The 144179-nt window shown below is 44.4% G+C and overlaps 1 protein-coding gene across 5 annotated transcripts; it reads right to left on the minus strand.

Moving 5' to 3' along the window:
- Nucleotides 1–7186: 7186 nt before the first annotated feature.
- Nucleotides 7187–119588, minus strand: LOC106587230 (SH2 domain-containing adapter protein F). 5 transcript variants are annotated; one of them, XM_014175420.2, is made up of 7 exons: nucleotides 118867–119585; nucleotides 91384–91525; nucleotides 35857–36072; nucleotides 34068–34166; nucleotides 14949–15126; nucleotides 14622–14741; nucleotides 7187–8948 (listed from the first exon to the last, which is right to left on the minus strand). In XM_014175420.2, the coding sequence occupies exons 1-7, from the start codon at nucleotides 119299–119301 to the stop codon at nucleotides 8762–8764; spliced, it is 1377 nt and encodes a 458-aa protein (XP_014030895.1). In that variant the 5' UTR covers nucleotides 119302–119585; the 3' UTR covers nucleotides 7187–8761. The 5 variants fall into 5 exon arrangements, 3 of the variants coding, with proteins under 3 accessions (XP_014030895.1, XP_045564154.1, XP_014030896.1); XM_045708198.1 differs by lacking the exon at nucleotides 118867–119585 and adding an exon at nucleotides 116683–116844; XR_006762165.1 differs by lacking the exon at nucleotides 34068–34166 and adding an exon at nucleotides 23527–23690 and having other exon boundaries at nucleotides 8782–8948; nucleotides 118867–119588.
- Nucleotides 119589–144179: the final 24591 nt, after the last annotated feature.

Raw genomic sequence — 144179 nt, forward strand, 5'->3', positions numbered from 1 at the left:
TCATCGCAGTTATGTCAACTTTGCGTGGAAAATATTTCTCCACACTTTCACGAAAGAGGTGGATCACACATTCCCTGCCTTCTCCTTATTGCTTTTGGTTGTCCGTGGTAACATCCATCTGTCTGTCCTCTGTCTCTTCATACAAGCTGTATGTAATAGAAAACACTGCAGACTTTATAGGCCAGCTTGGCTCCATTGTGAGGCTCTGAAAGGATGTTTACACATTGATCTAGCCCCAACTACTAACAGGAGGCAACAGGAGGAGAGCTGGGGAGAGGAGCAGAAACACTGAGCATTCAAACAGACATACATGGGCCTGTGTTCTCCAACAGTAGAGCATCAAAGCCACGTGGTCCAAATCCCCAGTCTGTCTGGTCTGCTTGTTAAAGCCACGCTGTGCGTTTGTGTTTAAATGAAGGATTCTCTAGCACCATCACCATCAAAGCCCAGGGTGTGTTTTCTGTAATCTGAACCGCTGTTCTCTGTCTCTCAGAGCTCTCCTGTAGTTGTTTATTAATTCATGAATTAAGTATGCTCTCGAAGAAAGACGCTAGAGACCGACTCAGACCGTGTTTGGCATATACAGCAATTAATACATTTCCTCTGTACAGATCTTGGGTTGGTTAATTAAATCAAATAAAATTACATTTTATCAGTCACATGCGCCGAATACAACAGTGTAGACCTTACAGTGAAATCCTTACTTACGAACCCCTAACCAACAATGCAGTTAAAAAAAATATGGATTAGAATAATAAATAAAAGTAACAAATAATTAAAGCGAAGCAGTAAAATAACAATAGTGGCACTATATACAGGGGGGTACCGTTACAGAGTCAATGTGCGGGGGCACCGGTTAGTTGAGGTAATATGTACACTACCATTCAAAAGTTTGGGGTCACTTAGAAAAGCCATATCTCAGACTGGCCAATAAAAAGAAAAGATTAAGATGGGCAAAAGAACACAGACACTGGACAGAGATATGGCTTTTTCTTTGCAACTCTGCCTAGAAGGCCAGCACCCCAGAGTCGCCTCTTCACTGTTGACGTTGAGATTGATGTTTTGCGGGTACTATTTAATGAAGCTGCCAGTTGAGGACTTGTGAGGCGTCTGTTTCTCAAACTAGACACTCTAATGCACTTGTCCTCTTGCTCAGTTGTGCACCGGGGCCTCCCACTCCTCTTTCTATTCTGGTTAGAGCCAGTTTGCACTGTTCTGTGAAGGGAATAGTACACAGCGTTGTACGAGATCTTCAGTTTCTTGGCAATTTCTCACATGGAATAGCCTTAATTTCTGAGTACAAGAATAGACTGACGAGTTTCAGAAGAAAGTTCTTTGTTTCTGGTCATTTTGAGCCTGTAATCGAACCTACAAATGCTGATTCTCCAGATACTCAACTAGTCTAAAGAAGGCCAGTTTTATTGTTTCTTTAATCAGCACAACAGTTTTCAGCTGTGCTAACATAATTGCAAAAGGGTTTTCTAATGATCAATTAGCCTTTTAAAATGATAAACTTGGATTAGCTAACACAACGTGCCATTGGAACACAGAAGTGATGGGTGCTGATAATGGGCCTCTGCACGCCTACGTAGATATTCCATTAAAAATCAGCCGTTTCCAGCTGCAATAGTAAATTACAACATTAACAATGCCAACACTGTATTTCTGATCAATTTGATGTTATTTTAATGGACAAAAAATGTACATTTCTAAGTGACCCCAATCTTTTGAACGGTAGTGTACATGTAGAGTTATTAAAGTGTCTATGCATAGATGATAACAGAGAGTAGCAGCTGTGTAAAAGAGGGGGAGGGGGGGGCAATGAAAATAGTCTGGGTAGCCATTTGATTAGAAGATATCACTATAATATCATGGCCGGCCGGTGTGCAGTGAGAACTGGGTTGGGATTGTGTGTGGAGCAGATGGCCATTCATTACTAGGTTGACGGCAGTGACTTTATCCTCTTTTACTATTCTTGCAATACCCCGTCCTTGACTCAACCAACAGAGAGTAGCTCTATGGCACTTACCATTGTATAGACCTTTACCGTGGTAGCTGGTAATCACAACGGTATTGAGTTATTTACCAAATACCTTTTGGATGCAATTTTTTTTGTAACATGTTTGTTGCAGCATCAAGAAAGAGCCAAAAGAGAGGGTTTGGACTCATAAACTCGACTTTATTTAGGTTGAAACTTGATGCCTCTATGTCCCCATACAATACATTCAGTATATACATTTGGCGATGAGGGACTGTACAGATATGTTATAGTAGTGAATACATACACGGGAAGAAAATGTACACAAAAGCATTAAAACCACTTGACCTCAGAGTGGCTAGAGAGACACCGACTAAGACAATGGCTGATGGCAACACACACACGCACACTTCTTTGAGGGTGAGAAGGACTATTTCAGGTTCCCAGAGAGACATGTGAAGAGTGAGTCTGCTGATTGAGACAAAGCCCCTTCTCTGCCTTCCAGAATCACCTCCCCTCCTCCCTCCTAGTCAGGCGAGGGGACTTCCTCCGTGCAGTGTGGACAACGTACGTGGGACCTTGCCTACAGTAACATGCATCTGTCAGCAGCACTGAATAAAGATTCTCCTCTTCTTTATGTTTCATCTCTACCACACAGGAACATTCTTAAGACATATAGTGCATCCGGAAAGTATTTAGACCCCTTGACTTTTTCCAAATGTTGTTACATTATAGCCTTATTCTAAACTGGATTAAATCGTTTTTTCCTCATCAAATCTACACACAATACCCCATAACGACAAAGCAAAAACAAGTTTACACATTTTTGCAAATTAAAAAAAACATAGAAATATTACATTTACATAAGTATTCTGACACGTCACTCAGAACTTTGTTGAAGCACCTTGGCAGAGAATACAGTCTTGAGTCTTCTTGGGTATGACGCTACAAGCTTGGTACACCTGTATTTGGGGAGTTTCTCACATTTTTCTGTGAAGATCCTCTCAAGCTCTGTCAGGTTGGATGGGGAGCGTCGCTGCACAGCTATTTTCAGGTCTCACCAGAGATGTTTGATCGGATTCAAGTCCGGGCTCCGGCTGGGCCACTCAAGGACATTCAGAGACTTGTCCCGAAGCCACTCCTGCATTGTCTTGGCTGTGTGAGTCTTGGCCAAAGAGTTCAATCTTGGGTTTATCAGAGCAGAGAATCTTGTTTCTTACGGTCTGAGAGTCTTTAGGTGCCTTTTGGCAAACTCCAAACAAGCTGTCATGTGCCTTTTACTGAGGAGTGGCTTCAATCTGGGCACTCTACCACAAAGGCCTGATTGGTGTACTGCATAGATGGTTGTCCTTCTGTAAGGTTCTCCCATCTCCACAGATGAACTCTGGAGCTCTTTCAGAGTCACCTCCCTGACCAAGGCTCTTCTCCCCCAATTGCTCAGTTTGGCTGGGCGACTAGCTCTAGGAAGAGTCTTGGTGGGTCCAAACTTGTTCCATTTAAGAATGATGGAGGCCACTGTGTTCTTGGGGACCTTAAATGCTGCAGAAATGTTTTTTTACCCTTCCCCAGATCTGTGCCGACACAATCCTGTCTCATAGCTCTACGGACAATTCCTTCAACCTCATGGCTTGGTTTTTGCTCTGACATGCACTGTCAACTATGGGACCTTATGTGCCTTGCCAAATCATGTCTAAACAATTTAATTTACCACAGGTGGACTCCAATCAAGTTGTAGAAACATCAAGGACGATCAATGGAAGCAGGATGCACCTGAGATCAATTTCGAGTCTCATAGCAAAGGGTCTGAAAACGTATGTACATAAGGTATGTTTTAATTTTTTATAAATGTGCAAAAATGAAGAAAAACTGTTTTTGCTTTGTCTATGGGGTATTGTGTGTAGATTGTGATTACTATAAAATTATTTAATCCATTTTAGAATAATGCTGTAACATAACATTTTTAACAAAGGAAGGGGTCTGAATACACATATATATATATATATATATATATACACACACACACACACACACACACACACTCACTCGTGGGCAAATGTTTTGAGAATGACACAAATATTAATTTCGACTAAGTTTGCTTCTTCAGTGTCTTTAGATATCTTTGTTAGATGTTACTATGGAATACTGAAGTATAATTACAAGCATTTCATAAGTGTCAAAGGCTTTTATTGACACTTACATGAAGTTGATGCAAAGAGACAATATTTGCAGTGTTGACCCTTCTTTTTCAAGACCTCTGCACTCTGCCCTGGCATGCTGTCAATTAACTTCTGGGCCACGTTCTTGCATAATCAATGCCCATTCTTGCCCATTCTTGCATAATCAATGCTTGGAGTTTGTCAGAATTTGTGGGTTTTTGTTTGTCCACCCGCGTCTTGAGGATTGACCACAAGTTCTCAATGGGATTAAGGTCTGGGGAGTTTCCTGGCCATGGACCCAAAATATCGGTGTGGTTCCCCGAGCCACTTCATTATCACTTTTGCCTTATGGCAAGGTGCTCCATCATGCTGGAAAAGGCATTGTTCGTCACCAAACTGTTCCTGGATGGTTGGGAGAAGTTGCTCTCGGAGGATGTGTTGGTACCATTCTTTATTCAGGCTGGGTTTTAGGCTGGGTTTCTGTATAGCACTTTGAGATATCAGCTGATGTAAGAAGGGCTATATAAATACATTTGATTTGAATTTGATTTGATATTCATGGCTGTGTTCATAGGCAAAATTGTGAGTGAGCCTACTCCCTTGGCTGAGAAGCAACCCCACACATGAATGGTCTCAGGATGCTTTACTGTTGGCATGACACGGACAAGCTTTTTTCCGGATGCCCCAAACAATCGGCAAGGGGATTCAGAGAAAATGACTTTACCCCAGTCCTCAGCAGTCCAATCCCTGTACCTTTTGCAGAATATCAGTCTGTCCCTGATGTTTTTCCTGGAGAGAAGTGGATTCTTTGCTGCTCTTCTTGACACCAGGCCATCCTCCAAAAGTCTTCGCCTCACTGTGTGTGCAAATGCACTCACACCTGCCTGCTGACATTCCTGAGCAAGCTCTGTACTGGTGGTGCCCGATCCCGCAGCTGAATCAACTTTAGGAGACAGTCCTGGCGCTTGCTGGACTTTCTTGGGCGCCCTGAAGCCTAATGCAGAGGAAATGTTTTGGGGGGATTCAGTTCATTTGCATGGCAAAGAGGGACTTTGCAATTAATCTGATCACTCTTCATAACATTCTGGAGTATATGCAAATTGCCATCATACAAACTGAGGCAGCAGACTTTGTGAAAATTAATATTTGTGTCATTCTCAAAACTTTTGGCCATGACTATATATATATATATATATATATATATATATATAACACACACACACACACACACACACACACGCATATATATACAGTACCAGTCAAAAGTTTGGACACACCTACTCATTCAAGGGTTTTTCTTTATTTTTACTATTTTCTACATTGTAGAATAATAGTGAAGACATCAAAACTATGAAATAACACATATGGAATCATTTAGTAACCAAGAAAAGTGTTAAACAAATCTAAATATATTTTATATTTGAGATTCTTCAAATAGCCACCATTTTCTTTAATGACAGCTTTGCACATGCGTGGCATTCTCTCAACCAGCTTCATGAAGTAGTCACCTGGAATGCATTTCAATTAATAGGTGTGCCTTGTTAAAAGTTAATTTGTGGAATTTCTTTCCTTCTTTTTGCATTTGAGCCAATCACTTGTGTTGTGACAACCGGTAGAAATCTGTCCTTTGGTCTGATGAGTCCAAATTTGAGATTTTTGGTTCCAACCGCTGTGTCTTTGAGAGACCCAGAGTAGGTGAACGGATGATCTCTGCATGTGTGGATCCCACCGTGAAGCATGGAGGAGGATGTGTGATGGTGTGGGGTGCTTTGCTGGTGACCCTGTCTGTGACTTATTTAGAATTCAAGGCACACTTAACCAGCATGGCTACCACAACATTCTGCAGCGATACGCCATCTGGTTTGCACTTAGTGGGACAATAATTTGTTATTCAACAGGACAATGACCTAAAACACACCTCCAGGCTGTGTAAGGGCTATTTGACCAAGAAGGAGAGTGATGGAGTGCTGAATCACCCGACCTCAACCCAATTGAGATGGTTTGGGATGAGTTGGACCACAGAGTGAAGGAAAAGCATCCAACAAGTGCTCAGCATATGTGGGAACTCCTTCAAGACTGTTGAAAAAGCATTCCTCATGAAGCTGGTTGAGAGAATGCCAAGAGTGTGCAAAGCTGTCATCAAGGCAAAGGATGGCTACTTTGAAGAATCTCAAATATCTTTTGATTTGTTTAACACTTTTTTGGTTACTACATGATTCCATATGTGTTATTTCATAGTTGATGTCTTCACTATTATTCTACAATGTAGAAAATAGTAAAAATAAAGAAAAACCCTTGAATGAGTAGGTGTGTCCAAACTTTTGACTGGTACTGATATATATATTTATTTAATTCATAAAATGTGAGCGCAATTTCCCTCCATTACATACAATGGCCCTCTCCGTCAACATCAGTTACCTCATGAAGGTGTGGGATAGTCTAATCATGACATTGACAGACAAACTCCTAAACCTGCCATGAAGAGTCATATACTGTATGCCAGTGGTTCCCAATCATGGGTACTAGAACCCCTGGAGGGTACTTGGTCTATCCACAGGGGGTACCTTGAGAAGACTCATGAGACCATAGGCCTACTGGAAAAATGCACATGAGGGGGTACTCCGGGCAGAGTAAAATTCAGTTGGTGGTACAGTAACCAAAAAAAGTTTGGAAACCATTGCTGCTGTATGCAACCCTACTTTACTTGTTCCCTTATCTTACCAACAGAATCAATTCACCTCCACGAAACACTCATAATTCTCTGGAAATGCCAATTGGAGGACAGCCTTAGATTTCCACATCTGCAATGATGCCACCTACTGGCTATGGGATTGCATAGCATGCTTCAGCACTCTCCTCATTAACATTTCGATTTTAAAGGACACGTCAGTCCCTCTGGTTCAGGGGAGAAGTCAAACTCAAAGAACAAAGAGAGGCTTCAAGCAATGTCTCTAACCTCAAGGTCTGTACCAGAATAAGATAGGGTTGTGTGGGTAGAAATGATAGAACACAGAGACAATGGAGGAAATCAAGAGTAAAATGAATAAGAAACCAATTTTGAGGTGTGTATTAAATAATTCCAACAAATAGATGGCTTATGACAGACTGGAGGTCTGAGTTCATCCAGGAAAATGGAGTCCTCCGATTGGTCCATGGGGCTTTTACAGACAGTCTTTATGTGAGGCTTGACAATCCCATTGGTCACGAGACACCATTACTCATCAGTGTCTCAGAGTCAGAGTCAGGCCACAGAGGCAGTTGGACACATGAAGCAGAACTGACTAAAACACAAAGCGAAGCACCACAGTATATGAGGCCAGGCCCGGGGTATTCAAGCTCTGCGCAAACACGATCACATGGCAGAGAATAGTGAGGGCCGGATGCCACGAGGCAGGCCTTCACAGAGAGGAGTAACACATCTGTAATAAGAAGAATTACCCCAGAATAAATTACAGTCACAGAACAATCGTTGAAAGAAGCAGAACTCTAGAAATCAGCAGATCTAATCCGACTGATTCAACCCATGCATTATAAGGCATTAACCAAACATTTGTTACTGACATCACACAATTTCATAGTGACTATACATACAAATGCTGATCTGTAAAATGTAGTTTTAAAAAAAGAACCCAAAAACATTATCTGATTGACTGGTTTATGCAAAAACGTATTCTTAAACCATAGATGCAATTTGTTGGGAATCGGAGTCGCATGGTGGGGGTTGGATCAATATCTGCAATCCCATTGTACCTATTGATCTGCAGATTCACAAATGAATTTGATTTTCTGAGGTAGACAATGCAGGCATATTCCATTCTACCCATGCAAAGATATTCTACGATGGGGGATTGGGAAGGTAATTTAGCCCATTTTGATACTAGGCGCCCATCTCTGGCTCATTTAGCCAATGGTGCTACTGCTGTGTAACATAGTGATCCATCTATCAGTCTGCTGACTGTCAAACCAGAGCTGTACTTACACTGTCCTACCAATGGGACACCCGTGGTGAAGGATATCAGAAATTACAGTCCCAGGAATAGACAGAGACGTCAGTCTGTAGACCGTACAGCACTTAAACACTAAACTGCACTGACGGGGAAAGTATTCACACAGGGCAGGTTTATTGAGTTTGCCGGCCACTGTAGAGTGCCCATATATAACCCAACTCCAATACATTAATGTGCCTTGCCTGCTTCCTTTATGAAGGACATTACAATCTTTAGCTTCCCCTGACTAAATAAACACTTTCAGCATAACATGGAGCCAAATCCAATATGAACAGGTCTTGTGTGGAGGAGATTGGTACAGAGTGGTACTGTTGAGGAAGCAGCTGTGGGATCCGTGAAACAATGCTTGTCAGCAGATAATGTGTCAGTCAATAATGCAATGATAATGTTGTCGCAAATACAAACAAAAAGTTAATAGCTGGTCTGGGATCAGGTGGGTGATGACAGGTGAGCTGTGTTATCATCATCATCATCCCTGCCTCCTCCGCCAACTTGAACTCTGTCCTTCAGACCAATCAGACAGAAGGAGATAGGCAGAGCGACAGGGTTTCCCATGGGAGGTGGCAGGAGAGGGCATCTGACCCCTGACCCCTGTGTGACCTTTGGGGAAGGACGTGTCACTATAGTGTCCTGATGGCCACGGGGTAGAGCAGGGACATGTGCTCGGCCCCCTTGATGGGCAGCTTGCGGCTGGAGTAGAAGTGGATGATCTCGGGGACACTGTCGAAGGGACAGCTGTTCTGACCCAGGATGTACTTGTTCTCCTTCGTCCTCGACAGCTTCATGTGCATGAAGCCCTGGCTGCTCCTAGAAGAGAGAGAAAACAGTATTTCAGCTCTAAAAACGATGAATGCTTTATCTCCCAGCGGTACAGTGTGACAGATCATTCCCAGCCGATGCAGTACAGTAGGGCTGGTTTAGAACCCAGGTCACATACTGCGTGCTCCTATGTACAATAAGTAGAGAGTGCTACTAGTCTAATGAGCAGCCAGGAAGAATCACTTAGGCTACACCAGTTAATAAATGCAGAGCAAATGAAAAGCTCCCTGGGATGTGCTCCCTTCAGTATTTCTAGGGCTGAGCCAGAGCCTTGGATCTGTGTGCTTTACAGCTCTTAAGTAATCTCCTGCTCTGGACCCTTGTCTTAATGAGAAATGTGGCTGTATAAAACCCATTATGCTGCACTAGACAGAAGCTGCAGGGAGGAGGGCAGTGACACAGGCCTTTGATCACATAGAAGGAGAAGGAGAGGAGGAGTGGAGAAGAGGAAGAGAGAGGGATGAGAGAGAGGTAGATGGTGAGGTAGAGGGGGAGAAGAGGAAGATGGTGAGGTAGAGGGGGAGAAGAGGAAGATGGTGAGGTAGAGGGGGAGAAGAGGAAGATGGTGAGGTAGAGGGGGAGAAGAGGAAGACGGTGAGGTAGAAAGGGAGAAGACGAAGACGGTGAGGTAGAGGGGGAGAAGAGGAAGACGGTGAGGTAGAAAGGGAGAAGACGAAGACGGTGAGGTAGAGGGGGAGAGGGGCTAGCGGAAAAGTATATATACAATATTTAGCAGAGCAGGTGTCACCTCTCCTGTCAACAGAAATAAAACAGTGGAATAACAGCCAGACAGTGATGGACTGCAATGACTTCCTGTTCCCATAAGAGGGGAGTGGCATTCAAAGATGGAAATATGTTTTCTTATCCATTCTGCGTGTGTGTGTGCGTGTCCATTATCAGCAGAAAGCACAAATTGCTGGGCATCTTAAATGAGATGTCCATACTTCCCTTATCTTATAAATGCATTCAAAAAGCCTGAAGCCATATTATCTCACTAAGACACCAGCAGAAACAAAGCCATGGAGAGAACAACATTAGGATCAAGGGGAAATTTAACAGGTTCAATTAAGGGACAATAACCATTAAAAATGACATTTCTCAAAACATCAGAGGAAAATCCTTACTTTAAGTCAAATCTTTCATCAGTTCATGAACCAAGAGACAAACACTTTGTGTGACACGGTGAAACTAGTAAGGACCAATGCAGATGGAGAGTCAACAATAATTCTCTCATATCTTCTCTTCAACACATTAATGCTGTAGGACTGGCAAGTCACAGCCTTGACATGTATAGTTTCTGCACTAAAAGTATGGTTAGAGAGGGGGAGATAGAAGGAGAGAGGAGACGGAGAGGGGGAGACAGAGACCGTAAAAGAAACGAGGGAGATTGAGAGCATCTAGCGTGAGGAGAGGTGGATGATCGTTTTATAAGAGAGCTGAGGGAGACTGCAGGGTTTCTCTGCTGCTATAAAAGTGAAGTAAATACAGCCAGCTTCAGCCTCCTCCATCACTGAGCCTGATCAGCCAGCCAGCTCCTCCAGTTGAATACGTCTCTGTCATTACTAGGCTGTTCATCAAATCAAAGTTTATTGGTTGGAGTAGATGAGGACAGATATCTCTAGTCACACAGCCTGTTCACTGCCTACATTCCAAATTACACCCTGTTCCCCATTTAGGGCTTAGGCCAAAAGTAGTGCACTATATAGGGAATTAGGGTGCCAATTTGGGATGCAGTCACTGTGTAGCTGCTTCTTAAGCTGGGCCAGGAGAGGAGAGTCCACTCTGAAGGCAAAGTGTGTTTGATTCATCAACAGCTTGAGGAGCTAGGCCTTGGGTTACACGAGCACACCACTTAAAAAGCTAAACACATCAATAGGAACATTTTAAAAATCCCCCTAAGATTTCCTTCCCCATCAGCGTTTAGCTACGCTTATCGCGTTTCAGCTCCATGGAGACTCAGAGACAACGGCGCAACAGACCACTACTCACTGCTGTCTGATAACAGAAATGTAGGGCTATTTCTGACAAGACTGGGCCTTTTGTGTTTGTTATCTTATCCTATTTAGTTGTGCGCTTTTATTGTCTAATCGGGATTCATTTCCCTCTGGATGACTGGTGTCCTGTTCACCGGGGTCTATGACTTTCACTTGAACCCTCTCATCCTCACAGTAGAGAAATAGGCTGACAGCCATCATCGTTTATCTCTACCTCCCATATATTAGACTGCACCCTGAATGATGCTTCAATGTAATGAAGCCAAACTCACCCAACAGAAGATAATGATCCAGAAAGAAAGCCATGACCTTATGAAGCATTGTGGGACAGGAAATGTCTTGAATAGCTATTCTTCCGGTTTAATACGTACTGTGGCAGCCACAAACAGAGCGTGTCTGACTGGAAGGATTACGAACATGATCAGGACATGACCACACCTGTTCCTCGTGGTTTAGAGTGACTTTAAAAACAGGAATGTGGTTGGTGCTGCTCATTATAGGTCAACTATATTGTACAAAACACAAAGCTGTGTTGTTGTTGTGTTTCATTTGGGAACCATTCCAGTTGTGGTAATATCCAAGAACAAAACATGCATTAATAAAACGCATTGAACTGTGCACTGGACTGCACGCACACTGAACAGCACACTCCACAATAAACTGGGAGAGCCCGGTGTCTCTCACAAGAAAGACCAGGAGAGGACACTTTTCTGAGACACTTTTGCCTCTCCTGACACGAATTCAACTGCCAACGTGGAGAGCTTTTGTTGTTCTTTCTACAACTCCAAGGCTTTCTAGTTTCCCATGTGTTATAGCATCAACACATTTTGTTGCATAAATCTTTGTTTTCCTCTTTCATCAACGGTTTATTTTCTACCTCAGCCAGCCCGTAAACCCGGCTGTGTAAAACACCTCCCTGGGGGAGGAGGGAGAGCTACGCCTCTCAGAGACCAGTGAAAGGCTAAATGTGTTTTATGCACCTAAAAGACCACTCATCATCAGAGAGAGGAGGAGGAAGAGAGAGAGACAGAGACAAGGTACCCTCTCTCCCTGTCAAACGGCTCTCGAGACTCATGGTTAGTGAAAGTCTGGGCCTTCATCAATGATGCAAAGCACAAACGTGTCGCCGAATTGGCCCCATGAATATTTCAGCGGCTCCAGACATGGAGTATCTAAACACAGGGTCTCCAGCCTCTGCCACAGAGGTTTCAGCATCTGCCAACATGGAGTATCTGGCCTACACATTGGGTTTACAGCCTCTGACACAAAGGTTTCTAGGAAGCAGGAGAAGGAGAAGGCTCCAACATGAGCAGACTGAGCTCTGTCACCCCCTCCCCACTGCCGGCTCCATGAATCAACCCGCTGATTGTTTACTGGGTTGATCTGAATGACCCTACAACCTCCTCTGCTTCCTACCAGTACTGCACAACAAACACAGTCACGCTGGCATGACACAGGCACATGATCCACCACACACACCAGAGCGGTTTAGAAATATCTGCCTTCCTGCCTTTGCCCTCTGCCCTGTGTGGATGACATCTCCACTGATCTGTGCAGGAGGTCCAACAAAGAGAGTGTTGTAAACAGCCTTTTACACAACTATGATTTATGGTTCACAAGCACACAGACACGTAACAATTCATTCCATCACTCACTTCCGGGTAAGTGCCATTATTCTGGGATGGACATTGGTGGTCCTAGACACACTCAGAAGTCTACGCGTTTGAACTTTGAACTCAGATTCAATATGACTTTCTACTACAGTGACTGGCCATGGAGGCAGCCGTACTGACAGGGTCAGAGGTTCAGTGCTGCTGGCTGAAAGGTCACAGTGTGTGGGCTCTGACTGAGAAGGACAGCTCCTACTGGAGATCAACAACACTCCTCAGACACAGCATGGGACGTGTCCTAGTGGCCTCCCGAGTGGCGTGGCGGTCTAAGGCACTGCATCTCAGTGCAAGAGGCATCACTACAGTCCCTGGTTCGAATCTAGGCTGTATCACATCCGGCCATGATTGGGAGTCTCATAGGGCGGCGCACAATTGGCCCAGCATCATCCGGGTCTGGCCGGGGTAGGCCGTCATTGTAAATAAGAATTTGTTCTTAACTGACTTGCCTAGTTAAATAAAGTCACCCCAAACAACCCCAGCCCTGTCTATCCAATAAGCCCTACAGACAGTCCAGCCAATGGCCCAGCACTGTTTGTCCAATCAAGCCCACCAGTCTAATTCCCCGTGTGTGTCCCCTGGCAGGCTAGAGCAGAGTCCCAGAACTCTGGTAATGAAATGAGCAGTAAGTCAGTGTGAGGAGCAGTGGAACAGCTCTGGACAGCATCATCTCCTCCTGCCAGCAGATATGAGCCTAAAGCACACTGGTCCTCGGGACCAGTGTAACAGTATAGCTTCTGTCCCTCTCCTCGCCCCTACCTGAGCTCGAACCAGGGACCCTCTGCACACATCGACAACAGCCACCCTCGAAGCATCGTTACCCATCGCTCCACAAAAGCCACGGCCCTTGCAGAGCAAGGGGAACAACTACTTCAGGTCTCAGAGCGAGTGACGTCACCCGATTGAAACGCTATTAGCGTGCACCACCGCTAACTAACTAGCCATTTCACATCGGTTACACCAGCAACGGTTTTTCCTCCTGCTGCAACGCATCTAATCTATCGCTGACTTTATCGACAGATATGTGCTTTACTGTGAATAACAAGAGCACAAATGCCAGTTTATATCTGAAGAAAGGTGACAATAATACTGTAGAACTGTCTTCCATGGCCATAACAAGCAGTTATCCTCTCTGCAGCTCATATCAGAGGCACTTTCACTGCCCCTGTGGTGAAATGTTTTTCTCAGCCAGGTATTGCTGTGTGCTGGTGAAATGGCAGCCCGCTGACACTCATCAGTTGGCTGGCTCCCTGCGGTAGTGTGAGCCCTCAGAGCCTCTGAGTCGATGGGATGTGACTGCCCTGTGGAGGTGAATGCCAGCTGTGCAGCGAGACCCTTTAAGCTACCCTCCAGCCAAATGTCAGACCAGACTAAACAAATCAGGGCCTGTCCCCTGGACCCTCCGCTAGCCTGGAGACAGGTCACAGTCAGGGGGCAGAGGTCGGCTATGGGGGCATTATGAATTCAGTTCTGGGCAAGTCAGCAGGGCCAGAGATGTTCCCTGGTGGAGGTGAGAGGGGAGGAAGGGGAGGGCATCATGTAGGAAGGTCAGGGTTCTTAAAGGTGATGTGCATAACCATACTGAAGAGACAGTCAGCAGGTAGGTAGGAGGTGAGGAAGACTCCTGGAGGCAGAATAATGGTGCTGTACTGTGTGTTGACCTGGTACTCTATAGAACTCTACTCTATGATAACCCGTGAACACCCTCAGTGAAGTGTGTGTGTGTGTGTGTGTGTGTGTGTGTGTGTGTGTGTGTGTGTGTGCGTCATACTGTATATAGTGGGGTATTTATTATGGGGTATTATGTGGATTAAATTAAAATGGATTAAATCGAAATAATACATGTTGAATTCAGGCTGTAACAACAAAATAAGTCAAAAGAGGTATGAATACTTTCTGAAGGCACAGTAGGTGCTGGGTGGTGGTGAGAGGGTGGTGCGTCATCAACTGTACACTGATTACTTGTGTGTAGTGGACAGTATGTATGGGAAGGGTCTTACTTGAGTGAGAGGGAGAAGTCGTTCTTGCTGGTCTCACTGTTCCTCACCAGGTAGCTGGCCTCTTTACACAGCCTCAGCAGAGACTCCGCATCCGTCCTGCTGATCGCTCCATGGTACCAGCTACAGGGTGGAGAGAAGAGGGAGGATAAAACAGAGTTTCAAGTGGAGAAAGTGTCTTATCTAACATCAAAAGACAAATATCTCCACACAGCTCTACCTCAGAAGCACCAACACAAAAGTACCAAATCCCTAGAGAGAATCACAGGAATAGAATTACTACTCATTATAATTCTGTGGATAGAAAGACGGTAGGGGAGGATGACTTACAATTGGCTCTCCAGGGACATGGAGGGGTCAATGCGTTCCCCCAGAGCAGCACTGCAGTGGTCCAGAGAGCTCATCTTGGTGTTGACCAGACAGCAACTGGAGTGGATGCGAGGCGGACGCCCTCCTTTTCCCTCCTTGGTGGGCGACATTCTGGACTTCTCCACCCCTTCAAACTGGACTGTAAATGAAGGAGAGACCCGCAGACAGATATGAGTATCACAATATAACAGCATCTCAATAGAGGTCTTCCTGGAGACATTTCAAATATTAGCTTTGGAACATTGGACACCCCCCCTCCGTTTTTGTGAAAAGCTAAGGGACGGGCCTCAAGAAATGTAACCACTCAAATTCATAGAGCTATGGATGCAAGGACAGACCATCTATGACGTCATAATTACAGTTTTAACCATGTTTTGAGGCTATTCAGTGTTTGTTTACATTGTAAACAGAGTAAAAACAAGCTGATATTTTGGAGCCTGATGGTGTATGACAGTTGAACTAAGCTCATGACATATTTACAAGTTATATTGTTCAAGAATCAATGGGTATATATCATTACATTATAAGTCTAAAATGGATGTAGCAACTAAGGATTCTAGCTTCAACAATCTGACCGTTGAAATCCATCTTGTGTTTCCTGTACTCATCAATTATAAGCAATTGAATTAAAGTGGCGTTGAGTTCAGAGAAGCATGTGTTCAAAACATCAGGAATATCTGTGAAACTCTGAGCTGCTGTGACTTAATTTTCATGATTCCTCCTGGTCTTTCCCGGCTTGTATGCGCTGTGCTGCAGTGAGACGTGTTAATGAGAGGAGACAGCCATGCCTCAGTGTTTAAACACACACCCCACCACTCTGTACAACACATCCCCCTCAAGGAACTTCACAGATGAAGGCAGAGCGAGACAGAAATCAATCCAGCCACACTGTGTACACAATGCCAGACGGGAGGGAAAACACAACATGCACAAACTAGTCCAGGTTAATCATTGAGCAAGGCCTTGAAAAGTGCCAAGGTCACTAACTAGAGAATAGACAGGCTCCCTTGGAAGTTGGCACTTCTCAGGGCTTTGCCGCTCGGCCTGATGGGGGATCGGAGGTGATCCATCCAAATCGTGACATGACCCTGACAAAGTTAGAGGTCAGAGATTTGCTTTTAGACCAATCAGAAACAAGCTACTCAATCTCCCTATTTACACAGTCTGATGTGAGATCAGAGGGTGGGAGGGGACCAGGAGTAGAAGTTGAAACCTCAGAACTTCCTGGTAGTGGTCAGCGGTCAGAGACACTGACACAGGAGAGGGGGCTGTTTTACTCCACACCTCATTTCTGTAGTTGATGTCACACCATCCTTTGGAAAGAGCCTCATTTCCAGTTGCCTTGGCTTGCTACCCCCAGTAGTAAACTGAGGTCACCCTTCAACATCAAACACATTACCAGTCTGTCACTGCCAAAATGCTGAAGACCGCTTTAGGGCTTCAAGAGGAGTGGAGCAACATCAAACGTTGAGACTCTGATGGAAGCAGTTCATTTAGCATACTCTTAGTTGTGATTGCATGCCCCCCGCCACCACTCATCTCAAGGGCTAATCTCACTCCAGGCCTGGGTTTAACTTCACTGAGTGGATCGGATCGGGACAGACAGACAGACAGAGACAGGCAGACAGACTGCAGGAATGTCCACCAGAGCTGTTTCCAGTGAATTGAATGTTAATTTCTCTACAACAAGCCACCTCCTATTTAGTTTAAGAGAATTTGGCAGTATGTTCAACCGGTCTCATAACCGCAGACCACGTGTAACCACGCCAGTCCAGGACCTCCACATTTTACTTCTTCACCTGCGGGATCATCTGAGACCAGCCATCCGGACAGCTGATTAAACTGTGGGTTTGCACAACCAAAGAATTTCCGAACAAACTTTCAGAAACAGTCTTAGGGAATCTCATCTCATCATCCTCGCCAGGGTCTTGACTTGACTGCAGTTCACTGTCGTAACCGACTTCAATGGATAACTGCTCACATTCGATGGTCACTGGCACACTTCACGGCTGAATCCCGGTTGAATCCCGGTTTCAACTGTACCAGGCATATGACAGACAGCGTTTATGGCGTTGTGTGGGCCAGCGGTTTGCTGATATCAACATTGTGAACAGAGTGCCCCATGGTGGCAGTGGGGTTATGGTATGGGCAGGCATAAGCGGCGCACAACAAACACAATTGCATTTTATTGATGTCAAATTGAATGCACAGAGATAGCGTGACGAGATCCTGAGGCCTACTGTCGTGCAATTAATCTGCCGCCATCACCTTATGTTTCAGCATGATAATGCACAACCCCATGTCGTAAGAATCTGTACATAATTCCTGGAAGCTGAAAATGCCCCAGTTCTTCCATGGTCTGCATATTCACAAGACATTGGCATGTTTGGGATGCTCTGGATCGACGTGTACGACAGCATGCTCCAGTTCCAGCCAATATCCAGAAATTTCGCACAGCCATTGAAGAGGAGTGGGACAACATTCCATAGGCCACAATCAACAGCCTTATCAACTCTATGCAAATTAGATGTGTCGCGCTGTATGTGGCAAATGGTGGTCATACCAGATACTGACTGGTTTTCTGATCCATGACCCTATCTTTTTTTTTTTAAGCCATCTTTGACCAACTGATGCATATCTGCATTTCCAGTCATGTGAAATCCATAGATAAGGGCCTAATGAATTTATTTCAATTGACTGATTTCCTTACATGATCTGTAACTCAGTAAAATTGTTGAAATTGTTGCATTTGTATATATTTTATGAATGAATAAATGTAGATGTCTTCTAGAAAACAACCTCATGTAAATGCCTGACATGCACAAATAGAAGCAATTAACTGTCTGTCTGATGCTAAGCTGCATACTGAACAGCAAAAACCTATTCTAAGCATCCCTGAAGCATGCACAGCATGTGCTTACCACTGGCAAAGCTACATCATACATACATGATCATGTTGTTCCACCAGTGACCACCAGGGGCTCCCCTTAACCTAATTTCTATAGTTCATGTGAATAATAAGTACTTATTTAATTTAATAAATTAGGCTGCGTTTACACAGGCAGCCCAATTCTCATGTTTTGCCCAGATAATTGGCTAAAGATCTGACTGGTCAAAATACCAATTTGTTCCAAAAATAAAAAATATCTGAATTGGGCTGCCTGTGTAAACACAACCTTAGTGAAACATTGCTCTAAAGCTCAAACCAGTTCCATGGCTTGGCTATACAAAATTAAAATTATACAGTTTTTGCACTAATACATAGTTGAGTCTGAAGATGACTCCCATTGTACAGTATAAATGAGGCCAAATTATTTGTTTTACTAGTCTCCGTTGTTCCATAAAAGTCAAATATGGAGGATATATTCTCACACATCCGTTTCTGTAAACGGTACAAGTAGCTTCCTTTGTATATGTTTAATGTATATGTGTGTGAGATAGGGTTTCCATGGAGACTGACCGGGTGGGAAAAGATGCGTGTTTGCAGCCCCTCACCCTGTCAGCCAGGACACAGCCAATCTGTAGCTCTGCAGCAAACCTTCCCCTGAGTGTACGTTTGTGCAATAATGTCAGAGAAAGAGACAGTGGGAGAGGGACTGCTGTAGTCTATATATTTCATTTCCTCTTTAATGAAACAAAACCCTATCTCTATAAAAAACAATGTCCCCTGTATCTCTGAAACATTGGAGGCTACAGAGGGGAGGATGGCTCATAATAAGTGGCCGGAACGGTGCAAACGGAATGGTATCAAACACCTGGAAGCCAAGTGTTTGATACCATTCCACTAATTCCACTCCAGCCTTTACCATGAGCCCGTCCTCCCCAATTAAGGTGCCACCAACCTCCTGTGCTCTGAACGTATATGTGTGTGTTGGTGTTGGCTATAGGAGTGTGTCAGTATGTGTTGGTGAATGTGAGAGTATTATCAGAACACGAGGAGTTCCCATGTGAGGAAACTTTCGGTCAGCTATCTGTCATCACTGTGGCAGACAGAACACGCTCCGATGCTATCAGCTATCACATACCAGTACATGACATTGGCAATGTCTGTCTCCATTCCATGTCTACGGCTATGAAGAAATATGAACCAACACTAAAGTCTGTTATTATTGGTTTGATCGTGATAGTTTAGACTGACGTTCACCTGAGCCCTATTCAGTGCTCTCAATCCCACTTTAAATTATGCCTAATACTAATTCCTAAACACCTCAATTAAACTCTGACATCTACAGTAATATCAGATCCACAAGGAACCAGCTCAATGTGATTAAATAATTGTTCTTCTCTTGCTTTTGACTCCTCCACCTAGGCCGGGTGAATGGCTATCCTCAGCGGCATTCACCACTCAACCTCTACCGTCAGAACAGGCCTTTTCAGAGGCAACGCACATAGCTTCAAAGAGGCATTACTAAGGAGTGAGCCACTAACAACAACTAAAAAGCGACCATTTTATTTGTTTGAGTGTGAAGAGCCCGTGTCTTCTATGATTGCCAACCGTCTCCCCCACAATAGCTGGAGCGGTATTATAGTTTGGCTGATTCCTGGCGATACTCAGCCCAAACTAATTTCCTTTCATTCTCCACCTCTCACACTCAGGACAGACAAGAGGAGATTGAAGAGAGGATTGGCACACAGGTAATGAGCCCTGGGGGGGCAGTTAGAGTGATGGAAGGACCCACGCGGACGCACACACACGCCATTCTGTGTCTGTGTCTGCCAGCCTGTCTACACTACCTGTATTGTGGCGTGTAAAGCAGAGCAAATGGAATCTCGGTATCAGATTGAACCGTCAGTCAGACGGTGATGGATGGTTGAAGGGCCCACCCTCTCCAGCCTTCCACCTATCTCTACAGGCTCCCAACAAAACACAGGCTGCAGGGATGGAGGGAGGGGGATGGAGGTAGAGAGGAAGGGAGATGGAGAGAGGGAGCTGATTGGCTGGGACTTAGATAAACGCAGGCCACAAAGGTCAAAGGGACATCTAGAGGACCAGAACATGCCTAGAGCAAAGCAGAGCAGAGAGAAAGCGACAAAGGAATCCAGCAAGCTGAAAACCACTCACTACTGGCTCCTCTCACTGAGACAACCACCCACCTTCCACACAGCACATTTACTAATTAAGCCAGCTAATTAATTCTCATTTACTAATGGTACTTCCATCAAAAGAGTGAGTTCATTGGTCAGTGGGGAAAGCTTGAGATCTACTGCTGTATTATAGGGTTACAATTAAGATTTCCAGCTTGACATGTGAAATGATTAACAGGTCTGAAGGCTCATTGAAATGCATGGCACATTGTGAGCATCAAGCCATGAAACCATACAAGGCCATGGGAGAGAACGAGCAGCTTGTAAAACCACTGCTTTCTGTTGACATCCAGAGAATATTGTGCTTCGGGAAGTCGAATAAGGATCTGTTGAAAGGATTATATAGAAACACATTTGCTGAGCCCAATGGTCTTGTTCTCTGATGAGTTCAACATCAAGGCATGTTATTTTTCTATCTAATCCCAAAAACAAAGGAACAATCCTCCAAAGGCTTAAAAGCCTGCAGATTCCTTGAACAAAAACGAAATCTGGATATCTTTAAATTACACTGTTTTGTATTCTAGTGAGACAAAGGGAGGAGAAGGTAAGAGAATGGCCTGAACACCCAGACAATGAATTCACATCAGAAAACAAAGGCAAAAGCTCTTTATTACGTCCAGACAAAGGACTCTGTCTTCTATTTATATGTAGATGTACTGTCACGGCTGTCAGGCAATATTTAAATATGATAATGATGTTGAACTGGTGAGACAGGTTCTGTTGGGCTGTACCGGGCGCTGTTCCATCCAGGTCCATATCACACAGCTAATCATAATGACCCTGGTAACACTTGTAACCTGGAGACCTGGCTAGGGCCAGGAGGAGCAATGGCTTTTGCCCCTAACAACAGTTCTAGGATCAGATTAATTACCCTACACCCAACTTTAACCATTAGGAGGATGTCAAAACATCTGACCCTGTAGCAGTGGTTAGGAACAACTTCTACCTACTCTTACTATGTCCTCCTGCTTGAGTGGAGGCCTGCCTGTAGCCAGAGGCGGCAGGAGGTGAGAGGCATGCAATTGTACTCACAGGAAGGTCAGAGAGCCCTCCACCCCCAGTCTCTATATCCAACATCTGACCCATGTGATGTAGTGGGAGTTCAGACAGAGAGAGGATCCTCTTTCAGCCAGACGCCACACTGAAACCCACTCATATCCCATGCATGGGGGAAGTGGAGCCATTCCCAAGGCATTATGGGGCATAAATCAGACATCTGCCCTGTCCTCACCCTCAGAACACAGACAGCTCATTTTACTGGCCCACTCTCTGGTGGAGGGAGGATGGCTCATTGTACTGGTTGGAATGGATAGAACAGTATGAAGGACATTAAACACATTTAAACCCCAGTCTCCACTGGTCTCTCTATAGTAGAACACCACCTCTACACTACCAGGGGAGTACAGAGCCTCAGCCTGAGTATTAGTTCTGCTAAACATGGTCCCTCTCCTCCCTCTCCCTGGATAATTAGTTACTGATTGTAGAGCTGTGGGAAAGCTGCAAACATTGGCAAACACATGGAGGCTTCATAATTGGAAATGGACCAAGACACTATTAATCGAATCACAAGCAAGTCTCATGTCACAAGGTCCATGTCTCAAGTGAGTCTCAAGTAGAATGGGTCGAGTCTTGAGTCAAGTCCAAGTCGTGCATTCTAAGAGGAAGTCAAGTTGAGACACGTTTTTTTTAAGTCAATTTAAAAATGCATCTATACATGCGATGACTGCAAATCTTTGTCTATTTATTGAGGCTACTAGACAGCCCTTTTTATAATTCTGTCTACAACACATTTAGATGTAATTGTGAAATAGGGATCTTGTAGCAGTCGTCAGGGCGTGACATCAGCAGAAGGCAAGGCAGGTTGACGTGCTCAGAGTGTAGATTTATTTTACAGGTCTCAGGGATTCAATGGTGAAAGCCCATATCATACAAATATACAAGTAGAGTTACCAAATATACACAGCCCAAAAGAAATAGCTTCTGTATGAGGCATAACCTGTCCTATCTGAACGGACATAGGTAGCGGACAAGACAGTACAGCCTCCCCTTGAGAAACCAAATCGAATCCATCTAACAGGAGCTCAAACAGGTACATATAAGCACTTGACCACTCCCAGGACCATACAATTACCCAATTGGCAATTACAACAAATAAGCTGGTTCTACAATGTAAAAAGCAATTTCCACATCCATTGTTACATTTCTACATTTGTTTTTAATCAGACTTGATGATTATTAATTTCATCACCATTCATACATGAGAAAATAGTTGATCTTATTCAACGTACTGTCTCCATAGCATGGCGCCCAGGCCACGTAGCCTTTTCTATGCGCACTGGGGCACGCTCCTATTACGCACAACCAGAATGACAGAGACATGCAGTATGGCACACGGAACTCGGACATAACCCGGGAAATATGAACAAAAGAAGCCATACATTGAACTAACTAAACAGAACTTCTACCACAGGAGTCTTGAGAACGTTCATGTGCACAAACATCGCGTCCACTCCAAGGGTAAGAAATGGTATGATAAATGAAAATGGTTTTTTTGCAAGGGCGATGCTGCGGCTGTCTCTTGCTGCGTGTTGCATAATCCAAGGAGACTCTGCCATAAAATGAGTGACAAAACGTTACAAAACCTGGCCAGATCATTTCAAGTCATCAGTCTCAAGTCAAAGACGAGTCCCGAGTCCAAGTCATGTGACTCAAGTCCAGAACTCTGGAAATAGGGTTATTATTTGGTCACCGAGCATTATAAGATCAAGGTCAAACACTTTGTGCTACATGGATGTTCTCACCAAAATAAAGAGTAGTAAACTTTGGGATTTGAATGGGTTCTTAATAAAGGGTTTGAGAGAATGATCTATAAAGAGCAGTGGGCAAGGGGATGCTTGCCTTGGAACAGTTATGCCTCTGTTGACAGTAGCATTATGGGTCACCTACACTTCCAATTACCCATTCAGAAGGCAATTCAGCACCATTAAAATTAATGAGCCTTCGTCCACACAACCTGGCTAGTAATAGTGATTTTCTGCCATATGTAATCCAGATGGAAAAGGGCAGTTATTACAGAGATAATGTGAACCGCCAAACTGATTTAAAGATACTGTAGAGCTGATCAATCACTTCCTCCTCACTCAATGAGGTCACACAGTAAACGGCTGTTACTGTTTTCATATGTTGTCATAGTGAATGGAATGTTGTCTTACAACTGTATGGTATGTTGTCGCCCATGCAATTTCTCTACTTTGTCAGACAATGACAGTTCACCATTACAGTACCCTATCAGGGAACAGGAGGAAGAGGAGGATGAGCCATGGAAATTAGATATGGTTATGGATATGGCAAGAGAAAGAGGCACGGGGACATTGTTGATGAGGGTAAGGGGCGCTGGATGAGACTCTCTGATGGTGGTGGGATGGACAGACAGGACAGGGACAACAAAACCCACCATGGTGGTGCTGGTCACAGGCAGTGTGTCCAGGGGAGTGCTGGGCTGGCTGGGGGGGGCAGAGCGGGGGGTGACTCCACCCCCCTCCAGCAGCGCCAGGGCAGGACTGTGGTTGAGCTGGCCGACAGGAGGGGGCCACGGCAGATCCTTGATCACTTTAATCTCTACTGCAGGCAGCCCAGGTCACCAGGACGGGAGCAAGAGGGAAGGAGTGGAAGAGAGTGAGGTAGAGCGAGTGAGAGAAGAGAGAAAACGTGAGAGAGATAAAGGGATAGAGGCAGAGAAAGATACAGAGAGAGATGAAGGGGAAAGGGGAACACAGAAGAGAGCAGAGTAAGAGAAATGCTGGACAGTAGCATCCCATGCAGGTACAGGTCAGGTTAGTATACCACAGCATAGTCAATAGAACAGCAGGGAAACCAGGAGAGAGCAAGACTGAAAAGGAAGGAGTATTAGTTTACCTGAGAGAGACAGACTGTGCTCTTTGACCTCTCCACTTTGCCTCTACATGTTTCTTTGACGTTTTACAAGGAGTCAACCAGTGGAATTTTCAACTGCAGGTCAGAGTCATTAATTACGCTCCAGGTTTAGCAGGGAAAGTGGCTGAAGAGAGCTACTAATGAGGCTTTTAAAACACAGAATCAAAGACCTGAGCATGACTTGGCTAGTGTGAATAGCCTCACGGACAACACAAGCTCTGGTATGGCTCATAACTGAGTTACAAAGTCTGAAACTGCCTCCACAATAAGATAAAGGGCAATATACAAGATTCTCTACTGGTGCCTGACACAGTGGAATCCATTGTACTGTAATGGTGGGGGGGCACCCCACAGACCTAGCCCCTCAGTAATGTATCGCTCATGTCCAGATGGGGTATTACCAGAGTAAATCGAGTGCTGGTACGCCGGCCCATCTTTCACTGGGAATGGCCCACTTGTTTAATAGCACAGGAGGCTCGATAAATAAGGGGATGGGAAGGGGAGTGCATTTCCCTATCCACCAGGGAGCTGCTGGTCTGTTTGCTGCAGTCGCTAATAAAGAAACATGGTGCACCGGGAAACATGACTGGCTGTGCAGGAGGGAGTTCTACAGCCAGGAATGACATGTTGCCTGTCAAGTCTCATCATTCTCTGGATAAACAAATAGAGTCCTGATGTTATGTTTCATCATTGAATTGCCCTCATATAATAGTAGTAGAAGCAGTAAGATGCATTGTTGAAAGTAGAAAAAAAACACACCACAGAATGCCTAGCTCAAATACATTCCGGTCTAACCATTGTCTCAAAAACAATGACATTCAACCCCTATTCCAATGGATTCTTTACTATCCTCATGCCAAGTAAGCCATTCATTTAGAATCACCCACCCCAGGTGGAGTGACTGCTATTTCCACTGCTGATGAAAAAAACACAAAAAAAGCTGGGAAATTGCTCACTCACGCCTGTCTGTTGCCAGGTTTTATAGGCTGCTAAACTAGCTTTTATGCTGTGAGTTGAACGGACACATTATGGACTTGTCCTTGTTCTGGCCTGCAGGAAAAGGCTGGGGTGCAGAACATGCTAATGAGGAGGGGGGGGGGGATCAGCTCAGCAGATGAAGAGGGGAAACAGAGAATATTATTTTGGACAAGCAATTAAATACCTCAGCCTTAGTGCTGTTGTGGCAGGGTGAGAGTAATGTGGCAAGGGCTCACATGAGGATGGAGTCCTTACTATGAATGGTGTTCTCGGAATGAAGTTTCCTTACTTTAATGGTGTCCTTTCCTCACTATGACAGCCAATGGGAGAGAGAGTTATCCCTGGTTCTCAGACAAAGGCAAATAAGACAGAGGTATAGGGTTGGGACAGAGGTCAGAGCACTAGCAGCTAATATAATAACTTCCTGCCTTGGGATGCCTCACCGCTGAGCGCTTAAAAGTCTAATTCTCATTTCACATTCCAGGTTAGCATGTAATTGTTTTGGGAGTAGCCGGCGTTGCAGTGTTACGCAGCCTTGCTCTGGGGATGTAAAGCCCACTCTTACAGGTCGGTCTCAGCTTAGCTCAGCTCTACACAGATGCACAATGCAATAGTGGAGGTGAGCTGTCACACAGCCACTTCTAAAAGAAAGGTAAACTGATTCAAGTGGCAGAAGTACAATGGCAGTCTTCAAACCTCCAGGTGTCTGATTTTTCCCTTACCCTATAACCTGTTTCAATTTTCTGTCAGCCCAAGGGCCTTTTCTGAATACATTTTGGCTTGGATGTTATGTTGCGGCACGAATGAGTGCATCTTAAGGCCTCGACGCGTTGCTCTGAGACACAGTGTGAAGTGACCTGCCTGGGACTGGGGAGCAATGGGGGCCAATTCTTCATCCTAATTTTTCAGGCTGAGGTGATGAGAGAGGCTGAAACACAGCAGAGAATGCACAAAGACATTTGCACTCAAACATCTCTGGAGCCTCTATCACAGTCTATCCAAGTCACACATACTGCGTAGTACTGTGTGCCAGATAGAACAGTCTGTGTGTGTATGACTGGGCTGGCACAGACAGGCATCAGGTCCTTTAGTTGGTACTGCCTCACCTTTGACATGTCCCCACAGTGATCCATGTGTTTTGCTTTGGGAAGAGGTGAATCATGGGTAGAAGGTTGTTCTCTTACTCAGTATGACATCCCGTGGGACTCCGTGACAGTGGAGGTGCCTTGAGCATTATGAGGAAGAGGAAGATAAAGAGCCCAGTTTACTCTGCTCTACACTGTCTCTCTCTACAACTATACAGTCCATTCTACCAATTTTCAGGACCTTATCTCTCAGTCAGGATGAATGTTGATGTCTCCAGGGCATATTGGATGGAAGCAGCAGACCCACATGAAAAAATACTATAGTATTCACTGTAGTGTTTTTGCTGACTTTAATGTAGTATTCACTTTAGTTAACTGTAAATACTACAGTATACTATAGTATAAATTATAGTTAACTATAGTATAAATACTGTAGTAAAATAACTGTAGTATATACTAAAGCAATTAATGTAGTGCTTTTGCAGATTGTTGAAAACTGTAGTATTTACTGTAGTGTTTTTGTGGGCCGTAGTATACTGTATTATTTACTAACGTGTTTTTGTTTTATTATCTTTGACTTAGAAGTGGAGGCTTTCTGCTTTAGGAAACCTGCTGAGCAAATGTTCCATAACCTGTAGGTAGGTTGAACTGAGGTCTGAACGGATAGCTCAAGCTTCTGCTCTTTCTGTAACCTGTAGGGAACACAATATATATTTACATTTACGTCATTTAGCAGACGCTCTTATCCAGAGCGACTTACAAATTGGTGCATTCACCTTATGATATCCAGTGGAACAACCACTTTACAATAGTACATCTATATATTTTTTTTTGGGGGGGGGGTTAGAAGGATTACTATATCCTATCCTAGGTATTCCTTAAAGAGGTGGGGTTTCAGGTGTCTCCGGAAGGTGGTGATTGACTCCGCTGTCCTGGCGTCGTGAGGGAGCTTGTTCCACCATTGGGGTGCCAGAGCAGCGAACAGTTTTGACTGGGCTGAGAGGGAACTGTGCTTCCGCAGAGGTAGGGGGGCCAGCAGGCCAGAGGTGGATGAATGCAGTGCCCTTGTTTGGGTGTAGGGCCTGATCAGAGCCTGAAGGTACGGAGGTGCCGTTCCCCTCACAGCTCCGTAGGCAAGCACCATGGTCTTGTAGCAGATGCGAGCTTCAACTGGAAGCCAGTGGAGTGTGCGGAGGAGTGGGGTGACGTGAGAGAACTTGGGAAGGTTGAACACCAGACGGGCTGCGGCGTTCTGGATGAGCTGTAGGGGTTTAATGGCACAGGCAGGGAGCCCCGCCAACAGGGAGTTGCAGTAATCCAGACGGGAGATGACAAGTGCCTGGATTAGGACCTGCGCCGCTTCCTGTGTAAGGCAGGGTCGTACTCTGCGAATGTTGTATAGCATGAACCTACAGGATCGGGTCACTTGTAGGAGCAGGAGCACGAGGCAGCTTGATGTACAAGTACACCTCCTGGACAGGACACTAGTCTATATCGCAGGGCCTTACCCCCTATCCATCTCCTTAATGCTGAGTGTCAAGCAGAGACGCATCGGGTACCATTTTTAAAGTCTTTGGTATCACTCGGCCAGGGATCAAACTCCCAACCTTCCAATCTCAGGGTGCACACACTAACCACAAGGCTACTGAATTGCAGTATAGTTTTAAAAAAACTGTAGTGTTTTTGTGAACATTACTATAGTATTGGCTACAGTTTTTTTGTTGTTGCAGAGAATGCTGTAGTACTACAGTTCACTACAAAATTCTATAGTAAGTATGACACTCCTTTGAAAGCAGTTGATGGCCACTGTTAAAAGAGGAGCATCACTGAGCTTTCTAGTGTTACTAGGCTACACTTGTTCCTCAAATCTAATAAATGAGTAAAATGCACCGTTTTAGAACCAGAGTTTTGAGCAGATGGATGGTTTATGTGTGTTAGCGAGCAGATGGATGGTTTATACGCCTTAGCGAGCAGATGGATGGTTTATACGCGTTAGCGAGGACCAATGGCATTGAATGCATAGGGAAGGGCGGGGCTAAATGTAACACGGATCAGGTGTAATAGGTAGGTCTACATTATATTCAGAGCACATCATCCTTGTTTGGCTGAGTGACAGGAGAATGTTTTTTTGGGGGGGACATTCAAGTCATAATGTTCCTATAACTAGCAACAAGATAGCCAAATGTTTAGACTTTAGAGTTTGTGATCTAGCTAATGATTAGCCCAATGGGGTAAATGGGTAACCCCCAGCCTATTTATTTATAGCCACTATGCTGCATCAGTTGGGCTGCTTCAGGTGATCATTATTGCTAAATAACAAACTCAGCAAAAAAAGAAACGTCCCCTTTTCAGGACTCTGTCTTTCAAAGATAATTCATAAAAATCCAAATAACTTCACAGATCTTCATTGTAAAGGGTTTAAACACTGTTTCCCATGCTTGTTCAATGAACCGTAAACAATTAATGAACATGCACCTGTGGAACAGTCATTAAGACACTAACAGCTTACAGACGGTAGGCAATTAAGGTCACAGTTATAAAAACTTAGGACACTAAAGAGGCCTTTCTACTGACTCTGAAAAACACCAAAAGAAAGATGCCCAGGGTCCCTGCTCATCTGCGTGAACGTGCCTTAACCATGCTGCAAGGAGGCATGAGGACTGCAGATGTGGCCAGGGCAATAAATTGCAATGTCTGTACTGTGAGACGCCTAAGACAGCATTACAGGGAGACAGGATGGACAGCTGATCGTCCTCGCAGTGGTAGACCACGTGTAACAACACCTGCACAGGATCGGTACATCCGAACATCACACCTGCGGGACAGGTACAGGATGGCAACAACAACTGCCCGAGTTACACCAGGAACGCACAATCCCTCCATCAGTGCTCAGACTGTCAGCAATAGGCTGAGAGAGGCTGGACTGAGGGCTTGTAGGCCTGTTGTAAGGCAGGTCCTCACCAGACATCACCGGCAACAACGTCACCTATGGGCACAAACCCACCGTCGCTGGCCCAGACAGGACTGGCAAAAATTGCTCTTCACTGACAAGTCGCAGTTTTGTCTCACCAGGGGTGATGGTCGGATTTGCGTTTACCGTCAAATGAATGAGCGTTACACCGAGGCCTGTACCCTGGAGCAGGATCGATTTGGAGCTGGAGGGTCCGTCATGGTCTGGGGCGGTGTGTCACAGCATCATCGGACTGAGCTTGTTGTCATTGCAGGCAATCTTAATGCTGTGCGTTACAGGGAAGACATCCTCCTCCCTCATGTGGTACCCTTCCTGCAGGCTCATCCTGACATGACCCTCCAGCTTGACAATGCCACCATCCATACTGCTCGTTCTGTGCGTGATTTCCTGCAAGACAGGGATGTCAGTGTTCTGCCATGGCCAGCGAAGAGCCCGGATCTCAATCCCATTGAGCACGTCTGGGACCTGTTGGATCGGAGGGTGAGGGCTAGAGCCATTCCCCCCAGAAATGTCCGGGAACTTGCAGGTGCCTTGGTGGAAGAGTGGGGTAACATCTCACAGCAAGAACTGGTAAATCTGGTGCAGTCCATGAGGAGGAGATGCACTGCAGTAGTTAATGCAACTGGTGGCCACACCAGATACTGACTGTTACTTTTGATTTTGACCCCCCCTTTGTTCAGGGACACATTCAATTTCTGTTAGTCACATGTCTGTGGAACTTGTTCAGTGTATGTCTCAGTTGTTGAATTTTATGTTCATACAAATATTTACACATGTTAAGTTTGCTTAAAATAAACGCAGTTGACAGTGAGAGGACGTTTCTTTTTTCCCCCCTGAGTTTACATGCCTGATCATATGGAATAATAAAGTTATATTGGGCTCATTTCTGGAGGGGAAATTATATTGTCAGCATCATTTTATTTTCATTCATTTTGGAGTAGGATGTTCTTCAATGTCCTTCCCACTTTCACACCCTCCCCCCCCAAAAATGTTGATCTATCCGCAACCTGTAATATGCTGTGATATGTGCTTTTATCAGTATATATTTATGCTAGTACCCTTAACGTAACAAAATATAAAAGCAACATGCAACAATTTCAAAGATTTTGCTGAATTACAGTTCATATAGGGAAATCAGTCAATTGAAAAAAATTCATTAGGCCCTAATCTATAGATTTCACAAGCCTGGGCAGGGGCGCAGCCACGTGTGGGCCTCTGCATAGGCCCACCCACTGGGAAGCCAGGCCCAGCCAATCAGAATGATTTTTTCCCCCACAAAAGGGCTTTATTACAGACAGAAATACCCCCTCCCCTCACACCTGTCAGGTGAATGGATTATCTTGACAAAAGGATAAAATGCTCACTAACAGGGATGTAAACAAATGTGCACAAAATCTGAGAGAAATATCATTTTTGGGCGTATGGAACATTTATGGGATCTTTTATTTCAGCTCATGAAACATGGGACCAGCACTTTATATATATATACACATCATACCCCCCCACCTCCCAAATACCAATTTAACCACTGGGTATGCCATACACACAGATCATCATGACTACTGTATGTACAGGACTTGTCGACAGAAGGATATCTCTATATGACTGGTGTTTAAGAGGTATTTCACCAATGCGCCATACGTCTATTACATAAGCTTTGCCCATGTCGGTACACAAAACATTCTGTTGACACACAGAGCGAGAGAGCATTTTAGGAGGGAAGTTAACCTGTTGGGTGCAATCCCATTCTAAATCCACAAAGCTTCAAACATCCAATTGACTGAACATTGGCCAGAGCCAGGACTTGTTGGACAGGAACAGAAAGACACAATGACATAGCTTCCTGTGACATCATCCTGCCCTGACAGCTCTGTGGTGTGTGGATTTCCGGCAAGTCATGTGACATTCTGGTACTGTGTCACGTGGTGTGTTCGGTCTTGTGCCAGTTTTGACTGGTGATAAAGAGAATGAGAAACAGAGATGGAGAGAAAGAGAGAGAGAGAGAGCCCAAGAAAGTCATTCCATAAAGCTCTAGACAATTTTTTTTTAAAAGGTCTCTACAACAGGTATTTGTTTACCTTGTCCTTTTAATTAGGCAGCACTACTTCATCAGTGTAAACAGCGATACCACATAAATCACTGGCCCACTTGTGCCATTTCATTTAGTTCTGCTTAATTTGCCCTGCTAATTGCATGCATATTCAAAATAAGTTGGTAGATTACAATATTTATGGCATTTATTAGGAGATGGAGGAGAGCTCAGAAAAACAAAAATTGCTTTTGCAGATGCTCTCATATCACCATCACCAGAAGCTACTAGTTCACGACTCATTGTGGAAGAAACCGCCAAATGCCACTTCATAGGAAATGCACGTTGTATCCATCGCATCACCATCCACCTCCCTCTAACCCTCTCTCCCAACACTTATCCGTTGTGAAGAAGAGAATCTGTTCCTATTAAAATATGAAAGTGGAGGTGAGCGAGCGAGCGAGTGATGGAGGGGAGATGACAGCGTGCCCGTTCTGCCTAGACTCACAGCTGGCCATCCAGCGGGGCTCCCAGGGGAGAGCAGAGCTACGGTCAGGTTGGCAGAGCGCCCGCTCTGTGCAGGGGGAGAGGAGGTGGGGGTTAGGGCTGGGTGGCCAACGTGTGTGAGTGAAAGATAACAGGCAGCGGGCTGCGCGTTCAAAGGCAGTGGAGCCATTTGAGGCTCATGAAAGAGGCCTGTCAGGGAGGTTATCAGCTGTGGAGCAGCGGAGGGGAGGCCAGACCGGGGGGATGAAGCACTGTGGAGTGACAGGCCATCACACGGGACAGGTCTTTCACAGAGAGAGAGACAAATCCATGGGGCCAGGGCATGGATCAGGCTCACCAACAACTCTTAACTCCCCTTTAAACACACTGCAGCAATTACTACTGTAACGAAACTGATTCAATGATTTACTTAAGAACAGAAGAGTTTTGCGCTTCAGATTTCTCTGGGTCATTAAGTCCTTGAAGAGTCATTAAAAACCCATAAAGCGGTGTGTGTTGCTCCTCAGGACCTGGCTTAGGGCTCTGACAGCATCTCCTGTTATCTCGCCTGCAGTAAGTGCACTGGGTTACGCTGGCTAGCAGCCAACTTAATGGTGTTTAACAGCCAGCAACAGGGCCTACAGATTAAGTACGGGCTCTCGAGCCAGACACAATGAGGCACTACTCAGATTTCCAATGGCTGCCTGTTCAACGTCTGGGTGTATTAGTGTGTGTGGTGTGCATATTGAACATGGACACCCACACGTACTGTACATACACATGCAAGTGTGTATACCCGCACCCCCACAAGCCCTCGCCGCACAAAAACCCCACCACACACCAACACTTATCACACAGAGGCTCTCTTCATATGGTCAAATTTTAATGGATCTTCCTCACTCCTCAACCCTCCGTCTCATCCATCACAAAGTCAACGCCCGAGGGGGAAGGGGGGGAGGAGCAGCGAGGATGAGTGATTAACCGAACGGCATGTACACAACCTCCCAACACCCTAACAAGGGAGGGAATTTACATCCCATTGCATATCTGTCAAGAGATAACCCAACAGTGAATAATAAGCGAGGACCTGTAAAACCAACAACGTACTGTATGTGTAGATGCACTAGGCAGGGAGGCAGGCAGTCCCACGCGGCAGGGACAGCTAAGGAGAGGAGGTGGTTTACATTCAGGCAGCATTACAGTTCTGTCCTTTAGAAAGCTCTAATGAAGACAAACAGTGCTTTATTCAGATGGCATTACAGCGTTCAGCTAGAGAGAGAAAGGTAGCTACATTATGGGGCTGGTTTAATACGTCTTATACACCCACTCTCCACTATTTGTGGGGGGTGCATTTTTCTTCATTAAACATTAATATTTCGTGCTGACACTTTAATTCCGCATACAAACGTCTAAATATAAACAGCATCTATGTGGCATCTTCAAGCGGCTGGAAACCACGAGGAAATCTGAAGTGAACAATATCATTATTCATCTATGCAAATGGGAGTTTAAAATGCAAACAATTTAACTTCACCAACAGAATATAAAACACATCATATACACAATATCTGAAGCTAGGTGGAAAGCACCTTCCTAATACACCCAATGGTCTGATGGTAACAGATGACAAGTCATTAAGGTGACAGCCAGAAGAAAGGGACTGTCCATTGTCCTGACCCTTGGCCTGGGTCGATGACCTGTCCTGGGTGATCTGAGACTTCTGGCTGAGCATGAGGAACTGGCTCATTCAACCTGTCCATCTGCAGTCGCCAGGGTCGCATAATGACGACACACTTCTTACAGGGGTCTGACAATGATGAGCTCATCTTCAAACAGCCTGGATATTGAAGATAACGCATCAGACCTAAAGTCTACCAGAGCTGTCACCTTTAAGACCTAGGTCTATAGACAGTGTTAGAGCTGGGGCCCTTTCATATAAAGTTCTTGAGCTTTTTGATGATCAAGACGTCTGGAGCAGAGCCAGTTCGCAGCCAGGTCTTCACACGCTGAGAGAAAGAGAGAAGGGAGGCATTCTTCTTTCAGAAAGCTCTGTTTTATGACAGATTGTCAGAGGAGAAGTCTCTCTCCACCAAACACTGGGATATCATTATGGGCTGAATGGAACAGAAAAAGGTTGAAGACATGCAATAAATCAAAGCAACTCCAGTCTTCCTCTTTGAAGGATAACTTCAGCACTCTTATCTCTGTTCTCCCACAGCAGACATCACTTTGACATCCCGTGCAAATGAAATTAATTACCATCAAAAGAAATAATGTGAGAGGAGTGTTTGTAAATAGCATCCTAAATAAACTCGTCTTAGTGCTGGATGAAAGACAAAATAATGAGGGGAAAGAAATGAATGAAAGAAAGCAACATCCGTTTTTCCTAACAGCTGAAAGAGACCGCACACATGTACTGCAGTATGAAACAGAGAAACGTAGACGGAGTAAATACGGAGATAGAAACAGAGGGACAGAGACAGACCAGCCAGGGTGGTGTGTGTTAGTGGTACCTGTGAGGGATTTAGAGGTGTTGTCCATCCTTGTCTCTGGGTCTGATCCACTGCCACTTACAGAGCCCTTGTAGCTAATGCAGTCAGAACAGAGCAGAGCTGTTCAAAGAATACAAAAAAGGTCAAGAAAAAAGGAGGAAGAGGTAAAAAAAAACCTTTAAAGGATTTTTTAATATTTGGTATATTATAGTTTCAAATTGAGGAAAGGTGTTGGATTTTCCACCAATCTTTTTGTTTGTTTGTCTTTGTCTTCCAAAGCCAGAGTTTGTCTTGGAACAGCCCTGTTCAGTTATGGCTGTGTTAGCTATGCTGGAGCTCTCTAAACCACAGTCGACATTCAGTAACATTGAGAGACATTGAGACAGACAGATGCACACATACATGCACACATACACTACATGACCAAAAGTATGTGGACACCTGCTTGTCGAACATCGCATTCCAAAATCATGGGCATTAATATGGAGTTGGTCCCCCCCTTTGCTGCTACAACAACCTCCACTCTTCTGGGAAGGCTTTCCACTCGATGTTGGAACATTGCTGCTGGGACTTGCTTCCATTCAGCCACAAGGGCATTAGTGAGGTCGGGCACTGATGTTGGGCGATTAGGCCTGGCTCGCAGTCGGCGTTCCATTTCATCCCAAAAGGTGTTTGATGGGGTTGAGGTCATGGTTCTGTGCAGGCCAGTCAAGTTCTTCCACACCAATCTCGACAAATCATTTCTGTATGGACTTTGCTTTGTGCATGGGGGCATTGTCACGCTGAAACAGGAAAGGGCCTCCCCCAAAAGCACAGAATTGACTAGAATGTCATTGTGTACTATAGTGTTAAGATTTCTCTTGACTGGAACCTTACAGTTGGCACTATGCATTTGGACAGGATTCCTTATCATAGCATTCTCCAAACCCAGATTCCTCCGTTGGACTGCCAGATGGTGAAGCGTGATTCATCACACAAGAAAACGCATTTCCACTGCGCCGACTCTTGGCATTGCGCATGGTGATCTTCAAGAAGGCCATTCTATTGCCAATGTTTGTCTATGGAGATTGCATGGTGGTGTGCTCGATTTTATACACCTGTCGGCAACGGGTGTGGCTGAAATGGCCACTCATTTGAAGGAGTGTCCACATACTTTTGAATATGTAGTGTATACTGTATATGAATGCATGAGAACAGACAAACACAGTCATGCTCCCCTAACTACCATACACCATAGGTCTCTCCCAAGCTGCAGGTTGACGTTTATTGTCATGAATCTTCCCCTGGAACTGATCGATTTCCGCTAGATGGGACAGCTGCAAAGTCAAAATTGGATATATTGTAAAAATGTATGAAAACTAAAATGAGCTTTCTGGTCTTAACTAAAATTTCCAGTTGACAGTGTGGTTAAGGTTAGAGGTAAGGTTATGTTTAAAATCAGATGGTATGACTTTGGTCACGAGCTGGCACAGTCACACTCTGCAGAGCTGCCTCCAGGGCAAGATTCATGACAATAACTGCCAAAGACTAGACATACACCCAGAAAAAGGCCCCACTCAGCAGACCAGACACCTGCAAATTAACTTGATGTTATGCTTCACGAGAGGGAAGAAAATTAAAATTAACAATGCCTTTCTGAAGATAAGATACCGGAAACTACGAAAGAAGCAGTAATCACATTGGTTAGTGCTGGAAAAGGGTACCTGGTCAATTAGTGGGATGGAGAGGGACAGCAGAACAGACACAGAGTGACAGTAATGTAGGGGACGTAGAGCAGGAGGAGAGGAGTGTTACATACGTGCTATCCTACCTGCGAAAGCCTTGGAGATGCGCTCTTTCTTCCACTCCCAGGGCTGGTCGTACTCCTCCGGGGGCCTCTCGTCGTCCTGCGGCAGCCGACTCTCTCTGGGACAGCGGGGACGCTCGCCGTCTGAATCCCCTCCGTTCTCAGCTGGCTCGTAGGGCGTGTCGTACAGGGGCAGCGACCTCAGTGACCCCTCCTTAGGCCCCCGGCCACCGCGGATCTCTGGCAAAGGAGAAGAGGGTTAGATTTAATAGACTGTCAATGTGGATGTAAAGGTAAAACGATACGAAGGGACTGTATATGTGAATATTTATGTGAACAATCCAACCAACAGCTTTTATCAGCAGTTTCACTTCCAAAATATCATTTTCTCTACATACAACACTAAGACAGCCATGTTCCAAGGTAGGCTAAATGCAGCTAACCATGGGCAGTGAGATCCAGCTGTCTCTTTACGTACCTACCCCCTGAGACCCAGGAGAGGGAGAAGAACCAAACACGGGACACCAACAGCCATGTTAATTATTGCTGTGTTGACCCAATCAAACTCTATACCTGCTAACAGGGATTAGCATAGCCAAGCAGCACACACATTTACATTTTACATTTTAGTCATTTAGCAGACGCTCTTATCCAGAGCGACTTACAGTAGTGAATGCATACATTTCATACATTTTTTCTCCGTACTCGTCCCCCGTGGGAATCGAACCCACAACCCTGGCGTTGCAAACACCATGCACAACTGAGCCACACGGGACCACACATGATCAGGAGAGGCAGCTACAGATGCCTGTGTGTGATGGAGGCAGGTCTATAGGTATTAGGGCTGGGCGATATGGCCAAAATATATCATGGTATTTTTCACGGTATGACGGTATTTTATGTTTTTGATTAATAAAAGTTGAAAATGTTCTTTATGAGTAGTGCGTGACCCTAGGGAGGCAACACATATATTCTAAATGATTTCAATGGGTCTGTCTGCATTCTGATTGTTTATTCTGTTCAATTCAACTTCAACCTAAAATAATTTCCTGCATTTCCTGCACTCAAATGAGATAATTTCCACACTGCCACGATATGGGCAAAAATATGCCATGGACGAGTTATTGTGACAGGATAGGAACCAAAGTGATGTTCCGTGTTTCCTATGGGACCCTATAATCTTTGGCTACATTAAATCTTTATTCATATAGCCAACATATTCATGCGTCGCCTATTCCTCTTTGATTTAGAAGATACTGTTGCACAAACAACATGCTGATGTAGGCCTCCACCAGCACTTGTATCAGGCTGTATTAGCTAGCTACATTTGCTCTGACTCAGTACTTTTTATTAGCTACCCAGCTAACTAGTGATTAGCGTTAGTGGCTAACACGATTTAGCTTAACTTGCTAAGAAAATACAAACTAGCTGATTGCAGATGTAAGAAACAAACTAATATTGTAATTATAGAATGCTTGGGGGGGCGGTGGGGGAGGCAATGTGAATAGATTTATCTAGATGTTCAGCAGTCTTATGGCTTGGGGGTAGAAGCTGTTTAGAAGCCTCTTGGACCAAGACTTGGTGCTCCGGTACCGCTTGCCGTGTGGTAGCAGAGAGAACAGTCTATGACTAGGGTGGCTGAAGTCTTTGACAATTTGCAGGGCCTTCCTCTGACACAGCCTGGTATAGAGGTCCTGGATGATAGGAAGCTTGGCCCCAGTGATGTACTGGGCCATTCGCACTACCCCCTGTAGTAGAGGTCGACCGATTAATCGGAATGGCCGATTAATTAGGGCTGATTTCAAGTTTTCATAACAATTTTTTTAGACCTTTATTTAACTAGGCAAGTCAGTTAACAACACATTCTTATTTTCAATGACGGCCTAGGAACGGTGGGTTAACTGCCTTGTTCAGGGGCAGAACGACAGATTTTTACCTTGTCAGCTCAGGGATTCAATCTTGCAACCTTACGGTTAACTAGTCCAACGCTCTAACCACCTGCTTTACATTGCACTCCACGAGGAGCCTGCCTGTTACGCAAATGCAATAAGAAGCCAAGGTAAGTTGCTAGCTAGCATTAAACGTATCTTATAAAAAACAATCAATCAATCATAATCACTAGTTAACTACACATGGTTGATGATATTACTAGTTTATCTAGCCTGTCCTGCGTTGCATATAATCGCTTAGGTACACGTTGCTCCAACCATAAACATCAATGCCTTTCTTAAAATCAATACACAAGTATATATTTTTAAACCTGCATATTTAGTTAATATTGCCTGCTAACATACATTTATTTTAACTAGGGAAAATGTGTCACTTCTCTTGCAAACAGAGTCAGGGTATATGCAGCAGTTTGGGCCGCCTGGCTCGTTGCGAACTGTGAAGACTATTTCTTCCTAACAAAGACAGCCGACTTCGCCAAACGGGGGATGATTTAACAAAAACGCATTTCCGAAAAAAGCACAATCGTTGCACGACTGTACCTAACCATAAACATCAATGCCTTTCTTAAAATCAATACACAGAAGTATATATTTTTAAACCTGCATATTTAGCTAAAAGAAATCCAGGTTAGCAGGCAATATTAACCAGGTGAAATTGTGTAATTTTGCGTTCATTGCACGCAGTCAGGGTATATGCAACAGTTTGGGCCGCCTGGCTCGTTGTGAACTAATTTGCCAGAATTTTACGTAATTATGACATACCATTGAAGGTTGTGCAATGTAACAGGAATAACGTTTTGTTTTCGAGATGATAGTTTCCGGATTCTACCATATTAATGACCTAAGGCTAGTATTTCTGTGTGTTATTATGTTATAATTAAGTCTATGATTTGATAGAGCAGTCTGACTGTGCGATGGTAGGCAGCAGCAGGCTCGTAAGCATTCATTCAAAATAGCACTTTCGTGTGTTTTGCCAGCAGCCCTTCGCAATGCATTGCACTGTTTATGACTTCAAGCCTGTCAACTCCCAAGATTAGGCTGGTGTAACCGATGTGAAATGGCTAGCTAGTTAGCCGGGTGCGCGCTAATAGCGTTTCAAACGTCACTCGCTCTGAGACTTGGAGTAGTTGTTTCCCCTTGCTCTACATGGGTAACGCTGCTTCGAGGGTGTCTTTTGTCGATGTGTTCCTGGTTCGAGCGCAGGTAGGAGCGAGGAGAGGGACGGAAGCTATACTGTTACACTGGCAATACTAAAGTGCCTATAAGAACATCCAATAGTCAAAGGTATATGAAATACAAATCGTATAGAGAGAAATAGTCCTATAATTCCTATAATAACTACAACCTAAAACTTCTTACCTGGGAATATTGAAGACTCATGTTAAAAGGAACCACCAGCTTTCATATGTTCTCATGTTCTGAGCAAGGAACTTAAACGTTAGCTTTTTTACATGGCACATATTGCACTTTTACTTTCTTCTCCAACACTTTGTTTTTGCATTATTTAAACCAAATTGAACATGTTTCATTATTTATTTGAGGCTAAATTGACTTTATTGATGTATTATATTAAGTTAAAATAAGTGTTCTTTCAGTATTGTTGTAATTGTCATTATTACAAATAAATAAATAAATAAATAATAAAAACAAATGTAAAAAAATAACAACAAAAAAATCGTCTGATTAATCGGTATTGACTTTCTGGTCCTTCAATAATCGGTATCGAAAAATCATAATCGGTCGACCTCTACTCTGTAGTGCCTTGCGGTCGGAGGCCGAGCAGTTGCCATACCAGGCAGTGATGCAACCAGTCAGGATGCTCTCAATGGTGCAGCTGTAGAACCATTTGAGGACCTGAGGACCCATGCTAAATCTTTTCAGTCTCCTTCAAATACTGTTATAGAAGGTAAAGTAAAAACCCAAACCGGTCTGTGCATCAATATATAGTAAAATACGGTATACCGCCCAGCCCTAATAGGCATCTGTGAGTCTGTCTATGCTGATCACCCTCTGGCTTCATAACGTTAAAGCTCTAGTCTCATATGACCCATAGTGAGTAGCAGTAGCTCCAGGTTTAGAGCTATAGGAGGTGTAGCAGGGCCTCCTGTGTGCATGTTGGGAGCTGGGTGTGATGAAAGCCTGCTCTAGCTGATGATGAGCTGACAGCGTGTGGAGAGGAAGAGAAAGCAGAGGCGCCTGGGGGCCTGAGCACCTGTGACTGTGCACATCGTAGCCTGCCTGGCTGACTGGCTGGCTGTCTGTCTGCATGCAGACCGCCGTCATCATCACCAAAGCTATAAACAGCCTCGCCACGGAACACCTATATATCCCTCCCTCACCCTCTTAGCTCCACTCCATTACTCTCAACATACTCCATTCCTCTCTGTATCTTTCCCTCGCTCTCTGAGACATTTATGAATGACATAAGGCAGGGTATAAATGCAAATTCTATGCAGTGCTGTATAGTGTTCCCACCTATCCAGTGAGTGAAGAGAGCAGCCCATCATGCCCTTGAGAAGTCTCCCTCCTCTCTCTTATCCCCCCCCCCTCATCCATCTCCATGTCTTTCCAGTAGCAGGACAACGTTAGCAACCAGCTCCCTTCCTCCTGGGCCGTATGAAGCCATAGAGTAACGCAATGTGAGGAGAATGAAATATTATGCCACACCACTGCATAATTGCCTTGCAGCCCAAGGGAGCTCTTGCGGAAAAATGAGAGAAGCACGGAGCCTAATGGAGCTACCCGGTGGGGGTTGCCAGAAATCTCTAATGTAATCGTGCGCCAGGCAAACTCTCACCCTCTTTGATCTCACAGTTAAAAATCTTGGCATTGTGAGATCCTAGAGCGATGAGTGCCCACCTTCTGCCGGAAGAATCAACAGCGATATGAAGGGAAGGAAAGGGATGAAGGAGAAAAGTGGGAAGGAGAGGTGGCTGCCAGAGGACTGAAGGAGGATGGGGGGGGGGGGTGTAATGTTTAGGGGTTTGGTGGGGAGTAAATCTTGCTTGAAGGACCCTTTAATTGGGAGCGTGCTGCCTTGGATAAACTGCTGAAGGGGTATTAAGACTCCCCACCAGGCCCATGAACAAGGCTTACGACTACTCTGTGTGGGGTTGGGAGGGGGGCTGTGGAAACCAGCAGGAGCCTTCTGACACGTTGCCTCAGTGCTTTCCCAGCAGGACTGCATGCCTCCCACCTCCCTCTCGCCTTCCTTCTTTCCCTCTTCCCCCATCCCTTCATCCCTCCCTCCATCCCTGTTGAGGCATGCTTTGTGAGCTGGGAGGGGTAACATCTGTCTGTTTATATTACCGTGATTAGCTTGATGGTGGAACAGAGCTACAAGTTGTTACACAGCTGGAGCATAGCTACCTCTGCCCTCACTGCCTCCGCTCAGGGTCAGGGGTCAGGGGTCACCCACCACACCCACACTCGCCTTCTCCTCCCCGGATGTGAGAGTTCCACTCCAGATGGCACTTCCTCCTGACCTCCTGTCGGTCTGAGACCACTCTCACTACTAGGTAGTCCAGAATTGACCTTTGACACCCTACATTCACCCAGTAGTAGACTGACTAGACTAGAGGACAGGTTGCTGTGTAGCGAACTCACTAAGGAGAACAGAGGACACATCTAACTCAGTGAGATTAATAACAATGCACTGCTGACTGCATAGACAACTAAACGCTAAGGTCAAAGGTCGGTTAAATGCCTCAACTCAGGTTCAGAGCTAGTGATATAGATGGAGCGAGAGGGAGAGAGGGAGGGGGGGTGAGAAAGCAGAATCTTCCTTCCTTTCTCCATCGTCTCTGGTTCGTGAAATAAAGGGATTCATTCTACTGGAAAGAGATCAAGATATTGCTCGCCATAAATCCAAGGAGGCTCCTCTTCAACTTACTGAAGGAGGAACCTTCTGGGCATATTAGCATGGCTGTACGTGGGGAACGGGTGGGAGCTGGTGGGAGCGGGGACGCTGCTCTGGATTAAATCAAAGCTATTATCTTAAACCAGCTTGGCAGCCAGGAGACCTGACCCATCACCTCCACACTGCACCCCTCTCCCCCTTCCCTCCACTCTCTCTCCAACCTGAGACATCATATCGTCACATAAAAAAAGGAAAGAGCAAACAGCCAATAATCTCTGGGTGACTATTGGCTGACTACCGCCCACTCCTATATCTCCAGAGAGGATTTGCTGCTATGAAGCGCTTGGAAGGGCACAGTCTATAACAGTCTATCTGGACTCGATTGAGGGGATTTCTTTGCACAAGTGAGGGATTAAATGTGATTGACTTTACACCCCTGGAAAACAATGGAGCGGCAGTACCCATGCTTCAAGGATTTAGTCTTTCGGCTCCTCCGAAGAATCATTCATAAAGAAGTCTGATAGTACAGCGCCTAGACTAGGATGTATGCTGTACTACCCACTAGTTGCATTGCACAGTGTGTTCATTGCTTTAATCGTCTGATATTCCAGAGCAAGCCGATACTATTCAGTATGCACGGGGATGAGTATTGTTAGGTCAGCAGACAGTCTTCACTTAGCAAGATTCTGCTGTCCCCCATTGAAGAGGCTAGTCAAGATTAAGTAGTACCAGAGTAACAGACATACTGTATCCAACTCAGGTTGTTTTAAAGCAAGACGTATGGAGCTGGGAGGAAACTGCTTTCTCTTCCCAACAAGCCATTATTTCAGTCAAGTCTTGGCGTTCAGCTGCTTATGAATGCGAAGGAAGGCTATTGAAGACTGGCCACCTGTAACAAAGCATTCAGTCGAGCTTGTTTAGTGACAAAGAGACAGCGAGAGAGAGGCTGATTAACAAAGCTCCCGTGCCAAGACGTGTCTATCTAACCGTAGCCAGCTGACTTTCTACCCCGTTTCATTTCAGTTTTTCATATCGACGTGGCCAAACTGTGAATGCTGAGCAGAGTAGCAGACTATCAAAGCCCTCAGTGGCACCGAGGGCTTTGAGTTATCTGTGTGTCACCCAGAGGTATTGTGTGTCAGGCTGAGAGCTGGCTGACAATTGGAGGTGTATGCTCCCTGACCCATGTCGGCACACTGCAGAGATGTGCTTGGCTTAGTCTGCTGTGAGCAGGGCTGTGAGTGCTAGGAGGTCTCACTGCCTTTTGTTCCCCAGACCCCATAGAGAATAGACACATAATGGAGTCAGTCTGGATGGAATGGAACCTGAGACTGGAATGATATGGAGGGAACATGGGAAGGGGGGTACAAGGGTTCAGTTGAAGAGGCAATGCATTACAATGCTTATATGTTATACCAATTTGACTATAATTTCATATACAGTATCTCACAAAAGTGAGTACACCCCTCACATTTCTGTAAATATTTGAGTATATCTTTTCATGTGACAACACTGAAGAAATTACACTTTGCTACAATGTAAAGTAGTGAGTGTACAGCTTGTATAACAGTGTAAATTTGCTGTCCCCTCAAAATAAAAATTAATGTCTAAACCGCTGGCAACAAAAGTGAGTACACCCCTAAGTGAAAATATCCAAATTGGGCCCAAAGTGTCAATATTGTGTGTGGCCACCATCATTTTCCAGCACTGCCTTAACCCTCTTGGGCATGGAGTTCACCAGAGCTTCACAGGTTACCACTGGAGTCCTCTTCCACTCCTCCATGACGACATCACGGAGCTGGTGGATGTTAGAGACCTTGCACTCCTCCACCTTCCGTTTGAGGATGCCCCACAGATGCTCAATAGGGTTTAGGTCTGGAGACATGCTTGGCCAGTCCATCACCTTTACCCTCAGCTTCTTTAGCAAGGCAGTGGTCGTCTTGGAGGTGTGTTTGGGGTCGTTATCATGTTGGAAGACTGCCCTGCGGCCCAGTCTCCGAAGGGAGGGGATCATGATCTGCTTCTGTATGTCACAGTACATGTTGGCATTCATGGTTCCCTCAATGAACTGTAGCTCCCCAGTGCCGGCAGCACTCATGCAGCCCCAGACCATGACACTCCCACCACCATGCTTGACTGTAGGCAAGACACACTTGTCTTTGTACTCCTCACCTGGTTGCCGCCACACACGCTTGACACCATCTGAACCAAATAAGTTTATCTTGGTCTCATCAGACCACAGGACATGGTTCCAGTAATCCATGTCCTTAGTCTGCTTGTCTTCAGCAAACTGTTTGCGGGCTTTCTTGTGCATCATATTTAGAAGAGGATTCCCTCTGGGACGACAGCCATGCAGACCAATTTGATGCAGTGTGCGGCATATGGTCTGAGCACTGACAGGCTGACCCCCCACCCCTTCAATCTCTACAGCAATGCTAGCAGCACTCATACGTCTATTTCCCAAAGACAACCTCTGGATATGACGCTGAGCACGTGCACTCAACTTCTTTGGTCGACCATGGCGAGGCCTGTTCTGAGTGGAACCTGTCCTGTTAAACCGCTGTATGGTCTTGGCCACCATGCTGCAGCTCAGTTTCAGGGTCTTGGCAATCTTCTTATAGCCCAGGCCGTCTTTATGTACAGCAACAATTCTTTTTTTCAGATCCTCAGAGAGTTCTTTGCCATGTTGAACTTCCAGTGACCAGTCAGTATGAGGGAGTGTGAGAGCGATGACACCAAATTTAACACACCTGCTCCCCATTCACACCTGAGACCTTGTAACACTAATGAGTCACATGACACCGGGGAGGGAGAATGACTAATTGGGCCCAATTTGGACATTTTCACTTAGGGGTGCACTCACTTTTGTTGCCAGCGGTTTAGACATGAATGGTTGTGTGTTGAGTTATTTTGAGGGGACAGCAAATTTACACTGTTATACAAGCTGTACATTCACTACTTTACATTGTAGCAAAGGGTCATTTCTTCAGTGTTGTCACATGAAAAGATATACTCAAATATTTACAAAAATGTGAGGGGTGTATCTCTCATGATGTGGAATTACTGCAAATTATACATTGTCTTTGTCATACGGTCTGATATACCTGTCAGCCAAATCAGCATTCAGGGCTCGACCACCCAGTTTATAATGTCTACTATCGCATTCGAGGGGTGGAGTTGGAGGGGTGGAGATAATGACAGGAGAAGCAGCTGGACCAGCTCATATCTCCATGAATCTCTCCACAAGGCCGCTTTTTAATGTGCTCAGCGAAATCAGACGTGTCACAAATGAGCACGACTTGAACTTCAATCAACTTGCAACAGCCAACTACATAATATTCCATATCATACTGTGTGAAGAAGTGTGTGATCTCTGTAGCCAGCCCCTCTCTGTTTTACAGGATCTCTGTATGTAGGTGGTCCCCTTCTCTACACTCCACTGCCCTTGGGACACAATAGGAACACTTGCTAGACATGGAATCAGTACAAAAGAAAGAGTGGAATTGGAGTCGAAATGTAGCAGTCTACAAAAAAAAGGGGGGGGGGAATTACCATGCATCTTTGTTCGTGTCTCTCAGAGAAGCAGAACTATATTCAATATTTCAATATTTATTTTCTTCTTGATTCCAAATTTGGAAACAGTCTGAAAAGCTTCTGAAATCGATAAGCTATGAGTCACTGCTCCATCAGAGTCTCCGTCGGTCTATCAGTCAATGTGTGCGTCTCCGTCGGTCTATCAGTCAATGTGTGCGTCTCCGTCGGTCTATCAGTCAATGTGTGCGTCTCCGTCGGTCTATCAGTCAATGTGTGCGTCTCCGTCGGTCTATCAGTCAATGTGTGTGTGTGTGTGTGTGTGTGTGTGTGTGTGTGTGTGTGTCTCTGTCGGTCTTTCAGGCATGGTGTGTGTGTGTGTGTGTCTCTGTCGGTCTTTCAGTCAATGTGTGTGTGTGTGTGTCTCTGTCCGTCTTTCAGTCAATGTGTGTGTGTGTGTGTGTGTGTCTCTGTCGGTCTGTAAGTCAATGTGTGTGTCTCTGTGTGTGTCTCTGTGTGTGTGTGTGTGTGTGTGTGTGTGTGTGTGTGTGTGTGTGTGTGTGTGTGGGGTGTGTGTCTCTGTCGGTCTTTCTGGCTGTGTGTGTGTGTCTCTGGCGGTCTATCAGTCAGTGTGTGTATCTCTGTCGGTCTTTCAGGCAATGTGTGTGCGTGTGTGTGTGTCAGTCAGTCTATCAGTCAGTGTGTGTGTCTGTCGGTCTTTCAGGCAATGTGTGTGTCTCTCCGTCGGTCTTTCAGGCAATGTGTGTGTGTGTGTGTGTGTGTCACTGTCGGTCTACCAGTCAGCGTGTGTCTCTCCTGCCACTCAGCTAGTGTGTCTCTGTCGGTCTGTCAGTCAGTGTGTGTCTCTGTCGGTCTACCACTCAGCTAGTGTGTCTCCTTTATCTGCCTCCTGCAGAAGGAACAAAACCAGCCATGCTGTCCGTCCTCCCTCTGCTCCTCACTCACACTGTGCAAAGCTTGTGGTGGGTAGCCTACTCAGAGCCCCTGCCAGCGCCTCAGACATAGTTTTGGGAAGGCTGGAGGCAGATTGAATCAAGCGTCCTATTCATTGGCGGCCTGGAGAGGAGTGAGTATTTTGGGTCTTGCTGCTCTTTCGTTGTGCTGTGTGCTTCCTTGTAAACATGCCTTGCTGCAACTGGAAGCCGTGGCCACTCGTGTTTCAGCCGGAATATTCTGGAATCTTCACTTGGCAATGACAGTTTGGACAGAGAACTGCTTAGCTAGCTGTTTACTCACAGATAGGATATATGCATTCAGAATGATGACACATTATGCCTATAATGAACCTTTGGCTTAACCACAGCTGGTACCATACCATGATCCTTATAGGGTACTGGTGGGGAAAACTAATCATAACATGGCCATTTGAATGTGGGTTAAATGAAGAATAGCACAGGCAGTCACAAATAATACCCTCACTTTTTTGGCGAGTGTGTACGTATGTGTTTATTTTCTGCTTCCCAGGCGGCCAGAGGGAAGGTAAGAGATGCTGAGGAGATGTCTTCTCCCTGAACGCACTGACATGCATATGGATTCACTGGCCTGGAGACGTACACAGAGAAGAAAATGACAGAGGGGGGAAAGAGAGAAAGAGAAAAACAGTGAAGGCCTTGTTCCACCAGTACATGAGCAGCCGTCACCTGAAGGCTCAACACAACACTGATGAAAACAAATGCGGAATTATTTTGGTTTTTAAAGCAATATCAGGCTACTGTCTCTTCTACTAAGTTGGCCCAAAGACAAAACATCTCTCCCAGCGCATACAACTGAGTGTTCACTGAGTTAAAAGTGAAGTTCCTTTCATATCCTAAAGTACAAGCCATACTATATCATCCTACAAAACCATGAAAACAGCAACTTGTAATCCCTAAGGAACCTTTATTTGTATTTATAGACTGTTGTGTATCCTCAAACTGTTCATTCACCAAATACATCAGAGGACAAATAAAACCCAGGAGGGTTCACACAGCACTGACTGTCCAACGTAACACACTGCTGTAATCTGCTGCACTGTTTCTCATCTAAAATCCTAACATCACAATCCATCCAGCACCCCCAGAAACCATCGTCAGGTCAAATCCCCAACACAATACAGATCAGCCAAAATGAAGCGTCCAATTATAACGAAAGGATTGTTAGGCTTATTACGAAGCAATGGCACCAATCAGTAATTAGCTCAATCTGGGGTTAAGCATGGGATGATGAATGTCAGAACTACAGCGCTGCATTGTGGGGAAGACAACAGAACAGAACTGATCTACTGATGCCTCGCTGGCCTGTTTAACAGTCTGTCCCTAGCCCCCTACATGCAAATGACTGTCCAGTCTCCGGCCACAGCACGGACAGCAGCATTGATTCCTACACGGTGCACAGCAGCAACTACAGCTCGTAAGGACTGTGGTGAAGGCTCATTAACATGAGATGGATGTGATCCTGGGCTTGGAAAGGTGCCCTGTTTAGTCTACCTACATCAGGGTTCCCCAACTGGCGTCCCACGGGTCGTGGTTTCATTTGCCCCCCCCCCCCATGTTTTCTGAGCAATTTTATATATATATATTTTTTTTTTACATTTTTTATTTATTTTTTAATTACATTGTTGGACATAAAAGACTAAACACCAGGAATTCAGCTCCAAGTGATTTTAATTTTGGAAATCTGTTCCCAAGTATTCCCATGCATAGAGACACATATGATCGTATACAAATGTAAGCAGTTTGAAATGATTATGTTTTAGTCAAATATTATATCTGCTTGGGATTATTATGGTCAATTTGCAGTCTACAAATTATTTGTAATTATTTTCGGGTCCCCAACCATATGCTCAAGAAAGAAAATGGCTTCCGGCTACCTGACATACACACCCGCAGGCATACAACCGCCAGATAGACTGTACTGTTCATCACGCTATGGACAAAACAGTAGCATGTACTGTGGTACCCTGACTTGTTTTTCATTGGGTTCATTGCTGTTGATTTGCTTGCCTCATCCACATCAAAAGGGATTACATTTTGATGCCAGGCGGGTTTACAGGGATTGAGAAACCAGGACTTATAGAGTCAGTGACAACCAGTCTGAGCCCTGAGGCAGCCTGCCTGACACCACTCTTTGTGGGCTCTACAGTAGCTGGAGTCATTTTGTAAAATATTCCTTTCTGAATAGCTGCAGGGGCTGCCTGCTGCTCTCTCTGTGTGTCTATTGTTCCTGAGCTGAGATAAGACTGGCTCAGGATTAGAGGAGAGTGCACCCAGAGTTCAGCTCCTGTGAGAAGGCTGGGGTGGGACCAGGGAGCGGAGTGGAGGAGAGTAGCCATTGGCTAAGGGCAGTGTGAAGGCCAGATGTGGTTTTGCTTGCTAATCTTTCCCTGGGATCAGCCAGTGGAGGACAGGCCGGATGATGACACGTGGACATTGCTGTGATGAATAGCCACTCGACCTGCCCCCCCCCCCCCCCCCCCACCCGGGGGTCAACAGCCCATTAGTGGTGACGGCCGGGTCTCCAGCAACAGACCGTCAGGCCCCCCTCCCCCCAAAAAGAGAAAGAGTGTGAGTGGGTGGGTGAGGAAGAGGTCTCTTCTAGCCCCAATCTCTAATGACTTCCTTTGACAATCATCTGCATCGTTCATAGCCAAATTAACCCAAACCCCAGCTGGACTCTAAATGGGAGTCTCTCTCTATCCTTGTCTCTGGCTGTTGCCAGGAAATGGCTATTCTTTAGCAATTGGCAAATTAAATATCTTTCTCCTTATTGTGCGTTAATCCGATAATCTCTGCCTCCAGCACAACAAAGCAGGCAGCAGCGGAGAAATCTGTGGGAGATTAAACTTCATCACCTCGGTACTGTGGCGAGCAGACAGACAGACCGACAGAGATAGAGAGAGAGTGTTGTCCTCCTCAGGCTTCCTGTCTCTCAGTGTAGAAGCGTGTGGAAGCGCTGCCACTCTTTACACTCTCACAATCACACACCCGCTGCTAGTATCCGTGGCAACAGGAGGAACGGAACCACGCCACCACCTTTCTCGTGACAACAGAACAACACTGACCTCCAGGCAGCTGTAATAATTAGGTCCCTCAGATATAATGGCCCATACACACCACATGAGGAACTGAAAATAGACCACTGCCACGCCGCCATTCATGCCATTTCTGAATGCTGTCACACTCATTGTCCACAACAACATTAGGACCGAATTGTAACAAATCAGAAAAGTAACACCAGTGTCTTGCTCATTAGGCCACACCGTAGCAAAACGTTTTAATGTTCGTAACAGAAAACGAAAGAGAGCATTTCTGTTCGTTTCATGACTTTTTCCTCCGTTTGACCTACTGAACACAGCCCACTTCAACATTTAGCTCCACAATGAACCATCAGTGAAGCAGAAAACTGGAGCAGCAGAACCCCGGAGGCAGATATAAACACTGGTCAACACAATGCATGGTATTGATCCCTCCCATTTATTGGAAAATGCTCTTAGTAAACAACAAGTCAACAGTGAGACCTGTTTACCAATACTTCCCTGTAGATTGATACAGGACATGGACGCCCTCAGGGGAACATGGATTAACAGAGCTCTCTGACAATACAAATAGTTACACAGCCAGCCATTCAGCCAATGACCTCACTCTAGGCTGAGTCGACCTTCAGCAGGTCATTTAAATACTGTGGAGGTGGATAACCACGGTAAGCTTCTTGCTGTGTTTCCATCATGATGTGATCTCCTTTGCCCTTCCCTTTGGCGGTATTAAACAAAACATTACCGCCAACAACGGTCTTTCTGAAGGCAGAGAAAGTGAAACATTCTCTGTGTTCAGCAAGTCCTGTTAGACTCACAGATAACCCCTGCTACTCTTCCTAGGGTTCTGTATCTGTCTGTTCTAGATTATAGCTTTGGCACCTCTCCATCAACAGTGGACCATATCACTTTCATCTTTATAAATGATAGATAACATGCTGCCAGTCAAATGCCTCTCCTTCCGTGTTATTTTAGCGGCCGACAAGGGCCTGTCTTTTAACTAGACCCAGTGGTGGTGGTGGTGTTGTCCCCTTCTGCTCCCATTAGATCAGGCCTGGCCTGGGGGGAGGATGGGGGAGGATGGGGGAGCCAGGGCCCAGGACTCATCTCAGCCCAGCCTGATTGCACTTGACAGAGGATAAAGTCTCATCCGGGACTACAGTACACAGGTGATTCACTGGTCTGGTACATTTGTACCACCAAAAACTCAGACAATCACAGAAGGCAGATAAGAGTGGTCCCAGCATAAACCAAATGACGCCACACAAGTAAGATAAAGACATTGTACTCACAGAGGATAAGAAACTACAAGAAAATCACTGACTGATGTTGATAATAAATCAGAGAGCTTTAGGGCTTTTAGATTGTGTGGGGGAAATGAATTCATCAGTTACTGTTGTCCAACTCCCTCCTGTGGAGCAAACCAAACAAAAACAATTAAAAGGAGGAATGGTTTTTCTTTTGAAAAGTAGTGAAAGCAATTCAGGACTCCTGACAGTCACTCATGAATAAATAAGATTTGTGTTATTGTTCTCCTTGGTGAGAGACCAGAACACAGTGACTCAGTTTGTTTGTAAATCAGCTTGGGAATGGAGATTGAGAAGTGACGGTAGACTACAACTGAATCCAAAAAGAGCCGACAACATTGAGTAGACAACATGTCAGTCAAGTTCATAAAGGATGCCTAACCCCCAGATGAACCTCCTTCCTCTTACATATTCACGCTATTTGCATATTGTTGGAATGAGAACATAAAAGAGAGCTCATTTTCCTTAATGAATAAAACACAAAGCAAAAGTCAAGAAGCGTAAACAAAATGCTAATCGCTCCCGAGGGTTCTCTATGCACAGAATGGGCTCTTCTTGTAAACAAAAGTCATCAACCAACAAATACAAGGCAAGTCCTACGTAAATATGAACATTTAACTTGACTTTTACCCAATGAAATAGTATAGGCTAGACCTAACCCTTCACTATACTGTTTTAGTTGGTGTGACATAATGCATGTTTGTATAGTTCAGTATACATTATAAGTGCAGGAGCAGTCCAGAGGTAGTTGATTGATGGGCTTGAGTACTGTACAGCCCAAACGACAGGGATTATAGCTAAAGATTTGTCTTATTCCTCTGTGACCAGGGTCAAGTCACTTCTCGTCACCGCCATGCCAATCTGAGCCCCAAATGGAAAAGTCATTAGCATTAGCATATTTAATTCAGCAGCCCAGAAAGTCATAGCTCTGCTTGGAAATGGGATCTTGCTCTTCATTTCCTCTATTAAGACAGAGCAGGAATCTCATCTAACTCCACAGAACTATAGTCAGACATTCAGAGCCACATTTCCTATGAATGACATTAATACAGGCTGTATAAAGCAGAGCAGGTTTACATTCACAAAGGCACTGTTAATCACGGAGCTGAGCCTTAGCATATTGTTTTTTAATCCATTTTGTGATAGGATCTAATGTCAAAAAGCATAACGTTATTCTAGTATCATATAAATCCTACCAAGGCTGTAATAATTAGCTAACAGAGTGCAGAAGCTATGGTATTGTAACAGTCTGCCTGCCAGGCTATGTTAAACCCCATGCTTGTGTATTTTACGATGCCTCTCTGCCTAGCTGGCTGGGCACCATGGCTGTGGCTACATCCTGCCACGTGGGCTTCGTCCTCCACACTACACCAGGAGGCTGGAGCTCGGCATGGAGGAGAGCTCTGCCATTCCCAGCTCCTCCAAAAGCACCTCTAGTGAAAGTATGGGCCATTTGGGTCGGGTCGACTCTGTTCTGCTCTGCTGGCCCGTTGTTTTTGGAAAGGCAGTGTCACTCGGCACCCTCATTAACATCAGCCACATCCATTACCATCAGGAGTTCTGAGTCATAGGGTGTCGGGAACATCAGCCCAACATCAGGACCAATGAATCCCAAAGCAATAAAACAGAAACCCAATAAACATGAACGATGCTGAGTGAATAACCTCCGTGTCTCATCCATTATTTACAATGCGGAAAAACACAGGGAGACGGGAAGAACGGCACACAATCGATGTGGAGATGTAACGTCAACGATATCATGGAGGTTGTTAGTGATGCCATTCATGGGTAGGATCAGGTAGCATCATGGGTAGGATCAGGTTGCGTCATGAGTCAGGACCCGTTCGTGATCAGTATTTCCCTTCACCTCATTGGACGTCATCCTACTTCTGTACGCTGTCAGTAACACACACTTCCCTAACCGGTCTCTCTCAGCCACTGCAGATGTCACTGTGGTAAATATACGCAGCTGTTAGAAAAAGTACTCTCTGGAGAACGCTGACCTTACAAACTGAATCAGAATCGATCGTCTCATTGCGGCGTAAACCTGTCATTGAGACTGAACATGTAGAGTAGTCAGGGAGAAGAGCAGTAGTTGGAGCTGATCAGGAACGGACTGGAACTGCAGTCAACAATGACGCAGAGACTAATCACAAGACTTTGGGAAAAGAGATGGTAAACTGACAGGAGTTATGTACCCAACCAAGTCTCTCCCACTATATACACTGCTTGTAGCAGCAGTACAATCATCCTGCATGTGGTTTGGCCCACTCCTTCACTTCAACAGGAATGTCTCCATCGGTGCCAAACTGCCTTTCACAAAATGTAGATACAAGCAGAACCAAAAGAAAGACAGGATGAAAAGAGTTTTGGTTGAGAGAGTACAGTGGGAAGGGAATGCACATTTTGATTGAAGCTGTCTGCTGCCTACGTCATGATACGAACAGAATACCACATGCCATGATACTACACACCCGATCATATTATTTCATAATAAACTAACCCTAAATACACACACACACACACACACACACACACACACACACACTTCACCTCAGATGATAAACCCTTCCATTAGAGAGTTCTAAAAGACTACCCAATGAAATGCCATTGCCCTGTTGTCCTGACCTCAGAGAGGCAGGCTGTATCTGCTACTCGCCTGGTATTCAGTGAATGAGAGGAGTGGCAGATGGAGGGGGTGTTTTGGATTCCTCACCAGTAGGTCTGGGCATCTATTCTCAGCTGGCCACGGTCCCGGTCAAACAACCCCACTACAACCACACACAAACAGTTGGAAAGGCAAACACACATGCAATCACACATACTTGCTCACATCACACACGCCCTCCCCATTTCTCCACCCACAGTGTGCCAGGGGTGGGCTGACAAGATCCATCCCGCTCAGAGCTGCTTACTAACACATTCTTCTACCTGACGTCTCCCTCCCTCCCTCTCTCATTCATCTATTTTCTTCGGGGGATGCAATGAATTCCATACTGGTGAGGTGGCAAAACATCTAAAATTCCTAATCAGAGCAGAGTGGTATGTACAGTTGTGGTTCTAACTATTGACCCATGTAATCCTAACTATGTTCTCTCATTCCATAAATGTATAAACCACATTTCACTGTGAGAAGGCCTCAAGTAGCTGAGAGGAAATTATTTTTGATAGAAATACAAGTAGTAGCAGAACGCAGTACTAAGGAAGCTCTGTGTGCCAGGAAGCATGTGCTTTTGATTCATAGCGAGTATGTATGACAATGAATGTGCTTACTAGAGTGCAGTTTTCACATGAAGGTTTAGGTGTGTGTGGTGTGTGTCTGTAGAGTAGGGTGGGCCACCAGTCCTGTGGGTGTGTAGATGAAAGACTCCACTGACTTCTTGCACTTCCTGCTGAGACACAGGAAGCTCCCAGTTTCCTGTCAGGAAGGGGAGGAGCCAAACTCGCATGAATCCCAACTCAGATTCTCTCGCTGTATTCCAACAAAACCCCTGTCAAAGAAAATGGTTCTTGCACCTTTGAGTGCACAGAGAAACGTTTTGTGAAACAGGTTAACCCTTTTACACAGTATACCGTCGGCGTTAAATCTCTCAGAGGAGGCGCAGATGGCCCTTGCCATCTGATTATCACACTCCTTGTGTAATGACATTTTCCTCTCCTGTTGTCTGAATTCCTGTGGACACACAGCAAAGGATGTGGCCCCAGCAAACACAGTCGTAGCTGCTGAATGATGGCTGACCTTTATCCAGGCAATATTTGAGACATGAAGCCTCAGGACAGATGAAAGGGAAGGACTAGAGTGGCAAATATCACTGGAAGTATTGATGATTTGACCAGCCAGGGCTTCTCCTGAACAATAGCGTGGATCAAAAGATGTGTGGTTCAGTTCGGGGTCTAGTCTCTCTACAAAAAGCGTTTTTTGTTCCATTAAAAGAGCCTGGTCTGAATGGCTGTCTCGTTGGAGTCCCCCTGCACATTAATAACCTTCAATAGCTATTCAGGGTCCATTTGAGCAGAGTGAAGACTGAACATCCGCCGTCCCCTCTGGGTGAAGCACTGATACACTCACATGTAATGCAAACAGGGCAATTCAATTAAGGCAAATGCATTTGATCACTCTGAACGAAGAGGGTGGCTCGGGCTAAAAGGAACATCTATCACCATCAAGGACTGTCCTGTGACAATGGGGGAATTTGGTATCCTGACTGTTTCCAAAAGGTGACGCATCACAGCTTGCTAGAAATATGAGTCATGAAGCTGATTAGAAACAGTAAAAGTGCCTTTCCTCGAGAAGGAGTTATGCATCATAAGATAACAGAGATGACTTCTACTTTTTACTATTTCCTCATTGAGCGAGAGCAAAGGAGCGAGACAGAGCGAGACAGAGCGAGAGCAAAGGAGCGAGAGCATAGGAGCAAGAGCAAAGGAGCAAGAGAGCGAGAGCGCGCGAGAACGAGAGAGCGCGCGAGAGAGAGAGAGAGCGCGAGAGAGAGCGAGAGCGAGCAGCCTTCCATATTCAGCAGTCCTCTGCCAATTGACCCACTGGCTCCCATTCTGGACTGTGGCCCTCCGCTGCTCTCAACAGTACACAGGCACACAGGGTGATCTTGGGTAATTTGGTTGCTTGTTTGGATAATCCACCATCTGCCACACTGTGGGCTCTCAAACTACACACCAAACCATATGAGGACAGATTACCATGAAGCTGATTCAAAACAGACAGAAATAACAGAAGAACATTAATCAGCAGGAAAACAATTATATGAACACAGAGGGTTTAGCGTCTTAGCTACAAGACACTTAATGATAACTAGGCCTCATACATACTGTAAAAGTTGTATAGTTTAATACAGTCATAAGTGAGCTCCTGTTATGAGACTGGCGTATCTGCTTAATAGGCTTCCTTCACCATGTCATTATATCAGTATAGGACATGTGTATCGGTGTGATCCAACAGCACTCTTTCTCACTTTATGCTGTATGTGGAGCCCAATAACACTCCACAGTCTATTTTACATGCAGCATGTCACATAGTTAAAGATGGGAAGTCTATATGAAGATCTCTCTCTCTCTCACACACACACACACACAACTCTTTACAACCTGCCGTCAGTCAGTCAGCCGCTGCTAATTTCACACCCTGCTAAAGTGCCAATTAAATGTGTATAACATTATTGCTAAATATAGAAGGTGAACTCACTGGAGCTGCTCTTCTTCCATCTGATAAAAATGACAATTACGCTTGTGGGTTTCCTGTGACAGGAAGACATGGCTGTCTGCCAGGATGAAATCACCAGTGGTGGGAGTGATACCCTGGTATTGTTAGTTCCTTTCACTCATGTCCCTCTCCTTCACTTCTATCCTCAATTACCATTAACATGTCCTCTCCCACAGGGTTTCTGGAGCTTTATGGAACATGCATTCAGGCACACACACACAAAGGTCTAATGCAACCTTACTAAAAGGATATTTGGGAACCCGCTGCAGAATTGCAGGAAGTCAAACATTGGCTGGTGAGTTAAAAATGTCACAGTGTGTGAGTGCAGTATCACTTCTGAAACAGAGAGCTTTGATCTCATCATTTCCACTGGGCCTACCTATACATATTCTGTTTGCCCACCCATCCATTACTGACTGTAGACAATTAACACAGTGTCTCTTTAATCCATCCCCTTTAAAAATCATCAAACGCAACCTTCATCCTTTGATAATGTAACAACAGCTTCAAACTTCTACCGATGATCAGGAGAAAAAAACCCCAGAGGAATTAGTCAGAGCAGTTTAATGGAACTAAGTATGTACAATGAGTTTATAATAGATATGGTGGCTCAATAAAAGGGTAGCTAAGCCACCTTGCCAAACCCAGTCATTTTTCTCTTCTACTGCAAAGGTCAACTCAGCGAGCTCACCACAGAAGTTCATCGTTGATTATCATACCATGGGAAAATCCATCTCAAACTTCCGCTCTGCAATTCAGTGGTCATATATCATGAATCATACGTTTGATTTGTTGCTTGTTTATGCCCGGGGTCAGTTATACCAGTCACATGGGAAGCGTCACCTTTTGAGTTATTGGATTTTTTTAAGGGACCTTTAAGAATTCAGGGAATAACATTAGGATTCAGAATAACCTCGTGGGTGTGCAAATGAAAGCAAGGACTGAATACTGAATGATCAAGGGTAGAAGGGGGTCTGTGTGAGAGGGAGAGAGTCTATAGGTAAGAGCAGACGTCCACCAGACAGCTTTCATCTTCCCAAAACTACGTGATAGGACCCATTTCACACACAGACAGAGGGCCAGAGAGGTGAAGCACACAGTTCCAGTTCATAGCGCTATACATGAGGTCCTCCCAACTTCTCCTCTATTGTGTTTCATTCTATACACTCTGTGGCTAAGAGCACTCTTTTCCTGGGAAGTGTGCTTTCAAAGAAGGCTTTGAAGTGTTCTTGAAAGTCCCCATGAGAGGGCAGAGGAGGTACAGTATTGTATAAAAGAAGGAAGTGATCTGTCCCAGTCACAGGTCAGTGCTGTGAATAAGCCTGGAGATGATGACAGCACAAGGGCTGAGGGGTGAGTAATTGGGAAGGAGGGTGGAGGGAGGAGGGTGTTGCCGGGCCGCCTGGCTGAGCACCACAGTACTGCCACCAAGACCAGTCATGGAGAAAACCCATGTAGCCACGACCTCAATCTAATGACAACGACGTCTTAATAATATGTCTACAGAAATTCTGGCTAGCGCTGTAGGCTACTTCAGGGACTAATTTAACACAGCTTGGACCAGCGCAGAACGAGCATCTACAGAATAATGCTAACGCAATCTCCTGAATGCTGGAGTGCAAATTGCTGTAATGAAGCTATTTCATTACCGAGACGGCAAGCATTGCTGAATAAACAGGAAAAACAACTCGTAGTGCTTCATGAGCCATCTGTGGAGGTGCTTTGGCAAAGAGTGCCGCAGTGTTTACAACACTGATGGCAGGAGGGACACAGAGGATGTCTACTGGAGTGGAATAACGTGCCGATCCAACATCCCCTTATCTTACAACGTCATTACCGCAATGTAATGCACAGTAGGGGTGGGAGTTTGACAATATTTAAAAAATAAAAATGCAGATACTGGATTAAGGCTAGATACTGGATTCATATATGTTCCAAAACAGAGATTTGCAGTAACTTGTTGCTCCTAATCCCTTGCTTTACCATAAACACTAACAGAGAGACACATCATTCTGTCATCTGAATAACATGACACGGTTTGACCTTTTATTGTTAACCTTTATTTAACTAGGCAAGTCAGTTAAGATCAAATTCTTATTTACAATGACGGCCTACCCCGGCCAAACCCTAACCCGAACGACGCCGGGCCGATTGTGATACAGCCTGGAATCAAATCAGGGTCTGTAGTGACACCTCTAGCACAGAGTGCTAGAGTGCCTTAGACCGCTGCGCCACTCGGCAGTCCATAAAGACCGAACCTAACCTCAGCATCTACACACAATGGACTTCAGGTACGAGACGCCAATCACATCATCTAGTAGGGAACACTATAGTTTTGAGAGAGTTCACCTACACCTCTGTAGAGAAAAGGAGCCTGTCCAGACACATTAGTTAGGTATAATATATCTGCTGCAGTGTGCTGGATCATGTCCTCTGTGTGTAGATAGATACTTCCCAGCAGGCAGCTGAAACGCTGCTAATGCTTGTAAAAATAAACTGACTTCCTCAGCATGAAACAAAGCCAAGGTTTCTTCTTAAAACAGGAAGCAAAAAGAATCGAAAAGCCCCAAACTTCTGACATGTCTGAAATACACACTCACACAGCACACACGACAGAGGTAGATTCGTGACTCCAGAACTCCAACAGATGTCCTTTGATAATTCAACAGAGAAAGCAGCCTTCATCTATCCGATCAAGTTGAAAACCTTGGGCTGACAAGATACAAGAAAAGCTAAAGTACACATTGAAAAAAAATACATGTTCTGCTGGGTTTGGGGACTTTGCAGAGAGAGAAGGAAATAGGCCTGAAAAGCTGGCCTACTTACAGCACGTCTTCCAAGAAGCTATGTTTGAACAGAGGCCAAGGGAGCCTTAAAAGTATTTAATAATTTCCTTTACAGTGGGTGAATGCAGTTCATACGCTATGTTCAGATTGATGTAAAGGACATCTTTAAAAGGTGTGAGACGTGTGTAACTTGTAAAATTGCGAAATTGAGGCAGACCCTTTTCCTTGAGCTGTGACAATGACTTAGGATATGCCAGGCATTCACAAGAGTTATGGCGTGGAGTTTGACATCTGAGAGAGAAAAATTGTCAGCCAATTTAGCCCGCTAGCAGGAAGCAATCCACATTGTTGCGCTAAGGAGAAAGGGACATGTCTGACTGACATCGACTGCAGAAAGACTCCGAATGACAACCTTGAGACCAAACATGCAAGTATTGTTCCATCTTTATAAGTAGCATGAGTACGAGTCATAGAGCGATACACGTGTTCAAAATGATGAAACCAATACATTCCCTCTATGATATTAGCTACTATTGTTCTCGGTAATACTACAGATCTGCTCATTTTCATGCAGTGAATTACTTGAATGACGAAATCAGCACCAGAGTCATGCTCTCCAGACATGTCATAATGACTTGTCTCCTGACATTCATTAAGTGACAGGCTGATTTTCCTCCTCCTTCAATTGTGCCTAATTGACCGCTTTTAAAAGCCAAGCTAGTTCCTCTATTAGTACAAAGCAGATGGCTAATTGCATCAGAAATGAAAAAGTGTGTGTGTGATTTTCGGTAATGTTGATTGCGGTAATGGACTTGGGCAGCTTGTCTCATCCAAGCTGCCATCCCAGTCAGGCTGATGGAAACCAGACTGTGGTGTGGCTGGTCACTCAAGCCCTCTTATATCCCTCTCTCACTCCTAATGATCCTACTGCACTCATTACACCATTCTGTCCAACACTGAAGAATTATGTTAATTCACTAAGAAATGGGAGGACCGATACGGTTCTGTGTGATGCTAAGAGAGGAAATGAGTGACAATCAAAATGCAATGCAAAATCAAAAAGGCACCCTTCGGTTAAGTTTATTGCAGTTGCATTTTTCTGTGTTATAATTCTGAGGGGAATCTCACTTATTTGGTTGTCATCACTTAGTCTATTTGCAGTTTCAGTAGACTCATTTTTCCCATGGGTCTGTAGAAGAGGCTGACTAGGAGACCAGCAAGTGTCCACACTCCACAGGGAAGATCTCTGCTAGGTTAAACGTCTGACTGGTGCCTGTAGGCTTCTTATTCACATGCCAGGCCAGGGACTGGGGGTGAGCTCCTGCTCCCCATGCCACCTGCAGCTCTCTGGGAGCAGACAAGCTGATCTCCCCTCCCAGCACGTCCTAATCAGAGTAGATGAGAATCATAAGAGGAGAGGACTGGCATTGACACACAATTATCCTTTAAAACTAGAATAGAACAGCATGAGGTTCAATGGAGGGAGCCATGGGAAATTAGAACCCACTGACAAAGTCCCTCTCAAGCCATTTTGGGCAGAGGACTTTACTTCAATGGGCCCAGTGCTGGTAGTATACTTTATGAGTAGTCCAACATGAATAGATCCATAGGATCTGTTGATAACCTGTTTTTAACCAGCTATAAATCATGTTATTGGTGTGAATTCAACAATCAAAATGCACTGGTAGAGTTTGTGGGTTAGGTGAATTATATTGCATCCTGGTTAGAGACCGAGACTTTCCCTTCAAAATAGTTAATAGTTCTGCTTTACAAGCCAATAAAAGCGAATGTAAATATTCCCGTTGTGGGAAAGAAGAGTTTAAATCAGGAACACATTTCCCTCGTTGGGCAGAACGGTTGGTTGAGCTGTAGTGGAATGAGAAATACCAGTGAGGCTGACTGAGGCCAGCCTGGCCTATCATTTCCCCAAATGAGTCTGCTTTAATCTGTCAGCTTCATGGTGTTTAAATACTGATTACGTCCAGAGACCCAACTCTGTGACACATCTGAATTAGACAATCCTCACCCAGATGATGTTAAACCCACTCGTTGTTTTGCCAGCAGGGGCCACGGGCCGTTGCTTCGCTTCCCTCCACACGAGTTCAGACTCCAAGAGAGCAGAAACGCAATCTCATTCATTTTAACTTCTCTCATCTCTCCATTTTGTTCAGGATCCTATTGTTCATTCAGAGCACCTGACCACAGTCATAAAGCGTATTAAAAATGTCATTTTCACTGTAATAAAATATGAAACATTTTAATGAAATGTCAATTCACCTGATAGGTGCATGTCATTAGAATGTTAAGTAGCTGGGGTTCCGTTACTTCTCTCAGACACGGTAATTGGAGTTTTAATTGACATGGGGTTGATGCTGTAGAAGGATGGAGGGATGGCCAGGGTAATGACAGTTCTTCTCTCTGTCCATGGCCTCTTAACATCCCACTTCAATTACCCCTCTAAGGCTGGGCCTACAGGTATTAATCTCCTACAGAGTATTAATCTCCAAATACATTTATGCTCTATACATATACATATTTCTAAATACAGCCACGTGTCGTACAAAGTTTAGAGGGGACTCAGAGGACAAGTGTAGATTAGTGTCATATGGAGGCCCTAGACAGTGATTTGTAGCATTACACTGCCAGTTCCATGTTGCATTTTGTGGCAAAGCCAGTGAAAATGGGAATTATCAGTTAGTTGAGGGTTGTACCTATTTTTTTTTGCTACATATGTTTTCCCGTGACATATGTCTCAGTGAAGCAGAGCTGATGACATGCTATGGTTTTCAAGTTGACTTTACAGTGCCTTGCGAAAGTATTCGGCCCCCTTGAACTTTGACCTTTTGCCACATTTCAGGCTTCAAACATAAAGATATAAAACTATTTTTTTGTGAAGAATCAACAACAAGTGGGACACAATTATGAAGTGGAACGAAATTTATTGGATATTTCAAACTTTTTTAACAAATAAAAAACTGAAAAATTGGCCGTGCAAAATTATTCAGCCCCCTTAAGTTAATACTTTGTAGCGTCACCTTTTGCTGCGATTACAGCTGTAAGTCGCTTGGGGTATGTCTCTATCAGTTTTGCACATCGAGAGACTGACATTTTTGCCCATTCCTCCTTGCAAAACAGCTCGAGCTCAGTGAGGTTGGATGGAGAGCGTTTGTGAACAGCAGTTTTCAGTTCTTTCCACAGATTCTCGATTGGATTCAGGTCTGGACTTTGACTTGGCCATTCTAACACCTGGATATGTTTATTTGTGAACCATTCCATTGTAGATTTTGCTTTATGTTTTGGATCATTGTCTTGTTGGAAGACAAATCTCCGTCCCAGTCTCAGGTCTTTTGCAGACTCCATCAGGTTTTCTTCCAGAATGGTCCTGTATTTGGCTCCATCCATCTTCCCAACAATTTTAACCATCTTCCCTGCCCCTGCTGAAGAAAAGCAGGCCCAAACCATGATGCTGCCACCACCATGTTTGACAGTGGGGATGGTGTGTTCAGGGTGATGGGCTGTGTTGCTTTTACGCCAAACCTAACGGTTTGCATTGTTGCCAAAACGTTCGATTTTGGTTTCATCTGACCAGAGAACCTTCTTCCACATGTTTGGTGTGTCTCCCAGGTGGCTAGTGGCAAACTTTAAACGACACTTTTTATGGATATCTTTAAGAAATGTCTTTCTTCTTGCCACTCTTCCATAAAGGCCAGATTTGTGCAGTATACGACTGATTGTTGTCCTATGGACAGAGTCTCCCACCTCAGCTGTAGATCTCTGCAGTTCATCCAGAGTGATCATGGGCCTCTTGGCTGCATCTCTGATCAGTCTTCTCCTTGTATGAGCTGAAAGTTTAGAGGGACGGCCGGGTCTTCGTAGATTTGCAGTGGTCTGATACTCCTTCCATTTCAATATTATCGCTTGCACAGTGCTCCTTGGGATGTTTAAAGCTTGGGAAATCTTTTTGTATCCAAATCCGGCTTTAAACTTCTCCACAACAGTATCTCGGACCTGCCTGGTGTGTTCCTTGTTCTTCATGATGCTCTCTGCGCTTTAAACGGACCTCTGAGACTATCACAGAGCAGGTGCATTTATACGGAGACTTGATTACACACAGGTGGATTCTATTTATCATCATTAGTCATTTAGGTCAACATTGGATCATTCAGAGATCCTCACTGAACTTCTGGAGAGAGTTTGCTGCACTGAAAGTAAAGGGGCTGAATAATTTTGCACGCCCAATTTTTCAGTTTTTTATTTGTTAAAAAAGTTTGAAATATCCAATACATTTTGTTCCACTTCATGATTGTGTCCCACTTGTTGTTGATTCTTCACAAAAAATTACAGTTTTATATCTTTATGTTTGAAGCCTGAAATGTGGCAAAAGTTCGAAAAGTTCAAGGGGGCCGAATACCTTCGCAAGGCACTGTACAAGCCCTTCAGCAGAGCTGGCAAGGTCAAACTCTCCCTGATATGAAGCGATTGTTCCTACAGGCAGCACTCTGGAGCAGATCTCCTGTGTTGGTTTGGGGTCATTGCCAGCTCCTGCATTCGGAGTGGAGAGTTTGAAGAGTTCAATATTTTGTTTGTGTTGACACGTGTGATAGACAGCGTACCTCTCACAGTTGGAGAGAGCTGTGAGCTCAGGTTAGAGACGTTTCAGAGAGAACAGGAAGACATCAACACCAAAAGACTCTGCAATGCAGCTCCCTAGGAGTCTGACACAGTAGGGATGGTTTCAGGCAAGGAAAACTAGTTTCACTCTCTCGCTCTGTGTAGAATGTCCCTAGCAGTACACACAGAGAGATACGTGAAAACAAGTAGGCAATCATTAACAAGAGAGACCACAATGCATTTTGCACTCTTTTTCAGTGGTTACAATGCTTCCTTGTTCTTGCAATGACCATGACATGTAAAGCTACAAAAAGGACTATCTAAATTGTGTTTATCAATCTCAAAACACAATCACATACAGCTTCCCTTCAAGACAAACACACAGAAATTAAACATGAAAATGTAAGGTCAGGTGACTGCAGCTCAGCAGAGAAGACTATGTATATAAAGTTGAAGTCGGAAGTTTACATACGCTTAGGTTGGAGTCATAAACTCGTTTTTCAACAACTCCACAAATGTCTTGTTAACTTTTTGAGGAAAGGGGGCAGTATTGAGTAGCTTGGATGAAAAACATGCCCAAAGTAAAATGCCTGCTACTCAGACACAAAAGAATATGCATATAATTAGTAGATTTGGATAGAAATCTAAAAAACTGTTTGAATGATGTCTGTGAATATAACAGAACTCATATAGCAGACAAAAACCTGAGAAAAATCCAACCAGGAAGTGGGAAATCTGAGGTTTGTAGTTTTTCAAGTGATTCCCTATCTAATACACAGTGTCTGTGGGGTCATTTTGCACTTCCCAAGGCTTCCACTAGATGTAAACAGTCTTTAGAACCTTGTTTCAGGCTTCTACTGTGAATGGGAAGAGAATAAGAGCTGATTCAGTCTTGTGTCTGGAAAATTGGCGAGCTGCCTTTCCTTTCAATTCTAAAGAAAATGGAATTGTCCGGTTGGAATATTATTGGATATTTATGATAAAAACATCCTAAATATTGATTCTATACATCGTTTGACATGTTTCTATGAACTGTAATGGAACTGTTTAGACTTTCTGTCTGGAGTAAACTCAAGCGCTTAGTGAATTTGGAGTGCTGGACTAAACGTGCAAACAAAATGGAGGTATTTGGACATAAATATGAACTTTATCGGACAAAGCGAACATTTATAGTGTAACAGATTCCTGGGAGTGCATTCTGATGAAGATCAAAGGGAAGTGAATATTTATAATGTTATTTGTGACTTCTGTTGACTCCAAAATGGCGGGTATCTGTATTGCTTGTTTTGATATCTGAGCGCTGTACTCAGATTATTGCAAAGTTTGCTTTCGCCGAAAAGCTTTTTTGAAATCTGACACAGCGGTTGCATTAAGGAGAAGTTTATCTATAAATCTGTGCATAACACCTGTATCTTTTGTCAAAGTTTATGGTGAGTATTTCTGTAAATTGATGTGCTCATTCACTAGAAGTTTTGGAGGCAAAACATTTCGGAACATTACACGCCAATGTAAAATGGGTTTTTTGGATATAAATATGAACTTTATCGAGCAAATCATACATGTATTGTGTAACATGAAGTCCTATGAGTGCCATCTGATGAAGATCAAAAGTTAGTGATTCATTTTAGCTGTATTTCTGGTTTTTGTGACGCCTCTCCTTGCTTGTAAAATGGCTGTGTGGTTTTTCTTTTCTAGGCGCTGTCCTAACATAATTTAATGCTTTCGCCGTAAAGCCTTTTTGCAATCAGACAATGTGGTTGGATTAACGAGAACATTATCTTTAAAATGGTGTATAATACTTGTATGTGTGAGAAATTTGAATTATGAGATTTTTGTTGTTTTGAATTTGGCGCCCTGCACTTTCACTGGCTGTTGGCGAGGTGGGACGCTACCATCCCTTATGTCCTAGAGAGGTTAACAAACTATAGTTTTGGCAAGTCGGTTAGGACATCTACTTTGTGCATGACACAAGTAATTGTTCCAACAAATGTTTACAGACAGATTATTTCACTGTATCACAATTCCAGTGGGACAGAAGTTTACCGTGCCTTTAAACCGCTTGGAAAATTCCAGAAAATAATGCCATGGTTTTAGAAGCTTCTGATAGGCTAATTGACATGATTTGAGTCAATTGGGGGTGTACCTTTGGATGTAGCTCAAGGCCTACCTTGAAACTCAGTGCCTCTTTGTTTGACGTCATGGAAAAATCAAAAAGAAATCAGCCAAGACCTCAGAAAAATAATTGTAGACCTCCACAAGTCTGGTTCATCCTTGGGAGCAATTTCCAAATGCCTGAAGGTACCACGTTCATCTGTACAAACAATAGTACGCAAGTATAAACACCATGGGACCACGGAGCCGTCATACCGCTCAGGAAGGAGACGCGTTCTGTCTCCTAGAGATGAACGCATTTTGGTGCGAAAAGTGCAAATCAATCCCAGAACAACAGCAAAGGACCTTGTGAAGATGCTGGAGGAAACAGGTACAAAAGTACCTATATCCACAGTAAAACGAGTCCAATATTGACATAACCTGAAAGGCCGCTCAGCAAGGAAGAAGCTACTGCTTCAAAACGCCATAAAAAAGCCAGACTACGGTTTGCAACTGCACATGGGGACAAAGATTGTATTTTTGGAAGAAATGTCCTCTGGTCTGATGAAATAGAAATAGAACAGTTTGGCCATAATGACCATCGTTATGTTTGGAGGAAAAAGGGGGAGGCTTGGAGTGGCCATCACAAAGCCCTGACCTCAATTCCATAGAAAATCTGTGGGCAGAACTGAAAAAGCGTGTGCGAGCAAGAAGACCGACTCAGTTACACCAGCTCCGTCAGGAGGAATGGGCCAAAATTCACCCAACTTATTGTGGGAAGCTTGTGGAAGGCTACCCGAAACGTTATACCAAATTTAAACAATTTAAAGGCAATGCTACCAAATACTAATTGAGTGGACGTAAACTTCTGACCACTGGGAATATGATGAAAGAAAGAAAAGCTGAAATAAATCATTCTCTACTATTATTCTGACATTTCACATTCTTAAAATAAAGTGGTGATCCTAACTGACCTAAGACAGGGAATTCTTACTAGGATTAAATGTCAGCAATTGTGAAAAACTGAGTTTAAATGTATTTGGCTAAGGTGTATGTAAACTTCCGAATTGAACTATACATCTGAAGTGAGGGGAGCTGCTGCCTGGCCAAGCAGCTGACATAAGGACACTATACGTTTAGCCAGGTAAGGTAGGGCTGTGCAGACCACGTGCCCTCTCTCACACAAAGCAGCAGGAATGAGTGTGTGTGTGTGTGTGTGGTAAATAACTTTGTAATCTCACACCATCTTCTGCTTGTGGGACCTACCGTGAGTCTCAACCCCTGTGCTTTATCTGCTTTTGGACATTATCATAGGGAAGCTAGTCACCATTTTCCCCCCCCTTCCTTCAATGTTGATATTTTCATGAGACAATGAAACTCAAGGCCAGCGGTATTAGGTATAGTCTTAGAAGACTGCAATTCAGCCCCATCAGCATACTGTCTGAATCATAATATCTGAGCCTGTTGATCTGAGAGAGACGGACAGCCCTGTCAGGTACTGAGCCCTGTACACTCAGACTGAGGCAAAGAGGGAGAGACAGGAGCAAAAGCTGGGCAACGGCCCACTTGCCCTCATTTCACATCTGAACTCTACCTTTCTCCACCTCCCTTTCTTTAGAGTACTGCCAACATTTCAGCAAGGCAAGCATTTTCCTCAGAGCTCCATGCAACTCTGATCCAACACTTTGCAGGAGCCGCCTTTAGATGTTAATTATGCATTAACTAGTGATCAAAGACAACTAATAGGCAGGTCAGCCTTTTGACTTTGCCAAGGCTCTTATAACCTCGTAGGCCCCCCGTTTTCCCCTGAATAAATAATGTCTCTGTTGGATCTTGTGTGCCGTGCTGCTGTCCGGTGTTGTGTGTAGAGACTAATAGGACTGCTGCGTGGAATACTGTCTACACTAAAAGGCACCTCTCTCAGTCTGCAGCCCTGCTCTGGCTACAGTACCCACATCCCAGAAGACCTGCCATCAGCTGCTCCAGATCCTGTGCCACTCCGGTCATGCTGCCAGTGTCCGGGCAACCCTATTAGTGCACATCAGACAGTGTGTTGGCAGAGATATAGTGCTCAGGTCAGGATATATCAGGAAGACCATCACACACATGCCCTGGACTCTAAAAGCCAACGTGGATAAGAGGTTATTCTGAGAAGGAGAAGGCTGGATGGATACATCCAATATTGTGGAACAAATGCTTTGGTTGTATATGACTATCAGTTAGGCCCATTCTTAAAATGTGTTAGAGAGTTTTGCGTCAAAACAGTCAAAATGTTCAGAGTACATGATGTATTGCACAGTGTCCTAATTGCAACACCTGTCAACACCACTCACACTAGCTATTTACATTGATAAATACACAGTATACACATCATTAGGGAACCTGGGAAGATAATGTGCACACAAACACATTACAAGAACACATAACATAGCTCTGACTTTTCTACCACTCATATATACCCAGTATTCTGCTTTCACTGCACCATGGTTCAGTGCTCTTGTTGTTTAGGTTTCTACACAAGGGAGCAATTTATTGCACATTATTTCAGCAGCTACTGTTCAGGTCCACATAAAGCGCCTCTGGCAATGTAACTCGGTTAAGGTTGAAAAGAAGTACCTCACCAGAATCATTACAGGGACTTTAGAGACAGGCTGTATGTCAAACTCTCCTCTTTCACATTGTTTTAAGAACCTGACCTATTTCCTCCACTGGCTTCCCTGTACATTTCGTTTTCTTTCCGCTGGTACATTTCCCTGCTTTCACAGAACAGGGACCTGAATAGAAATGGGAGTTTTCACCCCGGATCTCCTTTTCAATTAAACTACCACTTGCCAGAAGAGGTCTAGTGCTTATGTAATCACAAGAACAGGGAAGATACGTGGCACAGAGACACACAGACAGAGAGAGAGACAGACAAAGAGACAGAGAGAGAGAGACAGACAGAGCGAGAGATAAATGGAGAGGAATGAAAAGAGAGCGAGTGGGAGGGAGGGAGGGCTAGTCCTTAGATGCGTCTGGCTCCGTCTGACTTTGTGAGTGTGCTTCCTTTATCAGGAAGCCGAGGGGGGCGGGGGCCTCTGCCTCTACCCGCCTGTGCCTTCAGTCTCTATTGACACGCTCACTGACACAGGGACACAGTCGCCTGGCCTCACGCCTCCACACAGCCCAGTAATGGTGCCATTCAGCTGGTTAATAAACGCTCTGCCCACCTGACGTCACAGCCCCATTCATTTCAACGGCCACTCAGATGGATCCCTTGCAACAGTCACAGTTTCCATCTCCTCACGGCTACGGAGGCCAGGCGGGGAGATGTGAGTGAGATAAAAGTCGGCCACGGCTGGAAAAGTCAGAGAACACGTTGATAAATATAGGACAATATTGAGCTCTCCAGGGAGGCTAGAGTGGAAATACAGAACAAAGGAGAGCCAATAGGTCTGCAAATATACTGCAGTGGCTGAATGTAGACAAACCCTCTTCTTCCACCCCCTCCCATCCCCATCCTCAAAATACACAGCCTCGGCTTAAAATAGTAGGTCATCCAGCCTTATACAGGCTTGAGGCTGAAGGCTGGAGACAAGAGTGGTGGTTTGTTACAGTGTGGCACATCATCATTCACATCCCAGAGAGTCCAATTACAGTACTCTCCAATGCTTTTGAATGTTCTATAACCTAGACATGTCTGCACTAACAAATACGGGCAATCATCTTTGCTGAACTCCAAAATAAATGTAGATATATCGATATGAAAAGCAAGTTCCAGTTACCGCAATGATAAACTGAAAAGAGTAACTACCCCAACCTAAAATGTCTAAGAAGGGAGTCACGCATGAAGTTTCCAAGAACACTAGTGCCATAGAACTAAGACATCTCACTCTGGTTTGGCTACAGTACACTGGCTGCCTAATCCCTCTAAACACACACACAAACACATCGTCTCTACTGTTAGCCTGCGATACTCTGCATAATCCCTACCTCCATAAAGATCTCTAGTCTAGTGGGAGAGCAAGCAGGAGTTGCTGTTGCCAGAGAGAACAAGCTTCTAAGTATTCTGTGTGTTTCAACTAATAGGGAGGTGGTCCAGTACTGCAGAGGGGGTGGTGGTGGAGGTGGTGTAAGGTTCTGAAAAGCACCTCTCCATTTCCTAGACATGCAGTAATGATAAAATACGTGCTGTATTCACCTGCAACTCCAAGCTACAGGATTTTGAGATATGCATGTCATTATCTGCTAATCCTTATTATACAAGTCCTATCTTTGAAATGGCTTTAAGTGAAGTTATTGAGTAGAATTTGTGCAGAACTGTGAATGACGATTTCACAATACTCATCAAATCCCCTTCCCACCCAAACCCTCCCAAAGTCCACCACAGAGCTGCTATAAGCCCTATCCTGATGTGGCTGTAACCTCCTAGCCAATCTCCCAGCGTGCTTACTCACACTGAACAGCACAATGGTGTTAATGTCCTGGCCAATGGTGTTTATGTTCTTTATTATTTTAATAATTTACAGGCTCTCTGAGGAGCACTGCTAACATGGGCTGAGAGCTCATTGTCATGCTAATGACTCAGTAGCAGCAGTAGTAGTAGTAACTCGGATCACACACACTACTCAGACCAGGAAATAAACCACTTGGGGCAATCAGACAGCTTACTGTGTTTGGGCCTGGCTGTAGTCTATAGAATGGGTCCTTAAAGAGGAGGAGCTGTGAGCCTCGAGTGGATCCGACCCGTGGCCCTTCAGCGGACCCCTCAGGGGTCTGCAGCCTGCCTGACATCCTCTCTCCAGACCCCATCTCAACATGGATCAATGCACCGCCGTGGCTCTGTGAGCTGCTGAGTGTACCCTGGTACGTTAGGGACAGGACTGGAGATGAGGTAGGACAATGTACATTAAAAGGGGTCAACACAGAATAAATAAGCAAACAGGGCCAATTGAGCGTAGCGCTGTGTTGAAATGTCGTTTGTCACAATAGGGGCTGATACTGATACTTGATAGGCGCAATTATGTCTATGCTCTGTTCAGTTTTGAGGAGCGTCACACGAGAACCTTAACCCTTCGATGAGGTTATATTCGGACAAGCACGCAAAAAGACAACATCAGGAGGGAGATTTCACAAAATTTGAACACCGAAACTGATATAAAAGAAACATGGAGAAAAGGATGCAGGAGATGAGGAATGTTGCTGCCGAGACTGTCCGACAACTGGATTCTCCATTGCCCCCTCTTGTAGTGTTCAGTGAATGAACTATTTCATTTTCTCAGCTTCCTCCCCCCCCCCTTCTCCTCCTCAGTAGTAAGAGCAGTTTAAGCACAGCAATTGCAATTCATAAAGACACATGTTTGTTTCTGCTTCTGTTGCAAAAAAAGTTGTTGTGAAGAATATAACAGCAGACTAGCCTGACATGTAGCCAGCTAGCTAGCTAGCTAGTATTTGTAAACAGGCATAGAACACTGGATACAGAAGTTCAAATGTCGTTGCTAGCTACAGTCAAAAAGAGCACCTTGGCCCCTTTTGCTTGGTAAGCTACTCTGGCTCCCCAAAAGGATATGCACTACACAAGACAGACTTCCTTTCTGGGTGTAATGAAATGAAAAGAGTCCGCTGCCCCAAAAAACAAACTCCACCCACGCTCGTAGATCTACGAAAGTAAACTGTGTACACACACACACACACACACACACACACACACACACACACACACACACACACACACACACACACACACACACACACACACACTTCTTGTCCAGATGCTGTAATCGTATTTGCAAAAGCATATGAAAGAGGCGGCCCAGCCCAGCCCCTCAATCTCTTCCCTAGTCTGAACACACTAATCATATTAGCCTTCCCTCCCGTTTCACTAGCGCTTTAAAAGGGAGCTTTAACTACCACACACCCTCCCCCCTCTATAAACCACACCAGATGCTGACGGATTGTCCTCTTAAAGTTTCCTCTGATAACTTCTGAGAAGTCCAGTACGCAATCACAGACACATTCATAAATTCAGACAAACTAATGGCAGAAGAGGGCTTCATGCAGGCGGACAGTCTGTTCTGAATAGGCCAGCTGTTGGCTCCAGCTCTCCTCCACACTGCCCACTGAGTGACCAGGCTGGGCTACCAGAGGAGGGCTAGTGCTCCACCCCTACAGCACACATGACCAACAAAGGCTTCTTTGTGGGGGCACCATTCAGGCGGTAACTCATTCACTTCAGACGACCACAGGGACCATATGGTCAAGCCAGGCTAGGGCTCCGGCAGTGGCCATCATGAATTCTAACTCCCGACCGGACCACACAGTCCGGCTCCACACAACCCTGGGGGCGACCCCAGCGAGGGAATGTTCCTAGTAAGGGAATACCTGAACACTTTGATTTTTCGTTGTAAAATGTTTTGCTACAGTGTGCCCAAAGGAACACAACCCAGGCTGCAGCCCTGGCAGCCCGCAGGTGAGCTGCGAGCCCCTGGGAGGTGTTGATGGTGTTGCAAGGCCTGCTGACAGTAGTGACATGTGGGCCTGCTGATGGAGTACTGGGGGACCTGGGAGGCTGGGTGCACACTGCGACTGCTGCTGCCTAGACATCTGTGGCCCTGCGTGGGTTAGCTAGGGCTGGGGGGGGGTACAGCAGACAGACAGACATGGCTTAAGAACGTGTGGATCTCTGGACATTAGCAAGATAATGATAATCATTCACTTTTATAATTGTCTATTCAACTAAATGTTTTACTCTCTAGTGACAAAACGTTTAGAATAGAATCTTTGAATATAAACGTGTTTTTTTTTTTTTTATTAACCTTCACTTCAAATTGTAATAAAAATACTAGTCAAGCAGTCAGTGTATGAGCTGCTATCTCTACCAGTGACTATACAGAAGACTGTGGATCATTAAGGCATGAAGTGACACTGCATTGAGTAAACAAGTGAGTCAAATCATTAATGACTTAACGATTACCTATTTGTTACACGTCTAATGAACAGAAAGTTCTTTATCTTCACCAGGAACCCATATTATAGGAGAACCAGATAGTACTGTAGCGATGGCCAACATCTCACAGAGCCAAGGGAAAGTCTGGCAACACATACATGCATGGCAGCATACTGAAACACACTGCCAGCACAATGCCCACATATAATTTGAATGTGAATACAAAAACAGACTGCAGAAACACATACAGCACCCCCCCAGTCAGTCAGTAGTCTATCCGCTGCCTGTCTGTCGGCTCCTGCTAACAGTGGCCAGTCCGTTGTAAAGCAGTCAGTGATAGGCATGATATTTCTCTGCTATCACTGAGAGCACATAGTGGAGATGTCCCCAGTTCAGCTGCTGTGATATTTAACGTCCAGCCTTCACTTGTGTTCCTATCTATTCCCCAGAGTTATGTGTGCTTGCCAAGACAGCCACTGTCTGCTCCGCTCCGCACACGGCCAAATATAATCCGGTCTGACAGTGCTGCTCAACGCAAATACGCTCCGACGTTAATGCAGAGCAGAATGGCTTCATGTTCATCTTGTTCCAGGACTCTTCATTGTGTGTGTGTGTGTGTGTGTGTGTGTGTGTGTGTGTGTGTGTGCAGTCCTGCTTGCTCAGCTGCCAGCTTAAGTGGCGAGGTCCCATGTCCATTCACTCAATGACTCAGCCAATAGATACTGTGTCTCTCTGATTTCACACGGCCAAACACATACACACACACACACACACACACACACACACACACACACACACGATGTCAAACTGAACCATGTTTTCAACATGTGGAGAGCTCACATCCAGAGGGTGGTAGACAGTATTGTTTGTTTTTCATGTCTGTGTTTATCATGTTCTCTCTCTCTCTCTGGTAAAAATCAATACAGTCTCTGTTTTTAGAAAGCCTGTCAGAAGTTATTATCTGCCTGAGTCTGGAAGGCTCCCCAGCACCACGGTGGTCTGGGTCTGATGCCAGTCCCCTGGGTGGGGGTACAGGGAGAGCTGAGGATCCAAAAGACAGAGGGCTCCTAGGGGGAAACCAGCTTTCGCACTCAGTCACTAAACCCCAGACTCTCTCCATCCACCCCACTCAGGGAGGGAGAAGCTAGGCTACAGCCATCCACATCCACCATGACAGTCCAGTCACCAGTCATTCCCGTCACTATCAGACGAGAACAGTAAGAGATGGACAGAGAGCCCTAACCATGACCTGCTCCCTCCCCACAGAATCAATATGGCCAGCGACATTTCCCTGGTTTGACTGATGTGTGGCCAGTGTTGGCTGTGGCATAGAACAGGTTCATCCAGGGCAGGTCGCTCTGTGAGGTCCCCAGCCCACCTCCAGGAGGCTGACACTGGGCTCCAGTCTGGGCAGGGCATCCTTAATCACTTTAACCAGAAAGTCAATACTGTGCATGAGTCAATTACCCAGAGAGGGGCCTGGAACCACGTGACCTTGGAGTCTCTCCTCCCTCCCTTATCCAAACAACCAATCTCTCAGACAGTCAAATCATATGCAGTTTATTAGATTCCAACCAGCAGGAGATCTTTACATTAATAACTTATGCTGCTCCCCGTGGCTGTATCTCGCTCTCCAACCTTCATGCGTCTCTCTCACTCTGTACTAGCATTTTTTTTTAAACACACACACACACACACACACCGGTGCCCAGTAGGGGCAAATATAATGTTTGCTTGGCTTGATAACCACTCTCCTCTGTTATTGCCGTTTTTCCCCGTCCCTCCCTCCCTCCCTGTTCTGGTCTAGTGGTGACAAGAGTTTTGGTGCCCTCTCTCTGCTCCTGTCCCCTAATGACCCCCTCCGTCACACCATATACAATTAACAGTCGCTGTGCAGAAAGCAATTACAGATCAGCCCCACCAGCCAGGCCCGGGCAGCCTGCGCCTCACCATGCCGCACTGCCCGGCATGCAGACTCACTCCAAAGCTATTGATTGATAAGATGTTTGGAAAACATAGCGGAATGACTACTTGACTACTTCCTGGTCTCATTCTTGCTGGCATCAAAAGTTTAAAAAGTATTAATAGGGGACTCAATGCGATCAGACCACCATCTAATTTGCCTCCAAATAACTCCCTACAAAATTTTCACGTGGACGGGGATATAGGAAATGTATCAAAGCCTACAGGATGACAATTTGTTCTTAACTAAGATAAAAATTCATAGGTACAGCAGATCCCCTTTTTGTACAGGACAGGTTTAAATGTACGTTTAGAGGCCATTCAATACAATACTCACCATTAAAACAAAAGCAGTTTAGGTCAAAAGAGATAAGACTAATAAAGGAAAGAGGAAATAACATTGCAGGTAGATGGTAATGGAAACTGTACTAGAGGCACAAAATAGGTTAGAGGAAAAACAAAAAGGATTGGAGGAACTTATTCAAGAACGATCAAGTATAATTTATTACAAAAATAAAGCGAATTGGATGGTACATTTTGAAAAATGCACTACATTCTTCTTGAATCTTCAACATAGAAATGCTACCAAAAGGATTTGACAGAAACTCATCCATGATTCACCAAATTATATTTTGAAAGAGGAAGCTAAATATTTTAAGCATCTGTTGTTTTCTTTTCAGTCTCTTCCATCTCCACTGAATGATGTTAACTGTAAGGATTTATTTCCTAGTATAATAAATGTAAAATGAACAAACATACAGAAAGACCTGTGTGAAGGCCAACTTAGAGGAGGAAATTCTTGAGGCAATTAAAATCTTTTCAGTCTGGAAAAACACCCGTGCTTGAAGGTATACCAGCAGAGGTATATCAGACCTTTTTTTGATGTACTCAAAGATCCATTATTAGCATGTTTTAATAACTCCTATAAAAATGATAGACGTTCAGGTACTCAAGGTCTGATTTCATTACTACTGAAACAGGACCCATGTGGAAAGTATAAACATCCAGGCCTCTTACACTTCAGTGTTGTGATGCGAAAATCCTGGCGAAATGCATAGCACATAGAATAAAAAAAGATTTGACTAGATATTGTTCATCCTGATCAGACAGGTTTTTACATGAACGATATATTGGAGATAATATACGACAATTACTTGAAACAATTGAACATTAAAGATACCAGACCTGGTCATCATAGCAGATTTTGAAAAGGCATTTGATAAAATACGACTAGAATTTATATAGAAATGCCTGGACTACTTTCATTTCGGTGAATCTCTTATATAATGGGTTAAAGTTATGTACAGCAAACCAGGTGTAAAATAGTAAACGTTTACTTCTCGGAAAGTAGAGCTTTTAAGAGGAGTAAAAGAACGCTGTCCATTGTCTCCATATACATTTATTATGGCCATCGAAATTCTAGCTATTAAAATTAGATCCAACAAGAACAGAGGGTTAGAAACAAAAGTGTCAATGTATGCTGAAGACTCAAGTAATTTTGTTAAGTCCACAATATGGATCCCTGCAGTCTCATTGAAGATCTTGATTACTTTTCTAGAATCTATGGACTAAAACGTAATTATGACAAGTGTACCATATTACCTATTGGATCGTAAAAAAAAACTATTTTGTGGTGGTGCCTACTCCAGATGACTAGTTTTTTAATTCATAAATGCCAAAAATATTTCACTTTATTTGAAATGCTAAACAAGAAAATTAAACGTGCATATTTATAAGATGAATATGAGTTTGGGGGGCTACATTTTATAAATATTAAAGCATTAAACATCTCACTAAAAGCTTCACTCATAGATAAATTACACTTGAACCCGAAATGGTTCTCCAGTAGATTATTAAGAAAGGCTCATCCTTTGTTCAAAAATGGCCATTTTGCCTTTATACAGATTACAACATCTAATTTCTGACTAATTGAAAATGAAACGTTGTTTAAAGTATAGCCCTTTCTTAAACAAGCCATAGAAAGCTGGTTACAATTTCAATTTTATCCTCCAGAAAAGGTAGAAGAAATATTACAACCAATATTATGGTTAACATTATGGGGTGGACCAGTGTGGTTCAGTTGGTAGAGCATGGCGCTTGCCACACCAGGGTTGTGGGTTCCATTTCCACGGGGGACCAGTACGAAAAAAATAAGTAAAAAAATATGAAAAATGTATGCATTCTACTGTAAGTGGCACTGGATAAGAGCTTCTGCTAAATGACTAAAATGTACATGTAAAATGTTAAACTCCAATATACTGATTGATAAAATAAATTCTTTATGGATTTTATTTTATTATATTTATTAATGATATTATGAATAGAAGAAGGGGGAGTTATGTCACATATGCAGCTATTTAAAATATTTGGGAATGTCTGCTCAATCCAAAGTTACAACCAAGTGATTGCAGCATTACCACAAAAATGAAGGAGGCAAGTGGAAGAGGGAGAAGGTAGGGAACGAGTTTGTCTGCCATATATTCAAATATACAAATTGGCTGAAAAGGATTGGCATAAATAGAAAAAAATGGCAGTTTCATTTGAGGAGGAAACTGTTGACTGCTACGCCATACAGGTTGCAAAATAAATGGGAAGAGATGTTAGATGTACCGATTCCACGGCACATAGTATATAAACTGATAAAAACGACACTTGATTCAACACTTCGAGTTTATCTATTTAAATTATAGAAAGTTCTTGCCACCAACAGAATGCTATATATATGGGGCATACAACAATTTCAGCTCTGCAGATTTCATTGCGAAGAGAATCACTAGATCATTTACTCTGGTATTGCCCTTATGTAGCTTGTTCCTGGTCACAGGTTCAGCAAAGATTATATATATTTTTTTATGACAACATTCACTTAAAATGAACCTTACACATAGTAGTGTTGGGCGGTTTATGAAAGCCATAGTCAATCAAGCAGTAATATAATAACACTCGTAGGAAAGGTTTTCATCTTTAGCTCACAATCTGTGGATAGATACTACACGATTAGAAAGGTTCCAAATTAATGTAAAACATCACAGAACGGTTGAAAAATATATGACACATGGAAACCAAATGAGGGTGGTCTATGGGATTGGCTGAGAGTGGCTGGGATTAAAGAGCTCATGTTCGGTAATGTATTATTGCTATGCGATTGCTGTATATAGGAGGTGCCATATACGTGCAATGTATATGTAAAATGTGTGTATATGTAGACGAAAAGCTGTAAAAACGAAACAAAAGACGTGTCCTCCGAAGATAAAAACACAGCGGAATAAGGACACAGAGAGATGGAGAAAACTGGTCGAGAGAGAGGGACTGAACCAAACCCCACGGCACTCACACACAAAAAGGCGAGGATACACTCAACTGAGTTTTTATTTAGCCTTCAGAAGTCAGTCAAATTTCCACCGTTTAATTATTTCTGATGGAGAACGCAATGAGGGGACAAAGGCCACGAATTACTAATACACACACTGTACATGACGCTATGAGTCACTGCTTATTGCCCAACTGCTCCTAGTAATTGAAGTATACAGCTCCAGTAGGGTTGTAATCCCATCTACACTCATACAGTAGGCTCTCACTGAGCTGATTCATTAGCTATCAGAATGCCTTACTAGTATGACTGGTGGCTAGTCGCTTCAGGAGGACAGAGATATAAGACCAATGAAACATACACATATTCATATAATGTGTGCGTGTCATTTATGTTCAATGACTGGTACTGTCAGCAATAGACTTACATTATTTGTGTGTGTGTACGTGTGTGCGTATGTGTTATTGCTCATTGTAGAGATGCCTATAGAGAAGAGAGAAGGGTAAATGTTTAATTCTACAGTTGAAGTCGGAAGTTTACATACACTTAGGTTGGAGTCATTAAAACTTGTTTTTCAACCACTCCACAAATTTCTGGTTAACAAACTATAGTTTTGGCAAGTCGGTTAGGACATCTACTTTGTGCATGACAAGTCATTTTTCCAACAATTGTTTACAGACAGATTATTTCAATTATAATTCACTGTATCACAATTTCAGTGGGTCAGAAGTTTACATACACTAAGTTGACTGTGCCTTTAAACAGCTTGGAAAATTCCTGAAAATTATGTCATGGCTTTAGAAGATTCTGATAGGCTAATTGACATAATTTGAGTCAATTGGAGGTGTACCTGTGGATGTTTTTCAAGGCCTACCTTCAAACTCAGTGCCTCTTTGCTTGACGTCATGGGAAAATCAAAAGAAAATCAGCCAAGACCTCAAAAACAAAATTCTAGACCTCCACAAGTCTGGTCCATCCTTGGGTGCAATTTCCAAACGCTTGAAGGTACCACATTCACCTGTACAAACAATAGTACGCAAGTATAAACACCATGGGACCACGCAGCCGTCATACCGCTCAGGAAGGAGATGCGTTCTGTATCCTAGAGATGAACGTACTTTGGTGCGAAAAGTGCAAATCAATCCCAGAACAACAGCAAAGGACCTTGTGAAGATGCTGGAGGAAACAGGTACAAAAGTATCTATATCCACAGTAACACAAGTCCTATATCAACATAACCTGAAAGGCCGCTCAGCAAGGAAGAAGCCACTGCTCCAAAACCGCCATAAAAAAAGCCAGACTACGGTTTGCAACTGCACATGGGGACAAAGATTGTACTTTTTGGAGAAATGTCCTCTGGTCTGATGATTTTTTTTTTAAACTGTTTAACCATAATGACCATCTTTATGTTTGGAGGAAAAAGGGTGAGTCTTGCAGGCCGAAGAACACCATCCCAACTGTGAAGCACGGGGGTGGCAGCATCATGTTGTGGGGGTGCTTTGCTGCAGGAGAGACTGGTGAACTTCACAAAATAGATGGCATCATGAGGGAGGAAATTGATGTGAATATATTGAAGCAACATCTCAAGACATCAGTCAGGAAGTTAAAGCTTGGTCGCAAATGGGTCTTCCAAATGGACAATGACCCCAAGCATACTTCCAAAGTTGTGGCAAAATGGCTTAAGGACAACAAAGTCAAGGTATTGGAGTGGCCATCACAAAACCCTGACCTCAATCCCATAGAAATGTGTAGGCAGAACTGAAAAAGCATGTGCGAGCAAGGAGGCCTACAAACCTGACTCAGTTACACCAGCTCCGTCAGGAGGAATGAGCCAAAATTCACCCAATTTATTGCGGGAAGCTTGTGGAAGGCTACTCGAAACGTTTGACCCAAGTTAAACAATTTAAAGGCAATGCTACCAAATACTAATTGAGTGTATGTAAACTTCTGACCCACTGGGAATGTGATGAAAGAAATCATTCTCTCTATTATTATTCTGACATTTCACATTCTTAAAATAAAGAGGTGATCCTAACTGACCTAAGACAGGGAATTTTTACTAGGATTAAATGTCAGGAATTGTGAAAAACTGAGTTTAAATGTATTTGGGTAAGGTGTATGTAAACTTCCCACTTCAACTGTAGTTGTGTTTTCCCTGAAGGTCAATAAATGTCATAGATACATTTGCTCTGGGAGGGAGAAAAGGCCTCTTGGATTATTTTACAAGACAACAAGACTTGTATAAAGAAGTCATTCTATCACAGCAAGCCCATCACTCTCTGGCTCCTGTACAGTGTGAGTGAATGAGTGTTAGAGAGAGGAGAGAGAGCGAGATGGGGGTAGGGGTGGAGAGAAGTACAGAGAGAGAAAAAGGAAGAGAGTGAGCAAGAGAGAAAGGGAGAAAAGGAGTTAGAGAAAGAGGGATTGGGAGAGAGGGCGAGAGGAGAAGGATAGAGAGAAAGAGAGGGGTTGAGAGAAAGAGAGGGATTGGGAGAGAAAGAGGAGAAGAATAGAGAGATGGTTCAGGGTTATGACAGCTTCATCAGTGTGTTTGGCCCTCAGACCCACCTCATCCAGCCCTGCAGTTAGACTGCTGTCTCTGCTGCATTACACAGACAGACACACAGGCAAGCAGACAGACACACAGGCAAGCAGACATGCCCAATCCTTTACGACCACTCTCCTCCTCTCCACTACAGTTCACTCACCACTACTGCCCGAAGCCCCATCACACACACTGGGGGTCCCCAAAGCACAAAGGGTGAAGTGAGGGGATCACATTTGGGTTATGTTAGTCAAAGGGAGCGTCTTGGGCTTAAATGTATCCAGGGATGAAATTGATCCTATGTCTTGCTTTTAGAGTGCCTATTGCAGACTGAGATGCAGTAAACGTTGCAGTAATGGTGTAGTTCTGCCGTAACGCTGGCAGAGAGCCCAGCACACTCTCAGATGTCTGGGAGAGAGCGCGGTTCTGCATTACCTCCGTCTGTCTGTCGCTCTCATGGTGCTCAACAGCTGTAGCTCTCTCTAGCCTTCTCCAACACAGTCACACCTAATAGAGTTTGCTCTCACACCAGAGTGCCAACAGCCCTGATTTCCTGTGTGCGTATGCAGCTCGACCACCACCACCGCAGAAACACAGCACTCCATTCAAACCAACCAGAACAAACCAGCTCCTTCACTCAGCAGCTCAGCCTGCCAGATCTGACCAAACCACCCCATCAAGTAAAATATCTGACTGCAGGAAACCCACAGACTGGGATGACTTTGGGCCCATCAGTATGACAGAATGGGGAAATTGATACTTGACATCAAATGACCTGCAGCTTCTCTTTCAGACTGTTTTGTCTTTGAAAAGCATGACTGAATAAATTAACATTGTCTGTGAAGCAGACAGACAGGCAGGAGGCAGGCAGGCAGGCAGGGCAGGCAGGCTGGCAGGGCAGACAGGCAGAGCAGGCTGATCAGCTGAGCTAACAGAGAGGAGAGGAGACAGTAAATAGCGAGTGTAAATCCTGCAGGTGGCCGTCCTCTACTCTGCCCTGACAGGGATTAATGGAGCCATTCATCTTAGAGAAGAAATGAATGACTTTAAAGACCCCCAACCTGCGCTGGAGTTGCTGCCCGTCCCACCTAGCACTGTCTCTGCCCACCCAGGCATGACGGATGGTTGCCCAGCCTGACAACCCATGCATCCATCCCTTGCACCTGCCACAGTCTGCCTGCCACACCAACACAGCGGGGCCTTTTTTAGATATTTTTTTAATTGTTTTATTTAACCTTTATTTAACTGTGGCAGTTGGCTACCCACCACTTCCTCTACTCCCATTCTGGTATTACAGCTCAGCCAGCCCCAGTCTGTGTGTGTGTGTGTGTGTGTGTGTGTGTGTGTGTGTGTGTGTGTGTGTGTGTGTGTGTGTGTGTGTGTGTGTGTCCTAACAGGCCAGTGTAAATTCAAAGTGCCACCAGTACCTAGTCAGGGAGAGAGGCTGCTTTTACACCCTGTGGACAGGGAGTGGAGGAGGGGAAGAGGAGGGGGGAGGAGGAATGGGGAAGGTAGGGCCTGTAACCAGCCCTCTGTGGTTTGGGGCTGTGGTAGAGGCCACATGGTGCTAGGCTGGTGAGGGGGCATGGCTCTGGTAGGTGTGGCAAAGCATGGCCTGCAGTAGTCAGATGTAGCTTACCTCTCCCCAGCAGTTAGTGAAACCAGACACAGTAGTCCAAACTAGGGCTGTTACAGCGACCGTATTACCACCACACCGGCGATCAACGGGTCATGACCACAGTCAAATCCACGTGACCATTTAGTCACGGTAACTAGACTCTGATGCTGCTGATGGTCATTAGTAGCCTACCAATCTTGCTCACTGCCTGGTACTCCGCATTCAATTGTCCCTCTAACATCAACGCAAATGTAATCAAAAATCAAATCAAAGACTTCACGAGAGCCCATGAGCTCATGTTGCACAACATTTCTATAGGCTATGCAATTGCGTGAGTTTTGATGGCCTCTATTAAAAAGAGCAGGATCCAATCAGCTTGCTAGGCCTACTATATTTATTTCTCAACTTTCCTAATATTAACCACATTGCTTTGCTTTACAACAGGAGTATAGCCTACCTGTCTGGCATGAAAATTAACCACGGGAAAAGGCTCCTCCATACGCTATTTAAGTGTATTGATGACATGTATTTTTTTCCCCTGTTCCGAGACAGGGGCATGATAACGGTCCATTCTAAATCAAAACACATTTGACACATACATGTAAAGACAAGACTAAATAAAGATTAGTCTGGCAGGTGACAATATTAGCCTATCACTTGTGAATGATGCCCAGCGTGTGCAGTAAGGCAAGAAACAGCGCATTACTTTTTCAAATCATAGTCGCACACCTCATGTAGCCTAGCCCATAGGCCTATTTGTTTTTTTAAATGTTTTGATAAGATTTGTTTAACAACTAAAGTAGCCAAATGACTTCTTAAAATGAAGCACATTAATCCATTTTACAACCGGTGTAGAGCCTAACTGGCATACATAGGCAGCGCGTGAGTTTCAAGTTTGGGGAAGATACTTTTCACCATAAAAATGCAGCTTTATAATAAAGAATTACGTGCATAATCACATTTGAGGTCACTTTTGAGAATGGTGTTTTCCCGCTAATTGATTTCATTTCAGAACATTTGAGCTTATTGCCATGCGCACATTGCTGCCCTTATAATGTGAAGAAATAGCCTTATAGTTTATCAACATTTTAAGCAAAACATTCTGATCTGTTGCATCAGCCTCACTGCTTTTAAAAGGTTTGATGCGAGTGGTTGTATTCATTTGGGATCTATCGCTTCCCACAACTGTCCCAGACTATGTTTGGGATAATTATCTCACACAGAAGGACAAGTTGACCAATGGAATAGGTACATGTTTGTATTATGGGGGATAGTAGATTGACATAGGCTAGTGCTTTTGCAGTTCTTTAGGCCTACTCATCTTGTTGGCTGACGAAAAGTAAATGTGGACAGTTCTTCTAACATCGTCCCCGATGTGTCGGTCTTCACTTGTAGCCTACTTCTTAGCTGAGATGCTGGTAGGAAGGACCCGATCACGTGACAGGCATTGGATAATAAGAATGGAAATATCTGAGCGAGCCATGTGAGTGATAGCTGCTTCGGAGCACGGCAATTAGCAGCTGGGAGAAGGGAATTATAATTATTATATTCAGCCCAATGGCACAATGGCGACTAGCCGCAAAAGGCATGGATTTTTTTAGTGGGCATTACGGCCACACAAGGGGGATACCGCTGGGAAATTCGAGGCATTATCAAGTGTTGGTCAAATTATGAATGAGAGACTAATGAAGTGTGTGCAGCCTGCGCATTAAACAAAGCAGCGCTCATGCCTTTCATGTGACTTTTTTCAAATCATCATTGCAGCCTTAGAATGTATTAAAAATCAAAACATAGCCCCACGTTTGTATCACAACTATTTCTTTGTTAACCGCTCAACATAGAATAGCCGCACGTGCGCACTCCCTCAAAAATCGTTGGGAGAAAATATCCTTTCTATTTTGATTCAGCTATGTTCAATTGTATTTTTCATACACTAAAATAATGTCACAGAATTCTAAGCAAAATCTTATCTGCTAAATGAAGTGTAGCCCACAGCCATATGGCATAGCTAGATCAGGGCCTAACATAAGGACAACTCATAGTATGCTATTCTGTTCTTCTGAAATAGACTACATTTTCTTCATATCATGTTTCGTTAGACCTTTCTAAAATAAATAATGGATTTATTGTGATTGTGTAGGCTATATTACATGGATTTATTAGACTTCTTAAACTAAACATGTTCCTAAGGTCTGCATCAGTGGCTTGTAGGCTATGCGTGGAAGCCAGGAGATGCTAAACGTGTTTAAGTTAATTAACAATCTATTACCGTGAGAGCAGCAGTTATTTGCTTGACAATCACAGCCCTAGTCCAAACCAACAAATCCACTCTAGGCAACATTACAGGACTTGCCGTTTGAGCACATGCAGGTGTAGATGGAACTTGTGGAAATCCAAGATGTCACTGTTGAAGGATTGATCATTGGCTCAAGTTGCTTGTGGAATGTATAAACATTTAAATCAGGATCTAATCCACAGAACCTGACGGTAAACCTACACCCTTCATTACCAAGAGACTACCACTATAATTTAAATCTCTCCAACTACGGCATCAGGATTCAACGTAAATGCAATGGTGGATATTAAATGAGTGGACGGCCGTGTATAAAATCATAGAACAGCACAACAAGCCAGCGACAGTAAGTGAGTGGGTGGGGCTGGGGGGTTAACGGGTTGCCTGCCAGCGCGAGACCTCTCATCTCATCAATAAGTCGTCAGTCCTTCTGCCTCGACGTCGCTCTGCCCATCACCTCCCGCCTCCCACGCTTCCTGTTCCCTGGCCTTACTAAATTACCCCTAAGCACCAAGGCCACAGAACGGTGGACTACACAGACACAGCAGCAGTAACCCTTTCTACTACAGGTCTACTCTGAAACCAGGAAGAGAGAAAGCCTTGTATTTGTGACTGCTGTGTACTTTAAGTACCAGGGCCTCTGTACCGGCAAGACAATTATCCTGACAAGCTCTCAACATTTTGCATGACACACATCAAAAGACCGCAATGTCAAACTCTGGAGGAGAGGATCATGACAAAATAACACCATGAAATCAGAAAACAAGGATACGCTCAAATCCCCATTTCCATACAATCAGAACACAGTGCAAAGCTGAGAAAATCCCCCTTTCAAGAGTTTAGCACTGTCTGTACATGTCCATGATATACCTCAAGTTTCAGCTCGAAGCAAAACCAGCTTACGGGCCAAGAAATGTGCCGACACATGTACTAGCCTAGCTCTCATAGCCCTGAGTCAGTTTCCCCCCATATGAAAAAGCTATTGGAAACCACTCTGCATAGCACTCTTCCTTTCTCTCCCCTTAAGTGGCCCAATAAATAAAGCCACAGGTAGGGATGTACTGTGGGGAAACACCCAGCAATGTGCAGGTATCCCAGTCTGACATATTGCCATGCCAGCAATATCTCTGGCTGTAAAACAGTGCCCTCCTCCTCCATAGAGCTGAGTGGGTAGTAGTGAGCCACGCCATTGTGTGTAGTGAGTAATTGGATTAATAACCCACAGTAGGAACCACAACACATCTGGTTGGCATGGGACGCTCTTGTGCCAGCATTAGGAAACTTTTCCCAGCAGCACTGAGTGAGTGATTGAGCATGTTCCAGTTGGAGATTTATGAGCAGTAGGCGAAAGCAGGTGCCAGCTAGGATGGTGGAAAAAGCCAACGTTTCTGCTGCATTCACAATCTCCACTAGATAACTATGTGGGTATGACTGGGAAGTGAGGATGAAAACTATCCGGAAAGAGACACCATACAGTGAAGCTGCTTTGGTTGACACAGAGTGTCGTAAATTCACCACAGAGACTCAAACTTTTTCACACCTGAGGGAACAGTTCTGTCAAGTTCCTCAGGCCTGGGGGCTCGGGTTTCCCCTCACCTGAGATGATGTGGCTTGGCCCTGTAGCAGCCCAGGGTTCAGGGTGGTGGTGGGTACTGGTCACGTCTGAATGCGTTTGCTCATCACAGCCCACTCATGCCGGTTGTTTGCATAACGCCTCCCACACGGTGTGGGAAAAATCTCATATGACTGACGGATTGGGCTGGGAAGGATGGGCCCCTGTGTGAGAGTGTTGGGGGTGTTGTGTGTGTGTCTGCCCACACACTCAGGGAGTGTCACGTCTATTACTGGAGCCATTGAGAAATAGCCTGAAGAGTACAGCCCTGCAGTATAAACCCAGCCTTCTCTGTCTGCATGGCCCTGACTGCAAGTCTCAACAAATACAACAATGTAACAGAGAGGAAAGGAGAGAGGAAAAGAGAGAGGAAGGGAGTGGAAGAGAGAGAATCCGCAATTCCATCTTCCGGCAGCCCCATCTGTAATTAGCTGGTGCTGGGGTACGTGAAGAATGGCCCAGCTGACAGCTTAGAGTGCCTGTGTGTGCGTGTGTGTGTGTGTGTATGGGACTGTGGGGTCTGCTGCACGGCTTGCCCATCCACTCACACACACACACGAGCACACAGGCCCAACATAAATAAGCTTGGCTGAACAGCCAGGAAACACCAGCACATTCCAACCAGTCAACGTCTCAGAGAGCCACACACTGCAAACACACGCCTCTGCCGACGCAACACACTGCAAACACACACAGAGGCAATGTGATACACAGTATCTCTGCAGACGTCCGCAGGCCCTGCTGTAAGCCAAGCCAGTAAAAACAGAGAGGAGATTATGGCTCTGGCTTTACAGGTTAGTAAGTCGTGACAAGCACCTCCAGCAGGTTCATAAATCAGATGGGCTGGGGGCACAGAGGGGGAGACTCCAGGGAGAGGGCTGGATTACACCTTACACACACACACCTTACACACACACACACACACACACACACACACACACACAGTCAGCGTAACCGTTAAGAAAATGGCTGTGTAATAACCCCATTCTTTATCCTTGGCCGCACATCACACATTCCACACTGTGTTTGTGTTGCGCAAGTCAAACATAAGGATTATGGCATTACAAATCCAGAAAACACTATTTCTTATTAGCCCACTTCAAAATTTGTCATCACCATTTTACCCAAAACCCATGAAATCACAAACTAAAGACAATCTACTAAAACAAGGACTGTAATAAATGTACATGCACTCCTACAGTGGTTATAACAAACAATCACTTGAGGCAAACAAATGACTTTGCTCAGTGTTTAAGGCTACGCAATTATCAATCTGATTCCTAAATACTAAACAATCAACAACTCATGAGGCCATTAAATGAGCACATGTTTTGGTCTCGCCGTCTGTTGAAGACCATAGAGGTTAAAACGACTTATCCTGCAGCAGAAATACCGGCATTTAAAATAATAGGCCTGACAAAGGGAGCCAGAGAGAGAGAGAGCACGCATATGAAGAAAATGTTTAAATGAAAGCAGAGTTAAGTTAGCAATACAATGTAAAGGGCTTAGAGTTAACAGCAGACACACAGAGCACAGAAACCAGGGCACAAGCTAGCATCAGAGGTGGCATGGAAACATTCAAACCACCACACGCTCATGGCTGCCATGGTCTTCCTGGTGTGACAGTTTCCTGTCATCTTGTGGTTATAAGAAGGAACCGAAAAAGAACATTCAGAACAGTCTAGTGTTGGGCAAACACGCCTTAACAAACACACACTAGTATCTCAAAGCGAGGAAGACTAACAGGTATAGTTGGAGATGGCAGAGTTTGCCAGTGCAGGGAATGATGAATCCGATGGGGAACTCAATGAGGCATATGAAAGCCGTTCTTGAACGGGTGAGAATGGATGTACACATGAAGACCAGAACTGCAGAAAACAACCAGGTGATGTCTACCACCCCAGGGAGAAGACGACTGTACAGACTGGCTGCTTTGTGTCTTGGGTTGATGTGTATCCTACAAGCTACTCTCAATATCACCCTGCGTCTCCTCTACAGAGACTCTTCAGAGACTAGCTACATCAACATGACCAAAGTAAAAACCAGTTACAGGTTGGGAGAGATGGTCTTCAGACAGAGCTCCCTGTCCTGGAGTTGAACCACCCTGGGATGGAGGCGTTTTAAATCCAGTTTGTACTACATCTCTACTGAGAAGAGAAACTGGGAGGAGAGCAGACAGGACTGTGAGGAGAGGAGCTGACCTGGTGGTCATAAAACAGCAGAGGAACAGGTATTTGTCAACGGATTCTGGGAAGTCTGGATTGGTCTGACGGACAGAGATGAAGAGGGGGTCTGGAATTTGGTGGATGGCATACCGCTTACCACTGGGTAGTGGGCAAGTCGACAGCCTAGTAGTCATCTAAGACTGCGCGGAGCAATGGCCTTGTCCTTCTTCTGTAGAAAAAGCTGGCATGATGCACCATACAGCGAAGTGCATTTCTGGTCCTGTCAGAAATCGGCCTAGACATAACTAAAACTTAAAACCCAACTAAAGTTAAACTCAAGTCAACTACTCTCGAACCAGGACGTCATTAACGAAGACATCAGTGCTAGTGCTTAATTACACAAATTCATAATGCAAATGAATTGTGCTTAAACATGCACTGTCGAGTTCATTTACGGTAATGTTTATGTTCTCCTTTTGTAGTAATTGTGTCAAAACGGTCATTTTCAAGTTGAATGAATAAAATGTTGTATTACTGTATAACTCAGATGTATCTCAGACAATAAAAGTTTCTTTAAAAGTTTGTTCCTGTGAGTTTGTGTGCCTGTGAGTGAGTCTGGTGTGTGAAGAGACTCCGGGTTTGAGTGGTAGATGGAGAAACCTGAGACTGCAGAGAGGCTGGTGTTGACAAGCAGAGAGAGAGAGAGGAGGGGGGAGAGAAATAAACCAATACTAATAGAAACTAATCTGATTTATCAATGATCCAGTGTCTCTAATTAATTAGATACGTTGTATATGAAACTACGATTCACACAACTCTGAAGATTACAGTCGCTTTTATGTGGAGGTAAGCCCAATGCTCTTGTCACGTATGCTCCTTCTCCGGCCTCTAGGTCACCAGGCTGCTCGTTAGGGCGCACACCTGTCACCAGCGTTACACTCATAATGACACTCACCTGGACTCCATCACTCCTTGATTACCTGCCTTTATATATGTCACTCTTTGGTTTCTTCCCCAGTCGTCACTGTTGCTGTTTCATGTCGGTGCGCTGTTTGTGTTTCTTGTTTTGTTCTGTTCATTTATTTATTAAATGTACTCACTGAACTTGCTTCCCGACTCTCAGCATACATCGTTACAGCTCTTCAGTCTATAGAAATGTGGCCGGTGTGAATTAAAAACGTGCTCTGACAGAGAACCCTAAATAGGAGCGCTCCAGTTGTTGTTTTGGGTATTACAGCCAGTCGATGCACATCAGTGAAGTCCAGTACCAGTGGACTGAGCCTGTACAGCATCACAGATACAACAGTTTCTCCTTAGCTAGCATTCAGAGCAGAGCTGGGAGATGACAGAGAGAAAGTCAGGCTCTGCTGTTGTTAACAATGCAGAGGGTCACACTGCCAGGGAAAACCTATTTCAGCCTGGACCAGGAGAGAGAGAGAGAGAGAGAGAGAGGGGAGAATTTCTGACCAGGCCTCACTCCAGTAAATCCCTCCACTGCCATACTGCAGAGGTCTGGGCAGTGGCTCGTCTCCCTCTCCTTCTTCCTCTCTCGCCACAGAATTGTAGGACGCGAGCCTGACAAATATGCTCAACACTGCCAGTGCCAGAGCCTTGGCAGGACATTGGTCAATCAGGGGGAACATAGTAATTACACTGTCCATAGACAGAATACAAGGAATGGGGCCAATAAAGCCATCCTGTGTGTGTGTGTGTAAATCAAAGTGTACTATTTGACACTTGCTTGATGAAACAATCAGCGTGAATCTGTCCTTCAGTGCTCTGCTAGTTTACTGTGGTTATCAACAGGACGGCAGAAGTGGGCTGAATAAATCTACAGAACAGCACCATTTCAAATGCTCCCTGACAGCTCAGTCAAAACAACAGCAAAATTAGAATTGGAAATCAATAGAATAAACTACAAGGAATATGCCAGAGTCTCTGAACACAGCAGAAATGGACATGGCCGTCAGTAAAACTGTATGATCCTTACAGACAGGGAGCTTTATTACTCAAGTGATATCTTCTCATGATGAATGAGAAAATATAAAATGGTGGACTAGTAAAATGTACGTTGAAAGGATCGCCAATCTTATGCAGATCTAATGATGTACACAGGCATGAGTTATACACTGAGGACATTCATACAGATATTTACTGATGTAAAGTTTATTCACGCTGCGTTATTATGTCTTACTATGTGATTGCTCTCAATCCACATTTCTATCAACCTTGTTGTTTGGCAATAAAGGTTTCTAATTCAAATGCAACAAAAAAAGGAATTTATAGCTGAACCCTGTCAGGGTTATGACCCTGTTTTATTATGGTCCTCTAAGCTTCATCCACATGGGTAGGAAAGACCATAAACCAGAAGTCTCTGGTCACATTAAACCTTAATATTCAGCAGTGAGAGAAAAGGCCAGGATCCTCGCTTGTCGTCAAGGTATGGATCAGAAGAGAAGAGTGATGGCGACAATAAAGCCACTACACTGTGGAGAAAGGGCGGCTGAGGGGAGGGGGATGAAGATGGAGGTCAGGATCTCTCATAAAAAAATTAAAAAAACACCACGTCTTCTGAGCCTTGGCATCCCCAATGGAACAGACCACAGGTCACTGGTCCAAAGCTCCAGAATGTTCATTTAGTGAGGGAATATGCTAACCGCAAGATTCTCCTTTAAATATCTTGGAATTCTGTGATTGTTTTCTTCATTCTTTGTTGATGTTGTTCTGTCTTTGCCACTGCATAACCATGTTCATTTTGACAAAGTTGTGGTGAGTAGGGATTTTGCTGAATCCTAGCGTTAGCAGAGCTATTGTTGTCTCAAATCCATGTCTTCCTTCACAGCAGTACGGTTGTCACCAAATATGACTAGCTCAAAGAATAAATAAAATCTAAAAAGGTATGTCTTTCCTGAAGATGTATTTAACTGGGGAGGTTGTTTTCACATTACCTATCTGCTATTAGAATGTCTTCTCTGTATATTTAAAGAGCAAAACAACTGCATTTCTGATACCCAGCTCTCCACAGAGATCATTTGTGGTCTACCGCATCCGTCATGTAGCACGCCATGTGGCCATCTGACCAAGTTAATTAGTGACAAGCCAACAAACATAAGGTCAAGTGACATAAGGTCAAGTGACATGCTAATTAATTGTCAACAAAGAAGCAGCTTCCATATGCAGACATAATGAAGACTAAGATGCATTACTAGACATGTAACCTGTAATTCCACAGAGAGGCTGAAGTTCAATGGAAGGCTAATCCAAGATACCAGACAGTTGACCAACAAATAAGGTCTGGCAGTAGTCATATTAAAATGCCACACTAAACCCAACCAGAGAGGTAGCATTGCTTAGATTTTCTTAACTTTGCTCTGCTCTGCCTTGCATATTACCTCAGAGAGTGACGACTCTGCCCTCGGGCTCAGCTGGCTCTGGCTGACAGCACCCAGTTAGAGCCCCCACCCAGGGTTACGGGAAAATTTAGGGTAGACTGGGATTTCTGACGGGCAGGCAGTCGCTCCAATTACAAAGCCACAAGTCCTCAACGGCTGACCAAGGGGATGCAGGAATCCCATCTCCCAAACGTCTGGAAAGACGAATGAAGGTGGCAACTGATAACTGACGAAATTGTATGCACTCACTACTCACTCTGGACAAGAGCGTCTGCTAAATGACTAAAATGTCAAATGTAATGTGCCGAGATTTGAAGAGCCCAGGGGAGAACAGAGTATTGATCTACCTGCCATCATCTTCTGGGCCTCATAGGGCTCCATGTAGCCATCGTTCTCTGTGCTGGTCTGGGTCACCTTCTCCGTGGTAGCCTGGGTCCCCCCGTCCTGCTCCGCATCAAACGGGTCTGCATAGTCATCAAGGATAATGAGCTGGGGAGAGAGAGAGAGTGAGTAGGTGAGAAAAGATTAGAATACATTTTACTACTCTGTTTAAAACCACAACACATTCCGCAGCCCAGGGAGTTACGTTGCAGAGGCAGGAGACGAGGAGAAAATGTAACTAGAACCTTAGGAGAGGAGTGGAGGTGACAGTATTAGTGATAGTACCATTCTGGGCTCCGCAGGAACATGTGATCTCCACACGTCACAACACCCAGACAGAAAAGAAAAAGAAAGAAAGAGAGAAAGAGACATAAATAACAGCATCTTTCTCCGTGTGCCTCAGTTCCATCTCCTCTTTAGACTTCATGCTCCCTGCTATGTCTAATTATACCGCGGTACTCTGATAGTGCCTGCTTTTCAAAAAGCGGGGAGGAGGACAGCCCACAACTGGTAAACTGTCTTAAAGAGAAACAATTCTGCAGATTTACAGGGATTTGGCAGTGAGCCATGGCTAATTGCAGTCTTGCTCTCTTTACTAAGAAAGTCTTGCAGAAGCTGACAATTAAGTGGACATCCTGTCCTGAGCCCCAGAAATACAGCCAACTCTTAGGGTATCAAAATGACTGTCCACACACAGTCTTAGCATCTCTGGCCAGAGCATTTTCCTGAGTCCCAAGAAAACTGCTCCCCTTCACATACAAAATTCTCTTCCAGATAACAAAGTACATATTTCAAGTTCTCTTTCATCTGCCATGTTGGACAGGGACTCCAAAGAGAAAAGCTGGCTAGAGGGGGTTTGGACTGGCTACTATCAGTACCAGGAGGTGAACATACATGGGCTATCTTCAGTTGGGACTCTAGAGAATCAATAGTGGTGCCAGTCTGTTCACACAGCGGGCAGACAGACGGATTGGAGGAGTCGGGGGGCTGGGTCCAAAATCTGGGAAACAACTCAATGGAGACCTACCATGATTAAGTCAACCCACACACAAAATGTGCAGACAAGCATACTGTACACTGACCAGGACACATTCACACAGACAATCACACACATGCAGTCAAGCACACACACGCAGACACACACACACACACACACACACGCGCGCGCAGACACACATGCACGCACACACACACAGGAAAGGAGTCGATTGGCACTACACCCCATGAGTCATGCTTTAGCAGGAAGGGTTTTGGTGTCATTCTACATAAGCTCGTCAGTCATCTAGTGGACAGAGCTGGGCAATCCTAGGGTGAACTAGACTAATGCATGCCATGGCTGTACCACCAACCAACCGTCCTTAAAAACAACCACAGCCCTTCCTCCACACCCTTCTCAGAAATACAGCCCACAGGGGAAGACACCTGCCAAGCCTCCCGGGCGGGGACTTTAAGGGGAATTGAGGAATCCAGTACAGTACAATCCATATCGAAAGCATTTCCCCAACTCCAGGCTTTCACACCACCTGGGAAAGCACCGTCCTTCTCCTTCTGATCCAGTTTTGATTTCACTGAACAAGATAAGATTCGATATACAAAACTGAAACCTTTCAAAGTGCATAGCAGTAAAGAGTGAAAAGTTCACCTTGGATGATGCGAATGCTGCTTAGGGTAAGAGGAGCAGATGATTTTACAGGAGGAAGGTGGCATATACAGTCGTGGCCAAAGGTTATGAGAATGACACAAATATGTATGATGGCAATTTGCATATACTCCAGAATGCTATGAAGAGTGATCAGAGGAAGTGCAATGAATTGCAAAGTCCCTCTTCGCTATGCAAATGAAGTGAATTCCAAAAAAAACATATCCACTGCATTTCAGCCCTGCCACAAAAGGACCAGCTGACATGTCAGTGATTCTCTCGTTAACACAGGTGTGAGTGTTGACGAGGACACGGCTGGAGATCACTCTTATGCTGATTGAGTTCAAATAACAGACTGGAAGCTTCAAAAGGAGGGTGGTGCTTGGAATCATTGTTCCTCTGTCAACCATGGTTACCTGCAAGGAAGCACGTGCCGTCATCATTGCTTTGCACAAAAAGTGCTTCACAGGCAAGGATATTGCTGCCAGTAAGATTGCACCTAAATCAACCATTTATCGGATCATCAAGAACTTCAAGGAGAGCGGTTCAATTGTTGTGAAGGCTTCAAGGCACCCAAGAAAGTCCAGCAAGCGCCAGGACCGTCTCCTAAAGTTGATTCAGCTGTGGGATCAGGGCACCACCAGTACAGAGCTTGCTCAGGAATGACAGCAGGCAGGTGTGAGTGCATCTGCACACACAGTGAGGCGAAGACTTTTAGAGGATGGCCTGGTGTCAAGAAGGGCAGCAAAGAAGCCACTTCTCTCTAGGAAAAACATCAGGGACAGACTGATATTCTGCAAAAGGTACAGGGATTGGACTGCTGAGGACTGGGGTAAAGTCATTTTCTCTGATGAATCCACTTTCCGATTGTTTGGGGCATCCGGAAAAAAGCTTGTCCGGAGAAGACAAGGTGAGTGCTACCATCAGTCCTGTGTCATGCCAACAGTAAAACATCCTGAGACCATTCATGTGTGGGGTTGCTTCTCAGCCAAGGGAGTGGGCTCACTCACACAATATTGCCTAAGAACACAGCCATGAATAAAGAATGGTACCAACAAATTCTCCAAGAGCAACTTCTCCCAACCATCCAGGAACAGTTTGGTGACGAACAATGCCTTTTCCAGCATGATGGAGCACCTTGCCATAAGGCAAAAGTGATAACTAAGTGGCTCGGGGAACATAACATCGATATTTTGGGTCCATGGCCAGGAAACTCCCCAGACCTTAATCCCATTGAGAACTTATGGTCAGTCCTCAAGAGGCGGGTGGACAAACAAAACCCCACAAATTCTGACAAACTCCGAGCATTGATTATGCAAGAATGGGCTGCCATCAGTCAGGACGTGGCCCAGAAGTTAATTGACAGCATGCCACGGCGGATTGCAGAGGTCTTGAAAAAGAAGGGTCAACACTGCAAATATTGACTCTTTGCATCAACGTCATGTAATTGTCAATAAAAGCCTTTGACACTTATGAAATGCTTGTAATTATACTTCAGTATTCCATAGTAACATCTGACAAAAATATCCAAAGACACTGAAGCAGCAAACTTTGTGGAAATTAATATTTGTGTAATTCTCTAAACTTTTGGCCACGACTGTGTATGCTCCAACAGATCACCTACACAAAAATTGGTAGATTAGGCACTAGACAGGTTTTTAAAAAAGACCCTTAAATGTGCTTCATACTGGCTACCGTGTATTATACACCGATGGCCTGCCTCCTGCTTTTCCATCCGTTTTCGGGACATAATATAACTAGGACTAGTTTGCCACAGCGTAATTATGGGTTCCTCCTCCGTTTTTCTTCTGAGATATTAAAAGAGAAAATGCATCCAATGCAAACACTCTTTTGGCTTGTTTTGCTACAACAAATATAATACAATCTCCCGCACAACTTTAATTAAATTCAGCCAGTCAGGTTACAGATGTTCCTGTCCCTGACAATGAAGTATTCAACAGTTACAAATGGCATGTTTCCCCTCACATGGAGTATCTTTATCCACTTCACACGATATATCACCTTGGGTCCATCTGGAAACAGTAGCACAGCCCAAACCAGATACTAAGTAATCTTGACCAAAACAGAGGAGTGTACTTACAGCCAGCTCAGATCACTAGCAACCCAGTCTGACTGAACACATTCCATGTGGGAGAGGGCAAGAGAGAGAACCTCAGTGCATTAAGCTGCAGCAGTGTATGCCAGGAGCCGTCTGTGTGTCCACGTGGTAAACACAGTAGAGAAAGCCTGGTTTAGTAATTAAGGGAAACTATGCCGTATGACTGGCATGCCTTCAATCCCATACCTCAGTGTATATGAAAGTAGGAGATATTCAACGACTCATGTCAGTGCCGACAGTAGGACAGTTCTACCGTACGTCCTCATTCTACACCTTCCCCTTGTTAGTGTACTGCCACAAAGCTGTAGCTAGCTTAACGATGGATGGCTGCTGTGCCCACAAACATTATATTGGATTGTGTGGTCCTGTCATCAAACAGCAGGGACCAAAAAAGATTTATGTATTAAACGAAGTGAAAAAGAACATTGCAATCAAGCCAGACATACTATATATTTAGCCCTGTGACAGGTCTTGTTCGCTCAATAATTTTTCACAGTCAGCCAATGAAAGCTCTTTTTAGCACCTGGTAATGTTGCTGCTGCTGAGGGAGAGAGAGCCATTCTGCTTGTCCTCTGGAGCCTGAAGCTGAGGTTGATACGGAGGCTGGTTCTGGATGGCAGCGTCCTGCCTCCCACCACCTCTCCTTATCACATAGTACTAGCTACCCCACCAGATTTTCATATTTGTTTTCATACTATTTTTTTCCCGAGATTTTAATTTGTCGTCCGCGATTTCTCTGCCTAAGATACCAAGAAACAGTCCTAAAAATTTACAAAAGAAGCAATGGAATGGACAAACTACATTCCATTTGATATCAATCTAACAGTTCCATATCCATTATTCAGAGAAAATGAATTTAGGTAAACAAGCAAACAACTCGCAAATGAAAGTAAAAGTTGGCAGTTACCACACTACTTGGGTGTTGACTCCCCCCTGCCTTGGGCCACATCTAACACCAGTATTTGGGAGGAGGGGATCAATTAGCCTGAGTGTTTTTTGGGAGTTACCCCTTCTGTGTGAAGGTCCTGCTACACTGCACTAATGCTACCCAGCTGGATGAGTAGGGGAACATGAAGAGAGGGGACCGTCAGAGATGAGGCTCTGCCTGCCTGCTTCCCTACCTGTCTTCCTGGGGCCTCCCTGCCCGCCTGCCTACCAGCTTCCCTGCCTGCCTCCCTGCCAGCCTCCCTCCCTCCCTGGCGGCCTGCTTGCCTGGGGACCCACCATCTGTCTGCTGGCATGTCAGGGTGTGTCAGGACCACAGCCAAGCCACCACACTTGTCATGAAAGTCAAATTCACCCACAGTGAGTGCAATACTGCAGTGCGTCTATATAGAGTGCTATACTGTATGTGAGCTTTTCTAAGCAGAGATGTAAGCTGTGAGTAGCCTCACAAAGCAACCTTGTAGGCTTATGACATCTCGCCCCCCTGGAAGCAGTCAGGACATATCACTACACTGCAGCAGCACAGTGAGAACATACTTAAATGACTCCCAGCCTGGTGTCGTGCTGAGCTACCAGGTTCACCATGTCTTACACCTGCAGCTGCTTAGATAGCCAGGCAGCCATAGTAGGAGAAATAGACCCACACTGCTTAAAAATACATTGCAGCGCTCAAGGAATGAAATCTATTTCGAATCAGTGTGAGCCTAGTGAGAGCATTAGCTAAGGAGAGAGTGTAACAGGCACCTGCCACTTGGCATTCCACACAGTTAGCGCAGAGAGAGCTTCTGAGATTACAATTCAATTGGGCTGCAGTCCTCCATTAGAACTAGGAAAATACACAATCTTCCTTCTCCCACACCATCACATGCAGACCAAGTGGATCTAACAGGCAATTATCATATAGAGCATCTGGGGCCATAAAAGGGAGAACATTAAAGTCTTAGTTTGTGGTCATCGTATAGGATGATAGGTTTTTGGCAGTATGCTGCACCAATTTATAGCTTTCCCCCACGTCCAAACTATTTAGTTAAATATGCCATTCCGTCATTGACATCTCATGAGCAAAATCCAACTCCTCAAACTATAAACACTAAAAAACAAATAATACAAGTAAACTGCTGCTGGATGCACCAGATAGTCATGTGTGTGCATGCGTGCATGTCTAATATGACAGCCAGCCTCCCTGCCAGCCATCTGAGTAGCCACCTGAACGACTGGTGACAGTAATGTAATGTGGAGACGTTACACAGAAATGTGACAAATGTCACAGCTGGTCCAGAAAGGATGAGGGATGTCAGAGCTACTGGGGGCTGAAGCCTCCCCAATCTCTCCCACTACCAGACCACCACAAGAGTCGGTGTGCTAGAGAAGGAGGGGGGCAGGAGGAATGGAGGGAAAGGGAAAAAAAAGGGCCTGGCATTTGTGATTTATGTCTCCACGCCACAGGGGATTTGAGCCACTGATAACCTAATACAACTCAGGGCTTAGCTGCTCGATTGAATTAGGGCGTTTCAAAGGGCTCTTTTTTGCTGCCATGGCTCTTTTGTTCTTAAGTTTTAAAAAATGATATCAGAACTAATGAAAACCATCTTAGAGAGGGGGATAAGGAGGGGAGAGGAATAGGCTGCCCAGCATATGTTTACGCTCCTGTTTAGACAAATATTCATTTAAAAATGGGAAATTGAACAACAGATAACATCACACTGCCTATTGCTGAATGCTCCAACTTATCTCCAACTAGAAATACAGGATACATGCACTCAGCTCAGTTCCAGTCATCTGAAGCTAACAGCTTGCCATCAAACATTGCCACAAGGCAATTTACTAAAGCAGAACCAATTGCAACCTCTGTTGTTGACACAATACAGCTACTATCAATAAGATACTAGTATGATTCACAGATGGGAGAGGAAATCTGGTTAGGACTCAATGGAACCCAATTTTGAAGCATGATTCCACCTGTGGGCTATATTCCTCTGAAAAGACTGTATAGATGGAGCTTTCCCACAATACAGCTCAGACGTTAATGAAACTTTATTATGACATCTCCTAAGAGGGGTTGTTGGCCTGGGAATCAGCCTGTGGATCTATGGGCCTCAACAAGGATGTGGCAACACCAGCCCTGAATGCCTACTTAAGAACCAGGGAAGATAGCTGCAAGCTAATCAAATGATGTTTTCCATGAGCACCCATTGTTTTCAATCAGTCACAAGCAATAGATGCTAGAGCAACGCTATGTGGAGGAGAGCACTTCTCATAAGTAAAGCGAAATCATGTTTGTCTTCTTGCAGCTGAATGAATTTGTCAGCTTTGCTTTTAGCCTTATTAAAGCCCTCTCAAAGTCAATGTTCCGAGGATAAAGCATGTTGCTGGATTAGGAAAGACCGGAAAAAAAGAGAAATATTAATGGCTAGAGAAGACCTGTAGAGAATCAATTTAGAGATAAAAGCACACTCAGCGTTCAATAACCTATTCTGCTGTTCAGATTATAGATAATTAGTACATGTGGTGACACTGGGTACAAAAGAAAACATATTTAGACCTCCATTCTCCCCAACATCGCCCAAACATGCATTTCCCCAGTCATAGATGACTTGCTTTAAAGGGAGTGAGGATTTAGGAAAGAGTGCAACACATGCCACTTCAACCATCATGCTCCCTGTTGCGAGGGGATCATTTCTAGCATCTCCCTTCTTTGCACTCCAATGTGTTCAGCCATCATTCTCACGTGTCTCTCAGTCTTTTCCCCAGTCAGACATCTGCGCTGTTCAAAGCACAGCTCACACTTTTTCATGTTAACCTATTTTTTTGGTCTCCTTAAAGATTCAGACCACATAAAACAGGCTTCTTTAGATCTCTGGGCTGCTGCACATGTGGGGTGGCTTTTCACGCGCCAGTCGGGAAAAGCCTGCTCTTTTGGCACATGGAGAAGTGGTTTAGTGCGTCATTGATCATATTACTTTGCATGGGAACACTTCCAAAACGCAACGACAGTGACACGGATACCCTGCAACACGGGTCAGTATTACAGCAAGAAAAACATCAGCTGCATTATAAATGGGAGAAAAGAGAACAGCACTTGACACTTTACATTGAGATAAAAAGAGGTACATCACACAGCTGTGTACAGTGTAGCCCTCCTACACTTGTGAGTGGGATATACAATGGGGGAAAAAAGTATTTGATCCCCTGCTGATTTTGTACGTTTGCCCACTGATAAAGAAATGATCAGTCTATAATTTTAATGGTAGGTTTATTTGAACAGTGAGAGACAGAATAACAAACAAAAAAATCCAGAAGAACGCATGTTAAAAATGTTATAAAATTATTTGCATTTTAATGAGGGAAATAAATATTTGACCCCTCTGCAAATCATGACTTAGTACTTGGTGGCAAAACCCTTGTTGGCAATCACAGAGGTCAGACATTTCTTGTAGTTGGCCACCAGGTTTGCACACATCTCAGGAAGGATTTTGTCCTACTCCTCTTTGCAGATCTTCTCCAAGTCATTAAGGTTTCGAGGCTGACGTTTGGCAACTCGAACCTTCAGCTCCCCCCCACAGACTTATGGGATTAAGGTCTGGAGACTGGCTAGAACACTCTAGGACCTTAATGTGCTTCTTCTTGAGCCACTCCTTTGTTGCCTTGGCCGTGTGTTTTGGGTCACTGTCATGCTGGAATACCCATCCACGACCCATTTTCAATGCCCTGGCTGAGGGAAGGACGTTCTCACCCAAGATTTGACAGTACATGGCCCCGTCAAATGATGCGGTGAAGTTGTCCTGTCCCCTTAGCAGAAAAACAACCCCAAAGCATAATGTTTCCACCTCCATGTTTGACAGTGGAGATGGTGTTCTTGGTGTCATAGGCAGCATCCCTCCTCCTCCAAACACGGCGAGTTGAGTTGATGACAAAGAGCTCCATTTTGGTCTCATCTGACCACAACACTTTCACCAGTTGTCCACTGAATCATTGATGTTCATTGGCAAACTTCAGACGGGCATGTATATGTATTCTTGAGCAGGGGGACCTTGCGGGCGCTGCAGGATTTCAGTCCTTCACGGCGTAGTGTGTTACCAATTGTTTTCTTGGTGACTATGGTCCCAGCTGCCTTGAGATCATTGACAAGATCCTCCCGTGTAGTTCTGGGCTGATTCCTCACCGTTCTCATGATCAGGTGAGGTGAGATCTTGCATGGAGCCCCAGGCCGAGGGAGATTGACAGTTCTTTTGTGTTTCTTCCATTTGCGAAAAATCGCACCAACTGTTGTCACCTTCTCACCAAGCTGCTTGGCCATGGTCTTGTAGCCCATTCCAGCCTTGTGTAGGTCTACAATCTTGTCCCCGACATCCTTGGAGAGCTCTTTCGTCTTGGCCTTGGTGGAGAGTTTTTAATCTGATTGATTGCTTCTGTGGACAGGTGTCTTTTATATAGGTATCAAGCTGCGGTTAGGAGCACTCCCTTTAAGAGTGTGCTCCTAATCTCAGCTCGTTACCTGTATAAAAAGACACCTGGGAGCCAGAAATGTTTCTGATTGAGAGGGGGTCAAATACTTATTTCCCTCATTAAAATGCAAATCAATTTATAACATTTTTGACATGCGTTTTTCTCAATATTTTTGTTGTTATTCTGTCTCTCACTGTTCAAATAAACCTAACATTAAAATTATAGACTGATCATTTCTTTGTCAGTGGGCAAACGTACAAAATCAGCTGGGGATCAAATACTTTTTCCCCCCACTGTAGGTTATGCAGCAGGCAGGGCTATTCAGGCCTCACAGGAGTCATGTTGTTTTCCCACACCCACAAAGGACAGCCACACTACAGTCACACCAACACAAGGTTTAAGGGAGCACTAAATCCTACTGATCATCTACGGAGGGATGATACGCTCATGATAATCACAGACCTAGCTTCTACTGAAGATCTGTACTTTCACGGCATGTCGTGCTGATGATCCCTTAAGAAAAAACAGGATTAAGAACAACGCATTCTACATTTCTGAGGATGTTTTACCACTGCCGTTGAAAGTTAGTGACAAAAGAATGCTACACAGCCAGTCTGCCACAGTATCAGCTTTATGTATTTTCTCTTTATCCCTGAAGTGAGACTCAAGGTCGCAGGTCGTTTCTCTGACAACGCCATATGGATCCTCAAAAAGGTTACGAGGGAGCTGCTGCATAAACTTGTTCTGTATTCGTTTTTCTATTCTCATTCCAAGGTTCTAGAAACCCGAGTGACACAAAACATATTGCGTAACGCCGAGCCAAGAGGCAGGCACACAGCACTTTGGACAGCAGAGCAGCAGGCTACTCGCTGAGGCGGAGCCTTTTCCTTATTTTTATAAACCATTTTCATTTCATTTGAGCTTACTGGGCCTGAACAGGTGCTTCTCTACTTCTAATGTAATATCACCTAACGTCAGGCCAGAAACCCAAACACAATGCTTCACCATCCTCCTAGTCTCACAGGAATACCTGCTGTACTCTACCCTTTCCGTACGATCCCCTATTTTATTCCCCTTTTTAGCCAATCATCCCTTTCTATGAAAGAATGTCTCTTTTCGACTCTTTCAGTTCCCTGTGCACTCAAGGGGGACCAAGTCCAACCTTCTCTCCAGAGAGCCCTTATAGCATACTGAGGACCTCGGCTGGAGGGTGGCTGGCCCACATTCAGGCTCTCTTCATATTCAACAGATATTCAAGATTAACACTTGAGGATACGCTTGACAAAATCCAATTTCCTTTCTCTGCTCTCTTTCCATCTGAAATAGATTTATGACTCTATGAATTTAAGGAAGAGGGAGTAGTGGTTAAGTTGTGAGGAGGAATGGGCTTGTTGTTGGTCCACTAGATGTATAAAAGGCTGAGGCACACACACCTACGGTAGTTGTGCTTGGGAGAAACAGCCTTAGATAAAGTTTTATTTATTAAATTTCACCTTTATTTAACCAGGTAGGCCAGTTGAGAACAAGTTCTCATTTACAACTGAGTCCTGGCCAAGATAAAGCAAAGCAGTGCTACAAAAAACAACAGAGTTACACATGGGATGAACAAACGTACAGTCAATAACACAATAGAAACATCTACATACAGTGTGTGCAAATGTAGTAAGATTAGGGAGGTAAGGCAATAAATAGGCCATAGTGGCGAAATGATTACAATTTAGCATTAACACTTGAGTGATAGATGTGCAGATGATGTGCAAGTAGAGGTACTGGGGTGCAAAAGAGCAAAAATAAATAACAATATGGGGATAAGGTAGTTGGGTGGGATATGTACAGATGGGCTGTGTACAGGTGCAGTGATCAGTGTGTGGTTTGCTATGCTAGAGAAAGAGAGAGTAGACAAAAATGACAACTACGAAAAGTAGGGCTTGACATAAAAACAACAATGTGAATCCAGTGAGCATGACCTTTTGATTTGGGTGTGTGATTTATAGACAGTAGGGAAAACAAAATGAGGCAGGCCCAGGAGCCAGCTGTACATAAACAAAGCAGGGAAGTTTGATGTGACAAGGATGACTTGATTGCGGTCGGAAGCGACGTGACCTCAGATAGCCTTTGTGTGGTGAGCGTGTACAAACGCAGCACGTCAAACCCAACAGCTCCGAGACTGACAATAGACCTTGCAGGCAGGCAGGGTGGAGTCTTATGTCACCCTGCCATCGCTACGGGGCTTTCCACCTCCCATAACAGGAGAGGGAGAGAGTCTTTACACGGACTTCACTGCAGCCTGACCTGACTAGGAGGTCCCTAACAGAACATGACACCACAGCTTTGTATTGACACAGTACAATGTCACAATCACAAAGCCCTTGCCAGTTTGCTCAAGCTGCAACATGAGGAAATATTAACCGTGTCTGATTATATTTTAGCACAGATGTGAGAGCAGAGTCAACATTACCAGACTGTTTGAGAGTGGCGAGCTAGCGTAGACTTGCCCAGCCCCAGTCAAAAGGGAATGTCACCAAGTTGTAAACACTTCCCGTCAGGAAGGGAGCACTTCCTTAATCCTGGAGCAACCCTCTTGTTCCTTATTTTCCACCAAACAAAAGCAGACAGTCAGTGGCCTGGTTGCTTTACCTTTGGTCCAATCACTGCACCAAGCAATTAATATGGTGGCTGAACTATATTAGGCCTACACCTAGAGACAGAGTAATAAAACAGTGTTACATGTCATACAGTAGTAACTATAGGATATTACAGAAGGGAAAACAGCAGGGCAAACTCTCAAACCCTAATCCGAACAAGATCTGTGTCCTACGAAGCCTAGGAGAGACATCAGTGCCCATCCAGTCTATAATGAGAGGTTTGGCCAGTTCCCCAGCGGTGCCCGTGTCTATGGAGACTACAACCCCACTGGCAGACACACACACTCCAGCCTCAGCACCTGTCAGTGAGCACAGGTCATAGGTCAGCTCCACTGTGAAGGAAGGGCACAGACCTTAAAGAGCTCCACTCTACCTCCAGGATAGTAAATACAGAAACAGTGCAGCTTAACTCCTCTACACTATATCTAAAATACCATGGGATAATTCCTATGTTCTACACACAGAAAACCCAGCAAGGGTCAGATATGGCCAACTACGTGGGGAGAGCAGCAGTGTTTGGTTTTACTCAGAGTTGAGGTTAAGGGCCGTCCTACTGTTAGCTATCAGTGGGGCGGTTAAAAATACCAGTGCTTCACGCAGGCTTTCTGTACATGCCCTGGATGGCATGAAACCTCAGGGCTCAATTTGTTTCCTTTTAATCAGTGTCTGATGACGTGCTCACAAACCAGGGCTTCCCTTACATGCTCTACTACACTGTGTTATTAAACAAAACAGTGCCATGTGTCCACAGACAACTCTCCAGACTGCAGTGGCCAATAACTGCCTGCATACAGGGCCGGGTATTATGTGACCTGAAAGCCTAGAGAAATACACAGTGGAACAGCTACAGTAACCCTCTTTAGGAAAAACAAAGAGAAGGGAAATGTTTTAATGCCACTGCTTCCACATCTCAGGACTAGAACTGTACATGGGGGTTAATTCATTAAAACTTTGCCATCGTGTTAAATTGGTTAACAAGTCATCCCCCCCCCAAAAAAAATTGCAACAAAATGTTTTGTGACTTACAACAGATAGGTGCAGTGAAATGTGTTGTTTTACAGGGTTAGCCATAGTAGAACGGAGCCCCTGGAACAAATTAGGGTTAAGTTCCTTGCTCAAGGGAAGAGATTTTTCATCTGGTCAGTTTGGGTATTCGAACCAGCGACTGCTTGGTTACTGGCCCAACGCTCTAACCGCTAAAAGCAGGTGAAGACTCCTCTTAACCCATTGTAAACCTCTAATCATACACCATATGCTACTCAGTATTTTGAGTATTAGGTATGCTATGCATCATTCAGCTTTCAAAAACACTCAATGTCATTACAAAGTTGTATAAACCTCTATAAAATAGTCCACTTCAGTATCAATGCATAATCTCTTTCCTGACCAGATCAACATTTCACATCTGAGTTTTGTCCTCATGTGATTCCTCCATGTCATCCTGTAGTGTAGTCATCTTCCCCATGCAGAATGACATCATCCTGGTGGGTTGAGGCGGGGTGTAAATAAAGTTAGCTTTGTTGGCCCAGCACCAGCAGAGGTTCCTTCCTCCTAAAGAGCTCTTCCAGGATTCCTGCCTGGGAAATAGGAATTTAGAACTAACTGATTCCCTGTGCAACTGTTAAGGACAGAATATGATATACCCATAAAACACCACAGAAGGGTAATGTTTGGAGAACAAAAAAAAAAAACACATGGCTGCCCAGTCCACCTGGAAATGCTTGATAATCTGTTGCTGGAAAACAATAGTGCCAGTTGCCAAGGCAGCTGGGATACCTTGAAGAGTTCAACAAATGGATGGCCCTCTTGGACACTTCAGAGAACAATAACATGATTGATAACTACCCAACAGTCCTCTAACTGGACTACAAGGAGATGCTGCGCCAAAGCAATCATCTTAAACCAGGTTCAGCTGTAATTATGGGGCAGTGTATCCATAGCAACCAACAACTTTTTTTAAATCAATTATCATAATGTGGAAAGTATTCATTTTCTTGTGAAACACACCCAGTGAACATAACAATAATTGTTTTGATAATCTTTAAATTAAAAATCAAAAATGTTGTCCCCTGCCATTGGACCTAGCTAGCTTTCAATTCCACATAGTATCACCATCTAGGCTCTCCGATAGGGATGCACGATATATCGGTGACCATAACGGAATTGGACGATATTAGCTAAAACTGCCAACATCGGTATTGGCCGATGTCTAGTTTAACACTGATGTGCAAAACCAATGTCAAAGCTGATGTGCATACCTATATAACGTAGGTACATGACGTAAGTTCATCTCAGCCTATGCTACCCTCCAGTCCCTAGACTTCCTGGCGCTGACGGAAACATGGATTACCACAGATAACACTGCTACTCCTACTGCTCTCTCTTCGTCTGCCCACGTGTTCTCGCATACCCCTAGAGCATCGAGCCAGCGGGGTGGTGGCACTGGAATCCTCATCTCTCCCAAGTGGACATTCTCTCTTTCTCCCCTGACCCATCTGTCTATCTCCTCATTTGAATTCCATGCTGTCACAGTTACCAGCCCTTTCAAGCTTAACATCCTTATCATTTATCGCCCTCCAGGTTCCCTTGGAGAGTTCATCAATGAGCTTGACGCCTTGATAAGTTCCTTTCCTGAGGATGGCTCACCTCTCACAGTTCTGGGTGACTTTAACCTCCCCACGTCTACCTTTGACTCATTCCTCTCTGCCTCCTTCTTTCCACTCCTCTCCTCTTTTGACCTCACCCTCTCACCTTCCCCCCCCTACTCACAAGGCAGGCAATACGCTTGACCTCATCTTTACTAGATGCTGTTCTTCCACTAATCTCATTGCAACTCCCCTCCAAATCTCCGACCACTACCTTGTATCCTTTTCCCTCTTGCTCTCATCCAACACTTCTCACTCTGCCCCTACTTGGATGGTATTGCGCCATCCCAACCTTCGCTCTCTCTCTCCCGCTACTCTCTCCTCTTCCATCCTTCTCTCTTCCCTCTGCTCAAACCTTCTCCAACCTATCTCCTGATTCTGCCTCCTCAACCCTCCTCTCCTCCCTTTCTGCATCCTTTGATTTTCTCTGTCCCCTATCCTCCAGGCCGGCTCGGTCCTCCCCTCCTGCTCCGTGGCTCGACGACTCACTACGAGCTCACAGAACAGGGCTCCGGGCAGCCGAGCGGAAATGGAGGAAAACTCGCCTCCCTGCGGACCTGGCATCCTTTCACTCACTCCTCTCTACATTCTCCTCTTCTGTCTCTGCTGCTAAAGCCACGTTCTACCACTCTAAATTCCAAGCATCTGCCTCTAACCCTAGGAAGCTCTTTGCTACCTTCTCCTCCCTCCTGAATCCTCCTCCCCCTCCTCCCTCTCTGCGGATGACTTCGTCAACCATTTTGAAAAGAAGGTTGACGATATCCGATCCTCGTTTGCTAAGTCAAATGACACCGCTGGTCCTGCTCACACTGCCCTACCCTGTGCTTTGACCTCTTTCTCCCCTCTCTCTCCAGATGAAATCTCGCGTCTTGTGACGGCCGGCCGCCCAACAACCTGCCCACTTGACCCTATCCCCTCCTCTCTTCTCCAGACCATTTCCGGAGACCTTCTCCCCTTCCTCACCTCGCTCATCAACTCATCCTTGACCGCTGGCTACGTCCCTTCCGTCTTCAAGAGAGCGAGAGTTGCACCCCTTCTGAAAAAACCTACACTCGATCCCTCCGATGTCAACAACTACAGACCAGTATCCCTTCTTTCTTTTCTCTCCAAAACTCTTGAACGTGCCGTCCTTGGCCAGCTCTCCTGCTATCTCTCTCAGAATGACCTTCTTGATCCTAATCAGTCAGGTTTCAAGACTGGGCATTCAACTGAGACTGCTCTTCTCTGTGTCACGGAGGCTCTCCGCACTGCTAAAGCTAACTCTCTTCTGCTCTCATACTTCTAGACCTATCTGCTGCCTTTGATACTGTGAACCATCAGATCCTCCTCTCCACCCTCTCCGAGTTGGGCATCTCCGGCGCGGCCCACGCTTGGATTGCGTCCTACCTGACAGGTCGCTCCTACCAGGTGGCGTGGCGAGAATCTGTCTCCGCACCATGCGCTCTCACCACTGGTGTCCCCCAGGGCTCTGTTCTAGGCCCTCTCCTATTCTCGCTATACACCAAGTCACTTGGCTCTGTCATATCCTCACATGGTCTCTCCTATCATTGCTATGCAGACGACACACAATTAATCTTCTCCTTTCCCCCTTCTGATAACCAGGCGGCGAATCGCATCTCTGCATGTCTGTCAGACATATCAGTGTGGATGACGGATCACCAGCTCAAGCTGAACCTCGGCAAGACGGAGCTGCTCTTCCTCCCGGGGAAGGACTGCCCGTTCCATGATCTCGCCATCACGGTTGACAACTCCCTTGTGTCCTCCTCCCAGAGTGCTAAGAACCTTGGCGTGATCCTGGACAACACCCTGTCGTTCTCCACTAACATCAAGGCGGTGACCCGATCCTGTAGGTTCATGCTCCACAACATTCGCAGAGTACGACCCTGCCTCACACAGGAAGCGGCGCAGGTCCTAATCCAGGCACTTGTCATCTCCCGTCTGGATTACTGCAACTCGCTGTTGGCTGGGCTCCCTGCCTGTGCCATTAAACCCCTACAACTCATCCAGAACGCCGCAGCCCGTCTGGTGTTCAACCTTCCCAAGTTCTCTCACGTCACCCCGCTCCTCCGCTCTCTCCACTGGCTTCCAGTTGAAGCTCGCATCCGCTACAAGACCATGGTGATTGCCTACGGAGCTGTGAAGGGAACGGCACCTCCATACCTTCAGGCTCTGATCAGGCCCTACACCCAAACAAGGGCACTGCGTTCATCCACCACTGGCCTGCTGGCCCCCCTACCTCTGAGGAAGCACAGTTCCCGCTCAGCCCAGTCAAAACTGTTCGCTGCTCTGGCACCCCAATGGTGGAACAAGCTCCCTCACGACGCCAGGACAGCGGAGTCAATCACCACCTTCCGGAGACACCTGAAACCCCACCTCTTTAAGGAATACCTAGGATAGGATAAAGTAATCCTTCTAACCCCCCCCTTAAAATATTTAGATGCACTATTGTAAAGTGGTTGTTCCACTGGATATCATAAGGTGAATGCACCATTTTGTAAGTCGCTCTGGATAAGAGCGTCTGCTAAATGACTTAAATGTAAATGTAAATGTAATGACGGCATGCAAAACTGTGCGCTACACAGCATTCCTAACCTAGCCCAAAATGTCTGCTGTGTGGATCGAGCAGTCAACAAGTCGAGCAGTCATTTGAAAGAGTAAGAACATTTCAGCAAGACAACTCAAATGTGAAATCCATTAAAGCCAAGATAATGGAAATCATTGCACTTGACAATCAACCGTTCTCTAAGCACCGGTACACACTACCAAGTAAGCTATTTTTCAGATGTTGCCCTACTGGAGTTACACAGCATCACTGCTATTAGCTTCACGACATAAATACAGTTGAAGTCGGAAATGTACATACACTTAAGTTGGACTCATTAAAACTTGTTTTTCAACCACTCCACAAATTTCTTGTTAACAAACTATAGTTTTGGCAAGTCGGTTAGGACATCTACTTTGTGCATGACACGTAATTTTTCCAACAATTGTTTACAGACAGATTATTTCACTGTATCACAATTGCAGTGGGTTAGAAGTTTACATACACTAAGTTGACTGTGCCTTTAAACAGCTTGGAAAATTCCAGAAAATAATGTCATGGCTTTAGAAGCTTCTGATAGGCTAATTGACAATTTTAATCAATTGGAGGTGTACCTGTGGATGTATTTCAAGGCCTACCTTCAAACTCAGTGCCTCTTTGTTTGACATCATGAGAAAATCAAAAGAAATCAGCCAAGACCTCCTTGGGAGCAATTTTCAAATGCCTGAAGGTACCACGTTCATCTGTACAAACAATAGTACGCAAGTATAAACACCATGGGACCACGCAGCCATCCTTCCGCTCAGGAAGGAGATGCGTTCTGTCTTCTCGAGATGAACATACTTTGGTGCGAAAATTGCAAATCAATCCCAGAACAACAGCAAAGGACCTTGTGAAGATGCTGGAGGAAACAGGTACAAAAGTATCTATATCCACAGTAAAACTATTCCAATATTGACATAACCTGAAAGGGCGCTCAGCAAGGAAGAAGCCTCTGCTCAAAAACCACCATAAAAAAGACAGACTACGGTTTGCAACTGCACATGGGGACAAAGATCGTACTTTTTGGAGAAATGTCCTCTGATGAAACAAAAATGTAACTGTTTGGCCATAATGACCATCGTTATGTTTGGAGGAAAAAGGGGAGGCTTGCAAGCCGAAGAACACCATCCCAACTGTGAAGCACGGGAGTGGCAGCATCATGTTGTGAGGGTCCTTTGTTGCAGGAGGGACTGGTGCACTTCACAAAAATAGATGGCATCATGAGGCAGGGAAATTATGTGGATATATTGAAGCAACATCTCAAGACATCAGTCAGGAAGTTAAAGCTTGGTCGCAAATGGGTCTTCCAAATGGACAATGACCCCAAGCATACTTCCAAAGTTGTGGCAAAATGGCTTAAGGACAAAGTCAAGGTATTGGAGTGGCCATCACAAAGCCCTGACCTCAATCCTATAGAAAATGTGTGGGCAGAACTGAAAAAGCGTGTGCGAGCAAGGAGGCCTACAAACCTGACTCCGTTACACAAGCTCTGTCAGGAGGAATGGGCCAAAATTCACCCAACATTTGACCCAAGTTAAACAATTTAAAGGCAATGCTACCAAATACTAATTGAGTGTATGTAAACTTCTGACCACTGGGAATGTGATGAAAGAAATAAAAGCTGAAATAAATCACTCTACTATTATTCTGACATTTCACATTCTTAAAATAAAAGTGGTGACCCTAACTGACCTAAGAAAGGAATGTTTTACTAGGATTAAATGTCAGGAATTGTGAAAAATACACACACACACACACACACCACTATGGAACGTTGTTTGGGTCTTTGCATGTCAAAAAATATACAGTAGCACTGTCAAAACCGTAAAAAAGGCTGCAAACACCGGCCACGAACAATGTGTTTACGATACCGCGTTGGTAATAAAGCATAATTTGTTTGACCGCAACTTCTGAAGTAGCTAGCTTTAGCTTGGTACCTAGCTAGCACCAAATACAACCAGCCTGAAAACAATGACCAGTAAAAACTGCAGTCATTTTCATTATTCTTAGCAATGATTTAGAAATCCTTGTGAGTAAATATTAGCTAGGTTGCCACTTGTTGTTCCCCTATTGAAATTGAACTTCAGTTCATGAAAATAAAAAGCTAGCCAGCTACTTAACCCTGTTGCCCAAAGCTAATGTTATAAGCAGCCAGCTAGCTTCATCTGGCAAGTGAGGCTCGACCTGACCGGGTTACGTGTTGTGAAGCTAGCCACAATAAGTATTAGGCACAATAGTGGAATTTGCGGTTATATTCAGGTCCTGATTGGTCAACAAGCTTATTTGACACATCAAATAGTGCAAAATAGTATATTTTTGACACGCAAAGACCCAAACGGCGTCCCATAGAAATCCTGGTTGAGAATGAAACGACTGAACAACGAAACAGCACAGCAAATAAAGTTAAGAAATAGGTTTTGATTATGTTTTACTGGTAATGGGGACATACGTAAATGCCAACAAAATACATTTTTGGTCAGTGTGTGTGTGTAACCTTTATTTAACAAGGCAAGTCAGTTAAGAACAAATTCTTATTTACAATGATGGCCTACCCTGGCCTCTAACTGTACTAAAATGCTTAAAAGGCCGTTACAACGTTAAACATCGGTATCGTTTTCTTATTTTTTTGGGCAAGGAAAATATCGGAATCGGCCAAAAATGTGATATCGGTGCATCACTACTGTCTGGTAATCATGAACTCAATTTTTTTAACTGTATAGTTATTTGCATTCTTAAAACTCTGTTGAGCATTAAAAGTAAAGGGTCAGCATGTTTTAACTCCTACTCTATAGGCCTACTGTACTCTGTGCCCTCTACTCTGTTTGCCTGGACCATATTCCATGTGTACCAGAAATATCCCTTTAAGAATGAAAGAGAACATTTAACCTCCCATGGGTGTTAGATCTGGAAATGACTTTCACAGAGCAGACAATTAAGCAGCAATACAACCCCTTTCAGGTTTGACACTTACAAAGCAATTCCTTTCAGACGTCTTCCTTGGTGATACAGTGCAAGTAAACAGGCGTGTGTTTGTGTGGAGGTGGGAGTGGGAGGAGAAGTGCACTTCCTGTAATGCTCTGACAATCAGCTAAAGCCAGCTATCAGAACCTGTCAGCTTCCATCTGATAGTAAGACAGGTATGAGACTGCTCATACGTCTAGAGACACCCACGCATCACATGATGGATTCTGGTGCCCGTCCACCAGGAGGTCAGATGCCCCGGTAGTGTTTACGTCTGACATTTCTCCTATCACTACAAGGACTGAGAGAGGAGCACAGTAGAAAACAGAACAACAAAGAGCTAGGCACATCCCCCTGAAGAGAGGATTGCCAGAGTCAAGGCTTTAAAGCAAGACTGAGATAGTGAGGGAATGAAGATGAGGAAAAGTTCAGAACCCCAAGCACTGCTAATCTATAGGCCAGTCAAACAGCCTTGATTTACCCACACACCAAGAGACTGCTGCTGGAGGGAAAACCACTGCAAGAACACACACACACACAAAATCAGATTGGAACAGAAAGCCAAAGACAAAGGGACGCGCGCTAAAGCCGTAGCATGTCTATTCCATGGGAAATTAAAGAGCGTCGGTTCAAACCCCCACACGCTGTTGAGACGCTACTCGTAAGCTAATTACACATGACTGTCCCTTCAAGGACTTGGCTAAACAACACCCGATTGGCTCACAGCACCTGCTCTGATTCCATTATCTGAGATGTGATCTGGGCTGGGGAGTGTTGGGGAGGCTCAGGCAGCTGAGATGTGATCTGGGCTGGGGAGTGTTGGGGAGGCTCAGGCAGCTGAGATGTGATCTGGGCTGGGGAGTGTTGGGGAGGCTCAGGCAGCTGAGATGTGATCTGGGCTGGGGAGTGTTGGGGAGGCTCAGGCAGCTGAGATGTGATCTGGGCTGGGGAGTGTTGGGGAGGCTCAGGCAGCTGATGCCCACTTGTAGCAGTCATCATTCCAACACGCTCAAATATACATGTAGAGTAGAGAAACGCCATGCGTATGCAGGGAAAGACAAAGACAAAGCATAGAAACGAAAGAATTTGTGAAAATGGGATTTTGAGATGAACAACCGGAGATTGGCAATTGAGACAGGAATCGGTCTCAAGGACAGGAATAGAACATGTTAATGACAAAACAAATAAGCCATGGTCTCCCCGGCTGCTAATGCATCACTTGACTTTATGAACTGCTGAGTCAATGGCTGTTAAAGGTACATGGAAGGAAAAGAAGGAAATAACCATGAAATAAATCTGTCTAATCTAATGTCTCACCTGGCTGTGGGACAGCTGCCTATATTGTGTTTATGATCCTATACTGCCTGATTCTACACATAGATAGTGTACGGAAACTGGCTTATGGACTCAGAGGCCCCATTCACTCAACTGCTTCCGTGGACCATGGTGGGAAGTATAACGTGGCTAAAATACTGCTGCATAGGGTCTCAAGGCCAGAGCAACCCTGGTGCTTAGGACAGTTTATGAATTCATAAAGCCACACAGCAATATATTTAGCCACATGATTTTACAAGGGAGACTTAGGCACTAACACTTTTGTTTACACATTTCATAAGTTGTGCCTGTCATCACTTTCATGTGTCCTTGAGAAGTTAGTTAGTGCCGAGTCGAGTAGGCGAGACCATGCCAGGGGGAAGAGCGATGATGAGAGCATTTAAATTAGCTGGATAATAATTGATCATCTCCCTCTACCATGAAGGTCTTGTCATTATGAAACAGGAAAACATTTAAAAAAATAAACAAATCAAGCTGGTGCTCTTACCTGTGGCTGGCTCCTACGTGCTTGTCGTCATAAAAGAAAGTCCATAATAGAGTCCATCAGAATGGCCATAATGGGGGAGGCCTAAGTTTCATGTAATCACCATACTGTACATTTACATTACATTTACATTTTAGTCATTTAGCAGACACTTATCCAGAGCGACTTGCATACATTTCATACCATTTCATGCATTTAAAAAAAAAAAATTGTACTGGCCCCCCGTGGGAATCGAACCCACAACCCTGGCGTTGCACACACCATGCTCTACCAACTGAGCCACAGGGAAGAACTACATTGTATCATCCCCCCCCCCTTTAACTGAATGAAAAAGCTTTGGAGGGTTAAGATTAGACAAAACACTAGATGGCATAGACTCTGCTATTGGCAGCACAAGCATTAGGTAAGCAGTTATATAATTAGCATCCACTAGTCAAGTAATTAAAACATCAATGGGGTTCAGGCTGTAACAAGACAGTGGTGTGGTCCTCTCTTCCTAGCACTCCCTCTCCCTATAGTCAGCATTCAAACACTTCACTCCAGCCAGTACAATTGACTAGCCAATTCAGTTCCTGTATAGTGTCCATAAATTGTGAGGTCTACAATAGATCATGTTCAGTGGAAGAAATGTAATTAAGATCAGAATCCTAGCATTCTTTGATATGCTGTAGGCCTAAACTAAGAATAATACATGCCTTGATATGGCACTACGTTACAAACTGTGAAATATCTTAATAAATAGCAGCTCATGTCAGAACACGGCTGTTTGGAAATTCAGCATTATCATCAGATGAAACTGCCTGACACTCAAGGCCTGTCTACACCACCCCTCTGTATCTGAACAGAGAACACATACCGTTTTACTGAGAAACCAGCTGAAAATCATATGTTCTCACAGTAATGGTGCAGCAAGGATTTTACACATCTGGTTGTTGGTAAAGGCCAATTCCACAGCAACAGGGTGATGCTGAGACTCCGATTTTTCACGTTGACATGTCAAACAAAAACCAATGATATCAAAGTTACACAAACCATACAACGCTATGCAAAAGGTCCACTTAACAATTGACCGAACATTTTACAAAAACACATTTACTTGAAGAACAGTGCAGTTACTACGTTTGGTAACAGTGATGGTTTGTTTTGTAATTCCGTTACCAAACGTAGAACAGTCATTCTCAGCTGCATTTTGACAAGGGCAGAGGCTAGTGGTATTATATTAGAAAATCCTCACCGTGACATCCTCCAAAACTGATACAAATTATGATGACCGTCTACGAAAAACAAATCCACAACAAGTGGAATAAATACAGTGTAATACCTGATAAGCCTATTTGCTTCTACAGGTAGTTCTACTGGAAACGGAATAGGCTATTCTACATGCCTGTTCATAACCATCAGACTTGGGGTCTCTCACTCGCACTACACCAATGTCAGTTGTGCATCTCAGCAGACAGACCCTACAGGGGTCAAGACAATAGATCCTTCTGGAAGAGTACCTGACAACATTACCTTGGCCTGTCTGTCGGAAAAGCCAGCACGTGTAAGGTTGAAGGCCTGTGTTGCCTAGTGATCAAACTCTCGTGGGGGACGGTCTGCTCTCATTATTACTTAACCCCCCTCCCATTTCACCACAGTACTAAACGAAAACCCAGTCTTCTGAATCAGAATCCCTCTAACTCACCTACCCCTCACATGGATGTGATACAATTTCAGCATATTATCATGTTCATGTTTGAGAGTGCAACATTTTTAAACCATGTTACAGAACAATCTGCCTGGCTGCCAGCTCCTCCAACATGTGCCCACTGCACTGCAAAAGAAAAGAAAAAGGGGGGGGGGGGGGGTGAGACAAAGGCAACAGTATTTTCCTGCTTGAGAATTCCATCCCTAATTGACTACCAAGATCAAAATAATCCCCAATTAACAGGAGACAGCGGTAATCCATTTAATTAGCCAACAGCAGTCAGTTACTGTGAGGAAACAGTCTTCAGTTTCCAATTATTTTAATTTGGTCAGCTCTGGAACATCGTTTATCATAAAATTCCAAAAACCCTGCATTGTTGAATGTGATGACAACTGCATACGAGAAACTAAAAGACCATTTCTGAATACACAAATTACTGTACAATTATTAAATGAGGTTTTCAAGCTTTTAAATAGCTTGCAAATTGCCATGTTCCTTTGGTGCACGACACTGCTTACTGGCATACTTTAATGACCACCAGTTGAACTGAAATAGAAAAACTCCTATGGAATGGCAGGCAGGTACCCTCAACACTAAACAGACTGCACCTTACAACAGGACGTGTGGAAAGAGGAAGTAACCTGTTTAATTAGGGACTAAGGAATTTCATAACAGAATTGTAAATGTGCAGCACTACTTTGCATACTTGCATAAGGTTTTGGCTGTGCTCTAACTAAACTACTATGAGATTGTCTGACATAGTAAGCTTGAGTAAACAAATACCTGGCAACAGGTGATTAGTGCTTCAGAACAGGGAGTAGCAGACTGAGTTACGCAGTATGGGTGTTGTCAATGTTGAGAAATAGTTACGCACTTTTACTCTCTCTCACACACACACACACACACACTTGTGCTTTTCCTGGGTCCTCCCCCTGCCTGCGCTGGAGGGAGAGGCATGTACATTCATAAACAGAATCACATTCTTCCTTAACCTCACTGACATTGAATGTCTCAGGTTTCTTCCAATGAACCAGTGTGTGTTCCTAAAAAGCAGTAGGCTTCAAGGCACGTGGTGTACACTGACTGACTGCGCAAGCATTCTTCCCATCGGTCTCCGGTCCACACACTATCTGTTGATGACAGGGACAGAGTAGACTAGGGTACAGAGATGACATAGTTGTAAAAGTGTAGATTTTGCTTGGTGAGCAGAGAGTTGAATGAACCTGGTCTGGATTATTTGAAAACGTGCAAAGTGAAATATACACTGTTAAGTTCTGCCAGTTTCAACAATCCATTTCCTGTTTGAATAAGTCCCCACATGATGGAACGTGGTCTGATCCACCGCTTTCAATGGAAACCAATGCATTTGAATAGTGAAAATGCCAACATCACATCACTATTGAACCAGCTCTTTAATTGAACCTAGGTGGACAGATTGTAATCTCTTAAATTTAAGGAACTGTACCGGCATATGGCAGAAAGCGTATGGCATCGTGTGGTAGAGCGGTTTGCTTCAAAGTTGTAAACAGAGTGCCCCATGGTGGCAGTGGGGTTACGGTATGGGCAGGCATAAGCTACGGACATCAAACCCAATTGTATTTTATTGATTTGAATGTACAGAGATACCGTGACGAGATCCTGAGCACCACTGTCGTGCCATTCATCCCCGGCCATCATGTTTCGGCATGATAATGCATGACCCTATGTCGCAAGGATCTGTACACACTTCCTGGAAGCTTAAAATGCCCCAGTTCTTCCATGGCCTGCATACTCACCATACATGTCACCGATTCAGCGTATTTGGGGTGCTCTGGATGGACAGCATGTTCCAGTTCCCCGCAACTTCGCACTGCCATTGAAGAGTATGACAACATTCCACAATCAAGTCTGATCATCTCCATGCGTTGGAGATAAATTGCGCTGCATGAGGTAAAAAAAAAAAATGGTGGTCAGACCAGAGACGGACAGGGTCTGAGCCACACCCCTACCTTTGTTTTTTAAAGGCATCTGTAACCAACATCTGTATTCCCAGTCCAGTAAAATCCATAGATTAGGGCCAAATTAATTTCTCTCAATTGACGGATTTCCTTAGAAATTGTTGCATGTTGCATTTATATTTTTGTTCAGTGTACTTGAAGTAGGCTATTTTGCTTAGGGTAAGTAAAAGAAATGGTTTTGGCCAATTTGTACCCCCCATTTTATGGCATTGGAATGTTTTCATACTGGAAGCAGAGATATTGTAAATAAGAATTTGTTCTTAACTGACTTGTATAGTTAAACATTTTTTAAATAAATGGGATCCACATGTTCATCTGACTGTGGGGAAAAAGATGATTAAGGGCTTCTTTGCCAACATACAGAACTATCCATTTCATTGAAAGGTTAGAGTTTAAAATATTGTAATAAACTTCATGCTTGAAGACAGCATGTATCTTCCTTTCACCTACTGACATGCAGGCTACTACACTCCTTCATCCAATGTAATCAAATGTGTCAGTAAAGATTTCTGAGCTAGAGTCCTCATGTACTGTGCAGCTGTTGTCTGACTGACCCAGCCATTGACAAACACCTGAAAAGAACTACACTGAACAAAAATACAAAAACGCAACAAAGTGTTGAAACCATGTTTCATGAGCTGAAATAAGGGACCCCAGAAATGTTTAATACACACAAAAATGTACACAAAATGTATTTTACATCCCTTAGTGTGCATTTCTCCTTTGCCAAGATAATCCATCCACCTGACAGGTGTGGCTTGTCAAGAAGCTGATTAAACAGCATGATCATTACACAGGTGCAACTTGTGTTGGGGACAAAAGGACACTAAAATATGCAGTTCTGTAACAACGCCGCAGATGTCTCAAGTTGGAGCGTGTAATTGGCATTCTGACTGCAGGAATGTCCATCAGTGGTTGCCAGAGAATTGAATGTTCATTTCTCTACCATAAGCCGCATCCTTGTTTTAGAGAATTTGGCAGTATGTCCAACCGGCCTCACAACCGCACACTGCGTGTACGGCATCGTGTGGGTGAATGGTTCGCTAATGTCAATGTTGTGAACAGAGTGCACTATGGTGGTCGCTGGGGTTATGGTATGGGTAGACATAAGCGATGGACAACGAACACAATTGTATTTTATCAAATGGCAATTTGAATCCACCGAGATACCATGACAAGATCCTGAGGCCCATTGTGACATTCATCCACCCACAATTTTCTCATGTTTCAGCATGATAATGCACGACCCCGTGTCAAAGAGCTGTACACACATCCTGGAAGCGGAAAATGGCATGCATACATACATACATACTCAGACATGTCACCCATTGAGCATATTTGGGATGCTCTGGATTGACATGTATGACAGCGTGTTCCAGTTCCCACCAATATCCTGCAACTTCACACAGCCATTGTAGAGGAGTTGGACATCAATCAACTCAAAGGAAATGTGTCATGCTGCAAATGATGATCACACCAGATACTGACTGGTTTTCTGATCTATGCCCCTATTGTTTTAAAAGCTATCTGTATTCCCAATCAAGTGAAATCCATAGATTATGGCCAAATTAACTTATTTCAGTTGACTTATTTCCTTATATGAACTCAGTAAAATCTTTCATTGTTGCATGTCACATTTATATTTTTTTTAGTGTAGTCCTGCCGGTTTCAATTATCCTTTCCCTGTTTGAGTAAGTCCTCGCGATAGTAACATGATCTAATCGACCACTTTCAATGGTTATCAATGCGTTTGAATAGTGAAAATGACGACATCACATAACAATTTAACCATCTCTTTAATTGAACCTAGGTGGATAGATTGTAACATCTTACATTAAAAACAAATCTAAGAAGCAATTTAGACTTGTTCAAAGTTGTGTAGGCTATGACGCCGCATAGCTACAATGTTACTGGTGTGAGATATTGGAGAGGCAGGCTAAGGGCAACAAAAAAAAAACGTACCTTTTCTTTATTCTCATTTTCAGGAGGCGGTGACGTGGGAGATTTAACGTTCCCAACAGCAACAGCTTGGGCTACAATACCGCTGCCCGGAGCAGAGTTGCTTTTCTCGATTGTTTCCACCTTTATAAGCCGGTGCTTTGGTGACACATACTTTATGTCCGGCGACCCCCCAGAGCCCAAACCAGTTCCAAACGAAATATTTCCTCCTCCCGTGTACGGATCTTCGAAGTCCAGTTCCTTTTGGAGTTTGTAAGCAGCAAGAATGTCCGGCTGTGCAGGGCTTGGATAGAGAGATGTGGCCCCGGAGCTTGGTTGTTGGTAGCCAGGCGTACCGGTCACAGCGGCGTGACAATGTCTGTAGTCTGGTTTCGGGGGCGCCGGAGGTGGTGCTTTGGTAGTTTTGAATCCTAGGTGTTCCCTGAACCATCTGGCCATGCTGCCAGTGCATTGCTCACAAGTCTATTTAAATATTTCGTTGCACCTTTCCTGACAATAGCCTCCTGTTTTCCTGAGCGTAGTTTTTCTATAGGTCACCTCGACTGGATTCTGAAATGTTTCTCCAGCTCCTACTCCTCTTGTACGCGGCGCTGACCACTGACGAACGCAGCCACATGCACTTTCTGAGCTCCCGCAACTCTGACACTTTCGCTCTGACAGCAGAGCGCTCTTTGGCTGTGGCGAGTCCTCTCCGCTACTCAACATGGGAGAGCGCTTTTGCACGCGTGGGATACGTTTCCCTGTCCTCATACCTGAGAACAATCACTGCCACCTACCGGACTGTTAATTTAGCCTACTAAATGCTTGGTTTTACTTGTAATATCCCTGAGGTCGTTACATTTTCATTGTTTGTTCCCTAATAATATGCTGTTGTACTGGATAACTTAGTCAGAAGTATCTGAGCCACTAACACGTGGGATTACAAATGTTTAAAAACGCGTGCAAAACTGATATTTAGTGGTAGATATTGGATGGGTCTTTTGCCCATTTAAAAGCAACAGAGAAAAAAATATAATTTTAAAATCAATTCCATACAGGCAGACCTGATTACTGTAGGAGCATATAATTGTTCCAAGGTGCAAACAGCGAGCATACTAAGAACTGCATACCTGTGCATTCCTACTTCCTGGTCACCTGTGTGCCTAGTGACCCATCATACAGTGCCAACTAGTGTACAAATGAAGTGCAATACACAATGACAAACTGTATACCACACAACCACAAGGCCAAAAAGGCTCCTTCAATGATTTATAATGTGGATGAGAATCATGTAAGTACAGGTAGGCTGCCTTCATTCAGTACCATGGGAGTTCCTTGTCCCTCTTTTTCAAGTGTCCATGTGTATGCAAGAACCAGGATTGTTCAATTACAGTACAGTTGGACTGAAGGGTAAAATGCCCTGCTCATGCAAACTACACCACTTTCATCTCCAGATGGCCATTGAAGCATTGCAAATGACCAGTGAGGAGAAAGAGGTTAGTGCAGGCACTCTAGTCTCTCCACAAATCCCTCCCCTACAGAAAGGTTTAGACTAGAGCATTGGGCTATGCTCCCACAGAGGGGAAAATCTGTAATGAATATAATCTGTAAGAACCAGTATTTAATGAAAATGGAAACTCCTACACTATCACACTTTGTAAATTGCATTCTGTGTGTACTTGTCTGGAACTGCAGGGCCAAAGGATCACTGCCGCTACCTCACTTTCCAACCAAGGAGGATGAATTGAGGAGCGATTCAGCATTACTTGGAGGACAATGGAATGAATGGAACTGCATCACCACAAACAGGCAGAGAGAAAAGAAAGCTAAGTCTCTCCAAGGTCTGCTCCCCATCAGAGGGACCTTGAGATCATGTGGTAAACTAATTGACTTTGCAATCAGAGCGCAGACAAGTCTTATTTCCTTTAGATGGCAACGCATCACAGCAACAGCCCACATTAGCAGTGTTTTTTTTTATGAAGCAATATTTATATTTATTAACGCCACACCCCCAGGCAAGGAGCACAATGTGCAGCTACGAGTTTAACCTTGAAAGACCCCTGGGAGAGGCAGCAGCGCCATGCATTGAAGAAAATACATTTTGTATTCCCCCTCACTGAAATCTTGCCATACACTGAAGGTGGGTGGAGTAATTCCTTTTATCCCATCCCTGTTTCACTTTGATCACTCGTTTTTAGTTAAACACCCCCATGCATGAGTCTGCTGTGGACGCCAAAGTGGAGCTTACCATTTTCCAATACCATGACAACATATCACATGAATCTTGCTTTTAAAAATCAAGACAAACCATTGAAAACTAAAGACTTATTAAAAAATTGTTTTAAAAAAAGTCCTAAAAACATGGGGTAAATCATTTGTGTCAACAGTGAGAGTTGGACAGTTTGTTAATGTAGGCGTAAGCCCTGGTAAATGCCAGCTCTGGGAGACAGCTGACCCTGAGTAGCTTGACGTTTTCATACTTCTGCTTAATTGACTGGAGAAAAAAAAAAGGGTTTCAGTTAAACATGGCCCTACAGTACATCGCTGGGCTAGAAGTCATCTGAAGGCTGGGCTCACCAACTGTTTCATGTTGCCATCATTCAAGCGCTCCAGCATCTTGGCAATGCATTGCATCACAGGTAGCAGAGAGACCTCTGTGTAGCCCGTGTAGTGCTGCAGGGCTGGGGTCTATGGCGCAAACATGAATGAATTCAGTGACAACTTAAACACTGTTCTGTTGACACATAGCACTCCATAACTGTACCTTTATCAGGAATCATAAGCCAAAGAAATCAACTGACAATGGGTTAAAAGTATCTAGTTTCATACACTTCACATAAGTCAATATTCGTTGCCCATAACTGACCCATTCATAACCAGCAGAATCATGAAGATGAGGGATGGTGAACTGAGGCATAGTCCAGAAGGGTCAGCTCCAGCAGGTATTTAGCCAGCCCATAACCAACAGGCTGAAGCTGGAAGATAAATTGTACTGGCATGCAATATCATTTGTTGCTATGTGGCTCTGAACCAATGGTAATTTTTAAATAACTGGTTAGCAAGTACAATTAAGCAATACAAAAAAACAAGGCTGTCAGTTACAGCATTTAGCAAATTGGGTTAGTTCGCTTCAGGAGAGTTAAACAATGTGTATTACATTTTCAAATTCAAAAATTCACCTTCAACCTTGGCGGCTCTCCTTAGAAAGTGAACTGGTGGTGGTCGTCCCAGTTCATAGTTCAAGGCTTTCAGAATGGTAATTTCCATCAAGCGTATCTCAGCACAGGAATATGTGAAGTCTGTTGCATGGGCAAAGTCCTCCACCATGGGAGGAGCGATTTCCTCGTACTTGGAAGCGATGAGCATCGCAGTGACACCAACCAGTTGCAGAGACTTCTTTGGCACTGGATAGTTCTGAGCAAAAGAGAAAACAATTCATTTAAAAAAAGTAATAAATGGATCTGACCATCAGAGGAAAAACAAGCCATACCTGGAGAAAGCGGTCAATGATCCCAACAGTTATGTAGAGGGTCTGCTGGTGCAGTCTGAACTGCCTCTGGCCATGTACCAGCCAGTCAATTAGAATACGCCACACGCTCCCAGTCACATCCCTCCAGATGGGGTTGATAGCCATGGCAACCTGTCAGACATTAAGAGAGGGGTCTGTGGCAAGACACAGGAGGTTAACAGGTGTTGCCGCTTCTTGACAACCCAAATAAATAAATAAATCACATGAAATTGAATTATGCTCAGAACAAACAAGAGTTGAGATGAGTCCAATTTAAAAACCTCCAGGTTCCTTAGATGAGCGTAAATGTCCTTCACATAGTCATTGCACAGCAAGGAGGCACCTGCATGTGCAGAGTCCACATCTGGGATGTTGAGTAGGGCATGTGAGAAGGCCTGTGGCACATTGAGCCCCTGGACCCAAGTGGCCTCATGGCTCTGAGGCTCCTCAGGGGCAGCTGGAATGGGCTTGGCCTAAAGAACATGATATAGAGAAGTGGATGGAATTCTCTGTGAAGCTGAACTACAGACAACTAGTACACAACATCCATGAAGAGATGACAACTCAGATTTTAGCATATTGGATTAACATGAAAATGTACATAGAAGAGTGATGCCTATCTACAGTGAGGGAAACAAGTATTTGATCCCCTGCCGATTTTGTACGTTTGCCCACTGACAAAGAAATTATCAGTCTATAATTTTAATGGTAGGTTTATTTGAAGTGAGAGACAGTAACAAAAAAACACATGTCAAAAATGTTATACAATTATTTGCATAATTATTTGACCCCTCTGCAAAACATGACTTAGTACTTGGTGGCAAAACCCTTGTTGGCAATCACAGAGGTCAGACGTTTCTTGTAGTTGGCCACCAGGTTTGCACACATCTCAGGAGGGATTTTGTCCCACTCCTCTTTGCAGATCTTCTCCAAGTCATTAAGGTCGAGGCTGACGTTTGGCAACTCGAACCTTCAGCTCCCTCCACAGATTTTCTATGGGATTAAGGTCTGGAGACTGGCTAGGCCACTCCAGGACCTTAATGTGCTTCTTCTTGAGCCACTCCTTTGTTGCCTTGGCCGTGTGTTTTGGGTCATTGTCATGCTGGAATACCCATCCACGACCCATTTTCAATGCCCTGGCTTAGGGAAGGAGGTTCTCACCCAAGATTTGACGGTACATGGCCCCGTCCATCGTCCCTTTGATGCGGTGAAGTTGTCCTGTCCCCTTAGCAGAAAAACACCCCCAAAGCATAATGTTTCCACCTCCATGTTTGACGGTGGGATGGTGTTCTTGGGGTCATAGGCAGCATTCCTCCTCCTCCAAACACGGCGAGTTGAGTTGATGTCAAAGAGCTCCATTTTGGTCTCATCTGACCACAACACATTCACCCAGTTGTCCTCTGAATCATTCAGATGTTCATTGGCAAACTTCAGACGGGCATGTATATGTGCTTTCTTGAGCAGGGGGACCTTGCGGGCGCTGCAGGATTTCAGTCCTTCATGGCATAGTGTGTTACCAATTGTTTTCTTGGTGACTATGGTCCCAGCTGCCTTGAGATCATTGACAAGATCCTCCCGTGTAGTTCTGGGCTGATTACTCCACGAGGTGAGATCCTGCATGGAGCCTTGATTGATTGCTTCTTTGGACAGGTGTCTTTTATACAGGTAACAAGCTGAGATTAGGAGCGCTCCCTTTAAGAAATCTTTCTGATTGAGAATACTGATTGCAAATCAATTTAACATTTTTGACATGTGTTTTTCTGGATTTTTTTGTTGTTATTCTGTCTCTCACTGTTCAAATAAACCTACCATTAAAATTATAGACTGATAATTTCTTTGTCAGTGGGCAAACATACAAAATCAGCAGGGGATCAAATACTTTTTTCCCCCTCACTGTAACTACAGCCAAGCCCGGCTTCAACCTTCGCTCCTTAAAATCTCACCTGTCTGACCAGATCACAGTTGCCAGCCCCAGTGCTCTCCTTGTCCTCCTTTGAAATAACATGAACACTTTCAGTAGCGCTCTGCTTACATTGAGCTGGTTTGACGTGAACACCCATCTGTTTCTCAGGGAAAATAAAACAATTATTCAAAGATGCACCAAAAAAAAGAAATATTTACATTTGTTTTAATTCCTTTGGCGTTGTTGTTCAGTTTGTCTACTGCATTTCCCAAAGGCACCCTGGACCTCAGGCTATATGAGGTGACAGGTTTTCCTGGTAAGGAAACATTCTCCTCTGACTTGGTCTGGACCTTCAACTCAACATAAAAGCACAATTGTGAGTTTATTTCAGCCCAACACTAGCCCGTCACTTGGTTTGTTATAAAGTATGTTTACATTTTACATTTTTAGTCATTTAGCAGACGCTCTTATCCAGAGCGACTTACAGTAGTGAATGCATACATTTCATTTTTTTTCATTCCATAAATTTATTTATTTATTTATTTTTTCCGTACTTGGCCCCCCGTGGGAATCGAACCCACAACCCTGGCGTTGCAAACACCATGCTCTACCAACTGAGCTACAGGGAAGGCCAGGGTTGTGGGTTCGATTCCCACGGGGGGCCAATACGAAAATACTAAAATGTCAATTTATATTTTGGATTAAGATGTGGAAGTCTATGCATTCATAATATTCTTCAATACCCAATGGGCATAAATTAAGTGAAATGTCTACTGAACATAAGTAAATATCCTAGCTCTTGAGAACCCAAGGTCATAAGGACTAGAAATATCCCAGTGTGTCCCTTCACAGTAGCCAAATAAGAATTGTTGATTGCCTCAACAAGAGACTGCCACATGAAGAATAACAATATTCTTGTACCCCAGTAAGCTTGTCTTACGTAACCATACCAAAACATACTAATTTGAGTGTCCCGTATTTACGTTTACTATGCTACATCTGACAGCAACTGGCCGTAACCTACTGCAGCCAAATATGTGTATATATAAATCACTCACTGTAGCTTACCTGTGTTATTCTAGAAGCCACGAGGAAACAATAACAGAGAGCTGTTTCAACTTCACTGATATTCCATGACATTTACAGCTGCCATATAGTGAGTTCACAGCAACAGCTGTGTTCAATGACATTGATTGGAAATGGTCAGACTCATGCTGTGTTTATGTAACCAAGTGGGAATTTACCACATACGACTGGGAAAGATCCACTTCAACTGCCCTCCAACTGGTAATTACTAGTGGGATGCCGCGGAACTACGAAACTCCGTGCCGTGTTCAACCAGTCAGCAAGTCAGGGATTTCTGAGTTTTTCTAGTTCGGACTTGCACATGAACGTGGCATGAGCTCCCACATGCAGACCTCTGACATCACCTATTAAGGAAATTACCGCAAAAATATCATTTTCAGGTGGTTGGTTTACCTTTATTTAACTAAGTCAGTTAAGAACAAATTCTTATTTTCAATGACGGCCTAGGAACAGTGGGTTATAACTGCCTAGTTCAGGGGCAGAACGACAGATGTACCTTGTCAGCTTGAGGCTTCGAGCTTGCAACCTTTCGGTTAGTAGTCCAATGCTCTAACCACTAGGCTACGCTACCGCCCCGTTAAAGGTTAAATGCAACAACAGTTAAATGCAACAACAAAACATTATTTATAAAACAGCAATCTATTTAAAAAATATATGTTAACACTTATTTATTTACAATCATGATAGCTGTACTTTTAGTTTTCTGGTTTATGCAGCTGGTTGGCCATTATCCAATTGACATTTCTCAACGACTTCAAAGCACGCGATTGCATTTACGACTTTACAACTGGTAAATTCCCACCTACCACTTTTTTGCGAATGCAGCATGAATCCATAATAAAAAAAAGCAATTATCTAGGGCAAGGCTACTTCAACTGCGCTTAGACAAGCATCCCAATTCTGATCTTTCTTCCACTAATTTGTCTTTTGACATCAGATATCTGATTGGTCAAATTTGGCCAATTAGTGAAAAAAATATCAGAATTGGGCTGCCTGTCTAAATGCTGTCTAAATGCTGACCCATCATAATATAGTGGGCTAGTTTATGAAAATTAGATCATTAATAGGATTCACAGTTTCATAGAGTATATTTGAGTATTTCAGAGATATTTTCAGAGACCCCCTATAAATCTTTAAAAACATGTTTTTGATTGCCCTATAATTTCTACCACAGTACATTTGAATTACTCATAGGTTCCATGTAACACTTCAAACGTGTTATGAATGGGTTTGCATTTAGATGGTTTAAAAATGGATCAAAATGAAAATCAATGGTCTTGAGGTATTGATTCATTCCAGACAGAGCCATTCTGACACACAGTTTATGCTTTTGTTCTTAAGCTCCTCTGTGAAGCCCCAGTGTTCACACAGTTGTGAAGGTACAGTAAGTGTTTGGAGAAGTCAGAGGGAGAGGGAGATTACAGTACAGAGCCTGCTTTATGTTGATAGGCTTTATATCTCCTGCTACGAGAACACACAGGGATGCAGGCACACACACGGACACAGACATGCACACACGCACACTGAATATCAGACTGTTTTCCTACCTACAGTACCTTGGGTGTTGTTGCTGGCAATTCAGTTTCAAGTCATGCAACAACATACTCTCATTTAGTAAACTGAGCTCTTTGAGAAACATCAATAATTCATAAACATTTCTATATCAGGTAAACACTGAAGCCTACAAATTTCACACCACCCTCCACTGGTCTGACTGCATTCATACAAACAAGTAATGAGTACTGGGTCAAGTAAGGCACTGGCCACCAATACCTACAACTACTAAGCTACTTATCTCAGTCAGCTACTTATCATTCTCACTCCAAGATCTGTAACCAGCTTTAATTATGTAATACAATAATGTAAGCTGCTTAGCAGATGCTTTTATCCAAAGTGACTTATTGTGCAGTGAGTACTTACATGTGTACTATGTGTTTGTGGTCCCAGCAGGATTTGAACCCATGACCTCTGCATAGCTAGCCCCCCCACTCTAAACATCAGTCATGGAGAGGCTCCCTCACGACGCCAGGACAGCGGAGTCAATCACCACCTTCCGGAGTCACCTGAAACCCCACCTCTTTAAGGAATACCTGGGATAGGATAAAGTAATCCTTCTAACCCCCCCTTAAAGATTTAGATGCACTATTGTAAAGTGGTTGTTCCACTGGATATTATAAGGTGAATGCACCAATTTGTAAGTCGCTCTGGATAAGAGCGTCTGCTAAATGACTTAAATGTAAATGTAGGAGGGCAGCATCTGAACAGTCTACATTCTCCAGCTGTGGATATTCTCCATATTCTCTGTACAAAGTCTGCCTTATCAATCAAGTCAGGCAACTGAGGCTATGAATATAAACACGATATAAACCTGTGGTTCCAACTTCCAACCTAGCACAACATACATAGAGAGGTAAGAGTGTCATGTCTCTTTGTCCACTGTTTCTCCAGTAAAGCATCAATATTGCAGTGCAGTTCATGTCTTATTTGATCCTGTTGCACGCGGATAGGTCCCACACGTCCGCTTTCGTTGTTTGATTGCATTGCTTTGTTTGCTATCCATACCTGTCAATCACCGTGGAGACCAGAGAAATACAGACCATCACAAGCTAAGGGCAGAGGCAGGTGGCTTCAGCAGTTCATTCAACATCACAGTGGCTGTCACCTGCAGCCTCTAGTTCCATAAAGCCACCTAGCAGGTGAGATGAAATGCAGTATTAATGTTTCCTGTTCCGTGAGGGCGGACAGGGATAGATTACTACTCATGTGTTGTCCTCTGCCTGGGCCCAGCTGTACAAGGTACGAGGAATGAGATAAGAGTATATTCATATATAGTTTATTATGGAGTCATCTCAGATGTGTTCTATATACAATGAAAACACGGGTTGCTTGTCTTGACCTTCTTGAGAAAGTCTTTATGTTGCTTCAATGTGAAATAAAGGTATCAAATTGAATTGTCTGTAGCTTGAGTGTTTTCCACTTGTTAGTCAGTTTTTCTTTGTTCTCAACGTGTACTCTGTTTTCATTGGAGGGCCTGTTGTCCGAACTTCTGGCAGTCTCTATGGGGGTGCCACAGGGTTCAAGTCTCGGGCCGACTCTTTTCTCTGTATACATCAATGATGTCGCTCTTGCTACTGGTGATTCTCTGATCCACCTCTACGCAGACAACACCATTCTGTATACTTTTGGCCCTTCTTTGGACACTGTGTTAACAAACCTCCAGACGAGCTTCAATGCCATACAACACTCCTTCCGTGGCCTCCAACTGCTCTTAAATGCAAGTAAAACTAAATGTATGCTCTTCAACCGATCGCTGCCTACACCTGCCCGCCCATCTAGCATCACTACTCTGGACAGTTCTGACTTATGAATATGTGGACAACTACAAACACCTAGGTATCTGGTTAGACTGTAAACTCTCCTTCCAGACTCACATTAAGCATCTCCAATCCAAAATTAAATCTAGAATCGGCTTCCTATTTCGCAACAAAGCATCCTTCACTCATGCTGCCAAACATACCCTTGTAAAACTGACTATCCTACCGATCCTTGAATTCGGCAATGTCATTTACAAAATAGCCTCCAACACCCTACTCAGCTAATTGGATGTAGTCTATCACAATGCCATCCATTTTGTCACCAAAGCCCCATATACTACCCACCACTGCGACCTGTATGCTCTTGTTGGCTGGCCCTCGCTTCATATTCGTCGCTAAACCCACTGGCTCCAGGTCATCTATAAATCATTGCTATTTAAAGCCCCACCTTCTCTGAGCCCACTGGTCACCATAGCAGCACCCAGCTGTAGCACGCGCTCCAGCAGGTATATTTCACTGGTCACCCCCAAAGCCAACTCCTCCTTTGGCTGCCTTTCCTTCCAGTTCTCTACTGCCAGTGACTGGAACAAATTGCAAAAATCACTGAAGCTGGAGACTTATATCTCCCTCACTAACTTTAAGCATCAGCTGTCAGAACAGCTTACCGATCATTGCACCTGTACAGTACACAGCCCATCAGTAAATAGCCCACCCAACTACCTCATCCCCATATTATTTATTTTTTGCTCCTTTGCACCCCAGTATCTCTACTTGCACATTCATCTTCTGCACATCTATCACTCGTGTTTAATTGCTAAATTGTAATTATTTTGCCACTATGGCCTATTTATTGCCTTACCTCCCTAATCTTACTATATTTGCACACACTGTATATAGATTTTTCTATTGTGTTATTGACTGTATGTTTGTTTATCCCATGTGTAACTCTGTGTTGTTTGTGTTGCACTGCTTTGCTTTATCTTGGCCAGGTCGCAGTTGTAAATAAGAACTTGTTCTCAACTGGCCTACCTTGTTAAATAAAGGTGAAATTTAAAAAATTGGGCCACATCACAGTGCCAATACATTATTTTAGCTGGACCGTCTGAGATGCACACCGTTCTTACCCAATGAATCATTGCTGGGCCCATCTCTCAGTTCGCCTCTCAGCCCTGTCAATCTTTTATCCCATTTGACCTGATGGCTTATTCACATTTTTGAAGGCCAGCTGGTTAATGGGGGTCTATATTTAGATACTGCTCTGATTATGGTTATTAATCATGTTCTCACCACTATCTGTGAGGTTCAATATCCTCCAAAGGCACACAATGTTCTAATAACTAAATCTTCTCCCATCTTCAATCAGGCTCCTCTCTTGAAGATTTGCATGAGAAATCTCCCTCACAGTCAAATATTATTCCTGAGCCTCTCTGCAATCTAAAATGCTTCAGATGTTTGCTTTTTGAAGTGATAATCCCATACGTTAGACCTAAGTAGAACACTAGGACTACCTGATGGGATGGCCTACTTTTTCTTAGGGGTATTAGGGTGCTTCTCAAACACCCTCGAAAATCATATAGGCCTATCATATGAAAGGAGTACATATCATAAAACAGTGTTATTTTTAAGGTAGAATCCACAGGGTGACTCACTTATGGGGGTGGCTCTCCATTTGCTTGTGTGACGTTGTGCAGGTTTGACTCTCCCTCTGCGGCAGCTCATCCTCCCCCAGCATCACTCTCAGTTCTAGTTTTGTCTTATGATCCCATTGCATCTCATTGGTCACTCACTCACTCACTCACTCACTCACTCACTCACTCACTCACTCACTCACTCACTCACTCACTCACTCACTCACTCACTCACTCACTCACTCACTCACTCACTCACTCACTTTCAATTCAAGGGGCTTTATTGGCATGGGAAACATGTTTACATTGCCAAAGCAAGTGAAATGGATAAACAAAAGTGAAATAAACAATAAAAAGTGAACAGTAAACATTACACTCACACAAGTACCAAAAGAATAAAGACATTTCAAATGTCATATAATGTCTATATAAAGTGTTGTAGGGATGTGCAACTACAAAAGGGAAAATAAATGAATATGGGTTTACAGTGGTGTTTGTTCTTCACTGGTTGCCCTTTTCTTGTGGCAACAGGTCACACATGTGTTGCTGTGATTGCACACTGTGCTATTTCACACAATAGATATGGGAGTTTATCAAAATTGGATTTGTTTTCGAATTCTTTGTGGGTCTGTGTAGTCTGAGGGAAATATGTGTCTCTAATATGGTCATACATTTGGCAGGAGGTTAGGGAGTGCAGCTCAGTTTCCACCTCATTTGTGGGCAGTGTGCACATACCCTGTCTTCTCTTGAGAGCCAGGTCTGCCTCCGGCAAACTATCTCAATAGCAATGCTCACTGAGTCTGTACAAAGTCAAAGCTTTCCTTAATTTTGGGTCAGTCACAGTGGTCAGGTATTCTGCCACTCTGTATTCTCTGTTCAGGGTCTAGAAGCATTCTAGTTTCCTCTGTTTTTTTGTTAATTCTTTCCAGTGTGTCAAGTAATTATATATTTTTCTCATGATTTGGTTGGGTCTAATTGGGTTTCTGTCCTGGGGCTCTGTTTGAGTTTGTGAACAGAGCCCCAGGACCATCTTGCTTAGGGGACTCTTCTCCAGGTTCATCTCTCTGTAGGTGATAGCTTTGTTATGGAAGGTTTGGGAATCGCTTCCTTTTAGGTGGCTGTAGAATTTAACATCTGTTTTCTGGATTTTGATAATGAGCGTGTATCGGCCTAATTCTGATCTGCATGCATTATTTGGTGTTTTACGTTGTACACAGAGGATATATTTGTGAATTCTTAGTTGGTGAGCAGACCCCGGACCTCACAACCATAAAGGGCAATGGGTTCTATAACTGATTCAAGATTTGTTTTGCCAGATCGTAATTGGCATATCAGACTTTATGTTCCTTTTGGTGGCATTGAAGGCCCTTCTTGCCTTGTCTCTCAGATCGTTCACAGCTTTGTGGAAGTTACCTGTGGTGCTGAGGTTTAGGCCGAGGTATGTATATTTTTGTTGTGTTCTTTAGGGCAACGGTGTCCAGATGGAATTTGTATTCGTGGTCCTGGCAACTGGACCTTTTTTGGAACACCATTATTTTTGTCTTACTGAGATTTACTGTCAGGGCCCAGGTCTGACAGAATCTGTGCAGAAGATTTAAATGCTGCTGTAGGCCATCCTTGGTTGGGGACAGAAGCACCAGATCATCAGTAGACCGTAGACATTTGACTTCAGATTCTAGTCGGTTGAGGCCGGGTGCTGCAGACTGTTCTAGTGCCCTCGCCAATTCGTTGATATACATGTTGAAGAGGGTGGGGCTTAAGCTGCATCCCTGTCTCACCCACGGCCCTGTGGAAAGAAATGGGTGTCTTCTTTGCCAGTTTTAACCCCACACTTGTTGTTTGTGTACATGGATTTTATAATGTTGTGTTTTTTTCCCCCAACACCACGCTCCATCAATTTGTACAGCAGACCCAAATTGAGTCAAAAGCTTTTTTGAAGTCAACAAAGCATGAAAAGACTTTGCCTTTGTTTTGGTTTGTTTGTTTGTCAATAAGGGTGTGCAGGGTGAATACGTGGTCTGTCGTACGGTAATTTGGTAAAATGCCAATTTGACATTTGCTCAGTACATTGTTTTCACTGAGGAAATGTAGAAGTTTGCTGTTAATAATAATGCAGAGGATTTTCCCAAGGTTGCTCTTGACTCATATCCCACGGTAGTTATTGGGGTCAAATTTGTCTCCACTTTTGTGGATTGGGGTTATCAGTCCTTGGTTCTAAATATTGGGGAGATACTAGAGCTATGATGTTAAAGAGTTTAAGTATAACCAATTGAAATTTGTGGTCTGTATATTTTATCATTTCATGTAGGATACCATCAACACCACAGGCCTTTTTGGGTTGGAGGGTTTGTACTTTGATCTGTAGTTCATTCAATGTATTTGGAGAATCCAGTGGGTTCTGGAAGTCTTTAATAGCTGATTCTAAGATTTGTAATTGATCATGTATATGTTTTTGCTGTTTGTTCTTTGTTATAGAGCCCAAAAGATTGGAGAAGTGGTTTATCCAAAGCTGATTTCTGATGTTCTGTTCCATCTTTTTCCGTAGTGTATTTCTGTATTGTTTTAGTGATTCACCATAGTTGTCACACCCTGATCTGTTTCACCTGTTCCTGTTATTGTCTCCGCCCCCTCCAGGTGTCGCTTATTTACCCCAGTGTATTTATCCCTGTTTCCTGTCTCTCTGTGCCAGTTTGTCTTGTATGTTTCCAAGTCAACCAGTGGTTTTCCCATTCTCCTGCTTTTTGCATTCTTCTTTTTCTAGTCCTCCTGGTTTTGACCCTTTCCTATTTCTGGACTTCGTACCCGCCTGCCTGACCATTCTGCCTGCCACTCTGTACCGACATGACTCTGATCTGGTTTTGACCTTTTTGCCTGTCAACAACCATTCTCTTGCCTACCCCTTTGGATTAATAAACATTGTAAGACTCTAATCATCTGCCTCCTGTGTCTGCATTTGGGTCTCACCTTGATAATAGTGAAGTTGTGGACTCAGGTTCTCTATGTTTTTGGTTGGATAGGTTTCTCTATCTTTCTTATGGTTTGATGAAGAATACAAAACCCTTTGTCATTGTTGCTCATTTGATTAGATTTGATAGGGAAGCTGAAAGGTCAAATATACTGTCTAGGCTTTCTACTGCCAAGTTTACACCTTCACTATTACAGTGAAATGTTTTGTCCAGGAAGTTGTCTAAAATGGATTGAATTTGTTGTTGCCTAATTGTTTTTTGGTAGGTTTCTAGACTACTTAACTTCCATCTATAGCATTTCTTAATATTGTGCAGTTCCTTTGGCTTTGATGCCTCCTGATTGAGTATTGCTTTGTTCAGGCAGACTCTGATTTTGCTGTTATCTCATAGGGGTGTTCGTTGGCTGACTGTGAACGTTCACTTACTCACTCACACTTTCTTACCCTCTTTACATATCAGATGACAGCAGCAGTGTCACTGTAAAACTTCAATGTAGTCAATTATTTAGATGTCTCTCTATTGACTGATCATCGTGCCACTAGACGTGTACCAGGCATCTATTCTCCCAGGCACATGTAACATAGAGGATGATATGTTACCTATTGAACCCTCCTAAGTATGTTACTCATTTCCACAGGATTCAGACAGCATACATATCTCCCTGTCAGTTGTTTCTCAGCTGCGTGGTTTACAGGCTGGCAAATTTTTGGGGAGCATTGGGAAATGTGGTATCTGTGTTTCTGAAGAGCTGAAATGAAAAGTACAGTGGTCCATTTGAGTATAACCTTCTCCAAGAAGTCCACGGCTCTTAGATGTACTCAGCATCTATCTTTGGATAGAGAACATTGACCTGGCTTGAGTGACCTGAGTGTAACTCTTGGCTGATGCTACCATATGTCTGTGTATTTCTGTGGGAGCTCCTGATGCAGCTGTGATGGTCCACAGCCCAGCCTCCCCACTCAGCCTGACAGAGTCAATAGCCACTGACAAATGAAAGTTTACAGGCAGCTCAGATCTCTCTCTCTTCTGTTCTGTTCCGCCTCCTTGCCTGTCCTCTAATGCATGGCTGGTATGTGTCACCATATTTACACACCATACGGGGGTCAAAGCTCTGCTCATCTCTTTGAACCTGCTAATGGACTAGCTAGCTTTGCATAATCTCCATCACTTGTTTTTTACTCTCATTATGTTGGTCATGCCCCACCTTGAGCACAATTTTATTTATTCAGAAGCGTAATTATCAAAGTCAGAATTGCCATTGGGTTGGTTAAATTCATGTTGATTGTCTTGCAAGACAGACATTGTGCTGAAGTGAATCACCCTCTTCCCCTCATTCTCTTTCAGCTTCATTTGCTGTAATGCATTTTTATGATGGCAACAGTCCCTGACAGACAGTCCAGGTAAACTGCACTATGTCTTTTTAAATATCAGGTCAAATCGTCAGTCTTTACCGCCAGTCTGTACACACTCACAGCAGAGTTACAGCACCACCACCAGCCTATCTGAGATGTTAGCTTTGTTCTGGGGGATGCAGGAAAAGGATTTAGTGTAATAGATGCTCTTATGGAAAGCTGTAGAGGGCCAATATGGAGTGTCTCAGGGGGCTTTTCTGGGAAATGTGCTCCAGCTTCTGCAGTTTTGGGGCATTAGAAATATTTGAAATTTGACCCTGTTGTTTTGTCTCAGTCATATCGCTGTTATTGTCATGCTAATGCATCTGCAGTGTCCCTGCACATGCCACGGCGGACTGGGCTGATTGGGGTCTTCAAACGTTGTTGATATCAAAAGCCATTAAAAGAGAGAGTGTAGTACTTTCCATTCCCTTGAGACTGAGATCTCTTCACCCTAATGTCAACCTATTTCCTTCCCTGGGTGTACTTCTGTTGGAATGGAGGCTGGAGTGAGGAATGGAGTGTTCATGACTCTGGTGTTGCTGAGACATGTGGACCATCCCCTCCCAGCCCCTCCCATCAGTCCCCACGTGGGTGTGAGGCTGACAGGATAAGCAGCATCAGAACTGACACAAGTTTAGAAGGCTTTCAAGCCCCTTTAGAATTAAGTTAGCTTTTTGGTTGAGTCCAAATCCTGTACCTAACCAATATCTGACAAATTATGTAACATTATATGGGGGGGAAAACATTTGGTTTTTGGAATGTTTGAGTCTGTGAGGGTGGCCACGGGGGGTTAGGGATTGCTTACTCTGGTCTGTGATCTTATTAATTATATATTGATTTCTCACTTGTGTTTTCAATGTCCTGGTTGACCGATTCTCAGCAGTCTTTAGTATACTATCAATACCTTGTTTGTCTTTTAATTGCATATTGATTCAGTGCATTTAATGAGGCTGTTAGTCTTATTTTCTTTAGGCAAAACCACCAGTTAGACTGAAAGTAGACAATTGCAGTCTTCATTTTTCTTCCAAGGTAAATTAAAGCATTGATAACCTTCCTGGTAGAGAAATATTATTGGAGTCTATCTGGGAGAACAACAACAAGTTGATTCTTAACACTATGAAACAGCCCCTATTTGATGCTGCCGGTAGAAATTTGAGACATTTGTTATAACTTCCCTCATTTTCTTGTCCCAAAGTTCCAGAGAACTATGTGTTGAAAACATTTGTGTTGAGATTTCATGTGCCACCCAGGCTTCTTGGGTACCTCTACCACCTATCCAGACAGCCCAGCAGTATTCGATGGGCCTCACCCCTGGGAAACTATCAAGGCAACGTGCTTCTCATCCTAGTTTTGTGTTCCAAGGAGAGACTGAAGAATAAAAGAAAAAAAAGAGAATTCTGAGACCCCATCTAAAGACTAAGAGAGACAGCGAGTTCTCAGTAATCACCCAGCCGTGAATGATAAATAAGTCATTTCCTTGCGGGTTTGTCAACGCACGGGAGCGGATCCCTGAGACTCCATAGAAGTGTCGTTTTTGGAGGGAAAATTAGTTGCTGAGGATAATGGATGTATGAAGTGTGATCTGGGAGACGGGGGATGGCCGGGCCGCTTGGTGGCTGATGCCTCGCCACTAGTGACCATAACGACAGGCTCATTACACACACAGCACAGGCTAAACTTTTTATCTTATGACTTGCACAGCAGATAGGTGATTTCACTAGTCCTGCTCAATTTACCACCAACTACCACAGGCCACCCATTAGATAGAAACACCTAGGTTTGAAAATGTGTTTTAAAAAAATGATGTAGCTTGCTGAACATGTATATCTGGTGGCATGTCATGTGTAGATTACCAAGTAGGTGTGCAGTTGATAAGTGTTTTAAACCACTGAACGCACTCTGTTACACTCATTTACAAATTAAATGGGCTCCAATTATGTTACAAAAGCCAGCATTTACAGCAGCTTATACAGATGCGCAATAAAAGAGTAGCCACTGGTATGGTAACATTGAGAATGAAAGTGTCTTGCTGTAAGACAGTGTACTGCTTATGCAGTGAGGAAACATACCCTGTCAATTAATCCCTGGCAACTCAGGAACCTCTCAGAGGAACATAGCCAGTAGCTTTTTAGGACTATCGACTTTACTTCCCAGAATTGCTAGAGACTCTGGAACGGAGAATGGAAACCTGTTTTGTGGTTGAGTAAAGGCATTATTTCTGTGAAAGTTTGAGATGAACCAGGCACCTTTTCTTGATGACCTGTGTCTAACTGCTGAACCTCACCGACCGGAGAGTATTTCCTCAGCAGGCTATTAAATCTCAGGTTCCTACAGAGAGAGAGAGCGAGAGAGAGAGAGAGAGAGAGAGAGAGAGAGAGATAGAGAGAGAGAGAGAAAGAGAGAGAGAGAGAGAGAGAGAGACTTTGACTTTTTGTCTTTCTTTACTGAAACATTCTCATTTCATTTAAAACTCACCCCCCCCCCCCTAAAAATAAAAACCCAAAATATATCCTGTACTGCATACATGTAGCATAATCACCTTTCCATCTACCACATGATACAAACCAACATCACAATACCCAAAACAATACCCACTCCTACAACCGTATATCCAAAACATCTTCCCCAGCTATACAGACAGCCCCCCCCCAACACACCGTATCTCCTGAAACATCTCAACACTTTTTATCATTTTATAGAACTCAAACTCAACCCTAAGGCGCGCAGAGACCATCCCATTAAACAATAGTAAAGGGTCTGTTATCCCCCCACCTTTGACCCTGTTCCTCCTTGTTAGCCAAATAGCTAACTTTGCCTAAGCAAACAGAAAATTCAACAAAACACATTTGGCCTTCTCCTTACTCGAATACCTGTATCCCATTATAAACATCCCAACAGTAAAAACCTCCCCCAACCTCTCACACAGACATTCCAACAGAGACATTAATGGAATTAACCTGGTGCACACAGAAAACACATGAATCACAGTTTCTTTCATTTTACAGAAAGGACTCCCCTGCCCGACTCCCGGTTCAACCCGTGCCAACCAGCTGTTAGTGGCCAGGGCTCCATGAAGAACCCTTCACTGGAGGTCCCCTGACCTCTTTGGTACTGGGGGTTTGTAGAGCCCCCTCCATCTAAAATCCACCATACTCTCTGCCCCACATACCCCCTGCCACTAATGTGCCCTCACTCCTGTTAGGCTCCTAATGTTCCTAACCTTAACGCAGAGGTTGTAGAGGGCTTTACCTCCCACCCCTTCAAACTGCCCCAGGCTCGGAGTTTTAAAATCTAACAAGTCCTCCAGACCCCCTTGCCAGTCTCCAGTCTCTGCTGTCACCTGCAGTGGCGGAAACATTGGTTGCCCCTCTCCCTTTGGCCGCTCAAACATCCCCCTTACCGGCTCAGACAGTGCCTCCTGGACCTCCTCCAGGAATCTCTCCAGCAGCCTAAGAGACGTTATTCCTGTTTGTTGTGCCAAGACTTCCGGGGTTTTCCACCCATCCTCTCCCAGCAGTCTCAGGTCACCCAGCCTTTGTAAACCCCCTGCCATCAGTTGCCTCTGCAGGGTGGCCGACTGAACCGATCTCAAAGGGATGGCTGGGTTGTGGAAGATAGGCTCCTCCCACACCCACAGCCCAGGTTCCACACCCCCTTCTTGTGTGGGCCTTAGCAGCTGCCAGGCCCTCAGCATTGCAGAGTAAAAATCTGAGAGACCTGCTGTACTCAGCCTCTCCAGCTTCATGAGGAACAGCTGCCGGTTCAACCCTAATCCGCCAGCTCTCCTCAGCAACGCGCATGCTGGTTCCCTCCAGCCAACATTAGTATGGTACAGCAGTCTCTGCACCGCCTTTAGCCGGAAGGCAGCGATCCTGCTCTCCAGTTCCACCAGGCCCTGTCCTCCTTCGTGGACGGTCATGTACAATACTGCCGCCCTCAGCCAGTGATGGCCCGACCATAAGAAGTCCACCAGCTTGCGTTGCAGGTCTGCGAGCAGACCGGCGGGGGGGTTGAGGACAGCCAGTTTATGCCACAGGGAAGATGCCACCAGATTGTTAATTATCAGCACCCTCCCTCTATATGACACTTGGGACAGGAGCCACCTCCACCTGGCCAGTCTTGACACCACTGCCTGTGACAGCCCCTCCCAGTTCTTCCTGACCCACTTCTCCGAGCCCAGGTACACTCCCAACACTTTAAGCCCTTCACAACCCCACTGCAAACCCCCTGGAAGCAGAGGAGGAGCCTTATCCCCCCATAACAGAGCTTTGCTCTTGCCCCAGTTTACCCTCGTACACCTTCAGACTGGTTTCTAGTGCCTGCATATTTTGACCATCCCTGACCATCACAGAAACATAATCTGCATATGCCGACACTGCTATTCCTGTCACCACTTCCATGCCTGTCCAGCACACTCCCTGCAGTCTCCTGCGTAGCAGTCCTAAAAAAGGCTCAATGGCTAGTGTGTATAACTGCCCAGATAGAGGGCATCCTTGTCTAATGCCCCGTCTCACCCAGACTGGCCTACTGAGCCCCCCTCCCACCTTAACCATACATGACGCCCCAGCATACAACAGCTTCACACAGGTCAAAAAGCTCTTCCCAAACCCAAACACAGACATCACATTAAACAGATACTTATGGTCCACTCTATCAAAAGCCTTCTCTTGATCTAAAGAGACCAGTCCAAAATTCACATTAGAACCTCTCGACAAGTCCAACATGTCCCGAATTAAGAACAAGTTGTCCGTGATTGAGCGTCCCGGTACACAATATGTTTGGTCCTTATGTACTATCGAGTCCTAATGCGACTTCAGTCTGTTAGAGAGGACCTTGTCAAATATCTTGTAGTCTGCACAGAGTAATGACACAGGCCTCCAGTTCTTAAGTTCACACAAGTCCCCTTTTTTGGGCAGGAGAGTCAGAGCCACCTGATGGCAGCTCATCGGCAACTCTCCTACCCCGACGCATTCACGCAACACACAAAAGAAGTCCTGTCCAATTATTCCCCAGAATTTTTTATAAAACTCCAATGGGAGTCCATCAACCCCCAGTGCACGACTGGGGGACATCTGGGTTACGGCCTCTGCCAGTTCATGGGACAACAGAGGAATGTCCATTTCGTCTCTCTGTGCCAGAGAGAGCTTAGGGAGTCCTGCAAACAAGACCTGAGCACACATAGGATCACACACTTCTGCCCTATACAATTCAGTATAAAACTCCATAGTCCGCTCCCGCATCTCACCCACCACAGAGGTCACCCACCCATCAGACAGCCGTAGTCAATGCATACCCTTGGCTTCACTGCTCTGTTTTTACAAACCAAAGAAGAAGGAGCTGGGAGCATCCATCTCCTTGAGCATGGAGAACCTAGCTCTTACAAGTGCTCCCTTTGCTTTAACCTGTAATAAACTGCCCCGGTCCCTACGTAATTCAGCTAAATTAGCCTGGAGGCCTACATTGCTTTGCCCCACCATCTCTACCTCCATCTCACTAATACAACGCTCTAGTTCCTCCAATACTCTCCAAGCCTCTGAGGATGAGAGAGCTGTGTACTGTTGACAGAAAAGCCGAATTTGGACTTTCCCCACATCCCACCATTGACTCAGAGACTCATACTCCTCTCTTCGCTGCCCCCACCTTTCCCAAAAGGTCTGGAAACCTGAGCAAAAAGTGGCATCTTGTAAGAGCTTTACATTGAACTTCCAATAGGATGCCTGCCGGGGCCCTGGTGAAATAGACAGCCGAGCCATGGTTATGTGATGATCCGAAAACTCCCCCGGGAGAATGGTAGCGCCCAACAGCCTATTGCTCTGATTCCTAGACATGTAAAATCGATCAAGTCGGGCTGCACTCACCCTAGCCCCAAAAACCTTCACCCATGTATACTGTCTTGTGTTTAGATGTTTAGTTCTCCAAACATCCACTAAGTCGAACTGATTAATGATGTCCCTTAACACTCCCACTGACACTGAATTATGCTCGTCCCCATTTCTGTCTTTTGTAAAATCCATTGTACAGTTCCAGTCCCCTTCAGGGTCTCTTCAGGCGCTACCTGTGAGAGTTCCTATCTAAGACTCCCAAATAGAACCCCTCTTTCCCTCCCTGTATTAGGTGCATACACATTTATAAAGACAAAACCCATGTTGTTAATTTCTGCTTTAACAACAAGCAGCCTACCCCTACACACCTCCTTTGAGGAGCAAATTTTTACAGACAGACCCGGTGCAAAAAGGACTGCCACCCCTGCACTAAGATTTGTCCCATGGCTCAACACACTTGCCCCTTTCCACCAGTGCCCCCAATCGACTTCATTCAACACATCACTATGTGTCTCCTGCAGAAACAACACCTGTACCTTTTTTGGTTTTACATATTCACCCAACACACTCCTCTTTCCCGCATCTCTGGCGCCATTTATATTGAGCAACTCTACCCGAAGAGTCTCCATAAGAAGTGGGAGAAAAGCCAGCAGAGAAATAGACCAATAGCAATAGCCCCAGTGTCAGAAAGAAAATATACATCTAAACAGTGTCTGAAGGTAAAACTTTACGCACTGTTGTGACCCACTTCCTCAACCTAAACCATTTCCTGGGTGAGAGGACACCATGCCCCTCATTTTTCATAGAATGTTGTACTGATCTTACAAACGTTCTTGGATCAGAAAAAAAAGCCTCAACATTAACTTTTTTCCCCTTGGTCTCATTCAGGAACCTTGTCAGTTCTCTCAACGTGTACTTAGACCCCTCTGCTTGACTGGCTGTCAGCTCCGGGCACATTGAAGAGGAGTCTGAAAAAAATAACTCCTAAACAAATATTGCATTAACCCTCCAACATAGAAAATAACATGTAAAGATAAGAATCAAGAAAGTTAGTTAGTACAGAGCCCTCCACACCAAACACTCAAACTCCAAAAAACTCCCAGCATGCGAGAGAGAGAGAGAGAGAGAGAGAGAGAGAGAGAGAGAGAGAGAGAGAGAGAGAGAGAGCGAGAGAGAGAGAGAGAGAGAGCTTTGAGGCAGGGAGCTAACTAAAAAGCAGCCTTCGCAAATGGAGGATGGCTTTCACTTCAGCAGTAATAAATTCATGAACTTCTTTGAGGAAAAGATCATGATCATTAGAAAGCAAATTACAGACTCCTCTTTAAATCTGGGTATTCCTCCAAAGCTCCATTGTCCTGAGTCTACACACATCTGCCAGGACCTAGGATCAAGGGAGATACTAAAGTGTTTTAGTACGATATCTCTTGATACAATGATGAAAATAATCATGGCCTCCAAACCCTCAAGCTGCATACTGGACCCTATTTCAACTAAACTACTGAAAGTGCTGCTTCCTGTGCTTGGCCCTCCTATGTTGAACATAATAAACGGCTCTCTATCCACCGGATGTGTACCAAGCTCACTAAAAGTGGCAGTAATAAAGCCTCTCTTGAAAAAGCTGAATCTTGATCAAGAAATTATAAAAAACTATCGGCCTATATCGAATCTTCCATTCCTCTCAAAAATTTTAGAAAAAGCTGTTGCACAGCAACTCACTGCCTTCCTGAAGACAAACAATGTATACGAAACGCTTCAGTCTGGTTTTAGACCCCATCATAGCACTGAGACTGCACTTGTGAAGGTGGTAAATGACCTTTTAATGACGTCAGACCGAGGCTCTGCATCTGTCCTCGTGCTTCTAGATCTTAGTGCCGCTTTTGATACCATCGATCACCACGTTCTTTTGGAGAGATTGGAAACCCAAATTGGTCTACATGGACAAGTTCTGGCCTGGTTTAGATCTTATCTGTCGGAAAGATATCAGTTTGTCTCTGTGAATGGTTTGTCCTCTGACAAATCAATTGTAAATTTCGGTGTTCCTCAAGGTTCCGTTTTAGGACCACTATTGTTTTCACTATATATTTTACCTCTTGGGGATGTCATTCGAAAACATAATGTTAAATTTCACTGCTATGCGGACGACACACAGCTGTACATTTCAATGAAACATGGTGAAGCCCCAAAATTGCCCTCGCTAGAAGCCTGTGTTTCAGACATAAAGAAGTGGATGGCTGCAAGCTTTCTACTTTTAAACTCGGACAAAACAGAGATGCTTGTTCTAGGTCCCAAGAAACAAAGAGATCTTCTGTTGAATCTGACAATTAATCTGGATGGTTGTACAGTCGTCTCAAATAAAACTGTGAAGGACCTCGGCGTTACTCTGGACCCTGATCTCTCTTTTGAAGAACATATCAAGACTGTTTCAAGGACAGTTTTTTTCCATCTACGTAACATTGCAAAAATCAGAAACTTTCTGTCCAAAAATGACGCAGAAAAATGAATCCATGCTTTTGTTACTTCTAGGCTGGACTACTGCAATGCTCTACTTTCCAGCTACCCGGATAAAGCACTAAACAAACTTCAGTTAGTGCTAAATACGGATGCTAGAATCCTGACTAGAACCAAAAAATTTGATCATATTACTCCAGTGCTAGCCTCCCTACACTGGCTTCCTGTTAAGGCAAGGGCTGATTTCAAGGTTTTACTGCTAACCTACAAAGCATTACATGGGCTTGCTCCTACCTATCTTTCCGATTTGGTCCTGCCGTACATACCTACACGTACGCTACGGTCACAAGACGCAGGCCTCCTAATTGTCCCTAGAATTTCTAAGCAAACGGCTGGAGGTAGGGTTTTCTCCTATAGAGCTCCATTTTTATGGAATGGTCTGCCTACCAATGTGAGAGACGCAGACTCAGTCTCAACCTTTAAGTCTTTACTGAAGACTTATCTCTTCAGTAGGTCCTATGATTAAGTATAGTTTGGCCCAGGAGTGTGAAGGTGAACGGAAAGGCTGGAGCAACGAACCGCCCTTGCTGTCTCTGCCTTGCCGGTTCCCCTCTTTCCACTGGGATTCTCTGCCTCTAACCCTTTTACAGGGGCTGAGTCACTGGCTTACTGGTGTTCTTCCATGCCGTCCATGGGAGGGGTGCGTCACTTGAGTGGGTTGAGTCACTGACGTGGTCTTCCTGTCTGGGTTGGCGCCCCCCCTTGGGTTGTGCCATGGCGGAGATCGTTGTGGGCTATACTCGGCCTTGTCTTAGGACGGTAAGTTGGTGGTTGGAGACATCCCTCTAGTGGTGTGGGGGCTGTGCTTTGGCAAAGTGGGTGGGGTTATATCCTGCCTGTTTGGCCCTGTCCGGGGGTATCATCGGATGGGGCTACAGTGTCTTCTGATCCCTCCTGTCTCAGCCTGCAGTATTTATGCTGCAGTAGTTTATGTGTCGGGGGGCTAGGGTCAGTCTGTTACATCGGGAGTATTTCTCGTCTTATCCGGTGTCCTGTGTGAATTTAAATATGCTCTCTCTAATTCTCTCTTTCTCTCTTTCTGTCTTTCTCTCAGAGGACCTGAGCCCTAGGACCATGCCTCAGGACTACCTGGTATGATGACTCCTTGCTGTCCCCAGTCCACCTGGCCGTGCTGCTGCTCCAGTTTCAACTGTTCTGCCTGCGGCTATGGAACCCTGACCTGTTCACCGGACGTGCTTGTTGCACCC

Source organism: Salmo salar, chromosome ssa26 (genome assembly GCF_905237065.1).
Source record: "Salmo salar chromosome ssa26, Ssal_v3.1, whole genome shotgun sequence".
Lineage (NCBI taxonomy): Eukaryota > Metazoa > Chordata > Actinopteri > Salmoniformes > Salmonidae > Salmo > Salmo salar.

Excerpts from the sequence above, each read along its gene's own strand:
- LOC106587230 (XM_014175420.2), bottom strand. The coding sequence starts at position 119,301 with ATGGCCAGATGGTTCAGGGAACACCTAGGATTCAAAACTACCAAAGCA. Across the intron at positions 91,526-118,866 it reads AAAATGAGAATAAAGAAAAG|CTCATTATCCTTGATGACTA; the intron begins GTACGTTTTTTT and ends CTCTCTCCCCAG. Across the intron at positions 15,127-34,067 it reads CACCTCTAAATCCCTCACAG|TCCAGTTTGAAGGGGTGGAG; the intron begins GTACCACTAACA and ends CTTCATTTACAG.